This window comes from Phalacrocorax aristotelis, chromosome 1 (assembly GCF_949628215.1).
Source record: "Phalacrocorax aristotelis chromosome 1, bGulAri2.1, whole genome shotgun sequence".
NCBI classification, from domain to species: Eukaryota; Metazoa; Chordata; class Aves; order Suliformes; family Phalacrocoracidae; genus Phalacrocorax; species Phalacrocorax aristotelis.
In genome coordinates this window covers 63,111,354-63,234,251 of record NC_134276.1, presented here as the reverse complement: position 1 = coordinate 63,234,251, position 122,898 = coordinate 63,111,354, and the positions used below count along the sequence as shown (strand labels likewise).

The 122,898-nt window shown below is 40.5% G+C and overlaps 1 protein-coding gene across 1 annotated transcript; it reads left to right on the top strand.

The window, feature by feature from the left end:
- Window positions 1–5,662: 5,662 nt before the first annotated feature.
- Window positions 5,663–51,706, top strand: EFNB2 (ephrin B2). Its single transcript, XM_075090387.1, has 5 exons — window positions 5,663–6,858; window positions 28,387–28,670; window positions 45,274–45,366; window positions 46,128–46,241; window positions 47,868–51,706. The coding sequence occupies exons 1-5, from the start codon at window positions 6,731–6,733 to the stop codon at window positions 48,248–48,250; spliced, it is 1,002 nt and encodes a 333-aa protein (XP_074946488.1). The 5' UTR covers window positions 5,663–6,730; the 3' UTR covers window positions 48,251–51,706.
- The last annotated feature ends 71,192 nt before the right edge of the window (window positions 51,707–122,898 follow it).

Genomic DNA, 122,898 nt, shown 5'->3' with positions numbered 1-122,898 from the left:
GAATTTCTCGGACAGCTTTTTGTAGAGCTGGTGTGGGTGACTGTCACATTTGCATTATTCTGGGCTTTTCTTTCTTTGTAAAAATCACTGTAGGGCTTAGGGGATGCTGTTCATTTCAGGGAGAAGGAAGAGGTGCACACAGTTCAGGAGGGGGGCATTTGATGATAAGAGCTTGAGATGTTCTTATATTCCCTTAAAACTTGATACCCATCTAGTGCAAAGTAGGTTAGAACGTAGACGTTTGGGTAGCAATTAAGCTGAGTATGAGCTGGGGGGGTGGTGTCTACATAAGGGTATTAACCTCCCTGGAGAAATTGCTGTGAGAAATGTTGGGCGTTTAATTTTTATTTTATTCCAGTTTGAAGTTCAAATTTTATTTAGACAATTTTGCGTTCTGGTTTGGGGTTTTTTTTTGGGGAGGGGCTGGGGTCCTTCCCCCCGCCAAGAGAGGCAGGGAGGGGTGTTTTGTTGCCACCTACCTCAAGCAGTGTTCATTTCCCTTGTGACAGAAGAGGCCTCAAGTTTTCCCAACTCCTCTTCATTAAGTGTCCTGGAGAATTATTTTAATACGGAACAACGCAAATAGCCGGCAGGGGCAGGAGGGCAGGAGGCCTTGCAGCAGTATCCTAGCAGTGCACTGTTACTTTGGAGATTTGTTAAACTGCCCTTCGAACTTCCCGTGTTCATTACCATCATTCTTCCAAGTGGAAGGGGAAAGCTGACTGCTGCGAAACGCGTTGGTGTCCTTGAAGCTTAGCAAAGCAGAGACAATTAGGTTGGCGAGATGTCTAAGCTGCCAAGGGACTTCATACCTATGTGTAGATAGATATGTCAGTATTATCTTGCTAAAGTATCAATACTTCATCTGCTCCTATCTCGTCTTGAAAAAGAAGGATCCGTCTTCATTGTCTCTTCTCTTAAGCTCTGCCACCTCGTGCACCTCACCCTGCCTGTCGCCCTTGCTGACGTGACCACAGACCCCTCTTTCTGACTCTATTAACCTGCCCCCTTACGATTGTCCTGTCCTGGGGTTTGGTGTCATTTTTTGTATGGACACCAAATACGAAGGTGTTCGTTGTGATTCACTTTTAACTGCATGAAGCGTCGTGTTAAACATTTTCAGAGTACTTGGAGATGTGTCGTCCCTTCGGCAGGCAGGGGGCAAATGATTAGTTGTTATCACAGGGTCTCAACTCGGTGCAAGTTCAGGTGAAATTCAGGTTGATAAAACGCTTTTGGGTTTGCATTGCAGAGGTGATTTATTTCAGAACAGAACTGTGGAGTTGCCTGTGTGCCTAAGGCTCATTCCGAGGCGGGAGGATACGGTCAAAGTGCCCAGGCTGGTACAGTTTCGGACCAACAGGCCAGTCCAGCTGGAGCTGAACCATGACTTTCACGCACCTCCGTTCCGTTGTCATGCTCCTACCGCCAAATGCAAGCGCTGTCAGGGTTATGCCCCTCTGTTTTGTTAGCCAGCTGAGCAGCGCCGAGCCTCTGGTGACATTTCCGTGCTGAACAACCTAACGCTCCCTCTCGTCTTTCCTGGACTGATGCGCAGAACCAAGGGTTACGCTGGCTTAGCGGCCAGCTCCGCACGAGGGCACATAAACCCGCACAAAAGGCTGGTCATGTAGCAGAGGTTTGATTCCCACCCCACATAATCTCATTGCAGACCGCAAATTAACGTCAGAATGTTTGTTTTCCCAGAGCGATACTGAGAACTGGTGGAAAAAAGTCAGAGGATTAAAGTGCATGTTTAGGATGTACCAACTTCTCTGCTTTTTATCATGAGGCTGCTTGAATTCTAGGGCTGTGTTTAGGAGGAGCCAAGCTCGTTTTCTAGGAAGCATGGTTAACCAAAAATTGTGGTTATAAAACAGACATGGAGAAGACAGATAAACGTCTAGATATATACTCTACCATAAGTGCAGAAAATGCATTGTTATGGTGTGAATGGTATTTCAGGGGCTGTTAGAAGTATCCGGCATGCTTGGCCTTTTGTACAAATAAACAATCCTTTTAAATCAGTACGTGTCAATCACGCGATCATTTGTCTTTATTCAATTTAGCAGTAATTGTATCTATTGAGTTATCTCCTTTCGACTTTCATAACTGGTAAATTTTCACATAATGATGAATGACGGTGGGCTTTTCCACTCAATAAAAAAATTTCACGTCCTGCTCATTGCCGATGTTTAGAGCAACTTTTAACAGAGGATCGGGGGTTGTGGGCCCAATCCTGATCCCATTCAGATTAGCTGCCTTTTTGTTACAGATTTCTAAGACCAGAGCCAGTATCTATGTAATTATTGCCCACACCGCTGTCGGGAAGGAGCCGGAACGGGTTATTCGGCGACAAACCCGGTTTTTGCTGTGAGGCCGCCTGAAGTGCAGGAAATAAAAAGCTTTAAGCGGCGCAAAGGGCAGAGCCCCGGTTTTTCCCTGAAGGTAGAGGGCAAGGCAGGTCTCACCTGCTCGCTGGCCCTGCTCATCCGTCCGTCCGTCCGTCCGAGCCGGGCCGCCTGGGCGCAGGGGGGCCGCGGCGCCGCTCCCACGGCGGCGGCAGGATCTCCGCCCCCCCCCCCCCCAAAATGCCTGTCCCCTGCCGGATCGTCTGCCGGGAAACCGCGTTCCCCGCGAAGCCCGCAGTACCCGCCGGGCCCTCCTCCTGAGAGGGCCCCCAGAGCAGCCGCGGCTGCGGCCGAAGCCCATTGCGAACTTCCGAATATCTGTGAGCTTTTCTGCGTTTATCCGCCCCCCCCCGCCCGCCCCCAACCCGTACCCCCACTTTTCCTCCCTGTCCGAGGCGATTCCTGCTGCTCCTCGCAAGAGAGACGGGAAAGCGGGAGGCCGACGCGGCGGGGGGCCGGGGCCGGGGCCGATCGCACGGTGGCTGCCCGGGTGCTCCGCGCCCCCCCCCCGCTCCCGTCCCCCCCGCTCCCGTCCCCATCCCCGCAAGTAACTCGGAGGCGCAAAAAAAAGCGCCCCCCGCCCCGAGCCCAGCCGCGGGGATCGGGCCCCCCCCGGGCAAAAAGGGTGAGCTGAGCGGGGTAACCACCGAGCCCGCGTTTCTCTGGGTGCCTTAACCTTTGTTGCTTGGGTTATCTCGGAGATAAGTTCCCGTTTTCCCTCTAGATTCTTGCTTAAACGTGATTTTATTACCGCGGATTTTAATACACCTACGGGGTGCCATCAGTAGGATGCTGGAGAGTAGAGTAAAACAGCTGTATTTACGTAAAATGATTAGCCGCTGGACAATAGAAGTCGAGTGATATATTTAGCTGCAGGAGGATATTTTCAGACAATACCAGGGCTCTTCATTTCCTCTGGTTTACTTAAAGCAAGGATACGGAGAGTTAGAGGTCACAGTTTACTCACAGCTTTTACAAAACACCGCTCGTAACCTTTTGCTTCAAAACAAACAGAAGAAGCAGCACCACAAAATTGAGGTAAACCCATTTTACACGTCTCCGTCGCTAGAAGCATTTATCAGGCTCAGTGTTTACGTTGCTTCACGACTGGATACACACCACACATTTGTTTAAAAGTTTAATAATTAAGTCCTTTCCTCCCCTCACTGGGCGAAGCTCGCCTTTGATGCCCCTCGGTGCGCATAGATACCCAATCTCTGCCTCCCACTTGAGCGCTAAGTTTCCGTCCTGGGAATCAGAGCCTTTTCCACCAAATTGCGTCGCCGGATCTGCAATTCCTTCCTCACTGCAAATTAAATTTAATTAAGCAGTTTACTTAAAACGTATTCGATGTTTTGTGTGAAAAGCAAACTGTTTTCCTTGTTTCCTTGAGCAGTAGGTTTCATTAGACAACTACCAAACACAATTAACACAAAATCTATGGGGCATCGAGCGCGCCTCAAATCTCCGTTCCCTTCTCTTGCGAGCGGGCTCCGCCAGGCAGGGCGGCGAAGGCTGGAACACCAGCCTGGCTTAAAAAGCGGTGGGAAGTGATCATTTTCTTCCCTATTGATCAGGAAAACAAATCACAGCGCCAGCCGTTTTCCTTATAAGGGCTTCTTCGCGTTCGTCCAAAAGCCGAACGAGCACCACCACTAACCTGATTTTTAAAATAAATGCCCGTCTTTCTTCGGGAATAAAATTAAACCAAATTGGCTCTTTGCTACTGTCTTTCGCAGCACGTTCTTTGCACGCCTTAACTAAAAGGTGGGGAAATGACAGAGCGCGCGCCGTAATTTCCTGGGATTTAACTTTTACTCCTTTCTGCAGATACAATTTCGGCAAGAAATCCCTACCGGAAGAAATTCGGTAACCCCCTTCGCTTTACAGGAGCGGCGACGGCGGGGTAGAACCGGTGTTTGGCCACGGCAGGGCCCCCGGCGTGTGCCACCACCCCCCCGCCCCGGCCAGGTGCCACCCCCCGGGGCGGCGGCACCCACCGGCCTCTCTGCGGGGGGACCCAGCGCCGGGGCGCCGGGCGGGACGGGACGCCGGGAGCCGCGGGCGGGGGACAACCGGGGGACACCGCTTTCCCCCCGCGGAGGGCGAGCGCTGGCCGCTAGTGGGAGCTGTGGGCCCGTGGAAGCGCCGCGGCGCGCCGGGTCCCCCAGCGCGGCGGTGGGCGCACCCACGGGGACCCCCGCCCCCGGAGCCCCCCGTACCCCCGCGGGGACCCTCCGGAGCCGCCGGGGAGGGGTCTGCAGCGCTGGCCGCGGGTAGCGGCTCCCTCTGGCCAGGACTTAATAAAATGAAATAAAAGGGCCAGGTGTCCGCGAGACACGCGGGGTTTGAAAAAGAGCTGGATCCGAAAATCCACGCCCCCCCCCATAAAAAAAAAAGGAAAAAAAGCGTGGAAGGGGAGGAAGAAGCGCTTTCAGGGGATGCCCAGGGACAGGCGAGGGAACCCACGCCCGGCCGCAGCGCCCCTAATTAACCCGCCGCCCCCCGTTCCTTTGAAGGGGCTCCGCGTGTCCGGCTCCGCTTTGGATCGGGGCGGCCCGTGGCGTATTGTCGCGTCACCAAATCTACTTCGCAAACTCAGACACCCCGTGGGAAGGGGCCAGCCCGCGATCCGGCGTGGGAGGGAGAGTCCCTTCCCCCACCCGGCGTACCCGCGGAAAGTTGCGCGGGGTAGTCCCGCGCCCGCGGAGAGCCGCCCCCGGCCCTTCCCCGCCCGGCGGGGCGGAGGTGGGCGCTGCCGCGGAGCGCCGGCGGCCCCGATCGCCCGTGGGGCGGGGATGGGGGGAAGGAGAGGGGACCCCCGTGCCCCCCGGCCCTGCCGCTGCCCCCCGCTCTTTAAACATCAGCGCGCTTGAAAAACGCTCAATTTTAGCAACGGATGGGGGCTATTTTATTCCATGTTATTTTTTCCCCGATCTTTCCCCGCGTGGGCCGGCCGCGCCGCCCCGGCGTGACTCAGAGCGAGCGGGCTCTTCCCTCACCCCGGCGGCGGCGGCGGGGGGGGCGGGTGGGCTGGGGCGGGCGGGGGGTGTTACCTGCCGGCCCTGCTAGGCCGGGCTCGGCGCGGCTCGGCTCGGCCGGGCTCGGCTCGGCGCGGCCCCGCCCGCCGCGGCGGCGGTAAGTGACAGGGGCGGCGCCCAACCAGCGCGGCGGGCCGGCGGCGGCCCTATGAGCGGCGGCGGCGGGGCGGCGGGGCCGCGCTTATATGGCTACGGCGGCGCGCTGCCGCCGGCCGCGCTCCTCTGGCGGGGACTCGCCGCGGCGGCGGTGGCAGCAGCAACAGCGGCGGCGGAGCAGCGGGTTGAAGGCGCCGCGGCGGGAACGGCGGTGGCTGGCGCCGCTCCTCCTTCCTTTTCCTCCGCGCTGGGCTCCGCGGCGGCGCAAGTCCCACGCCCGGCTTTCCTCCTCATCCTCCTCCTGCTGCCGCCGCGGCGCGCACTGCGGATCTCGCAAAGGGAGAGAGAGAGACACGTTCTGACGCTGCGACCCCCCCCCCCCTCCTGTTTTGGTTTTTCTTTTTTTTATTTTTTTTTTTCGCCCTCTTCTTCTTTCCCTGCTCCGCTCCGGGGTCTCTGCCGGCGACAAGGACAGCGGTGCCCCCCGGGGAAGCCCGGAGCCCTGCGGATGCGCCTCCCCGGGACCGGGGGAGCTGACTCTCGGAGTGGATTTATTGACTCGCGGTTGCTTCCGAGCTCCCCGAAACAGCCCGGGCTGGTGCCTGTGCGGATTGCAAACTGCAGGGAGCAGTGAGAGACACGCAGGAAGAGCCTCCTGCCGGGGCTGTGTCCCTTTTCCCCAACCTCTTGATTTCTCCCACCACCGTTCCTTTTATTTTATATATATATTTTTTTTACTATTTCTCACGCGAGCCTTAGACACTGTGAACGCGTATGGCGTACTGGATCCAAATGGGAGTTGGCAGTTTGAGTGGCATCTTCCAAGGCAGCCGGGAGACCCCCAGTCAGAGGAAGGACTGAGGCGTTTGCGTTTTTTTGTTACTGCTGTCGTTACTTCGGAGGTAGCTTGGATCTTACCTCGCAGGAGAATTCCCTACGTGCGAGTGGCGTACATGACTCAGTAGATCTGCTTGCAGCTCTCGCCAAGTGCATCGTCGACCCTTCGCGTGTGATTCTTTTTGTTTTTTAATTTTTTTTTTCCTTCTTCATTCTTTCTTCCCTGTCGATCGTCCCGGCTGTTGGGACGCCGGGCACCCGCCCTGCCGCCGCCGCCCAGGTGCGGGGAAGCCGGCCGGCGGAGTTGGCGAGGCTCCGGGGAGGGACTGGGTGCCGCCTGCGACCATGGCAGCGCGGAGGCGCGACGCCTCCGCCTGGAAGTACTGTTGGGGAGTCGTGATGGTTTTATGCAGAACTGCACTGGCGAGGTCCATCGTTTTAGACCCCATATATTGGAATTCCTCCAACCCCAAGTAAGTTTCCAGCCCGCTCCCGCCCGCCGCCGCCGCCTCCTCCGCCGGGGGCCGGCGCTGCCCTCCGCGGCGGGGCGCGGGGGGACGGGGATGGGGCCGGGGGGGCCGGACACACACGCACACCCCGCGAGCGGCGGCTGCCGGGGGGGTTTCGGCTTGGGCCGGCGGCGGGACTCAGTGTCCCGGCAGAGCCGCCCCGCCGCCGCTTGGCCCCGGCGGGAGGGTCCCGGGAGCGGTGGGGGGGGTGGGGGGACCGGGCGGCGGAGGGGGGCCCGGAGCGGGACGGGGGCGGCCGCACCAGGCTGGGACCTGCGGGCGGGGTCCGGGGTCCGCCGCCGCCCCTCCCGGGGTCGGAGCAGCGGAGGGGACAGCCCTGCCTCCCGCTGCCCGGCCAGGAAGGGGTGATACTCTTCAACTTCTCCGTCTGCAGATGCAAACTCATCCCATTGACTCCAGCGAAGTTACATCTGCTTATAACAGGGCTAAATTTGGTTGTGGAGTCGATGGTATCGAGGCACATGTCAGTGAGTAATGAACTAAGCATTACCCATCACACAACCATTTAGTGTCATTCTTCATTAACGAACCTGGGCAAAAAAGTACGTGCGTTCCCAGGGCTTCACTATCAAAGCACACTCTGAAAACAGAAGCGTATCCTTTAAAAACCTTAACTTACAAAATTCTTGCTACTGGGAAGAGGAGCTTCTTGGGAAGTGGGCCGTCTTTCTAAAGAAAAATCCGAGTCAGTGGCAAAAAACCTACTCCTACTTTTTTGGTCCCCTTTCATTTTTGACATGCAAAATAAGTTGGCTTTGTTCAGTTGTGAAATCCTTTGAACTTTTGCGATTAAAACCACTACTTCGGAAAACACAAGTCACCATGGGAAGACATAGTCTGTCATGAGTTTAGGAAGTTTTAAAAGAGAAATGGGTTTAAATAATTTCTAAATTCATGCTACATATTCAGTGATGTCCATTTAAAAGCAGACCACGTGCATTGTGGTGACTGAATTTAGAATTTCCCATCAAGTCCAGTAAATACACGTCTTGTTTTCCCCGGGGAACTTTGTAGAGGAAGTGTTGGGTGGTGATGAGACGAGAAGAATGGGGTATTTCCTCGATCGGGGATTAATTCTGTGTAGGTGGCAGGATCTCCGGGAGTTCGGCTAAGTTGATTTCAAAGTTTGAATTAGGAGGAGCATCTCAAGTTTACCAAGTAGTCTTGCGTTACAGTCGTCATTACCTACCGTTGTTTCCACTGAAGGAAAAAAACTCATGGCAGATTTCTGCTAGTGTTTTTCAACAACAGACAGATTTGATGTGTCTCTGTAAAATTTCTTTACAGCAAAGTTTTCCAATCTTTAAAAAAAAAAAATGCTGTGGACTGTTCAGTTCAGTGTGTTTATTCTTAGCATTGTGTGACAAGTGATCATTTTATATATGTGCCAGGTGGGAAGCCAGTTAAAATAAAACTAAGTTTAGCTCCAGTCTCTAGCACTGCACTTTTACGATGTTACATAGCTAAAGCTTTTCTTCGGTTTAAGAAAAGCACGACATAGCATCTGAGAATAAAGCGACCTGGCCGGTTATAAAGCGGGCTTTATAATGGTGTTTGAGTTCTCGAAAGTCAAAGGCTACGAGCCGGGGTTGCATCGCATTAGTGGGCCTGCTGTGCTGGTGGAAAACAGCCTCGGCTCAGCCTTGGAGGAAGGGGAAGGCTTTTGCATCCCCAGCCCTGGATGGGTTTATGCCTACAGAGGTCACTCTTCCAATGCAGAAGAGCCTGCTGCTCTGGCCTCTCCTCTGCCAGCTCCAACCTGCTTTCGCTTTTTTTTTTTTAACTTACCTTGATAGCTTTCATTAGCCATCAGTGAAATGAAAAGTATCCCAGCAGCTGAATTCAACCCATCTTGCAGTGCCTGGGGATACGCTTCCTTTATCAAATACAAGTTGTGTTTCCATTTGGCTAATTCTAAACTATTCGACTACAAAAAAGGTTTGAATGTTGTTAATGGTAGATGTAATGATAATATCTAATTACTTTTTCAACTTAAATGCACGCTTAAAAATAGGTTGTGCTGTTGATGTAATTGAGTTTTCTTGAGTGATTCATTGAGGCTTAATCACCACAGTGAAGAAGTACACTATTAAAATTAGTCTTTTCAATTGCTGGGGCTAGTGATTTATAGGCCACTCGGAGGCCCGTAGTTTGAGGAAGCTGACAAATGCATTACCGATATTGCTGCCGGTGAGACAGCTCCGCTTCTCTGAGCAGGATTTCTTACTAATTCTTGTCACAATTGCTTGCCTGAAGGATACGGAATAATTTCTCCTTAGACGAGGTTGTCCTCACTCTGGATTCAAGCTGAATGCTAGCTTGAGAAGTAAGCTGCTGAATGGATCTTGGCGTAGTATAATAATAAAGCTCCCTTTTAGGTTTGAAATAATAACCGTCTTTGGTGCTGGTTAATTTATTCAGGGAAGCTGTGCATTTAACTCTACTGAAAGCCTCAACGCATAAATCTGCTGAACAGGTAGGCAATTAAATGCTGGGAGAAGTTGTGAGGTTAATATGAAGAATGAAACAATAAATTTTAGGGTGAGGCGAATGTATGAACTAAATTGGTTTTGCGCTGAAGTTTAGAGGTTACGATTTCGAGCAGGTGGCTGCGACAGAGAGCACGCAGTAGCTGTCTGAAGGCAGAGCTCCCTCCCATTCGCCCCCCTCCTCCTTTTTAGAGATGTGCTTTCATTGCCTGCACCAAATCGCAACAGGCGTGTTTTAAGTGACATACAGAAGGCAATTGTACCTGCGACTTTATCGCTTGGGAGGTTGAGCCTCCTTGTTGCAGGTGGTTTTGGTAGACTTTACAGACTTCTCATCTGGAGAACCTTAGATGTCATGATCTTGATAACACAGAGAAATGTTACTCTGTAGACTTAACTCCTGTTGACGCTTTTTAATGGGGGACTTTCTGCCTGTGTTGTTTCTGCCAAGACAAACAATGTATATAGATAGCACGGGTTACCTCAGTTTCACCTCACAAGGGCTCAGCACCGCCTTTGACACACAGGAGAGCACGTAGCCTTACGTGGCACCTTTTATCAATCGGTAGAGAAATCTCATTCCAAAAAAGGTTGCTTATGCCTCAGTGTCACAGTTCCCTGCGTGCTATAGGCCGGTGAGCGAAGCGGTTCCCCTGAGCGACGTGTGGAAGGTTATCCTCACGAGTGATGCGTTTGACACTGATTAAGTTAGATTATATAGCTGGTTTTCTCTGCCTCCGATAACCAACTATATATGGGATATTTCACAGCCCGCCTCTGAATGAATGCTAACATGTCAGAAACTGATAAAATAAACTACAATTGATGACCCTGTTAAATGGTCTATTCAGTAGCGTATAGACTAGCCTGCTTCTCATTGTATCTGAAATTCTTATTTTTGTAGGTAAACAAATGCACATTCACTACCCGTTGAATAGCCCCTTGAACTATGCTCTGCAGTTTGCGTTTGGGTTAATCTTGTCGGTTTTAATATAGAGAGGAAAAAAGGAGAAAGCACCAGGGGTGGAATTGTTAGTGCTTTCACATCCACATTCCTCACATTTTGTCAGGATGATAAACTGTAGGTAATGGACAGCCCTTGTTTCACAGGACAAGCGAGCCAGCCGGAACACAAAGAGCTTGCTAAAACGATATCTCACAACATGTTTGGGAGGCTCTCAGCTAGACAAGAATTTATTTGGGAACCCTGTGTCATGGGACCACACTTTTCTAACCTCAGCAATTACAGCTTCAAGCTGAAGAAACAGGAGTGGAAGGTTAAAATGATTTAAACACATGCTCCTAAATTGTACCCAAAACATAGCTGTTGACACTTGGCATGCTAATACGCGGAGTGAGTGGTGGCTTCCAGTCCATTTGATATCTCTGGCATTCGTAGCCAGGTCTGCGAAGCACAAGTGAACTAGCAAAATGAATTCAGAACAAACTGAAGGGTGAATTCTTGAGCTGGTTATTTTCCCCAGCCTTTTATATGCGGTGTATAATTGCTATATTATTTATAGTAATTATCTTAAAGCATGTTATCTGTAAGCTGTGCTACGTTATTTCACTTCGTTTAATGAAGTAATTGCCTTTAGAAAGGCAGTGACTAAAAGTCAAGCTAAAATCACTGAAGTTCTCCCTCTTCCCACACACAGGAATGCCTCCCTCCTGTTTTTTTTTTTTCCTTCTTGCGTTTTTTTTTCTTTTTTTCCCCCTTCCCTGTTTTATTGCATGGGAGATCACATTGCTTTAGGTGTGACACTCAGGATGGTCTCAAATTCAGCTGAGGTGCCTGCAGCGGGAAGTCGGCGGAGGACCTGGGGTGGCTGCAGTGACACTGCTGGCAAAGACTGGCCGCCCAGCCCTGCGCAGCAGCCAGAGCCGGGGCTGCTTCCGGGGCTTGCTTTTTTTTTTCCTTGGAAGATCTGGTCTTCATGTGTCGTGCAACCTGCAGTACTTGAAATTGCTTGTTGCGAATGAGAAGAAAGTGTTCTTCTGAGAAAAAAAAAAAAAGTGATTAAAATGTTATTCATGTGTGCCTAATGTCTGCCTGCCTTGGCTGCTGACATAAGGAAACCTGTTTTTCTGGTCATTTATCATACATCTACATGGATTTGCTTATGAGCTCATTCTTTGTGAGGCGTTGTGGAAACTTAAATAGGAATGTTAAACTGCTTGAAATATTTTGATTAAAATATGCAGTGCCATGGAATATAGACTTTTAACCAGAACACTGTTGTCCTGAGTGGGGGGAGTTGGGTTTTTTTTGGGGGTGGGGGGTGGGGGTGGGGAGGGAGCAGCAAGGGAGAAGAGTTTGGGGAGGGGGGAGTTGCGCGAAAAGCAGAGGAAGGGAGGATGGCAAACGGACAGTGTTAGAAGAGCTTGGAAAAACTCCTGTGGCTTCATTGTCTCTTTAAAGCCGGAGAACACAAAGACAAACGCAGTTCAGCCTTTCTCCCATGATGGAAAATGTAAACCGTTGACACAGCTCCCATGTTTAACTTGTTTAATTCTCATTTTAAATTCAGTACTATACCAGCCGTGTGAACTCTGAAGATTTCTTTAGTAATCCATTTTGTAGTTCCGAATCAAAAACAAAGTGAAAAGGTCTGACACAATTTGCTTTTATTTTTAGGCAAATCAACCCTGGTCATAGTTAATAAGGGGATTACAACCCAGACTAGGTCTTTACAGATGTAATGTAAATCAAGGGCAGAGTATAAAGAAACTGATCCCTTTTGATTGAAGTATGGTAAAAAGGCATAGAGAAACTAGCAGCAGTAATCTGATTGTATGGCAATAAAACCACCATTTTCTGTCTTTCAGATAAAAATAATGTGGTAAATCCATGCAGTTCATAAGATGTAAAGGCAGATAAAGGGTGATGCCATGGCAACATATAGATTAGCTTGATGTTAGAAATGACACGTCTCTGAAAGGGGTGTTAGAAACTAAGGGCCTTGCTCCGGGCTGTAAGGTATTATGTGAGAACTGCACAGAACTTGGGGGCCGGGATTAGAGAGTATGAAAGGCCTACTTGTGGCTTGGGATGGTTAAAGCAGTAAAGAAAAGCTGCTCAGTTCTTGCTCATTGGTGGCGTATAATATGGTAAAGATAGATTTCATTTACTGCTTTCTGCCGAGACGGGGACCGATTAAAACTTGAGATGGCTGCAATTGTTAGGTGTGGAAGATTTTCCTTTCTAACTCCTGCCCTCCCAGCGGCCTTTCTGAAGAATTAGCTGCACTTGGGGTTTGTTGCCTTAATCTATTTGGGCTTCGGGCAGGAGCATGCTGGCAAGGAACAGAGAGCAGAGGGGGTAGGTAGGACTGGGGTTATCTGGAAAGAAAACAGAGACCTTTTGATTTCAGTTGTGTTTCAGGCTGTGGTCTCCATCTCGCGCTCCATGGGAGCAGCAAAGAACAACACGCTGCATTGCACACCTGTGCCGTGGCCAGGTGATACTTCAGCATCTCATGTCCTTCCCATCCTGCAAAAATATAAAAGAAAAAAAGATCCCACAAACAAACCAGCATCCATTCCTATTTACCAATAAAGCTGCAGAGAACCCAATTGATCTGGCTTAGTATCTAGGTAGTATTTATTTCCAAAAAGCAGGCTAAAATCTGGAGATGAATGAGATAACCCTCTGCCGATTCTGCCCACCCCCCATCCACCCCAACCTAAAATCATTGGGATGAGTTTGCTGTCAGCCGCTGGAGTTCAGCCGGCAGACAATTTAGCCATTGTTTTGTCATTTATGTTAAGCGATCTGCAGCTGTAAAGGTAGTGAAGCATCTCTCCTAGTGCAAGCTTACATTTATTTCTTCTTGCCTTTTCTCTTAAAAGAGCCTTCTAAATAGTTAAGCCTTGCTTTTCTACCCAGCTGACAACAGTAAACACCCACAACTTAAAGTCAGCATTACATTGCAAATCAGGGGTATAAATCGGGATTCAAACGGGAAATATTTACTTTATTGCCTGCTCATTTGTCTGCTGGGGGGGGGGGGGGAAGAAAGCGCTCTGCATTTGTCAGGCAGAGTCTAGACATAAGGGGAAAAAACACTGAAGCCTACAATAACAGTTGTCTTTCTTTAGTGGGAATGAGCCTGGGATGAGCTCGGCAAAATGGAATTCATGCTGTTTGTTTGGCAGTGGCTTGGACACTTTTTAAGGTTGTTTTTTTTTTTCCCTCTCCATTTTCTGGGTTTTTTTATAAAGATGTTAATTACATGCTTGAATTTATCATTCTTAGCCTACCCCATAGTAAGCTGGAAAGCTTCACAGTTCAGACTGAAAAGGGAACTCCAGAACCAAAACTGTCAAGCCGCTGATGCTGATGCGATTTAACAAATGAAAAATAAACAAGTGCATATAGGGAGCCGAACAGATTGGCAGAATATATGGGGCCTGAAGTGCTCAGATAGGTTTCCTCTCTTGCAGCTTAACCTTCACGAATCTATATCAAAAGATCCAACTCATTTGCTGAAATTCTCCAAAGCGCAGGGGCACCCTCATCTAATTTACAGGCCGGTCACATCCAAGCACCTTGCATTCTGCATTTGACAATGATTGCTAATGGGCCATTCAACTAAAGTATTTGCTTGTTAACAGGGAACAGAGCATGATAAATGTCCAGCAAGCTTGCGGCCTCCTTCAGCTTTTCAAATGCAGACTGGTGCATATTTATGGCAGGCAAATGACAAAGAGAGAAGCTGAATTACTCTGGCCTTATGCTTTCTGCTCGAACAAGGGTTAAAGTAATTAAAGAAATAATGCAAAAACCGATGTCCTTTGTTTGCCCACCATTATCCAGCGTTTAGCTTTCGAACCTGCCTGTCATGTCACATTTCAGAAATGCACCAGATAAGGCTGGGTAGGTTTGGCAGGGCACGGAGAGGAGCGGGCAGTTCTTTATGGAGCGCATCCTGGGCGGTGCTCGCCAGGTCCCCTCGCCCCCTGCAGGGTCCTCCGCAGGTTCCGCTCGCCTGGGACAGTTTCACTGACCTTCGTTAGCTCGGAGGTGCATTTAAAACACAGAGGTTTTGCAATTTGTACTTCTGTTCCCTAATGGGGGGGGGGGACGACCCCAAAACCCGAACCAAACACAAGACGGTGGAGAGGCTTTGAGAAAACAAGCACATTGCACTCGGGATGTTTCTGGAAGCTGGGTATGAAAACAAAATGGCAGAACAAAAAACAGTTTTGCCACTGCTCCTCCGCCCTCAAGGACACACAGATCTTCAGAACTTTAAAGCGTACACACGCGAGTTCCTTAAACTTGAGGTGGCTTCGGTTTATTTTTGAACGATTTGCTATTTTTAGTGTTTTTTCGTGCATTTAAATTCATGTTTAGCCCTAGCCTGATCTTCAAAAGTCTTCAAGCAGACTTAAGTGCGGAATTACAATAGTTAATTTTAAATTCCATATTTGAAAATGTCATTTAGTATTTTATATCTCTAGTTGCAAGTAGATAAACGTGTTCAAGACTTTTGTCTAGCTCCTGTTCCACTCCATGAAAGTACCTCCAGTGATTTCAGCGAGTATTACATTAGCCTGCAAGGGCTTTACATTATAATTGTTTTTTCCTTATAGGCAACATTTTAATTTTCTTACAATGAACAAAATTTATCATTTTACTCGAGGAAAGAGAATGTCTAGGTTTTTTTTTCCCCCCCTAGTAACTGTGATGCAGAGAACTTTCCTTTGATGTGATTATATACATTGTCAAAGACAGCGAATAAGGGCAGGACCCCTATCTTTTTTGGCAATCCTGGCCAGCCAACACCCAGTGTTTATTGCGGTATCAGCATGGTAATTATAATGCAGCTGATTTAAACTTTGATGTAATAGTCTGTGCTTTCTTCTGGTTTTAAACGTAGGTTCCAAGCCAGAAAAGATAAAGGCTGGTAGAGGATTATGTTGCTAGGTGAATCATTCCTGATGTATGGCATATACATAACTGTAAGATGGGCTTTTCTCTACCTATAGTGTTTTTTTTAAATGTCTTGTGGTTGATGGCTAAAATAGGATTTACAAAACTTTATTTAGTAGGATTCAGAGCTGCATGCACTTGAAAGAATAATCAAGTTTTACACATGTCAGCAGAAAATGAGAAATTGTATGGCTTGTCTTACACAGGAGGATAGGTTAGATGGTGGAATGATACGTTAGGCTGAAAAATCCGTGATGCTGCAAATTGCATCTCACTGTTTTGTTAGCTTTTGTTCAAATAGTGCATTTACTTCGGTACCCAAACCAAAGAACAGCGGTGGGAAAGGTGAACAATGCACTGTAAAGACAAGTGCATGTTAAAGCTAATAAGAGGGATTTAAAATTTATTATTATTATTATTATTAGTTAAAGCTCAGTCACAACTGAATGCTATTTTATTTTGGATTGGGAGTTCTGCCAGACTCCAGCCTGTCAGAGCTGAGAAGACTCAAATCAAGTCCAGGCCTATTTCTGCAGCAAATGGGAATCCTGGCTCCTTGCCTGTGGATTCATTCAGGAAGGCCCATCTGGCTTTTGATGTTCTGCGAGTTTGAAGCAGTTTGTTTAAGGAACCTATGCAGCGAGCGCTGGTGAAAGCACACATAACTGCGCTTCTGACTCTTCGAGTGGTGCATCGTTTCGCATTTTCATTTTTGCTGGTGCTTGCCATCTGCTTACCTACTGCCTGAGCAGCAGTAGGCTTCTATACCTGACTGGATAAAAGTGTAAATTTGGGGTTGGGAACATCTTGACTCCTTTTGAGGATTTGCAATTCCATAGCATTCACTGTCCACACTTCAGGTGCTTTCTTCATGTTTAATTAATTTCAGTTTAGTTCAGAAGCAGTCTAGCTTAATCACTGCACAACACTTGACCTTTAGTTTTTTTCGGGGGTTTCTTTTTCCAAGGTATTTCCAAGCTGTATAGATTAGCTGAACAGAGAAGGTCACATTGGCAGGCAAGATTACTAGTCTGCGTGATAAATATTTTAAAAGAGGTGGTTTTTAGTGGCAATTGTTGTTCCTTCTGCTTTTTTCAGACAGTTTTCAGGCATGTTTTGAAGAAAAACAAAAGCCGAATCTTCATAAATTTATTGCTTAATGTAGTGTTTTCCATTCTGTGGATTGGTGTGTGACAGCAAGGCGAGCAGGACTGCACTGTGCTCCTAGGACCTGACTCAGGAAACCGTCCTTGTTCAGAAAAGCTCATGTTAAACATGTGCTGAATGCTGAATATTTTTGCTGAAGCGGGACGAATTTAAGCATGAGCTATCTTGAACCAAGGCCAGAGTGAAAAGGTTTTTTGGGGTTGGACAAATACAGATCTCTCAGGAGCTTCATTACTTTTTTTTTTCTTTTTAATATTAGAAAATTATGTCAGAAGCTGCAGCCCTGTCTACACTTGGAATGAATCTTAATTTTCGTGTAGCTTACCGGTAGTCAGCTTAGCTGTGCCAGCGGTGATCCCTCGTGCCGGCTGGGACAGCTTGAGCAGGTCCATCAGCTTTTGCTCCTGGAGGTCTGGCTGCACCGGGAGCTCTGCTGGACCAAGTTCCCTGTGCTTTTGCGTGTGGTTCGGTGTAATGCCAGCAGCACATTTCCACTGACAACTGATAGCTGTGAGCGGCCCATCTGTTCCCAAGAGCCCAGGTTACCCCCACAAGGGATAACCCAGTTTGCAACAAGAGCATGGGCTGAGCCTCCCCGTGGTAGAGGCTGAAGGAAATGCCCGTGCTCTCGCAGGCGCAGGGCAGTGGGTTAAAACGGAGCGGCTGGAGCTCCCGCTGTCCCCAGCTGTCTGCCAAACCCTTCTGATGGACTCTTCCATGCGGGGCAGGGATGTCCGATCTAGTGACGAATGCTCTTCTGGACCATTACAGGAATGTTTAAACTACTCCAGTGTCAGTTTAGCTTAATTTGAGAGGCTCAGACCTGCAGCAGGCCAAAAGCTGATTCTTGGTAGGTCGGCTGTTACTGCTGCCTTGGAGGTGGCAGTGACTGGCCGGTTTTATTCTGCTTCCGAAAGTCAGTCAAACTCTGAAAAAGTTTGTATTTGATGTAAGAATGTAGGTTCTCCATGCTTGGAGTGGCTGAATCTTGGGTTTGATGTGAGATGCAGACTGACTGTCGATCTCCCATTTGGATTTTTGGTCAAGGTAATCTTCTCCATCTGAAAACTCTCTTTTTAATATAAAGTGAAAAAGGATGCGGTATAGGAGTGATAGAGAGTTGTAACTGGATCCTGAAAATCTTTGCATAGTAGCGATTTGCCAGAATAGGTTTGGTTTGTCATACGATGCTGCTATTGATTTGACATAACTTTTCCTAAGAGTTGTGAGTTAACAACTTGTTCTACTTCCAGTGTTTACTTATGCAGGGAAATGGTATGCAATAATCTATTTTCCAACAACTGTAAAGCAGCTGAATTTTTTTCTTTGAGATATAATCACCGATTATTAATGCTTCATCAAGTAACAAGACAGTCCCCGCCCTCTTTTATAGACTTTGCTTGGAGCATGTCTTGGAACAAGACTGTACAGGTGCAAACAAATTGTAGTTAAGAGAAGGAATACGGCAAACTTTGGTTGGTATCCTTGTATTGTGGCTGACATAAGATTTGTTTCTGTAATAGGAACGGTGCAGGAGAGCACAGAATAGCACAGCAATAGAAGAATCTGGTTTTATTGTTTCTTTCTCGTGATTTACAGTGCCCTTTTTGAAAAGTAGTTCTTTGGCAAATGCCAGCTGCTCTCTGTTAGCTTTCTAAAAGCAAAGACTTTAGTGACTTGTGTAAGAAGCACACATGGTTTGGTTTGACTTTCCGCTCCATGCTAACTACTGCTCTGCATCTTTTCAACAAAGCGCCATCTTTCTTGGGTTTGGCACACCCTGCCTCTCCGAGCACGTCAAGTAGAGCAATGGTTTTGTGTTACGCTGAATTCATGGCACTGATTTGTTTTTCTTTTTCTTCTTTTTTTTTTTTTTTCCAAAAATCCAAACCATATAAATACCTGATTATCACTGCTGCAAGAGCAAAGAACTACTTTAATATTCCCAGTAGCATATTTTGAACAACAATTCTTTAATTAAAACAACATTGGTCTCTTCCTGTATTTCATGGCTAGCAAATGAGAGAAAACACCAGTGTTAATATCAAAGGGAGTCAGTTTTCATTACAGTAATGGTTCAATTGTGCAATGCTGTAGGCAGTGAAATTTAATATTATTGTGACTTGTGTTGTAATTGTAGGATGACAGAGGAAAATGGATTAAGTTTAAATATAAGTGTACACAGCAGCGCATGGACTTTGTCAAATGGGAGCTGAGGGTTGGGGCAGGATGGGTCCCCCTCTGGCTCTGTCATAATGAATTAGTATTTTGTAAATAACTGGCCACTAGACTACAGATTTATTACCTTTTGTAGATATATGTGGGCACACAGAGACATACACAGATTCTGTACTGACTGTAATTGCAGTGTGGAGTTGCAAAACTGGTTTATGCCTGTAGGCTTGCAGGGTATTTGAATGTCTAGGCTTCTTGTCTTCACCTTTCATGAAAATATTCTTGCCTGCCAGTTTGTAAAGTTTTCTTCTGAAGGATCCACCCATCCTTTCAGTTAAGGGATTGCTAACACATGAATGGCCTCAGACTGGAAAGCCCTTTGTCATTCTTTTCTTCCTGATGAATAAAACCAAATTCAAGCTGCAGATGATCTTTGCTTTAGAAAATTGTGCTTGAGAGACAACTAGTGTTAATGAGCAATATCCCCTTCTTTCCTAGTTGCCCATATACATGCAGATTAAAATGGAAAATGGTGATTTAAACCATCCATTACTGATCTCTTCCATGGAAGATTAGGGACAATGAAAGCTAGATGTTTCATTTGTTTACTGTGCTGGCAAGTGGAAGATGTCCCCAAAGCAGTGCCTGAGAGTAAACATGATGCCCTGTCCTCTTGTCTTAACCCCATATCTTCACACAGTGTTTCTCAGATGTACGTTCATGTTGAAACCTGTTCTAATGTTAAAGTGCAAAAGGGGGCAGTAAAGTGCTATCCGAAAAATGTTTATTTTTTAAGGGTACTTTTTGTGGCAAAAGTTGCATTTCTCAATACGTTTATAATCTCCTGTATTTAAAATAATGATCACATGAGTATCTTCTGTTTGAAAGGCTTACAAATGTCGCCAGAGCGTATAGTTAAGCATTGTGGGAACAATGTTTGCTGTGTATATTTCCATTTTCTGTCCTTTAACCCAGTCCTGCAACATGCTACATATTTGGAAGGAATTGAAGGCAGGAAGCTTTCCTCAGATATATTTAGGACATAGCTATACAAAGCACTTCTGAAAGAATTCCAACTTTGCTAATCATGTCTGGTTCTCATGTTGTGCATTACCAGCACCACGTTGCTGGAAAAACAAAATGAAAAGAATGCTGAGGCTAAGGTTTTCTGCCTGAAGTACTGAAGTGTGTAGTGGTGGCATGGGTCAAGAGTTGGGCTCTCATCCAGACCCACATGCATCATTTGTCAAGAGGTAACTAGAAAGAGCAACTAATTACAATGCACCTACTGAGTGTTTTCTCTTTCAGAAATTCCTCAGAATAAGCCATTTATACAGATTGGCTGCTACTCTCCACTGCAGCCACTTGCAGTTTTAAAACTCTGTGTAGAAAGCATGCTTCTGCTGAAATGCAATAAAAAGCAGTATGTGCCTCTGTGTGTTTCCATGCTTGTTCATGACAGAGAGAGCGAGTAGGCAATGATTTGAAGAGTGATTCCTTGTTTGCTAAAGCTGAGCAAGTCCAGCACTGTTGTGAGGGTTCATATTTCTGTAAATGCTGATGAAATGTTAATATAATACACTTTAAAATAGAACACTGGTCATATCCATCCTTTTTTTTTTTTTCCCCCTAAGTTGTGAGACTGTCCTGAAGCACATTAGCAGTTCTTTTGTGGTAACCAGAATTGATTTTGTAAATGGATCAGAATTCTCTAGTGCTTTAAGTACTTTTAGCAGAGCAGTAATTGCTTTCTGCACAATCATACAAAAAGTTAATTGCTATTAATAGTGCTTTATGTAGAGGTCACGTATGAAAACTGAATATAAACCCTATATTTTTTCAAAAATTCCTGTGTCAACCTTGGTAAAAAATCGAACCAAACATCTCAGCATTTCAAGCCTTACCCCGGTGGTAAATGTTCTGAGCCAGGCTGCACGTTCTTGTGCAAAAAGCCCAGATCTTGTTTCCCATTGCAGAGGAAAACACAAACAGACAGGTGTTTGCTCTGAGAGGGGTTTTTTAAAGGCAGAGGAAAACGTCCTTCCCTTTTACAGGAGGAAAACTGCGCATCCATTTTCACACCCTGGATTTATGGTGGGGACAGAGAGGTAAAGCACAGGTTGGTCTGAAGGTTTTAGTTATGTAAGTGGGTTTTTTGCTTTGCTCTGCAAGTGAGAGCCAAGCAGCAAGGGAAAGGGCAGCTTTCCAGCAAAACTAAACCATTTCTTGCAGGCAGAGATGGCGTCCAGTTGAAACAGATGCACTGTATTACAGCAAAACCCTTCTGGCAGCTGCACGCCAGGGGGCTGAAGGCAGGGCTCTGCCTCTGCTCGGCGGTGTGGGCTGGGGCGAGGGGGCTCCCGGCACCCCTGAGTCCGCGGTCGCCCTGAGATGCCACGATCCCCTGCACAGGAATTGCAGAGTCAGCTACCTTTGCCGGAGCCCGGGATTGGGGTAGCCCCAAAGGAGTCTCTGCGGTACCTCCTTTGGCTTATTTACTTTTTCCACAGAATGAGATCACATCTGTAACCTCGTACATCAGAGCTTTTAAGGGACCAGATTTTCTCTTAGAGAGAGTTTCTCCAACGTAACGTGTTTGGTGCTGGGTTCCAGGTGACCTTCCATAGATGTGAAGGGTGAAAGGGGTACGGTTGTTGCCAAATATCATGTCTTAGCTGCAGCTTTTGTGCTCTCTCAAGTGCAAGGCACCTTTTGACTTGTGACCATCCAAAGCTGAATGCAGCGAAGAAGTACGTGTATCTCTGCAAAAGCAACAGTCACACAAGTTATTTGGTGAAGGAAACTCATGACACATCTTTCTAGGAGACCGGTCAGGGCATTTCTGACGTGCTTGAGGAGGGGTGGTGTCTGTGGGTGTCTATACAGTGGAAGCTCTGTGCCTTTAGGACTGTGATCTGATGGTACAATTTGACTGTCAAGTCCTGCAGGTCCATGCAAAAAAAAGTTTTCTTTAGGGAGACGTGTACGCACTCTCAGCCAATCCTTGTTTTAAGCCTATTAGAAGTCCTTTGTTTTATTTCAAATGCTCTCCCCTAGTATTTCGCAAAAGGTAGTGTGCCAAATTGATAAATGAAACAGCTAAAATTTTGTACATGCTCCTTTGTTCCCTGTCCACTTCAGATTTTGTGAAAACATAATAATGCTGCAGAATCGTTCTTGTGTAGGTCACTAAGATTCCAGATGTAAACGTATTGCATCGTCTTGCCCTACTGCAGTCAATGGAAGTTTTGCAACCCATTTCAATACAAATACGTCCAGGAAAAGGCACCAGTAACGGCATCCATTTGCATGGCTACTTGAGACACACGGAATGGTGGCACCGCTACCATTTTGTATCCAGGGTGGTGATTAAAACAAAATAAACCTCTGACCAATCCCTTTTTCAGTGCACTGCAAGCATTTCCTCCCGGTAGTGGGAAAGCAGATGGGCTCCTCTGGAGGTGAGGAAGGGGGAGGACAAAGAGGTATCACAAACCCTGGGATGGAGATAAGCTACACTTTCAGGAGGCTGTTTCAAAGCCTTTATGGGCTTGCTGCAGGTTTTATTGCAGGAGAGCCTGAGCCCCAAAACGGTTCTTCCCTTCCAATGGAAGTGAGAAATACAAGAGCTGCAGCTTTAGAAACTTGCATTATGATATTTTATAATCTGGCTTTGTATAATGAGGTACTTGCCATTACAGACCTTAAAGGATGAGCATGAATATATTTGTTTATTTATTTCTTTGAATTCCATTTACATTCTAGCCTGCAAGTCCTATTAATGCAAGTAACCATTGCTTACATGAATAGTTTCATTAACTGCATGGAAAAATGTTACATATAAATAAAAGTCAGCAGACTGGACTTCTTAAATTTTATTTAAATTAAAAAACAAGCCTATTTAGCATGTCCTGTAAAACTTTGTTATAGTATTAAAATAATTTAATAATACTGCACTGGCGAAGAAAAGTAGCTTCCAAAACTGACTTAAAAGAATTTTAATAATATGAAATGCTGTACTTCTGTTTTCAAAGTTTCATTTGCTAGTCTGTGTATAAAGCCAGTCTGTCGTCTTGCTGTGTCAAACTATGGTAATTTTTCTTGCAGAGGCTTCACGTAAGAGTAGTGCCTTTCTTTTTAACCAAATTCTGTACCCATTTTGAGACAGAGACTCCACATTAATCTTTTTTGATGAAACTTGTTTTTCTGTCTGTTCCACAGCAGTTACTGATCCTCTTCTCATGAATTCACGTTCACTAAATCCATTTAAACTGGAGTGGGATCAGTCCTATAAAATAACTGCTTCTGCAAAAAAGCATTTCAGGTTTACAGCCGGGTGTATACCTTGTATCCACATGGCATATCTTTGTATATGATGTTAAATATGACAGAGACTAGCGGGAAAACTCTGTGTGGAGCAAGGGACTCTCTTACTGAGCGCACTGGTCTATGTTCAGTTCAAAGTCTGGGAATCAGCAAAGTCGTTCTCGCGTCATTCAGCAGGCTGTGATTAGGCCAGTGCTACTTCACTGAAATCACTAGGGCCTTTTCCTGGAACTTTTATTTGCTTTGCATCAAGCTGGTAGGACTTTTGCCTTGCTTAAATATTTCGCCTGTGGACAAAATGGTATTCAAAATGTGAATGTTGTTATTTTCTCAGAAGCCAGATGATGAATATGTATACTATTTAATAACCATTCTTTTTAAACAGCAGGGACTTGTACATGGAATGCTATTCTGTATTCTGTTTCAGTTTGCACTTGTACGAGTAACGGGCTAACATACTGTGTTATTAGTATTCATGACATTTCCTTAATAAAACTTTTCAGTGAATAACTTTATAGTCAGGCTGGTAGTTAAACTTCATAAAGTTAAGTGGGTAGGATTCCCCAGCAGAAGGTTTCAGGCTGCATTTTAAGAAGCATCTTGATTGTTCACATTTTTAGGGTTATTTTTGTTACATTAATTTAAAGCTAACTGCCTGCACCAATTAGTTCAGGTAAGGTATTAAAGCACAGAAATTTGGCAACGTTTCCCCACTTAAATATACAGGACTCTCAACCAGTACTAACATGCTTTCTAAAATTGCATTTATTTTATAATTACTAGGATATTGTTAAAGATAAGTGTTCATGTATACATTTATAGTACGTGTGTACAGATACAGTTTTTCAAGTTGGGAAATGCATGACGGCACATTTTTTTGCGTCAGTCAATACCGATCAACAAAATCTCTTAAAGAATTTATTTCTCTAAAAATTTTATCTGTTGATAATTTTGCAGTTTCAGAAATGCCTGTGTAAGGAATAGTAGAATATTTTCAGTGAAAAAGAGTGCTGACAGATAAAGTTCTGATTTTTTTGGAGAATTTATTCTAATGAAATTAGGTAGGTTTGTGTGGTTATCATTAAGGAAAACTCCTTTATCCTTTAATATGCTTGAATGTGCCAAGTGTCTCTAAGCAAGAAGTAGATCCTGAAGAAATTACTTGGAAGCTGTGTATAATATAAATTTTTTTTTTAAAAAAAATTCAAAATCAAATTTAACTTCTCTAGGACTTTGACCAGCAAGGGTACATTAGTGCCAGGAACTGCTGGGCCTTAAATTAAGCGTGGTACAGAAATTGTAATATCAATGGGAGTGGGAAACGGACGGCTCTGTTCCTATTTTCTGTTCATGTGTCATGTGAATTTTTGGTCTGATATAATACTTATTTTTATAAAGGTTTGGGAACTCTGCATGTTGCTGTTATTTGATAAGCTGCGTGACTAGTTGGACGCGTGGGCAGGATTCACATCCATGGGCTTTGCACAGATGTCAAATATCACCCACAATACACCAATTTTGGGCTGACAGTAAAAATGCCCCCTGTATCCAAAAGTGCCAGACAGAAAGTGCATGAATTTCATCGTGCAGCTTTTACAGTACTTAATATACTTTTCTGTGCTTTCTCATACTAAGCACTAGGATTATTAACTGTGGGCAAGATGCTTCAAATGCTCTAGTCTCACTGTACCGGGGCTGCTGGCAGGAGTGAGTCGGGAAACTTGCTAAGCTTTTCTCCTAAGTTTCTGTTGGGGTACAGGGGCCTATACCGGTATGTAGGTTTCCCAGTAAAAAACACTTAGAGCTGAAAAGCAGAAAGTTAGAAAATTAGCTTTTTATAGAAGGTTCTGTCACTATCCCGGTGGCTCAAAGAGCGTGTCACTGTCCCAAGCAATCATTGGAGCCTCCTCGGGATCAGCCACAGGAGTCTGAAAACCTCTTGCTCCGTCTTTATTATATTTCTGGTTGGGGGGGGGGGGAAGAGTTTTTTAATTAGCTGAAGGCACTGATCAGACTCTTAAAGCCAGTTCATTAACTTTATTTTCACAGATGCCATCCTGCAAACATTTTGTTAAGTGTTGATGATACCCCAGAATGTTTAAGTACACATCAGCTCTTACAGAAATAAAGATTCAGGATTAAAAGTTTTTGTTAACTTCTACCAAGGCTGAATGTACATTGTCCTTTTTTTTGTTTGTTTTTAGATATAAGGTTTTCAAAAATAGGATCATAAAACAGTAGTCTTAATCCTTCTGACATTTAATAAATAGCTTCAGAAAATGCTTAGTACCCAGCAAATGATTTATTTAAGGTCTTTATGAGAATACAGTAGCAAAAGCGTTACACAAATGCAGGGATAGTAATAATGCCTACTACTAATCAGCCACTATAGGTTTTGTGGTCGAACTGATATATCTGAGGCGAAACTTTTGTATACTCTTCAGCCGCATTTGTGCTTTATTGTTGTAAGAAAATAAAGCAAATTGGAAAAATATCTTTCTCGCAAAGGTCATGATAAAAACTGTAAACTGTTGAAAAAATTTCAATACAATCAAGTTCTCAGATTAATCCTTTCATTTCAGCCTTTTTTCTTTCCTAATCCCATCAGCGTTAGATCCTACAAGTTCAGAAGCTCAAGTGGAAGGAGATTTACTGAGTTCAGTTCTCAAACTGTGCAGACTTCAGAGCCATAGAGAGAATATTCCCCTGTGATAAAGTCTGATGAGTGTGTCTGTTTAAAGCTCATGTAAAATGTGTTTTAGCTATCAGTTGGGGGTGGTTCTGTCCTCTACCTTTTACGTGGCAGTTCCTGGCTACTTAACCAAGGCACACAAGCGTGCTTTCTCTCCGGTCGCTGTTCCCAAGGATTGCCTGGCACGCCATCTCTGAGCCCATCCTGTCTGCGCTCAGAGTTTGCATGGAGGACATAAACCGCTGCTGCTTCATTACACACACATGTATATACACAAAATCTAAAATTAGAATCAGTGCTTTTTGTTTTTCAGGGCAGTTTTTAGGTCATATTATTGATAATGACAGACAGGTGCGCGTTTCTAACCTTATGAATTTCATATTTATTATGCATGGGAATCTAAATTGATTAATTTAAAAACAAAGATCTGGTCCTCTGAAATCTCGTATGTTTCATATTACACATTCCCGTTAAGATAAAGAAGAATTACCGGCAAGAAGAAACATTTGCAGCAGTGGGATCATACAGTGACCAGTCTTTGTCCCGGCATGCAGATGGGATAATATGAGTAATTTTCATCTTTCTGGTACAACACTGCCCCACAGGAGCAAAGTAAAGTGGGACTGTGGTCAGGCAAGGTGGTAAAGTCAGTCGCAAGTGACGGAGGTTGGCTCAGAAACTCTGTCCCTTTGCCTTTGCCTGGCTGGAGTTGATCCCCGAGAAGAGCCCGAGTCAGGATCCGTGCTGCTCCCTTGGGAATGTTTGCTGACTGGGGTCTTCTTCCCTCCATTTCCTCAGCACCCTTGCAGAGCTGGCCTCTCCCTCTGTCATCCCTCACCAGGCCAGTGACTCCAAGGAGGATGCATTTCCACCTTTCCATTTGTTTCACCATTTCACTGCATTCCTTTGGTGTATCCAAAAACTGGAGGAGGCGGTGCAGCTTTGCCCCGTCTCCAGTGCATCTTAGTTTGAACAGCCATAGCCAAGCCTAGTTTCTGTAGTCTGGAAATTATACTGAACGACACAAAAGAGCGCACTGATTTATACATCAACAGTCGCTTTTCTTGCCATAACATTTCATTGTTCTTTTTCCCTAAATCTGTAATTACACGTCTTTGTCCTGCTACGTACTGCTTCACAACAAATATAATTCTTACACAGGCTTTGTGAGTGAAAATAATCCAGCTCAGTTAGCACAGTTCATAAACTCGCGTTGTGTGGGAGCAAGCGGTTGTCAACAATGGATTCAAAATTTGGGGTGTCGCATCATCCTTTTCTCTAATTTAATAAGTTCTCCCCCAGCACTACTACATGCTGGTGGGCTCCTTTAGCCAAGCCGGAGGCTGGAGGTCACTGACGCCAGCAGCTTTGTTCTGCTTGGGCCTTAATACTCTAATTTAAATGTTTCCAAGAAAGCTGCCTGTGAATAAGCTAGATTTACTACATGTGCTGTTTAAATGCTAACACTTGGAGAAGGGTGTTCATTAGGCGGCAATTGTTTCAGTTGTTTTTTCAGGCCGATTCTCCATTAAGGAAGATCTTTGGAAAAGGCTGGCAGGCAGGAGAAAGAGGAAAGAAAGTCAGTGTTTTAGGTCTGTGCATTGAAGGACGTTGTGTCATTGGCTGTAGTTCTAAAACATGCACTTCTTGGCCTTAATTAGAACAAATATATCTTACAGAGAAAGAATCAAACAAACCTGCTCTGGCTTTTTTCCTTGTGAGAACAAGGCTTCTCATTCTGTGGATGAATCAATGCTACAAGTAATTATTTATATTTTTCTTTCGTGAAGAGGTGGTGAAGTTTGCCTATTAATTAATACGAGTAGGAAAGATACAATGTGGAGCCTAACCTCAAACATTAAAGCTCACTGCCAGTTTGTGTAAGGAGTCTTCCTCCATACTAAGGCAGAAGCACACCCATGTTTCACTTGTAGCACAAGAAATAAAAAAAAGAGTTAAAATTGTGATGGTAACGGCGGAGTTTATGAAGAGAAGAAACCATTGCAGTGTGGCAGTCACACTGTCTTGGAAAAGTGTTTTATCAGAAGCATGTGTGGTCCTTGGGTCAGGTATATCTCTGTCCACCCCAGGTCTGTAAGCATGATCCTGGTGAGTGACTGATGTTCCTTTGTGTTGTACTAGTAATATCTATCAGCATCTTAATATGTCGTTAACTCTTAAAGTTTAAGCTGTTTCCTTTTCTGCCTGGCTGCTCACGGGGTTTGAAAGAGTATTTCTGTCATTGCCCCGTGTCCAAAATTAGCAAAATATGTGCAAGAATAGTAGAAATATTACCAAAGCTGAAAAACAGGATCGTAGCCCGCCAGACGTTGTACTAGCTGCTGTAAATGGCTAAGTGTGGAAGAAAGAGCAGTGAGTGCCAGAGACACAAAACCTACTAGAGTTCCCAGAACTGGGATGAGGACTATAAGACTCAATCCGTCTGTAATTTCCAAGAGCTAAATAAACATCTTGTTGATATTAAATTGAGTCAGGCCCAAACTATTAAGATCTGGTTTGCTTGGTCTGTCATTTTGGTTTTGGAAACTGTGTGTTTGTTCCTGTCTGTCCACTGCAACTGCTACTTTTCTGGATGAGATTTTATCACTTGTCTCACATTTTCCCTGTTTTTTTTTTTCTCTCTCTCCCTTTTTATTTTTTTCCTCCTTTTTTTTCTGTTTTAGATTCCTTCCTGGACAAGGATTGGTACTATATCCACAGATAGGAGACAAACTGGATATTATATGCCCAAAGGTGGACTCTAAAACTGTTGGCCAGTATGAATATTATAAGGTCTACATGGTTGATAAAGACCAAGCAGATAGCTGTGCTATTAAAAAGGACAATACACCTCTACTCAACTGTGCCAAGCCAGATCAAGATGTTAAGTTTACCATCAAGTTTCAAGAGTTCAGTCCTAATCTCTGGGGCCTGGAATTTCAGAAGAACAAAGATTATTACGTCATATGTAAGTTCAAAATATCAATTGCTCATTCTTTTAAATATAATTGCTCGTTCTTTTGTATGTTGTCTTGTACATTATAAGCAAACTAGAAGAATGTGAACGTGTTTGTATTTTTTTTCTCTGAAAATATTTTCTTGCCAGCGTATCTTCAACATTATTCCTGACTTCTATGGGGCCTCTGTCTTTTTTTTCCTTGGTTTGTGTAAAGCAAATTAGATTGTACTTCTATGCCTGTAAAGGGCTTCTCCTTTTGTTCACAAGATTGTGTCCTGTATTCACACTGAAAGTGGTGTGCAGCTTGAACCGTGATGTGTTTCCTGCTCGCAGCACTGGTGGTGTACCATGCTATTGGCCTTGCCCTTGGGCGCCCTTATGCCGGGAGTAGGAGTAGGGCAGCCTGGCCATTCTGAGCTGAACCATCCTACATGAAATGGCTGGCCAGTGCTCCAAGTGGTCCACGGATTCTTGCGGTGACCTTTTGGCCACTTTGGTGCCAACTTTGACAGTGTAATTTCCCCACAAGGGTTCCTGGTGGGCTCTAGTTGAGCATGCATAGCTGCAATACATACCTATTCTGTCCATACAGTAGTTAGGAGGGTTCTTTGGCAAAACCTAGGCTAACACGATCTTAAGTTTCCTCCTTTTTCATGGTCCTGGACTTGTAAAAAGAATGTGCATGACACAGTCCTGTGTCCTACAGTATAAACTTTGTGTGAGTTTTAGTCTGATAAGGGATGTATGGCTGAAAGCAAGTCTGGAGGTAACCACTGTTACTACAACTACTTAGGATGTGTAAAGTTAATGGTGTAAATCAGGAGTTAGCATAAACTGAGACCTTAGCAGCATGACAACAATTTACATTAGCTTAGGTTTTGTCACTGTTATACTATGGCCCGTAGATCTCATTTAGCCCCATGGGGACTTGCGAAGGCTTGAGCAAAGATCATCAGTTACTAGGAGATGGACAAATGCCGTGTATTGCCTTATCTGCAGTCACAATGAAGTTAGGTACCGGTGTGTCTTATTTCTGCCACCTCCTTGAAAATTGGCGGGCTGATAACCATTTCATATAATGTCTGCCACTCTAAATATTTCTTATCTTCTTAGTTAAAAATATCAGTAATTTTACAAGTGCTCTGAGCAAGTACTTTTAAAATGGAAATGGAAGTGAATTTGATAGGAATTAGTGCTCACTTCCCAGTTATATCTGTAATGGTACACAGTGTGTATAAAACAGGTTGTGTGTCACAGAAACTAAGTAGGAATTCACTGTATTAAATATTAAATGTAGAAATTACTAAATAACAGTTGTGGGAGATTTAAACCACCATGTTTTTGTTTTTAAGTTTTGATAAAAAGATCACTTAATGTAGGTGCTTCCTACCCTCTGTGGGGGTATATAAAAACCTGATCCCACTTACACAGCATATACTTTGACAAACTTCCCACTGAAATCCAGTAAGAATTTCCCAGGGTAAAAGCTGCAAGATTAGATGTTGAGATATAGTTGTCTGTAACTCCAGTGAAAGTGTGTAGCATAAAAATGACCACACTCAAATAGCTGGCTTTATATGTTCAGTATTTAGTGCTGCTTTTAAAAACATCCACAGCAGACCAGCTGTAGTGGAACAAATGGCACTGTTACAATTATTACCTGAAAATTATGGGCACAAATGGAGCTTTCTGGTACCCTGTCAGTTCTGTCATATCTCTGTCATGGATTTACCCAGAGACTTATTAAATATGTCTCATTTTCATTAGTTTTGTATAATTATTTCATTATAGCAATAAGACATAATAGACGTTGCATTTCCTGGAAGATTACAGCATAGTTTGGTTGAAAGAACTTGCTCAGCCTTCAGCTTAATGCCCCAAAAAATCACACTGGCCTTGCAGTAATACTGCAGTGCCTTAGGATATTACTTTCCCTGCTCATTCTGGCATAAACAAATGGCTAATTTATCACTATATTGCTAGCGTAGTTGACCGCGCTGCAGCAGGGGGACCCGTACATTTTAATAGGTCAGACAAAAAGAAAAAATCCCTGAAAACCCAGCCATCCCGAAGCTAAAACTCTCGCTTTTCTATCATTCAGGGAGAAAACAATGAACTCAGTGATGTCGGTCTCAGAAACACTTACAGGGGTAGAAAACTAGGCCAGGGCTCAGTTAGGACACCATTTTACAGAGATGCTGGGGCTAGATAGGATGTTAACAGTTTGTGTTCAAAAGCTCATGACCTGACACAGCCTGACAAGTTCTGGTAGTCAGGATGTTTATTGTCATTTTTATTAGTAATATAATGCATCTTAATCATGTACCCAAATCAGGCCGTAAATTGTTTGTGTACATCCCTATTCCCACACCTGTAATTTAACAGGTGTGGTTGGGCCCAAAAGGGGAATGCACCGGGTCTCCCACCGACTCTGATACTGCTTGCTTTTTCTCAGTCCCTCTCTCTCCCTTTTCCCCTCCCTCCCTCCCTTTCCTGCTTGTTTGGGAGTTCAGAGTTTTGTCCTGATTTGTTGGGGTTTTTGGCAGGAGAGTGGGAGTTCCATGAAGTGAAGGCAATGATGCATTTCATGCGCCAGCTTTTGATTTTGAAGTATTTAGGGATCTTGTATTCCCTCAACTAAGGGGTATCAAACAAACCTGAGACAGGAGTTCACTGAGCTCAGCTTCTTTGCAGTGCTCGCTATGGCGTGTCTACAGCCTAATGTCATGCTGTTTATGCTGTCAGGCTGTCGTCAGCCCTTTAAATGTTTTGTGCTTTATCATTTGCTTTTATCATCTTGCCATTATTTGAAAACACGGTTTGTTTTTCTAAGGTAGTAGTATGTGGTTTGTGGAGCTGCATTAAACAGTAAAATCTCTGTTCAGATTAGGGGGTTAGTAATTTTGGGATGAGGAGTTATAATACAGGATGAAGCGGCTTCCTGAACCCTGTGTACCTTTAGGGAAATGTGATTGTACAGGAATTTTTAAGCCATAATTTTACATCATCCAGATGTATTCATGATAGGTTTAGCAGAAGGATATTTTTTCTACTCGATAATTCCCCGGTCTAAGCATATGAAAGATGCAACTTCTCTCATTCCATAAATCACAATTTTTTGAAAAAGTAAAAATGTAGATAAGCTTCTGATACCTGTTTTTACATTTAATGGTACTTTAACCAAAAAATAATCTAATCCATTCCTTGGCAAGATATTCCTCAATATGAGTATCAGGATCCAAAGAGTTAATTCTGTGAACAGCAGTACTAGGAAAGATGATACGGAATGGTATTGTGAAAGTGAATAAATGATGTAACAGAGTGTCCTTGCTTTTCTCTGCTATCATCAATTTTTGGTTCCTCGGAAATTAATAGATTCTTTTCCTACAGTTACCTGTTTTCAGCAGAACTGGAGAAGGTCAAATGTACTTGAGATCTCAGAAGTATTAACGTTAGATTATCCTAAAATATGCGACCATTTAGCTAACATATCATAAGCCTCTAACAAAACCCTTAGTCAGATGCATGAAGGAAGATACATCATGCCCAACAACGTAAATATCTGCGCGAAGGGCAAAGTTAAGCAGAAGAAGGGTGTGCAGATTTGCAGCTCTGATGTTTGCATTAAAAAGTCTTTTTCTGTCTTTGCATGGTTAGGGAATGAAGTATAATTTGCTGCTGTTGTGGGTTGCTCAGAACGTACAATGAATATCTCCTCAGTACTAGGGGATCGATCTGCAAGTACTTGGGTCATGGTGTAACTGCTTCAGCACCTCTCTCATGCAGCATTTCTTGTACAGGAGGGAGATGCGTTAGCATAGTACGAGCATACATAACATGCCAAAGATGTTTACTTTTGGTGAACGGGAGTTGTCCTGAACCCTTCCCAACAAACCTGGCCTTCAGTCAGAGGGCATAGAGAGCACTGCGGTACCCTGGGTTTGCACTGAGGGGGTGCCCTGGGGAAGCCTGCGGGAAGCTACGCCAGAGGGAATGGAGCAGTGCCACTTGCCTTCCAGCCACCATCACGTTCCTGAGATAGTTTGGCCAAGAAAGCATGTACCCTGCTTGCTTCACCTCTTCTTTTGCATAAGTAAAATCAGGATTATGGGCTGGCATCATCAGCATTAAAAAATAAGTCACCTGCAATGAGGTCTTCACCTGTTCGAAATTTGTAAAAGAATGCCTTGAGACTTGGGAAGGGGCTACAGAATGGTCCTAGAAAAGGTTCCTCTAAAATGCCTGCTCTGCCTGTGACCTCACTAGCCAAGCCTGCTGAGCTAATGACGCTCATTGGCTCTGACATTGGCAAAATGGAATAGGCAGCTTTCTTTAAATGGTTTTTGTCAACTTTTTTCAAGTGACCCGCTTACGTAATTGGTCTCTGGCTGAAATTAAAAAACATATATTTATATATGTTTTTTAATATATGTTTATATATGCATATGTTTATATACATATATGTTTATATACATATATATATACATATATACACTCACACACACACACACACACACACACACATATATATATTTGATCCCTGGCTGATGTAAAGGTTTATACTGGCTAGTAGCACTACATTTTGGATAACTGCTTTAATAGTACTGTGGCTTTTAAAATTGAAACAGTCATTCTGAAACTTTAGCATTAGCCGGGCTTGAAAAAATCACAAGGCTTTTTATGTTTTCACTTTGTCATTCTGTTACAATTAAAGGGCAATAACTGTCTGAGGAAGAACACATTAAAGGACAATATAGATTGTGCCCTGAAATATGGTCCAGCTGGGAAGAATAAATCTCTCTGCATGGCCAAATAGATTTACATTAAAATGTTATTTTAGTATTCTGACCAAACAGTTTAAGCGCTGGCTAGTCTGGCTGGCTGGGCATTCTGACACCTCTCTGAGGCAGGTTTCAGTCTGCAGCCCCCTGCCACCTCCCAAACACGTAGCGAGAGCTACCAGGAAGGGAACAGTAGGTTTTCCTTTGTTTGGAAGTTGATTCCCAACTGTATCAGAATTTCGATTCCATTTCTTTTGCAAAAAAGACATTTTCCATGCTTTTTGTTAAAGACTCAGTGGTTCAGGAATCTATTGTTATTTATTTTTGGGTGGTGGTGGTGTTAATGAAAACCTATGTGATAATAGCCACCCTGATTCCAGTTGTACAAAGATCACATTTTTTTCTTTCCTTTTTCCTCCTCCTTCCTCAGAATATTGGATATATGATTTCTTCTTAGTGTAAAATGATATCTAGAGGTCAGTCTTTGACTTTGCTGAGAGTCTTTTAAGAGATATATCAGCAATACCACTTAGCTCTTGTTGCATTAAATATAAATACAGCTCATACAAATAATATTATTGGAGGAAAAAATCACTGCCTGTGCAGCTTCAGATTTCTAGCAAAGTCTAAGACCTACAGGATTAATGGAGTCATGGTCCTTTGGGGTTTTGTCCCAGACCACACAGGTCTTGTAAGAGAATAAGGCTATTTTAGATTGATGGACTTTGTTCATATTCGGTGCCATTACCTAGGCAATACCGACCGTTAATCTCCTTTAAAGTAGACAGAGATAGTTCAGCAGGAAATCTGTTATTATTTCTCTATTCCCAAGGGAAGGAAATGAAAGATAGGAATGCTCGGTTTGTTAATTGATGGCATCTTGTGAAAAAAATACATTTATCCTCCCCCACACACCCCCCCCAAGTATTCTGGATAGATATGGAATCAGATGAAAGTGAAGAATAATTATTCGGACTGGAAGAAAGAGTTATTCAAGGCAATACGCAGGAATTAAACAGGTTTTAAAATTTCATAGGAAGCTGTTCAATATTTTTAGTCACTATTTATTTTTCCCTTCTTTTTTAGTTCCTCATAAACAATTTATAAAAACTGGAAATACAGTACATTTACAAAGACATACAATATTCTCACTTGGAAGTCTTTATATGTGTCGTATGCATATCAACAATAAGGGAGACTTGAAGTGCTTTGCAAAAAACAACTTAAACCCTGATTTTCTACAAGTTGTATATGTTCTTAGATTTACATATACATCCTTAATAGGACTACATGCAGAAGCGGGTTGGGTTGAGTGTCTATTTTATGCTTTATATGCAGGGTATGAGTAACTGTTTAAATCAAGGGGGCGTGTATTGGGGAGACATGCCATGCTATGAGGAAAGTATCTGTCTAAACTGAAACTTAGAAGTGCACTAGTATACTGAAACACATTTACCTTTCATTTTGTTCCCAAGTTTGGTGACGAGCATTTATCTCATCAAGTGGGATGATCTGTCTTTACTTTATACAGTTGCTTGTATTATATCTGTTACATATTACAGTATTTTAAGTCCTCAAATAAAAGACCAGGAACTTCATAAGCAATTATAAAGGCTTTAATGAAATTGATTTTTAATACTTGAAATTTTTTGCCTTATTAAAGTCTTTACGTAGCTGGCTTGGAGGGAAATGTACTTTTGTCTGAGAACTGCATTAGCTAAAACACAGGGTTGAAATGGTTGAAAAACAGGGTTAAGTGTCAGTTTGAACTTTCTTTCCAGACTTCAGTCAATCCAGGAAACTTTGGAGGAAGAATATTTTAGGATTTATTTTTGATAAATCAGACTGTAAAACTAAGCCCTAATGGGCAGTCTTCCAGTTGCTTTTTTTCAGTCCCAAGGAAATCATGCAAATATTTCTGGGAGTAAAAGCAGGATTAGGCTTAAGGTAGTCTTAGCAGTTCTTGGTGAAGAGTCCGTATTAGGCTGATAAGGCTGGTTTTAAAAAGTATGTTTGGATCTTTGTTAGCATGATTTATCTGTTTTCTGTTCAGCAGATGAAGGCAGCAAAAATAACTAAACTGCAGCAGCAGACTAGTGCTTATGTGCTCACTGAGCTGCTGTGAGAGAAACAAGTCTGAATCCAAATCCTGCCAGAGAAGGATTTATTTTTCAAGTATTTCATGTTAGCACATAAATGCATTAGACCACAACAGTGCAGTTGATCGCAGAATCACAGAATAGTTGGGTTTGGACCGCACCTCTGGAGATCATCTAGTCCCGTGCTCAAGCCCTTTCTCAAGCAGGCTCAGCTGCAGCCAGTTGCCAAGGACAGTGTCCAGCTGAGTTTTTAATATCTCCAAGGATAGAGACTCCACAGCCTGCCTGGGCAACCCTCTCATTTAAAAGGTTTTTCCCAGGTTTAAACAGCATTCCCTGTATTTCAGTTTGTGCCTGTTGCTTTTGGTCCTGTCGCTGGGCAGTGAGAAGAGCCTGGCCCTTCCTTCTTTACTCCCCTCACCAGGTGTTTATACACATGGATAAGATCCCCCTGAGCCTTCTTTTCTGCAGACTGAACAGTCCCAAGTCCTCAGCTTCTCCTATACAGATGCTGCAGTTCCTTCATCATCTCCATGAGCATTTACTGCACTTGCTCCTGTAAGTCCCTGCCTGTCCTGCGTCGGGGAGCCTGTGGCTGCACCCAGCGCTCCAGCTGTGGCCTCACCAGTGCTGAGCAGAGGGGAAGGATCATCCCCCTCTGCCTGCTGGCAACGCTCTGCCAAATGCAGCTGAGGAGGCTGTTGGCTGCCTTTGCTGCAAGGGCACGCTGCTGGCTCACGGTCCACTTTGTGTCCCCCAGGACCCGCAATGCCATTCCTGCAAAGCGCCTTTATAGGTGTTTGGCCCCAGCCTGTGCTGAAACTCTATTCCGCCTGCCATCCAGAGGCTGCCACAGCAGATTTAGTAGCAGAATCAAGACATTAATTAATTAATTCGTGTTGAAAAAAAAACAACCACAACCCCCCAAAACTTAATAAAGTTATACTATTTAAACACTAGTGAAATACTAAAAACTGTATAAACACCATTATCAAAAGTATTGGTTCTCTTGTCTAGTCATGACCTTTCAAAATTCCAGACACTGAAGGATTAACATACCTCTTCTATTGGAGTTTCTTAAAATGGATGGAGATGTGTCTGTGATAATTTCTAAAGAAGTTAAACCCCTTAATTTCTTATGGCAAGTATTTGAACTAGAGGTCCAGTAGCACCTTGGAAATTCAGATTACTTTATTTCGGCAATGTTCCCTCGTTAAGTTTTGCTCCATGGGTATTTTGAAGTTGAAATGCAAACAAAAGCATACCACAATCAAAACAGCGCTTAACTTCTGATCATTTTGCCAAGTGCACAGTCATCCAATAGTACCATAATTGATCTCGGTACTAAGGTGCCAAACTCTGTGTTGCTGAAGGATAGTTAGATGATGTAAATAGCTTTTTGTGTTTTGCAATAAAGCACACTTTTGTTGTGCTTGATGTAAAAGCAGGAGATGAAGGTATTCTTTTATTGAAGCAAACATGTGGAAAATTGCTCTAGATTGTTATAGTACAGAGCATCTCCCCTGAAAGGAATGAGGTTCATCTATAGGGCAAACTGACTGTGGCACTTTATTGGGGTTACTCCTGGACTCTGTGTGGTCAAAGCAAATAACGTCATGTCCATCTAAACTGTTATAACCATGAGACTGGCACATTTTCTCGTCTATAGTGTTATATTCTAAACTGTCACTAGGCATTAACTCACTCACTGGTGAAGTCCTACCACCTAGAGATGAACTCTGCCTCAAAATGATGTTTTCCACTTCAGTGCTACTCGTATAGCAATTACTGGGTCATTAATATCATTGCATGCAATTAGTGACAGTAGAATGAGCAAGAGGTTTGTTATTTATTTAATACGAACGTTCGCTATAACCCTTTCTTATCCGAGTGCTACAGACAGTAACCAGATTGATTTTCAAGGCAGATGAACATCCTTTGAAGAGTGGTGTTCAGTTTGTGTGGTACAGAAAATAGGTCCTCATTTAATGGTAAAGCTTCTGCTTTTGTTTCCAGCAAGCCCGCTTGTCATTAGCAACAATCAGTGTAACCTGAATGCTCGCTAATTCTATTAGTTCTGTTCAGCTGAGCTGTTAAGCAAAGCTTGCTGTGGTAGCGGGGAGATGTTTCTCCCCATCCATGAGGCTTTTGCCAGTAGTGTGCCAGGAGAAAGGATAAACCTACGTAAAATACCTGTTTGTGGTTGGTGAAGTTAACTAGCTAGTAATCTGTTTTGGATGCATACTTTCTGATATACGCTGAATACATCATAATTAGTGGGCTTACATCTGCCACAGTTGCTTCAGTGCTCACAAATATATAATTTGTTTATGTAAACTAGAAGCAACCATGTGTGCACTAGATCATTATCTGACAACATTTCTCAGAGTATGTGAAATACAGAACTGAAATACTTTTAGAAATGCTTAACTGTAATGAAAGACTTAAATTGCATTCATAGTGATACAGTGTTGAGATGGGTTTATTTTTTTTTTTTTTTATAAACCCTCAATCGTTCCAAGAGAATTTTGAAAAGGGACACTTAACAGCAGTGAAGCAAGTAGGATTTTGTTGTGGGTGGGTGGATGCTGTGACCTTCTGCAATGGTTAATAATTCAGCAAATAATTTACTCTGTAGTACACTTCAGCTGTGGTATTCCTTAACCCAGAGATAAAGTGGTGCTGTTTTTAAAATGATGGGCAGCAGAAACCAGTTGGAGCTCGCAGCTTTTTTGATACTTTCCAACTCTGTCTTGGTCGCTGTCTCTTTTTCCCTTTATGGAAAGACCTTGTTGGCATAAAGGGCTTTTTTTTTTTTTTACCACCTGTATTCTTCTTGTATGGTGCCATGTCTCCCTGGAATTAATAGAATCATTCTGAATGTAGGAAGCTTTACAAGAACTCTCTCCCTGTTTTGTCCTTAATATTTGGATGGTCCTCCTCAGTCAGATGACATGAGATGCAGGAAGGAGATTTTGCGTATTTCCAGAGGCGTGCCTGGAATTAAACAGTTGGTATATACCAAGGTATATTACAGCACAGAACTGATTAGTTCTGTCTTGTTTGTGTCCTCCACATTGTGCCCTCCCCCAAAAATTGAAACAGTAATAAAATCTGGCCCTTTTTTGACATATGAATACAAGTGGTGACTTTTATGGGGAATTATATGAAGACCCCTATATCATGAGTCCCATCTAAGTACCACAAGTCACGCCATTCGCATTTGGACAAGATACGCTTTAGAGCAATGGTTAGAAAAGTGAATCACAAAGTTTCACCACAGAGCTTTTGCCTTCTTCCAGGCAAGAAAAGGCCTCGTTTTTATTTTACTTCATTTTGTTCTGGTTTCAGCTTGACTGGGGAGGGCACTGCTGCTTACTTACTGAGCAGAATATAATTTATGGATCCTGTTTAGGTATAAATCCTGAGACATGCGACATAAGGATTTAAAAAACAACAAGGATGAGAAATGGAAAAGAAGAAGGGAGAATTCTGTTCCTTTCCTTCAACAGAAGTTTTGCTTCATGTGTGGATAGAGAGAAAAAAGGCTGGCTTGGAGAGTATTTATAAACACTCCATAAGCCTGCGTTTAAGGAAAAAATCTACCTTAATTGAAGAAATGTGTGGAATAAGATTGAGAGAATGAGAGTTTCTGAATGGTCTTTAGGTTGAGAAACTCCTCAAAATTCTGCTGCCACCTTGACTTAGCCAGAAGGACAGATGAAAAACCAGACATGTTAGAAAAACACATAATTATTGGTAAACCATTTTAAAACATTTTTCGTTACTCTCTCAGTGTCTTATATTGTATTAAACGAGCAAATTCAGCAGGTTTTAATCTTTTTTATTACAGAGCCTTTCTTTGTCTCTACAGGATCAGTAGAAAAGTTAGGATGTGATTTTATTGTTCAGGCACAAAAAGTTCGACAGAGGATAGCTGTAGATAGAAACACAGACAACCCATTGACAGTACTCTGTGCAGCTATGCATAATGCATTTAAGTTTTAGCACTTGCAGTCCGGGTTTGGGGCCGCTGATAGTTAAATTCTGGAAGACAATTTCATTTTTTTAAAAAGTGAAGGTTTCAGTGTCAGTTTCATTTTTTTTGTCACTACAAGCAAGGCTAAACCATTAGTTGCAAGTAGTTGAAATTAGTATATTCATCTTCTCTCTAAACTTTCTGCAGCTCACCCAACATAGCGTTTGCCAAGCTACCTGTTCTTTGGTGAGTGGCCTGAACAATTTTCTTTGGTTGTATCAGATCTCCATGCAGATCTGGCATTGATACTAAGTGGGAAAAAAAAAGAATTTAATTTCCTTTAATTAAAACGCTCTTTCTATTACCTCACATGCCTTGTTCTTCATCCCTGGCTGGTCTAGAAACAACCTCTGTGTTGTGATCTGTGATTTGTGGTTTCGCAGTATGTGATTTCTGGTGTTCTTAAACCCATCCCATAAATTTAGGTAATTTATGGGAAAGAAGAATTATTTATTCAGTGCTTTACTAAGAGAGTCATTAAAAGGACCAAAAGCAGATGAAAGCAGTCAGAGCACAGACACACGATGCCTGGCCAAAATAATGTTCTATTACTTAATAAAAAAAAAAATGCTCAAAAGCTTCACATGCGCTTAGTAATCCTGTGAGTGCATATGAGATCAAGTACAGCTTTGCTTGAAGAATAACTTCTTGCTACAGTCGGATCTAAAGCTTTCGTGGATTTTGCTGCTGTTTAGGCTTTTCCATGCCATTTCTAAGCACAGCTGGGGAAAAGTGGAGATGGGTGGGGTTATTTGATTTTATTTAGCTCAGATTTTGAGAAACCCAATTTCTGATGCTGAATTCAAGCAGTATTTAAGAAAAAAATGGTGAAAATCACTACTATTGGACAGTACCCCAATGAAACCTGTAATTCTTATTTTTCTATTAACAGATCCACACCAGCAGTGATTAATTCTTGATGACCTCGTCAATGATTTGTCTTTCATACATTGCCAAATTGCTTCTATCATCCTGCATGCTAAGGGGGCCAAAACCAATTTTGCCCTCACCCATCAGTTGACATCAGTAATTCATTCCGATAGTCTGTGGTTTAAGGTCCATTTAGTTTTCACAGGAAAATTAAGTACAATGATCATATTTTCTCTCTTCAGCTATGTAGTCCATTTCAAATTCAAGCTCTAGAAATAAATGTGTTACAAAGTTGTGTTAGTTCAAAGGCTATGACATTTAATTTGCAAGTAGGTACAGTTTTTCATAATCGTTAAACATAGAAGTATGGGTAATAATTGAAGCAGAATTAAGAGGCTAAGATTTTTGTCTGCTGGTGTTTTCTTGTAAGTAATTGTGGTAGCATTTTTTCATCTTGTAATGTGTGTTTTTAGGAGTGAAGGAAGTTGAATTTTTGTGACTGTGCCTTCATTTCTAATCTCTTTGTGAATGAAAAGCTATATACAGGCACAAATCCAGCAGCTTAATTCTCCATCTGATTAGAGCAATGTTACCAACCTGATAGGTTGAAAACAGCCAAGATCCATGCAGTGGCTTAGCCTCCTGGGAGGCAGAGTAATAACAATCAAATGAAGACATATTAAAATGTAATATTACTTCCTCTCCATGGGGACCGTATAAGAATCGTAGCCAGGAACTATGCTTGTCAGCTGACTTTTTTTCACTCACTGGTTCCCTGCCTCTGCATTTGTGACTAATGCATTTCGTACAATAAACAACACTTGTGAAGTTTTAAAAGCAAATAAATGTAAAACATTTTACATTGATTTACATGAGTTCCAGGTTTGGTTTTCTGTTTGGGTTTTATTTTTGGTTTGTTTTTTTTTTTTCTTAATAATTTATATATTTCAAAGAAGGGAAGGCAGACCTGGAATGAAATCCTTTGGTCTGAATAATTTAATTTCCTCTTGTGTAAGGGAGAGGGTATGTTAAGGCAGTATTTTATGAAGCTGAAAATGTTCTCGCTTCTCCAGAGTAAGTATGTATCAGCAGAGTCTTAACCGTAATTTCATAACAAGTCAGTTTTTTCTGAAAGTTGAAAACCCAATCTTATATTCCTTCTAAAATGGCAGCTGCTGTTGTATTCAAGGAATGCAGACACAGAGTGTCTGTGTGTACAGAGCTCAAACATTACTTTTGACTGGCTGCTGTAAACATTGCCTATAAATTATTACAATTTTGTCAGAAAGTCTTAATAGAGTTTTTAGGGGGATTATATGTGTTTATTTCTGGGTGTGCATAAACTGTCAATGGAATAATTTAGTGTGCTTTTGACTGTAATTATTAGTTTTGCAATTGACACTAGTGGAACAGGACAGGTCTCAGAAAATCAGAGGTACCTATCCATCAAAAGGTTTAAAAATATTTTGCTACCTGTTTAGCAACATTGCACTTACTTCTAGTTTCCTCTGTGTTGCTGTATTAATACAAAGTGAAGTGTGGGGTCCTGAGAACATTTAATACTCATGAGAAACTTTATATTAATCATTGATTATGTTTATAAAGGTTAATATTTAAGTAGTATCTAGTCTTCTTAGCACAGGGCCATATATGGTAGTTCTTGTGTGAGCAATTGCCTCTAAAATATATCCATATTTAGACCTAACTATAAAAAAAACCAAATCTCTTCTTTTTTATATATATGTATATAAAAATTAGCTGGATGGAAGGTCTGAAATTTGATCATATAAACACACCAGAGAGTAGCATTTCCATTTTAGACACAAGAAACTTGTGTTATGTTTCTATGTTTATACCCAAAACTCCTATCACAGACACTTTCTTTTTTTCTAACTAAGCTTTCAGTGTGAGCAGAGTTCCAGGTACAGGGTCACTTTCCTGCAGAAGCATAAGTGCGGTGGAGGAGCTTACATCATAGTGGGTATAATTTTCATTTGGAGATCAATATAGAACGGCAGCGGCAAGTGTTTGAGGAATATTTTGTACCTGCTCTCTTGTTTGACTTGTGCACGCTAAACTGTCAAGGGGCATTAGCAGCATGAAACTCTGTTTCCTCCCTCTGATGTCCCAGATTGCTTCTTTTCTCCATGCAGCTTTTCAGAGCTTGAAACGATGTGTTTAAAACTACCCACTTTCTCCCTGGTACACGAGGGGTATGTGAGGTTATATTTCAATAGTCTTAATGAATTTTGAAAAATAATTTCCTCCAGTGGCCTTGGGTAATTGTCGGTTTAATTACAGGGAGAAGCTGAGATGGAAACTTTGCTTTGTCACTGAAATGCTCCTCTTTGAAAATTCCCCCTTCCTCGGGATGTAGCAGTCTGTACTGTGAGCTATAACGTAGGCTTTCTGAAAACCCCTTGAAGAACTGTGGAAAAAGTGAATACTTCTGCAAATTCATTCATTTGACATCAAAGCTATGAAAGCATTCTTTTAGCGAGCAAGCGAGGCAGATTGCGCTCGCGTAGGCACACAACCAGACTCATTGTACATCTGGGCCTTCCCGTTTGGAGACTGTATTTGAAGTAATTTTGCATTCTTTTTGCTGTCTTACTTTCTCATTCTGTACTGAGGTCAGACTGCATCCTCTGCATCTCATTGAGGTCTCCTGCTCTGTGGGTTAAATGGATAGGCCTTTAAAGAATAAAAAGGCATTGATGTTAAGAAGAAGCAGCACCCTATTCAATTAAAATCAAGTAGAAGGTGTTTAAAGAGATGTGAGCCCCCATCGCCTCGATTAAAAAACAAACTAAGAATAACAAAAACTGCAAGACAAAGTCAGTGTTTATTAGTTGTACTTTCAGCTGATGCTCAGCTTTGGTATTTCTATTTACTGCCTTTTTTTTTTTTTTCTCCATGTCCTTGTGCTGGTACATTGGCAAATAGGTCATAAAAAACACTTTCAGCAAAGACACATTTGATTTATGTCCAGAACTGGTTCTTAGTATTGATTTTTTTTCCCTCTGGAAAAAAACAAAAGAAAACAAAACTATATGTCTCCATTATTTTCTGAGCCTGGCAATTCAGTGGCACATTTCAGATTGGCTTTTATCTTAAATTACTCATTGTGGTCTTTTATATTTTAAAAAGTCTTTGCAAGTTGGAAAAAAAAAGTAGTAGTTGCGTGTACAGCCATTGTCATGTTTTTACAGGGGGGAGGGAACAAGAGGAGGAACTGGGAGGGACCACATGTGAGGCGAAGGGAATTTTAGGAAAAGAAAGAACAATTTGGGAAGTTTGTATGGTGGCTGTAATTTGAGTTTGTCACAAAAGAGGCAGGAGTGGAACAAAAACAAGGAATAGATCAAAGGCGAGGAAGCAGGGTTCAGCAGTATGGGGTTTATATCTTTACGGCTAGAGAGAAGATTAGAGGAAGGAAAATACTGCCATGAGGCTAGGAAGACATTGTGAAGGAAAAAGGAAATATACATAGGCCGCATTTGAAAGAAAATCCCCGAGGAGGGCGAAAGAGAAGGAGCGAGAATTAAAAACAAAGATCTGAACAGTGTGAAGCCCTGGTTGAATTGGATTGTGAGCTGAAAGGAGAGGGGCAGAGTCAGGAAAGTGCTGCTTAAGCAGTTCACCACAGCCATGGCAAGCAGCGAGCTCCGTTATCTCCCGTTTTCTATTTGTGTTCTCCAGCTGGTGGCCCGGTGCCGGTGCGCCTGCATGCACCCGCTGGTACGGGTGTTTTGGGGCTTGGATAAACAGCTCTAAGAAATGATGGTGCAAGTTGCTCCCCCAGGACAGCCAGGCTGAGAATACCCGCAGTGTGTTCCCTAAATAGCAAAGCCAGAGTCCACCGTTGGCAGATGTGCCTGCTTTGCCACCATGGCTGGGACACCAGCACGGACGCCGGCCAGCATGGCCGGTGCACGGCGCAGTGCGAAGTGGCAGCAATGCCCAGGGCTGAGGAGCTGCTGAATAGTTTTCCAGCAGCTGTTGGGGGTTTGCAACCGACAGCTGGCTCAGCTGGCAGCAGCGGCGCACCCCTAGACCGTGACTCAAAATTTTGGATTCTCCAAGGGAGTTGTGCTTCATGCACAAATCGCATTGCAGCGTCAACTTGCAGCAGGGTTGTGTGGTTCCAGCGAGTGCCTAGATAAGCGAGAACGATATAAACGCAGGGGAAAGCACCCGTTTGCTTGCATGAGCTAAAAGGTTTCCGTAAGAATAGAACACATTCTCCCCCGCCCCCGCGGAGCCTCCTCAGCGCTGAGAAAAATGAGATTGTACTTTAAAATATTAAATGGTTTTCCAATCAGTGCAGAATCTCAGCTTTCACCTGGGTCTTTTGTATGCGTTCACTTCTTCCAGCAGGAGATTTGTAATAGAGGAAGCAGGTGTAACGTGGTGATTATAAAGATATTGTTGGGAGAAAAAAAAGGTGAATTTTCAGTGCTTTGCTCCTCTGAGACTGCCAGGTTCCTTTTCAGCAGACGTGATCACCTTTTAGCAAGGTCCTGTGTTTTTGTCCAAGTCAGTCAGTCAGTTGTGCATAGAAAAAAAAAGTTGCTGGGTAAATCTGAAACCTTGATAACACATTCCTCCATTTGTATATATTGTGCAACTTACCAATGTATTCATTCCTTTGGCTTTCAACATTTCACAACTTTCCATAGGTCAGCCCGAGCAACAAGAATAGGTCCTAGTAGATTGAAAGAATTTCTGCTTTCAGACACTCATGTTCACATCACTTTGCCTGTTGATTTCCTGATTTTTATTTATTTTTATTTTTTTATTTTTCTTTTATTTTTAATCAGCAACATCAAATGGGTCTTTGGAGGGCCTGGATAACCAGGAGGGAGGGGTGTGCCAGACAAAAACCATGAAGATCCTCATGAAAGTTGGACAAGGTAAAGATCATCTGCTGTTTCATGAAATCACTTTGATCAGTCTCAGTGTCCTTTTAGTCTTCAGGCTTGTTTTAGCGGTGTAGAGCAGAGATCCAGCCGAGTCTAGTGTAGTCATTTCTCCCTTATAATCTGAAAGCAAAGCCTATTTTCTCTTCCTCGGCTACTGACAGATTTCTACAGGAGGAGGGTTACTGTAATAAGATCTCTTCACTGGAGAGATCCCTAGAAGGAAAGGTCACCTGGGAGTAGTGTATTTCAGTCATTTTTATTTTTATTTTAACAACAAAAGCCACAACTCTGCTGTTCAAAATTATTTAAGATACATGAAAGGAGGGAAGCTAATATTTCTATAGTTTGCTTGTTATGAATTCTGATTACAGAGAGGTTTTTGTTCATTGTCTCTTTTCACATATAGATAACCAATTGTGCAAGAAGAAAGAATTATTCTTCTAAGTAGAAGTTGGTTTAGTACTCAATCAACTTCCTCAGTAAAAGTGAAATGTCATCTGCAAAGTTTTTCTTGCCAGTTACAGGAATCCCTATATTTTCTGCAGATGGCCTCACAATTTAAACCTCTGAAATAACTAATATAACCATTTTGCTTTTTAAAGGAAATTTACGTACTTTTATATCTCCCAGACCTTTGCATAAAGATTCTTCTGTTCAAAGCCATTCGCGTCTCACGAGGTACCTAGAGCTGACTTCTAAGGCTCTGTACCATCAAGCACCAAAACTGCATGAGTTGGCTTTCTCTCCCCCAGATCCCAACTCGGCGGGGCTGCCCCGGCACACGGATCCCACCAAGCGCCCTGAGCAGGAAGCTGGCACCAACGGGAAGAGTTCCACCACCAGCCCCTTTGTGAAGGACCACTCAGGTAGGTGCGGCGGGGTTCATGTCTGGGATGGGGCTCTGGCAGAGTCTTCTCCTTTGTCCCCAACTGCATTTTCTTTTACCACTGAAGCGCCAGAAGGACAAGTATTTTTGTACTGAGATGAAGCAAAAGCCAGTTCTGATGCTCTGGTGGGTAGTGCCTGGGAGCTGCAAGTTTTGGCAACAGCTGCTCTCTCCCCTCTTCCACTCTGCAGAAGTAGTTAATTACATCTTGTGAGAACATCACTCATTTACAGGAAAGTTTTTGGATAGGACATTCACTGAGCAGCTTTATGATGGTAAATGCTGCCTTACTTTTAGTACTCTGGCAGATGAACAAGTCTTTCTTTCTCTTCCTGTATAATACATTATCAAGTGGTTCTCGACAGCCATTTATAAAGTTTATTTCAAGGCATCTATAATTAATGTCCTGATCTTTTAACTGACCATATATAAAGTATACACATGAATGGCTGATCTTTCACTGAATTTAAAGGCATAATTTTTTAAATAGTTATCTAAACAAGGTAAACGGGTGGTTCCAAACAAATACCTTCAGGATATATTTCAGGCATTAGGTAAACAAGAAAAAAAATGTCTCGTAAGACCCAAGGTGTCTGGAAGAAAATTTGGTGAATTGGGAATGCTGCGAAGAAAAACTTCCTGGCAGTTGATTCTGGGGTTCCCAGAAATGGCCAAGGTTTTCCTTGCTAGCTCTGTCATTAGTTACTGGGCTAATGAATCTTTGACATGGCAGTCACTGGGCAGGTTTCAGCCATTTCCTACAGAGGTTGCAGTAGAAGTTTACAGTTATGAGGATGTAGCATCTGCAGCATTCTTCCACTTGTGAGTGAGCACCAAGAGAGGGTAGCTGGTTCAAATTTTCCAGAGAGAAAGTGCCAAGTGAGCTTTTATTTAATTTTTGTGACAAATAATATGACAGTGTGATGGCACCAAATATTCAGCAGGCTGTTCAGCACATGAGCTTTTCCTGATTACCAAATGCATGGTGTTGTTTTAAGTAAATGTAAGCTCATACATATATATAGATATATATATATAGATATATGCCATAGCCATTTTGCCTATCTATCTCGCATACTGCCTCAAGCTCCTTTGCTTCATGTGCCAGCAAGAGGAGTCCACCTAAAGAGGCATTAAGGACGGTTTAACTTAAATTACTATGCGAAAGATAAAATAGCAAAAGAACGATGTGACACTGAACAGTACCGGTTGTCCTGAGAATTGTCATTTCCCTGTGTTATTTTCCCCTTGCAGTCCTGTCCCACCCCGCTCTGCTGCCTGGGGCTGGCCAGCATCTGTTAAAAGATGCAGTGTGCATCAAAGGCTGCCTTGTCAGTGCCAGTCCTCACCGCTGATGGATGATGATGTATGAAACAGGGTGGTTTGGAAGCACCACAAAAGTGAGACCAACAGACACAAAGTCTTGTTTAATATTGATTGCTGACTTTGGCTGTTTGCATTTAGCTATCTAACAGGGTAATTGGTTTGTCAAAGTTTAGCTGTCAGTTAATTCTTCCAGTCTTGCTTACTCTACACATTTTCAAGCAGCGTAGATGGGTCACAGGATGGCAATAACTTTTGTCTGTTCTATTTCCGTTCTTTCCAGGATCTAGCACAGATGGCAGTAAGGCTGGGCATTCCAGTATACTGGGTTCAGAGGTGGCCTTATTTGCAGGGATTGCATCAGGATGCATCATTTTCATCGTCATCATCATCACTTTGGTGGTTCTTTTGTTGAAGTACCGGAGAAGACACAGGAAGCATTCCCCGCAGCACACGACAACTCTCTCACTTAGTACGTTAGCCACCCCAAAACGCAGTGGCAACAACAATGGTTCTGAGCCCAGTGACATTATCATTCCTCTAAGGACTGCAGACAGTGTCTTTTGCCCCCACTATGAAAAGGTCAGCGGCGACTATGGACATCCAGTGTACATAGTTCAAGAGATGCCTCCTCAGAGTCCAGCAAACATTTATTACAAGGTCTGAGAAACACACAGCCAACTCGGTGGTACAGTGGAGTCGTAGAGGAAACTCACTGGTCAAATGCTTTCTGTTGGGGTTTGTGATGATGCCTTGTGCGCTAGCATTGACTCAAGCACAGGGGGGGAGAAGGCAACAGCTCTTTCTCCGGGAGCCGACGCAAGCTGGACAGCTTACCTAGTCTGTAGAATTCCTATCTCGGTGAATAAGTATTCACTAAAAGCTGGAAGACTTTTATGTAGAAGATGCCCATTCTGATTGCTGTACTCTTGTTACATTCATCATCCTCAAAGCCATGTGCTGCGGGCGTTCAGGCATGTACAAAAGCCAAGGGAAGATGGAGTGATCCGTGGATGTTAATAGCTCTAGGCATCCTGGGAAGGTGCTCTAGGATATATCAAGCTTGAAATGCAATCTTCTGACTTTCGTGTGTCTCTCTCAGTGCGTACTGGATTTGTCACACAGACCTTGGTGTCCAATTAAGACTTGTTAAAGTTCTCTTGCTTTTAGTCCGTCACTGTTCCATTTGTTTCTGTTATCCGGGGCTCTGCCATCCTTCACATAAGATTTCCTTTCACTCCACCTCCTGAATCACTAATGGAACATTAATGTTTGGAGATCCGTGCTCCATCCATCTGCTACAGCAGCCTCACTTGAATGGGTAATGCATTTATAGAAATTGTGTTTGATAGTAAGGAGCCTTCCAGCCAAAAAGTTAGGCTGTCAACAAAGTCAAGAGCAGGACTGGGTGGTGGAGGGAAGGGCTGACTGCAGTTTCAGGTGAATACTGCTGCCTCAAAAATAGAAGCTGGGAAGAAAAAAGAAAAAAAAAACATTTAGGTAGCACAGCACTTTGGTATGCTAAGTTTTAAGAGGCAAGTAGGAGGCACAATAACACGCGCAGTGGATTAGGGCTGCATTTGAAGGAATTCATGGTTATCAAATACCAGTGTGCAGAAAAAAACAGTACCTTCAATACAGTAGAACAAAGGGGTATTGTTAGTAAGTGAACAAGCTTGGAGAGGACAAGACAATAGCAGGCCGCTGAGGATGTATTAGGGCAGGGCTGTTGTGGTACTGGCAATAAAATATACAGCTTTGAAGCTGTAGCGAAAACATAGTCTGCTTTGGATGACTTTTAAGCGGACTCAGCTGCTATACTATCACATTGTACTAAACACAGGGAAAGCATTTAAGAAAATAGCAGAGAGCCAAATCTGACCAAGATGATTATAAGCCAATGGGTCAAATGAGCTGTAATTCTATCACCGGTAAAGTTGTGAAAAAGACCTTTCTCATCTCTAAAAGTGAAACAGAATTTCTTTCTGACTGAGCCTTTTGACACTTTGGTTTATTGTAGTGCTGTCCCTGCACAGTGAGTGTCGGTACTGTGACTGACACAGCCGTTCATTGGTGCTCTGTTGCAAAGTTAAAGCACATATGGCAAACCTCTTGCAGTCCGTAAGAATAAAATAAATTATGACACTGAGATGGAGAAGGAAGATATGTCTTATTTATAATAGGTGTATAGAACACAAGGGATATAAAGTGAGAGTTTTTCTTTCGTTCGTTCTTTCTTACTTTTTTGTTTTGGTTTGCTTTTTTTACTAATATATATTTTGAGATTGCACAGAATCTACACCAGAAGATGTGAAATTCATTTGCGGCAATTAAATAGTCTTAACTTGTCATCATTTTACACATATATATATATGTGTGTGTGTGTGTGTGTGTATGTATATACACACATATATATGTTTATATATGCATATATATGCATATATATACACACACACACATATTTTTGAAAAAAGAAACTGCTTCTGGGAAAAACATCAGCCATCCAAAAATAAGAATGGGAGCATATTAAAAAAAAAAAAAACCAACAAAAATCCAAAGCATCTCATAAGAGAAAACTAGGAAATATAAGGCCCAAAATGTCAGGAAATCAATGTTACTGCATCACGTATTTAACAATGACAAGGTGTGCCAGCATTTATTTTCTGTGTTGTGTTTTCCCTTGCCTTATGGGCTGATGTGTTCCGTAGATTTCATTGAGGTTCATAGAGGGGGGGGTTTCAGGTTAAAGTTTACTCTTTAGCATGGCTATTCCCCTAAAGCTCCCACCCTGGGGAGGAAACAAAAAAACTCTACTTTTATATGTGCTATGCAAATAGACGTTTCTAACATAGTCATGTTACTATGGTAACACTTTGCTTTCTGATTTGGAAAGAAAATGTAGCAACAGCATTTTGAGGTTCTCAGACCTCTGGTGAGCACCTGCAAGGAAAAAAAAAAAAAAGAAAAAAAAGGAAAAAAAAAAAAATCTGTCATAGAAATGACCACTCTCTCTGTTTCCCAAACCTGAAAATGATGTTGGGATGTTGGTCCAAAAGAGAGAAACAAAGCAAAAAAAATCCCAACCCATGGTTCTGTGGAAGGTTACCATGGTGACTAACTACAGTACATATGTAATTCTTTTCAACAACCCTTCCTTTCTGTGAATCCATCCATACAAGGTTCTCTTGTAAGTCATTAAGATTTTATTTTGGGGGAGGGGGAGGAAGGGAAAAGATAGGCTTACTGATCCTGATTTTTATTGAATCAAATCTACGCTTCATCAGTTGGCTACATTCTACTTACGTACTAAACTGTGAAAAAAGAAAAATCAAATGAATAGCTCAAGAGCAACCTACAACCGATTGAAAAAAAAAATGTACTGTGCGTCTGTTTTTGTGTCTGGTGCAGAATTATGACAATCTACCAACTGTTCCTTTATTTGACGTTGGTCCAGCTTTGAAAAGTTACTGTAAATGCCTTGCTTGTATGATCATCCCTAGTCACCCGACTTGGAATTTGCACCATCATGTCGAAGTGAAGATGCTGTAAATAGGTTCAGATTTACTGTGTATGGATTTGGGGTGTTACAGTAGCCTTATTCACCTTTTTAAATAATAAAAAAACCCACATGAAACCAAGACAAAAATGGCTTTTCTTAACCAGATTGTGTATATAGAGCAATGTTGGTTTTTTATAAAGTCCGAGCAAGATGTTTTGTATAAAATTTGAATTTTGCAATGTATTTAGCTACAGCTTGTTTAAAGGCAGTGTCATTCCCCTTTGCACTGTATTGAGGAAAAAAATGGTATAAAAGGTTGCCAAATTGCCGCATATTTGTGCTGAAATTGTGTACCATGAATATTTATTTAAGAATTTCTTTGTCCAGTTTGTAAGTAACACAGTATTATGCTTGAGTTATAAATAATTTCTTTTTTTTTTTATTTGTTTGTTCGTTTGTTTGTTTCATTCCGTTTTAAAACTAGCCGGTCATAAGTTTGAAATTTGCTTTAGTTCCACATTGCAGTTAGTTCCCAGAAAATGAAAATTATGAAAATCACATTCCACGTCTGTTTCAAACTGAATTTGTTCTTAAAAAAATAAAATATTTTTTTCCTATGGAAACCTTGCCTTCTAAGTATTTTCTTCTTTTGTTTTGCAATTTTTTCCTTTTTTAAAAGGTGAAAATAAATAAGAAAGCCACCAAGCCTGCCTCTCTTTGCCCCTCCCACCATCCTTCTCTCTCTCCCTCTCCCTCCTCTCCCTCATCTCTCCACCCTGGTTGATAGTAGTTTATAGGAAAGAAAGGTCCCTATAATACAGACTTCTGTTAACCTACTTCTTTCTCAGACTTTCTCTTACATATATCAGCAGATTTTAAATAACATGTGGGGTTCTTATGCCCTTGGAAGTCCACGAGCTTCAGTCAGGTGCAGTAGCCAGGTTGCCTGGATGATTTGGGAGGTAAGATTATAACCACACAAATAATTCCCAGGCATTATCGAGTGGATTTATCCTGTGGGCAGTCAGTATAAAAAATAGACCTGAAGCCTTCTGGGCACCGTTGCTGTCACTGCTGTTCCTGAGGAGGGGGAATGGCAAGCCTGGGGTGGTGGGGCTGAGCGAGAAGGAACAGGAGCTGGAAGATTTGGGAGAATGGTGAAGGATTAGAAATGCTGCAAAGTCAAAACATCTCTGCATGGTCCCTTCAGTGGGGCCATGCATTGTCCTGTCCCTGCTTTACTGTGCCTTAAGTTAAGGGAGATGGGTGCCAACATGTGCAGGTAACACAAGCCTTAAGCTCTGGGGTTGTGTTGCTGTAATTTTTGCTAGGATAGCTGATTCTCTCATTTAAAAATAATACCTTAATTTTTTGACAAAGCCCAGTCACTTTGGAAGTTATGCACCTTTCAGTTTGTTAGCAGCACATAAATGGTGTGCTCATCCATGGAGTAACAGGTGGGAAGGTCTACAGAGGGGAAAGAGTTATTTGTCACTTTAACAACAGATGCCAATTTGTCACAGAGTTGTCTTTGAAGAAAGGCAGCTAGTTATTCATAGTACTGGTCACGCAATCCCCATTTGTCAAATTTTTTTTTTTTTTTCTGAATAATCAGGGAAAATATGCCTCTATGGCAAAGGCACTGTGTATGTTGCAATGGCACAAGTATTCTGCAGCTGGACTTACAGAAAGCCCTAGAGGCTGTTGAACGGTTGGGCTAGCGTGGCTTCTTGCTGACTGAGCTCATTTTGGACAGGTCCGGTTTACAGAATCTGTGCTGGCTGGAGGTTGTTCTTTGAGGGGCGAGTTACGCAGTGGCACATAGGTTCTCCTGACTCTGCTACACGTGGCCTTGGGAGAGTTACTTGGTCCAGCAGAAGGCATAAATGTCCACGGTGGAGCATGTGAACATCCTCTGACTTCTCAGTAGATCACTTGGGTCTAATCCTTCATTTACGGCTCTATGTCCCTTCAAAGGAGGTAGCCTTTTGTCCTCAGAGGCACATGCATACTTGGCTGGAATAAGACTTCACTCCCTGCTTTGTGCTTGCACACAGGGAATTTCACTTGCTTATCTCAGTGTGTTGTGGTGAAGGTCCCCACATCGTTAATGGCTGTGAGGTGCTCAGGTCTGGTCTATGCCAAAAGCTTGTCTGATAAAGCCATCTGTTAGAGCTGTGACTCCAGCTTAGTTCAGGCTAAGGCTATTGTTTTTATTTGAGGCCTTGGTAAATACTGGAAGATGGTGATAAGAAAAAGAATTCCATAGTGTCAAGTTTAAATGGCATTTTCGTTTCTGTGCTGCTTTTTTCCATCTATGATAAACATATATTATTATATAATTACATACAGTATATTTATAACTAGTGTGTATACAGACACCCACACAACCCCATTTTAGTCACTGTTTTAGCAGTACGGAAAAGCAGTGTTGCTATAAACGGTGTCTCCGCTGGAGGGGAAAAATGGTTGCTGGTGTAACTATATCTGTATAGTTACACTTGAGGACAAGGACACTGGGTTAATGGGAGGGACTTGCTCACATACCTTCACAAACATAACGGAACCTCCACTGAGTCTGCCAAACTCATTTTAGTAAATGATATGTGCCGTAGACACTCAGCATAAAGTCATTGACTTATAACCCATCTTTTATAACTTGCAGAAGAAAAAAAAAATCATAATTGCATTTTGCACTGCTGCTGACACTGCACTATTAATTATCAAACAAGCACAAAATCAGAATTTACTGCCTTTATTATGAAACTGGTTCCCTGGCAAGAACTAGTCCAAGTCAATAGGCTCTGCTAAGTGGAAAATAAAATTATAATTCACAGTTGTTATCCATCTAGAGTGGAATAAGGATCTGTTACATAAAATAGTGCCTCACAAAGTAAGCATAACAATGTTACTGCCTAGGTTTAAAACGTTATACCTCTTTCTTTAGCCTTTCTCTTTAGCTTTGCTCTGATGCATTGATCAAATGTTCACTCAGTCAGCAGCACGCTCGTTTTGATTCTATGGGCACTGTAAATTTTCTTTTTGCAGAAAAGCTTAAAATTGTGTAGTGGTTAGCAAACTAAAGGAAAATGAAAACTGAGCCTTTCCAAGAGACACTCTCCATCTTCATAGCCACAATAGAAGTTTTGGTGGGGAAAAAGTCCAGGGTTTAAAAACACCAAACATACTCATTATACAGTTGGCATGTCATTACATGAAGCATCAGATCAGAAATCAAGTGGTATTTGTTCTGGAAAAAGATGAGTGTTGGAGGATATACCACAGTGTATTCATGATTGTGCCATTCTTAATCCGAATGGTGCTGGATTCAGCTGACTGAGCTGTCATCTGTGAAATAAAAGAATATCTGTCTTTCACAAGACTCACAGAAATACTTTGATGCTTAATTAAGGCATAATACAACCCATAGGAGTCACCCTACAGATAAAATCACGGTGGAACTGGAGTTCCTATTGGAAGTAGCATGCAGATGATATCCTTGCCTGTGCCTGGATCTGCCAGTGATGGGTGAGGTGCTGGCAAACGGGGGCTGGCGGCTCTTGCGAAACAGGGGCAAGAGCCTGCCCATGCACAGTGAGGATGAGGAGGAGGAGCTGCAGGTCGCTGCTCCTGGAGAAAGGCCTGTGGAGCAGAGGGAGGAGGACTGCAGAGGGAAGGTGTGTGAGAGGACAGTGACTTCCCGATGAGGAGGCCTGGGGACATCTCTGATGACAAAATTCCAGGGAGAAGTCGGACCAAAATGACAGGCCCAGCTGCGGAGGCAGTTAGAGAGACGGGCTCTTTGCAGGCCTGGTAAAGGCTTCAGTGGAAAACAGGTAACAGCAAGCAGAGAAAAATGTTGACAGAGTAATAAGAGTAGCATTTGGTAAGTGTTGGCTGTTGTTTTGCGAAGGTGAGGAGATCAGGCCAGGTTGTTCTGCTAGACACTGAGAGGGAAAAAAGCCTATGTGGGACGGAGAACCATGGCCAGTGTTTTCTGCAAGCTGGGATCCTGTGAAAAATAGAACAAAGATCTGCAAGAACTGAATTGAAAGGACTATTGAAAGTCTAGACAGCAGAGACACTTGTGCATAGCTGTCATAAGCTCTGGAATAGGGCTTGTGTTTTCATAAGTGCATTGTCAGAGCCTTATATGCTTATGCTGCTGAAGAAGTGCAATTAATATAATAGTACGGGGAATCCACTGAGGGTGGGAGAATGGTTGCTTCTAGATCAGACCTTCAGTGGATATAAATTAGCATGATTCAGCTTGGTATCTGATCCTACTTATCACAGTTTAGAACTGTACATGCATAAGCAGTACTCATACAGATTTTATTACACCTCTTAGCTATGAGAAAGTGCTTTATAAGTGTTGTCCTGAATATTATAAAGACTATACTCAAAAACATACCAACAATGACATGCTTTTATAAGAGACTGCTATTAAGTGTCATAAAAAATGTAATTTGTATTTTATTGAACATTTTCAGCAACTTTCTGTATCTCTTCATTAAAATAGGTTGGATTACTAGCAAATGTAAAATAAAGGTTTTTCACATTTTCTTGTGTCTTTTTGTCCTCTCTTCTCGTATTTAAACTCATTCCTTCCTACTCCTGCATTCAATTCTATTCCATATGCATAACCAGCAGGTCAGTTTTCCACTGTTATTACATTATCTGTTCACCTCCACACGCCACATTCTCATTTCCAAATCTCATAATTAGATCAAAATACCAAAAATTCACTTTCTTTAAACTCAGCTGTTGGAATTACAGGATCACACGAACAATTTAGTAATTATTCAAAAGCAATAGCATTTTAGCATTCATCACCGCAAGGAATACTGGAGGATGTGAGGCCAGAAGGCAGGAAATGATGCAAAAAAACTCTGTGTGTCACTCTGAAAAATCTCAGGATTTGGGGAAACTCAAATGATGATGCAAGAATTAAAAAAAAGTTACATGCTTCACACTCTTTCCTTCATTATGTGCCATGTTTTCTTTTTGTACATAACTGAGAAAGCACACCTAAATTCCCCAGGCCTCAAAACAGCATTCAAGCTGTAAAGATTCATACTGCTGGTTCTGGAGGTCTTCTCTCAAATTTCCACTATTGATAAAATGGTGGCTACTTCCCTTTGGCCTGTTTATCACATACCCTGATGCCAAGCCCTGATCACCTGCTCAGTACGCCAGACCTGACAGCCCCAAAGCCCTTTCTGGGCTTTGTATCTTTCCAGGTAAGTTTTCACTTCTGGACAAAGCTTTTGCTGCTCACCATGAAAGTTGCTTTGTTGCCCTAGGCTTTTATCCTTTTATATGACTGGGTCTGGATTTCAGCTGGTGATGACTTTTCATGAAAAAATTAATGTTATGGTGGAACACAGGAACAGTCCTTGCACCAAGGCTGTGTTTTCTTCCAAGCCTCTTATTTTCCAATCAGCTTTAGTCTGAATTTTTATGTGGCTTCATCTCTTCCTTTTGTATTTATTCAATTGCATCTGAAAGAAAATAACATGCAGTAAAATTCCTAAATAAAATTTCAATATAGCTCATTTCAATCTGGTCGGTTTTACATCTCCATTCATCAATACATTAAGCTAGAATTGTTGCGGGTTATTTTGTCTTGTTTCTCGTAATTAAAAAAAAAAAACCAAATGTATTAAAATCTCTTTTCAGAAAAGTGTAAGCAGTTCACTTTGGAAAACATCATTACAGCAGAATTAAGAAACAGTGATTGGTGTGCCACTCAAAATTGAGTAAGCATATTTGAAAGACAGAATGACTTTTGGCAATAATCAATATATGGTTTTGTTTTGTTTCATTGAGTCAGCTCAATACTTAGAAGCAGAAAGTGTTGTTGGTTTTACTGTCAGTGCACCAGCCCGGTGGCAGCCAGCTTGGGGCTTATTTACGTAACTTTGTCCTTTCAGTCTCTTATGACGAGCAGTGATAAAGCTGAAGTCTGGATGCTTTGGCCACCAGTAGGTGTAACCTATGTGATTACACACAATACAAGGGATTTATACTAAGACATTGTTCCTACAGGAGAAGCATAAATCCCTTCTGCCATCTCCCCTCCACCCCCTTCTAGGGCTGCGTTTTAAAACAGCTGATGTTTTTCCTTTGGATTTTTCACCCAGCCTAAATATTTCAAAGATAGCATTAGAACTATATTTATCAAGTTATACAACACTTTTGTTTTTCTGTGTAGCTGGCTGCTTGCGACGTTTCCACAGCGTCCCCTCACTCAAGGCACCATTAATAGATCAGTGCCTACAAACATGCAGAGGAGACTCAGGAGACTTATTTTTGTATCAGTTTTTTGAGAGGTATCTTACCATTGCGTTACTGACAGATCACGTTACTGACAGATCGAAACGCCAACACACCTCAGTCCAGAAAGGCTTCATCCCTGCTCACAAAAGTTATAAGGACCGATTGTATTTTCTCTCTTTCAGTCACCAGCAGTGAGGGATTACCCTGGGCTGTTCAGGCTTTTGCAGGGAGGCGGAGAGGAGGTGGCGAGGCCTCAGTCACTTTGATCATTTCTTCTCAAAGGGAAAGATGGGAGTTTCGCACGGCCCTCGTCGCAGCACCAAGCGTGTGATAAATGCAGGGCCAAAGCTCCGAGCGATGGTGCTCAGTCATTCAGCTTTCTGCACACAGCTGTGACAGCAACCATTTGGAAATAAAACGATTTCGTGGAAGTGGGCTGATCACGTAAGGAAAGCACGTGGGGGCTGATCCAGGGTTGTTGGCGTGCCTTAGCTCATCTGCTGTACCGCTGCCGAGTGCTCTGCGAGCCGTGCTTTGCAAGAAACGAACAACGAGGAGGATCCGGCTTAATTAAACCCTTGGAAGCTGCATGGGTGGTGAGAATCACGGAGGCAGGAAGAAACAGCTGCACTATCACAGCAGCATCTTCTGCAGACCTGGAGGTGGGCAGTGGCTTCTCAGGAGAGGCTATTTCTGGGTTGCAGGAGGAGGTCTGGGAAGGCTTACACTCCCTATTTATTCTTTTGCAGTTCCACTTAACATTACTGCCAGCTCCTAGAACAGCGTTTGACCAAAACATGATTCCTTAAAACTGAAGTGGAGTTCTTCGCTGATGCAGTTGACTGATTTCGGTACCCTGAAGAATTTGGCTCCTGATTACTAACCAAGTGACAGACACGAATGAGGTGGCAATTAAATCACGGTAAAATGTAAGACCCATTTAGTAACATTTCCAAGTCTTTTAGAAAGAGTGGCTCTTGCAAAAATCCTACCCCTTGCCAGCTATTTTAAGATAAACATAATGGTTGAGTGTACCAAGTTCTTTTTCTTTAAAAACAGTGAAAATCAGAACTCTGAGCACTCTTAATCAGTGTTCAAATTCTGATTTTTTTAATCTTCCTAAATTATGGGCCTGAGTGGCTTTCTGTGGAGGTGAGTTTTATAGTTCAGTCACACATTGTATGAAAGAGTGTTTTCTTTGATCAATTTTTAGCTTTCCACCCTTGAAACTCTATTCGTTTCTTCTGAGACAGAGAAATCAGCTCCTAAGTTCTACCGCTTCTTAGCATATTTCTACCTTTAAAAAAAGATTTCATTCATCTCATTCTCACCCTTATGATGCCCGTGCTCCTCAGTCTATATCCATTTAGTGAATTTTCCATGCCCCAAACAATTTTTTTCGCTGTACTTTGAACTCTCCCTTAGTTCTGATTTATCCTTTAAAAACAAAGAGATGGGAAATACATATAGTTTGCTAGTTGAGCCTGCGTGGCTTCTTCCTATAGTATAATCTTAGAAGACCTGAGGAGGAACTGCATATGAAACAGCTTGGATGCCATCACAGCCAATCATTGTGTCCAGAGCATTGTGGCAAAATGCTTCTGTAAAACACCTTGGATATTGATAAGCACTTTAAGCTTGCATTAATAGTAGTAGGATTTGAAACTGCTCAGCCCTTCTTAGGCATCCTATCCAGAAAGAGAGGATTATATTTTTGGCTGCAGTCACAAAGCTTAACAGGTTTCTAACTATGTTTCTCTACAGCAAAATTAGGATGGGAAATAGTTCTCTGAATCCTCTGTTGTTGTATCTTCCAACCTGGTGAATAAAACTTTTCAAACAGGCCTTTTAATCTTTTTTTTTTTTTTCCCCTCACAAATCACATAAATCACCCCTCTACTAACAATTTGCCTTATTTCTCAATCCACTTTTTGTAGACAGACCACACTTTAAACAAAAGCTGGGTCCTTTCCCAAGTTCTAAGGGTCCCTGCTAGCAGCCAGACTGTCACCGTCTCCATCACCTCTAGAAACATGCATTTGTCCTCCAGTTTAGGTTGTTCGACACGGGTGTAGGAGTCCAGGGTTTAAATACGTGGCCAGTGTGACTGAGAGCAGGGATACAAATATGTGATTTCAGGTTAGTGCCCTGCCAGGCATTATGAGTCTGTTGTTATTTTCTGTTGGAGTTTTATCACTCTTGATAGCTGAACAGGCACTGCTTAGAAAAGCCTCTAACGTACAAAAATTCATGAAGCAGCCATCTAGGGAGTCAGGCTCTAACTCTGCTCATCCTGCCTTGCCAGTTATGTGCAGTGGCATTATCCTGCCCTGTTCAGTAAGAGGGATGGACCGAGGATATCCCAAAACCTGAACATTTGGGAACTCCTTTTTGATATGGGGGGCATGGCTCCTGCCGCAGAAGAGACTGCAAGACCACCTAAGCAGCCTAAATCTTGTCTGAGGGCTCTGATCCTTACATTGCCCCGATTCAGCACACGTCCTAAGTGGGAGATCAGGTCTTACTGGCAATGTGCCTGAGCTTTTGGCTTGGGCTGAGATCCCACACACTTCATTAATAGTGGACAGTAAACTCCATCAGGAGGGTTTTTCCAGAAATCAAGACACTTGCTGGGTCCAAAATCAGAGGGAGGTGTCAGCAGTGCCCATCTGAAGGATTTAGATGAATAAGGCACGGCGAAGAGCCTGATTGCTTCTGAAGATCTGAAAAAGATGAATCTGTCATTTTTTGCTCTAAATGGGAAGCTGAACTTTAAGTCATGGCTTAACCAAAGGGCAGCATATGGCAGCACTACAGCTGTTTGAAATCCACTTGCAATTCACGTTGGCACTTTGACAAACACTACTGTGTTACAAATACTGGATGACACAATAAATCTAGGGCCATATTCAGCTCTGGCGTACGCAGGCGTAATTCCGGCTGACTTTGTACACGTCTACACTAAAAAATGTATGGAAGTGTGTAGGACTGAAACAACTACATGGTGCTTTTAAGCAATCCTTCTGGCAGACTGAGAAACCTTTGATGAGCTTAGACCCCTGTAGCAGGAAGCGTGGATGTTATAATGTGGAAATGGAGGTAAAATTAGGGAATCCATGAGGCCTAGGAGATGCCTGGTGATGTTAAAAACAAAACTTGAATTTCTGCATTGGAGCAACAGGCACCCTGACTGGCCATTGTAAGGGGAAAGGGGCTCCCCCCACCGAGATCCATTTGGCATCTTTCATGCTTTGTTTCTCATCTCTGCCAGTTTCTACAAGGAAAGAAAGAACTCAGTGATTGTTTTCTGGAGCTAGAGCCTACAGGAGGCCTACAAAGAGCATTAGAGAAATATATCAGAGAAGAGATCATGTTCCAGGGGAGCTGTGGCTGCCAGTGATGAGATCTTCAGTTTCCTAGTCACTTTAGGTCAGAAACCAGGTGTTACTTTGTCGATCCCACAGCTGCTTGCCATCCCCCACCTCGTCCTGTAATGAACATGCTAAGCCATATAGCTTTTGCAGCTCTAGAGGTTTAAAAATATACTTTTAGAGTACTTGAACAATAAAGTGCTCTTTTCAAAGTACTGCTTTCTATGTTCAGTGGCTGAACTGGTGCTGACTCCTATACACTGATTTTTAGATGGCATTTTAAAAGCTTCAACAAGTCTGGACACATATTTTCTTTGCTTAAAAACCTGCTTAACCCCTTCAGCACTGTGGTTTTAGATCCCCTGTGGTTCATATAACTAAAGAGAGCTTAAAATGAGAACAGTGGAAAATAAATAATAGGAAATCAATAGCCTTCTTTTTCTCAACCAGAGTAAAGGCAGAAAGGAAGATTGCTGAAAACATCTTATGAATTCCACTTATTTGTGCATTTTCTACCACTAACAGCCAGAATGGGCTGGCTTATACCAAATGGTCAGGCAGCAGGGACAACTTTGCTGTGTACAATAACTGAAGAAATACCATCCTGCTGGAGGATTTGGGGGACTTTCTAACAGCTACAAACCCATATTTATAAAACCAAATGATATTACAAACGATTGGAAAAACAGAGCAAGACAAAAACTTTGTTTAGGGTTCAATAAATAAAATCTACCCTCATGTCAAAGACACATACTTTATCCTAAAAGAGGCAGAGCTGGTGCTGGCATCAAAGACAAGGGTGTCAGCAGGAAGTGCCAAGGAAACAGCTGAGGCCTTACACTTCAAAAAGCGTAGCTCTGGGTGAGAGATGTTCCCACCAACAGTCAAGATTCACAGATGACGTTTTCAGATGTCTTCAGTATTTTGCATCCAGGCAATCACATGATGTATCCTGTGCCATATGTCTTTTCCATGGGTTTCAGTTGCTTAGGTGTCTACAACTGCTTTCAGTTCTCCACTACAAGGTGGAAAAGAAGTGTATGAAAGCCTCCCTGGTTTTTCTTGTTACTTTAGAATTAGTTCCATAAGATTTGGACAGATTCCTATATCTCTTCCTTTAGCAGAGATGACAATCTTTAGCTGCTTAATGCAGTGTTAAACATTTTCTCCGACAAGGACATGGCCGACCCATCAGATCCTTGACAAATGATTGATTTAACCTAGAAATATCTATTTACAAGCTAATGCAAAAAAATATTAAGGATGAGTAAACTAATTAATGAGCAGTGTATTCCCCATGGCAACATGAATAAAATTACTGCTAGGTCAACAGAGAATTCAGTATTGCTCCATATGCTTCTTTTAGTGGTGTTCAAATAGTACAGGTGTAAACTTTAGGTCACCTTATTCTTTCATATTTAAGTGGGTTATTAAAGAACATTGCCACCTATTGAACTAATTGGTTTTTTAATTCCTTCCTGCTGCTGTGAAGAAGAATAATAAACTCCTTATCTTGCTAATACAGCTAGAGTTCTTACCAAACTCCTGTTCTTAGAAAAAGCCTGTATCCCTAGAAAAAGGCTGAATTTCCCCTAAAAGTCAGAGGCACCATCTTAAACATTTATAATCTGAAAAAGGGAAAGAGAGACTCTGTGCCTTTAATGCCCTTCATCCATTTATTTGCTAAGGTGGGGCAGGAAACCTCAGTCTGAAGGGGTGTGGGAGGGAAAAGCAGCCTTAGGCACAGCTGATGTAGGTCTCCGTGCCCCAGATGCAGAAAGAGTTGTAGGCCTGGCAATGCTCAAACTTAAATTTTAGGTGTCTGACTTCTGTAGTGGAATCTAGAGACCCAAATACAGTGCGTGAATTCCCCATCTAGTGCCTCGGGAGAAGAACTAGGTGAATCATAATCTACCCAACTAAATTCAGCTATTATGTACAGGCTCTGAAGTCAGTGGGGTTAAACTGAAAATTAAATGGAGAACACTTGGCCTGTGGTTTACTTGAAAGAAAAGAAAAAAAGAGTAGAAGTGTGTATTTCTTTAAATTTTCTGCTGACAGACCAGAGATAATTAGCCTACAGCTGCAGACTGGGGAGAACTGCTCTTTTTTTCTGCCTTGAAGCAGCAGGTGAAAGCCTAGAGAGAGAAGCTGGGTGCCATTGACTTAATTTAGTTGCTTGAATTGAAGGCAGCATATAACATCACAGAGAAACAGGGAAGTGGCAAATCTTCAGGACCAGGATTTCTACAGAGCAGCAGTTAATAAACAGAGATGAGAATATGACTAGGGAGAAGAAAGGATTAAAAATATGTACTTATGATATCCCTGCAGTATGTTAGATGCCTTAGAGACAGATCAGCTAGACACAAGCCCTGTCTCAAGAAGTATTGCAGTCTGATGAGAAACGTGATACAGCAACGGAGAATTGTAAACAATAGAAGATGGTGGAGGAGGGTTACCAAAAACATCATGCAGTTATATACTGACTGCCTCACACATATCTTATGTAAAAAACCTTTCTGTGGCTGTCTGGTGTGCTCTCACACATTGCTCTGCACCCTACTAAGGCCTGCTCCTTTGCAGGCGCTCCTTGTGACATCCAGATACTCACTTCTGTTGTGAGCCAAAACACTCAGTCACGCATTGTTTGCAATGCTTCTTGTATTGTGAGAACCTCTGCTTTAGAAATCTACAAACATGAAGATTATTTGACATTTGTTAAGGGGGAAAATTATTTGTCTGTCTTAGTAGGCAAGAGTTTAGGAATAGGAAAAGGCAATAATAATAATAATAAATGAACATAGCTATCTGCCCACATAATTTCTTCTGATATCTGTTCTATTGGGCATTTGTTTGAAGAGGCTCTTTACCTGTATGATATGATAAAATTAATAGAGATAAAATTGCTCCATCTTTTTTCAGGAGGGATCTTCAAAGTAGCCTGATCACTGTATCTTGACAGTTTAATAACATCAATGGGAGGACTCGTGGAGTAAGTTTAAATAAGTGTGGCAAAGTAAGGCACAGGATTAAAATGTATTAAAATCAATGGGTAGAAGTTGTCTTTCCAACACTTGCATCTGAAGATGAGAGAGAGCAGTGTCAAAAGACCGCTATGCTGCTTTGTGAATCAGGAGATAAGGCTTCTGTTAACAGCACTGACTGTTGGCAATCACCAGTCTCTCCTTCTTCCCAGGTGCCGAGGTCAGGTTTGGTGAGGTGAAAGGAAACCTTGGTTTGAGACCTCACTAGGTACAGTCCATCGTGAGTACAACTGTGATGTAAAGTCAGGTACAACTCCACAGAAGCAACATAGATACGGCCATACTTACTAGATCACGATCTTGTGGCATAAATACTTGGAGCCATTGTCCAGAAACAATAAAGCCATGTTTGAACAACCTTTACCCAAGGTTAATATTCTAAAATTTCTAGTTACAAGGGGGCTCACTAGGTAGGGCACAGATCCAGGTGAATAAAAGGCCACAGTACCTTGTGGCCTGAGCTGGGTCCCTGCGTTCACACACCACTGCACCTGAGCAAATAACCCCTCCCAGAGCAGCAGGTGCCCAGGAGTAGATGGAGTACCAGGCAGGAACCAGGCCAGATCAGGAAACAAGTACTTATTACTCCACTCCACTCTACTTCCCCCCCCCCCCCTTTTTATTCTCTTGTTGCGTCAAGATATAGAGAATTTGTTTCTGAGATGCAATAAAGAAGTATACAGATCCTCACTGCAGTATATGCTTAAGGTATTACAGAATGTTGTGGGGTTTTTTTAAAGCCTGCTCTAGCAGCGGCTGTGTTTGATATACTGTCACATCAGCAAATTTATATGCTTTTGATTAAACTTTTTGTTTTAGAATGGCACCTCATATTAACACGTAAGAGCAGAGCCAAGCAGAATAACAAACAGAAGGGAGGAAGAACGCTGGAGGAAAAAAATGCAGATCTTGGATAGCTGCTTAGAGATATTGTGTGAAACCCTGTGAAGATTTCTTCTGTCACTGAGCAAAAAAAGATTGTTCTAGAGGTCTATAAGAAGCCTTAACAACTGCAAACTAGGCATTATTTTCCTCTTGTTAAACAAGAGAAAACTTTATTGTACCAAGGTTTTTCAGACTGTACTAAGTGGTAAGTGCCAACTTTTTGTTTATTTATTTACTTTTATAAATTAGTGATATGTTGGATGCAAAATCATTTAAAAGATTGCATAGTTATCCAGTGAGCATAAATCTCAAGGCCTGTGTTAGATTTCTGGCAGCACAGTGAAACTCAGCTATGCCCACACACCTGCATGAAGTGGGTGTTTTTGTTCCTTGGATCATGTGGATTATCTCCACTGTAAACTATGCATTAATAAAAAGCAGAGCAGGCATTTACCATATTCCCTTTTGGAATTAAGAAATAAAAGGGAACTTACATACTTGGCTGCCTTTGAGGAAACTTTTGGCAAAGAAAGTTCAGAAGGAAAATGCCAGGGGTATAATGACTAATCAAATGAGGAAAAATACTGCCATTTTAAGTGTAAATATATCTTGGAAATACCAACACAAAATGCTACTGAGTAGCTAAGGAAGATGTCCATGTTCTAAGTCTCCTTTTTCTGGCCATTTGAAAACAAAAATCCCACCAACAAAATCACCAAACCTAAAATTCCTCTTTTGCAGTGAAATCATATATAAAGTATAACTTTCGATTAATATGAAACCTGAAAAGTTGTATTTATAGGTAATAAGAAACATCATGACAATCATTTTGATTTTTCCACCAACACTGGCCTCAGGAAAGGCAACAGAATCCAGAAAAATAGCCAGGTCTGACAAATATTTCATAGTCAGTTGTCATAGCGCAATGCTGCGGCAAGGAACGGTTTCATCGCGAGGAGTTTGAAGGGCTGGGATTGCGGAGGGGAGATGTTCCCAGAGAAGGAGGGGCAGGGAGACTGGGGTGCAGGAAGGGGTGGATTTGATAAGTGAGGGCAACACTGTACAGATCCAGCAAGACAAATGCAGAGGGAAACACTGGTAGGCAGGGAGCAATGCTCTGTAGAAATCCACCTCGTGTCCTCTTAGTTCCGTATTCCCTGTACAGGCAGCTTGAAATCAGTGTGGCTGTTCGCAGGGTATGGCACAAAGATACTAAAATCTGGTCTCAGCTAATCAGAAATATCCTGAAGCTTTTGACCACTAAGATCTGGAGCACTGGGAAGGTGGAAACTAGTCCTATTCTACTGGCTATATTTGATTCCTCACTCATTTTGTAGTAACAATGTACACCTAGTATAGAACAGATCGGTATTTTTCCTTTTTTTTATTTTGTTATTGTATTTTCCAAAAATATTTTCTTGGTATCAAAAAAGTCACGGTAGTATATATTAGTTCCACCTTGTTTCAAGGAAACACATATACATCACCACAGACCAATCATGTGATTCAAAAGCCCTTCAGTGCAGTATGGCTGTAGGCTTACATTACCTTGCTCGTACAGGAGGATTGTGGCTGCTGCTTTTTATTAATTTGTTTTGTGCAATATAATTTATTTTTCTTAAGGGAATATGCAACTATTGTGAATAGGCACAGAACCACGATGTTCCCTTTGTCTCTTCGTTTTTTAGGTGTACTAACACTGTAAAATAGTGTGTCATTTCAGAAGGATGTAAATGAAAGAATGGGTTGGAAAATAAGTAACTTCATGTATGCCTCATACTTTAAACTTGTATCGTTCATGCACAGCCAAAAATTGCATGATGGTATATCATTTTTATCTCTTTAGGTTTATATTTGAACATTTATTTCACAAAATTGAGTCCAAACTAATCAAGTCCGCACCTTTGTACACATACCCATTCCCTGAGGCAGAATTATTAAGCAGATGGTTGTACTACTGTTTTATTGTAAAAAAATAAGGCCATTCTTTTCAGTTTATTTTTGCAGATTGGTCAGGATAAATACCAACTCTTCTCACGTGTTTGGCTGTTCAGTCTCATCTGATTTAACTCAACGAGTGTTCGTGCCAATTTACACAGGGGCCAACTTTATAAGGCAAAGTGCTAATTGAAAGACGCCAGCATTGCCCAGGGCTTTCAGTTTTGTGGCTAGGACAGCTGATTTTAATGACAACATTATCAGCTGATGTTTCCAACCCAGATGATGAAAATGGGAAGATTTGAACAGGGTCATCATTTTGATACAATTAAAAAGAAAATGTTTGTTGAGTTGCCAGGGTTCAGTAAGCTGCCAGTGGCCACTACAGGTTTTAGCATGGAGCATATCTGTGTCTGATTCAATTCTGATAATCACAGGTCAGCTTAAACACTACAATTGTAATCTTTATCTCTTTTTGTAATAGAGCTCATTTAGGCACATGGGTTCATTGACACTAGGCTCTTGTGCAAGAACTTAGAAAGGCAGAAAAGGTTCCTGGATTACTTCATAATTGTGAAGGCCTTGTTCAGCTTTTAAAAGAACAGTTTACAAAAGCTCCTCAAAGTGAAAGCCTGGAGGTATCCTAACCCCACACGGCGAAGGTGCCAGTCAGCCACTGGGGTGGGTCACAGAGGTTACTGGAGATAAAAGAATTTTGCAAACCCTGCATAGACGCTGCATGACTCAACACACCGAGAGGGGAATGCATTCACTCTGCTGAGCAATTTAATGTCCTGGAGTAATGAAATGATAAGTCTGTTTCGCACAGTGGGCCTGTCAAAAAACAATAATAATGACAATGGGATTCCCTTATGAGAACTGAGGAAAGTTTTACTTGGAAGATTTAAAAACTTTAATTTTTCTGATGCGAAGTCATAATTAAATCCATTAAGCTCCTGTGGCATATGGTGAAATCAAGTTAAACACTAACATTTAGAAATATTGATTCAGCCATTTTCATCCACTGCACGTGGCTGAAATAGTTAACTACTGTTATCCTTGTGCAGCATTATGGTTTGCTGCAGACAAAAAGACAGCTTGGTCCAGGAAGGGTACACTTAATTTTACCTCAACTTATGTTTCATTTTTTTATTGGTTTAGCCTCAAATTGGATGGAAATTAGAACTCTCAAATTAGACCTTACCATTCACTTGCAGGGGTGCTGGGCCTCTTGCAAAAATAATGTGTACACATGTGTGTGCCACAGTGTGTGCTTTCATGTCCACGCTCCTGTAATCTTCGTATGCTTGTATATTTCTTATTAAACTTATTAAATTAATACTTGGGGAAAAAGGAGGATAATATGTCTCAACTGCTCCTTTTCAGAACAATAGCCATTTATAAAAAGCATGCAGAATATTTAAAATCAAGTAAAACCAGGTAGCCTATTATACTTTTTTCATTTTACGCATTCACACTCTGTAGAAGGTCTGTACGCTTAGTCTATGATAGGTTACAACTCTTTTTTTCTAGTTAAAGCTCATTTTTAAAAGCTTTGCTCAGATACGGCAGGATGAAGGATGACTGTGGTTCTTTCTAATGAACACTACTACAATTACATGCTCAAAATATTGCTTTAAATTTAAGCAGTAAGATGGAGCCTTTATAAGTGTGAATAAAGGCATTTTATTATCACTGCTGATAGCATATAAGCTTCAGATAATTAATTAGCTCAGGTTTTTCTTGCATCACATACCAAGTTTTGCTCTGGTTAACCACAGATTTAGGGTAAGCTTGTCACTAGCACAGCAAACACATGAGTAACAGCCATTTCATATTCAGCGGTAACTGGGCTTTATTATATTCCATAATATCCAACACACAATGACTTGGAATGAAGCCATTTCCAGAGTACAGCTTTGAAACTAGTTTCAGAAATCATGCATAATAGGGGAACGAAATACAGTTGCCATACAGGAGTAATGTTTGGACAGTTATGTTGTAATTGTATGCTGTATTTCCTGAAGTCAAATCCCTATATGAGTACCTGCAAAAGTGAACCTAAGTTCCAAAATCTGCTGATTTTCTACCAAGAGTTCCCTTCTGCTTTCTATTCTACTTGGCTCTAGTCTTATGTCGGAATATCTGATGTCACTGTAAAACAAAAGGAAGGTCATTCAAGAGCATATATATTACCTTGTTAAGTTAAATTGCATTTCCCACTGAAAGATTTAAAGAAAACTCTCAAGATTCCCAAGTTTCATAAAGGATTTTACAAACCATGTTACCTCTATCCTGACTTTTAAGGATAAAGTGTCTTTATCACCCGACTTAGCAAATGAATTGGTTGATTACTTGATTATTTCTCTCTGTATATACCCCTTAACCTTTTCCTTTGAAATATGCATTTCTAAGCACAGTGCTAGCCTGTGGAAGGCCTGGTAACAGCTCAGAGGCCCAGATAATTCATTTAACCTCTACCTCAAATCCACTTACTTGTTACAGGCACCAATCATGTGTAAAAGCTTGAAGATGAATGTACAACCTGCATTTGGATGTGTAGTTTGTGTGGTCAGGCGCATAAAGACATGAAGCACTCATGTCGTGTAAGAAGATAAATCCCTGCAGAAGTTGGCAGCACAGACAAGGTGTGAAATAGCAGTCTTGCAGCTTGCATACTAAATCAATGAAGCCTTTTAAAGTTGATTTTAGATATCTGCTACTAGATTTTTGCTGCTTGCATTAAATATTTGTTGTTTTGATAGTTATTAATCTATTTGGTTGGCTCATAGAGTTCAACATTTTTAGTTTTCTTCAGTATAGCCCTTGGGTTTTTGCGCTCTATATCACAGAGATACCATGTCAAACTATATTTTTCTAATCCTATTAGAGCTGTATCTGTTATGATATTAATTGGTGGAAAATACTATTTAATAGTTATCCTGTGAAACAGTCTTTTCCTTTATCGCTGGTTTGTTTTGTATCTCTAGAGCTCAGATTTTCCTCTGGCTTTAATTCAGTATGTTTGAAAAATTCAGAGCCTCAACAAAGGCATGAATGGACGAATGATATCCTCACTCCTTCTTCTTGGCTAACACAAAGAAAGTGTAGTATATCTCGCCTTTGTTTCTAGGTAAGGGTTTAGAATGGCTTTTAAAGTATCTCAGATTACTCTTCTCACATTGTTTATCCACTACGACCAATCATAGCAGGCTCTCTGCCAATCCTCTTGTTTAACTTATCAACTTGCTTAATTCTGTGGAATCTTTCTCATACATTTTTTTCCCTTCACACAACACTCACCACAGGTGAAATTCATTCCTGGGTCTAGAGCCAGATCAAGGCTCATGTGATAAGTTATTGCTTAAATTTATAGCAATATTATGAGGGCTTAAATTCATTTTAAGGACCTGGCATGGTCCTCTGAACAGGTGTGAGTTTTAACTATTAAGATAAAGTTCTCTTCAGCTGGAAAACTTGCAGCTTTGGCTGTACTTTCAAACAATTTAAACTTTTGGTCTCCTTTACTCTAAATGCAACTCGCAGTCAGTGGAGCCCATGGTAATGTGATGCTTAAGCTTCATCTGTATGGAAGATAAACAATGGCTGTTACAGAGTTTCAGAATGGTGTGGGGGACCAAATTATCCAGTAGTTTCAGTATGAGCGATACAATGAAAACATTTAGAAATTTCAGAAAAAATCAAATGACACTTGCATGCTTGGTATTATCTACAGCTGAATTAGCTGTGAGAAACAGCTACCAGGAAAGTGATTATAATAATGATGTGAAAAAGAAAGCTAATTTCACTGCTTGCCTTCTTATTTTTGTAGATTAATAACTCCATTCTAGATCTAGTTTAAATTAAATCAAGAAAATATATTTCTTTTTAAAATTTAGTTTTTTACTTTAGAGAGGAAGAGAAAAGAGCAAGACAAAAAATCTTAGATAAATCTAACTTTTTTTTTTTAACTTTCAACCAACAATCATCTTCTCGGTTGGAAAACCAAACATTCTGATAGCACATATCAACATTTTCTGTTTTATACCTTAGTAAAAAATTCAATAAGATTGATTCACGGATGATATGATATTTTTTTATTTAATTCTATATAGAAGGCTATGGTTTCTGATGCATTTAATTACAGCTCTTTGCATAATGAGAAAGTCAGGATCTGTGCTGGAGAAAAAGTCTTGTATTAGACCTTAAGCTGGAAGCAGAACTTTTCTTGTGGGCCACCCTCTTTCCCTTGCAATGCAAGGCCTATCAGATACAAAAAGATCATACTGGCTTTTTTTATTCTTGGAAGTTCACTAAGAGAAAAAAGGTCTTGGTGCACCTTTCACATCTCATGTTTTGAGCAAACTGTTCAATCACACTCTGCAATTTGTAGCTGGTGCTATGATACCACAGCAGTGTGCTGTCATCCTGGAGGCATTGAGGGTTAGTGATGTTGGGCGCAAACAGGGATGGAGTGTGCCTTCTCATCAGGCTCCATGTGAAAAGGAGTCCCGGTAGAAGACATTCCCTGGCTATGGCTTTGTGGAACAGGCCCTCCTCCATGATATGTCTTCTGCTTATTCCTCTTGAGTAACTCCCCTTTCACTTTTAGTGACACAAATCTGCCATAAAGGTGTGCTATATGTCCAGGTGTCTTGATGGGAGTTGTATGTCACACAGTGGAGTGTTTACCTGGTTGGACTTGTCCTTCGCTGAGGTTGTGCAGTCGTACCCACCTACGGGAGGCCGATACCTGAGGGATAAATTCAGGACTGAGGGTACCTGCTAACAAAGGCAGTCTTTATGAAATGCTTCCTAGCAGCAATGTGCCTGCAAAACAAAAGCAGCTATTAATTGAACACAGCTTTGTAATAATAATAATAAAAATCCTCATACAGTAAAGAAAATAAAATTCGGTAATATGCAGCAACTGTTGCTGACTGAGACAAAAGAATAAAGATGAACTTTAATTAAAGGTAAAAATTCATAATGTTTTTGCTTCTATATTTTTTCTTCTTTGAAATGCCCCTCTCTTTCTCAGCGTTCCCTTCCACGCTTTCATTTTGCCACTAGTGAAAAATATTCTAGCCTGGATTACATCGTTTTGTCACTTCTTTTCTTATTTATTTTAAAGTGTTGTATTAAAACTTCTGATTCACCATCTATGATATCCAATACTTGATATATTAGACACTGTTACTGCATTCACTGTTTTTGCCATGCTTCCTTCCTCTCTTAATATCTGTCTTCACAATTACTCAGTCATTATCTTTTATATTATCCTGTTTCTCTTGTGCCTTATCTCTGTTTCACTCATCTTTTCCATCCCTGCAGCTGGTCTCCCTCTCCTGTCACCTCTTTGGAGTCTAAAACTAGGCATGTGTCATCAAAGAAATATCTCATATGCATTGATTTTTTCCTAAGTGCATCTGCTTGTCTCTTTAGTTCTGCTACTTGATCTTTCAGTACCATGAATGATAACGTTTGTAAATGTCCAGTTTTGCTTCACCATTTCATCCCTTCAAGGGCAAAAAACCCCGTTTTATTGCATACCTGAAAATCTGTCACCACTTGAAATATCCCCAGTATATTACACAAATGCTAATGATAATTTACTGTGCCCACATTAAAAGCAAACATTAAGAAGAGGTTGTACACCATGTCTACGGAAACTGGGAATTTCTTAGACTATCTCTGCCGAAGTTAGAGCAATTTGCTCTGCTGAGGATGAGAAATTAGCTCAGACTGCTGCCACTGGAGTGGTAATGATGTCTGAGCTAACTAGGTTAAGTTAGTCCAGATAGCTCTGTGCTTCAGGGAGCTCACTTCTGAGCAGCCATATCCTAGGAATAGTGAGATAATTGGGAAACAGTCTCAGATAACTGATGGCAGAACTTCACTTTTTTAAGGTATTGCTGTATATGCTAGAAAATTGAGATTTTTGAATCAGTGGTTTCAAATGCTTCAGCTCCACCCTCTAAAAATCAAGCCTTTTAAACTCAGGATGGTTACACGAAGCCAGGGCAATCAAAATCATACATCACTGTTAAGCACGGTGGTAGTATAAGTATGCTAAAGGGTGTGTTTGGAATTACATTACTTCCTGATTAACAGTGGCTTTTCTGGCTTCCTTCATTGTGAGAATAGCAAAACCATTTCTATCTTCTTGGATGTGTTGCAAATCCCTTTGGGTAGCGAAACCTCAAGAGTAACTTCACGTTCGACTTCTGGTCATGAGATCCTCTTCTGGTTATTGCATTTGGGAGGGTGGAAAAAATTTATTTTTCCTCTCTTTGCATCTCAGAAAGCCTAATGGGGTGTCCAAGGAATCCCTAGAGATATAAATCCGGATCTTCTGTACTTCTTCATTTTGCCTCTTCCAGACCGCTATTGAATATCTGAAATAATGATCAGTCAATGCTTAAAGTAAATGGAGATCGTTGTATCAGTCTGTACCATATTAATCAATGATGTTTCTTTAAGCTCTGTTTCACAGCTATTAAACAACGAGTTTCTGGTGAGTGAGACAGGATTTTCATAAACAGCATATGGAGCTGACTGTGAACCAGATTTACTTTTTACTTTTTTAAAAAATAATTAACCTGACTGCCAATGTTAGGTGAAGTTGGTCATCTCCATGAGATCCTTCTGGAACAAACAATAGGATACTCTTCTGACTGGTTTTTTTCCTTCCTTTTCCCTCACAGCAGGATTTTTTTTTTTCCTTAAACATCACACTTATGGTCATATTTTTACTTTCATTAAACATAAACAAAAAGGAAAAAAAACCTGAGTGGAAGATCTGCTCAGACTATTTTGAAAGCACGTATTTGATGGTTTTCATCTGTACCCTGCCATTAAAGGAACAGCAGAGATGAAAAGATGGGGAGTGCAATCATTGACCCTGTGGAGCCTGAGGAAGCAAAGGTAAATTCTGGGCCCTCTGCAGTGTGGTGGAGAGGTTTCTTTTTGGTGAAGGTAAGACTTCAGTAGGAAATACCCGAAACCCTCTTCTCACAGTAGCTGTTGATCTTTGCTCTGAGGTATTGCAGAGGTGGAGAAGATGAGAAAGGTCAGCAGCATCGGCTCCTTTTGAAGTGCCCCCTGAGGCCACAGCTGGTGAGGGTCGCCTGCACAGTCAGGTGCTTCAGCTGCATGAGACACAAACCAGCTCTTGCCCCGAGAGCCACGTGTGATAGGGAGATGTGGAAAACTCTTGATTTTTTTGAAGTGAGGCATGCGGTAAAATGTTGCAGGAGTCATGCGGATCTGTGTTAAGTGAAACACATCTTTTTCAATGCAAACTCCGATGGGCGTACCTAAAACCTGTCAAGGTTCATCCCCCTGAAACGAGCGCAGAAGGGCTGCACTAAGCTAAGGAGTAGAGGGGCTCGTGTACACTGTACACATACATACTGCTGAAGAGAAATTCCTCCGTATTCCTGTTTCAGGGTGCTATACCTAAAGTGAAACTATATAAATGCAGAGCAAAGAAACCTGGAAGAACAAAACTTGAGTTGCCTCGAGTGGGAGCAGTGACCGCCTCTCCCACCACACACTGTCACAAAAAATAGCAGCCTCTTGAAGGGGGGCAGAGTTCTTATGAATATAAAGGGGCAATCAAGGGCAAACAAAGGCATAACAATTATTGCTCCCTCCACATATTTTCATTTTTTTTTCCCTTCCTTTTCCTTTTAGTGGGAGGTACTATACAGTCTATCAGACTTTAATGTAAAACATTTGTGCACATGTTAAATCTTGTGATTGCTACTTGCCCAGCACCGTTGGGCAATGATTTGGATGATGGCTATCTGCATATTCTGCACTCTAAAATTATAATAAAAACTCTGAATATTACATTTTGCTGTCGTTCTCTCTCCCCTCTCTGTGTAAATATATATTAAATGAGGTAGAGTTCAAAAACATTACATTGGACTGTGATGGAATCAAGATGTAAGGACATCTGTCAGAAACAACCTCATGACTAATATTTTCACAGTAAAGTTTCTCTTTATTTATATATAGAGTGAGAAAATTATTCTCATATATGATTTCCCCTTGTCTCAACTACAGGCTTTTCCTGAGGAAAGGCGGTTGGCTCAGATTTTAACCCTTTGTCCCCTTTCTTTGTTTTCTTTGGCTACTTGTGCAGCAAAAATTATTATTTTTTAAATTAGAGCCAATTATGTTACTGGCTGCACATGTCTGACAGACCATCAAAATTTAATTGCCACAAAAATTGCTTGCAAAAAATCAGTACCTACACAGCTTGCAAGATAAAGGCTCACTCTGATTGTGCAAGCCTATTTGATAACAACAGGTTACAAAATAGGGAAAATGCAAGGAAACTGGAGATTATAATTATTTATTACTGATGCACTAGCACCAGCGTTCTTGTACATCCTCCCTCTCAGATTTAAACAAAAAAGTCAGCTCTAAAGTTCTTACAGTTTAATAGGAATCTGATTTATTTATGATTTTTCTTCCCAGAACCAATGCTTACATAAAAAACTAAGCTATATATAAACCTATGAAAATATAAAACATGTAAAAAAAGATTAGGATCTGTCTGTGCAAGAGAACTATGCAATATGAACTATATTTATTATGCCAGTTTATTGGCAAGTGGTTTATATATTTGACAATGTCTTTGAATGAAAAGAATTATTAGATAAACTTAATGTAAATGTTTCCAGCTCCTTCTATCAACATTATCAGAATCAGAACGGTATCATGGGGACTGACTAAAAAAAAACAACAAAAAAAAGAATGATAAACATGAAGTTATTTAGTCATAAGAATATTTTCCAGCTTTTCAGCTGATAAAATAATTGAGCCTGGAAAGTAGATAAAACAATCAAATAATATAAATATTCCCGGGAGGAATATTTATATTATTTGATTGTTTTATCTACTCACTTATATATACCTCACTTATGTGAAGAATTAAAAGTTCATGATTAAAAATATATTCAAAAATACCTACAAAAGTCTCTTGTTTTAACACAAAACTGGCAAGAGTCGACACGTCATTTTACAGATAAATTGCTTTTGTTATTATTTCACTCTTGCAAAGCAAAGATTAGTGTTGATTGCAGTGGAATTCTGACACCTGTGAAGCCCATTTTGTTTATTAGCTAAAATGGGTCATAGCTTCAGCCTTAAACTTTGCTGGTGGGGATTATGTTCTTTTAAGCTATAACCTGCCTTGACTCAATCAGTCTTTGATGTATTGGATGGACATTAATAGAAAGAACAAGGTATGCCATTGAAAACAAGAGGAAACGATGTTACTGCAGTACGTGAGTCTGTTTAGGGCTGGATCCAACATCCTCTGAGCTTAATGGCAAAGTTCCTCCTGATGCCAGTGGAGCAGGAAACATAAGGGGAACAGACATAACAATTAGTTTTGCTCGCTTTTCACAGAGAATACTACTCATAACAGGGATGGGGACCTCTGTGAAAATGGAGAAACTTGTACAGACAAAAAGTCATCTATAAAATAAACTATATCCACTGAAAATAGTTTAACTCTCATGGGATGTTTTTTGACTAATTTTATTTCAGGTAAAGAAAATAAAGCTTATGAGTTACTGGTTGCAGCCTATGCGAATTAGTAGCATGAAGCAGTAGATCTTCGGGCTCTACCCTGCATTTGGAAGGTGCAGAGGTGGGATGTATTTCTTAATTTAGGTGTCCCTGCTGCCTGTGGCTCCTCAGTGTGAGAGTCTGTGCTTGACCTCTTGCATAAGTGCATGTGTGCATGTACGTGTGTGGGTACCCAGGGATATGAGAAAGCAAAATGGATGAATAGTTCCTATCACACTGGCAGGAAAATCTGGAGTACGGGGAGATAATTGAAATAAATGGCAGACAGCTGAGCTTGGAAGACTGAACACCTGATCTTATGCGCTACACAGGGAAAGGAAGGCTGTTCAAGAGCGCCTCAGATCATGTCAGTTGAGTAACAAGAAAGCTAAATGCTTTCTCGAACTGGAAGTCTGTACAAGAAAGGATCTACGCAAGTGTTTAAATCACCCTGGTTGTATATGTATTTTAGTTAGAGGTGTCCTTCCCTTTGAAGGAACCCAGGCACAGAAGGTGCTGACAGCACACCAATACGTCCCCCCAGTTTGGGTGGTCAGGGGCCCCTCTCGACAGGGTGCACCATGGAGAGAGACAGTCCTGTAGTCAGGTTGGTAGCCACCTGGGATTAGGGATCACGCTTTGGATCACACCTGCCCCAAAGGCCAGAACAGCTTCTATTGACTGCTAGGACATCAGCACTTTCTTCAGCGATGTCCTCCTCAGATGGGGACTCACTCACTGCCCTTCCTACTACAAAACAAAAGGGGACAGTAAAAAATTAAGCACTAATAACTGACACACCCCACCCCACCCCAGACCTAAAAGAAACTTGCTGCTTTTCCAACAATGTCATAATTTCATTTTAATACAATTTTTTACCTGAATAAAAGAGCTCCAGACCCTATGGAAATGTAGAGTCCAAGTGAAGGAAACAGGTGAGGTAGTTTTTATTTTAACTCTGAAACTGACCCCACTGAAAGAATTGTTGTTGTAATTACAGCTAATGGACATGGAAAATTCTCTTTTTTTTCTGTAAACAGATCTCCCAGAAGATTTTCCTGTATTACTGGCTAGTGAACATAATTGTATAATTCTGTAGGGAGACCAAACCTGTGACTATGTCTTACTTGTTTGTTTTCTTTTTAAAAAAAACCCAAAATAAAAATATATATGTAAGTTAAACTCTATACATCTGATTTTGCAGCTGGATTTTGCAAGCAGTTTAAAACTGGTGTCAGCATTAGAATTTTAGCCATAAAATCAAATTCTTTTACTGACTTGTTTCAGTTAGTTTGCAAAGATATTCTTATGTTTTCAGTGAAAATTCTGTGGCAGGTAGCTATAGGAATGTTAGAACTGGAGGAATAGTAATGATTTTGTAAAATAAAGTACTCGGACCTTTTTAGCTTTTAATGGGAAAAGAAAAAACTATTTTTTTTTTTGCTTGTTTTCAGAAGCCATAAATATGAACGTTAATTGATTAAAAGCAAAAATACTTCTAGAAGTGCATCATCAATTTTCATACATTTAGTGAAAAGGTGAGTAATTTTAGAGAAAAATATTTTATCACATAAGAGCTTTAAAATATCAAAAAAAAGAAATTGAAAACTAGCATTCTTGGTTTGCAGTGACCACTTATATAGGCATTCAGAGAGCATATATCGACTCACACCTTTTTATGCCCTTAGACCTTGTAAGAACAGGATCACTGTTGCCTGACTTTGTGATTTGTATGAGCATCTCTTTGAACTTTCTGTATCAAAAAGCAATCTTTAGAGATGCAGATGTCAGTAAGGTTAATATTTTGGACCAACATACTTTTAAAATCTCCTATGGAGGCAGAGTGTCTACCACATAATATGTGCAGTAGAGCATAGCATCACAAGCTATTAATATACAGGCAAAACTTTCAGAGAAAGACCGTCCTCATTGACTAGCTGTACTAACAAAAGAGAATCAAATTACAAGAGCCATCAAACCTTGTACTTGGGGAAATAGGTAGATCACCATCTGTGCTTTGGCAGAATTTCAGCTTTATGGTATAGAAATCTAGAGTTGCATACAATGTAAAGGTTTTACAGCTCCTTCTGAAATATCCAGCTCTGATATTGGTAAACATGGGGAAAAAAATGTGTATGAAATTGATTAGTATAAGTCCTTCTGACCCTTCCAAAAAATTTCCTGCATTGTGCTATGTAGCTACTGAGCCTATTATAATATGTATAGCACAATCCATCCATTCAGTGAGAAATACTTAAGCTTACTGCAAAGTTATATTAATTAACAAATGTTGTGAGGGTTGAGTGGCAAGAGTTTTTTTGTAATGAATGGGACTTTTGTTGTGCTCCTGATAAAACATAGCCTTTTAAAGGCTGCTGATAATTTAGCCTTTGTGGTGTTATATTTTATTGCTTAGTTTTTTATATTTATGTTTAAAAGCTGTAACATGTAATTTATGCCTTTGTTCTGAAGCATATTGTAGTAAAAAATAATTCAATGTTACCAGCTTCTCTGCTGTACTGTGAACATCCATGTAAAGTACATGCTGGTTGGATGGACGTTCAGTAACCCAAGGAAAAATCAGCTTGTAGACATGGCAAAATGAAACTCTGTATACAATACCCTGAATAATTCCCTCTCATTCACACAGCACTGAATACAGTTTTATCTTCTTCTCCATTTGATTTAGGAATAACTGGGTGGGATTAGATCAAGTATACTTGATTGCCTACTACATCCACATGAGAGAAGAAAGCTCAAGAAAAGAAAAACATTAAGGAAAGATGCACGTGATTTGAGGATAATTGTCTTAAGCGCCAAACATTTGACCAGAACACTAACGTGTCCAGTAAGATTGGCTTGCCTTCCAGTTATTTTGATGGTGTCACAGCACGATGATCCCTGCTTATTTCAGATTGATCCCATATAATTTGTATACAATATATCAATCATTTAATAAATCTGCTTTAGGAAGCTATTTGTAATTTTGCATCTCATGGAAGTATGACATCAGATTTCATGGTCTTATCCTTTTTTACGACGTGTTCCCCGGTTGCTGGAGCAACGCTGTTGCTATGGATTACACAGTGGGAGTCAGTAGGGTCAGCAAAGATCAGAGCCCCGCCATTCTTCATTCAAAGGCAATTGTCCCTGAAAAATGTGACTTACTTCAATATTTAAGGCCTGGGTACTGATATTAAACCAGAATGATACTTCTGTTAAAAACCCATAATTAACCTTGTCTTCAACTCTAGGTCACACATTAATAGCAATTTCATAAAGTGGACATTCCTCTGTCTTTCATTCTCAAAAGCCTAGACAGGTTTTAAATAATATGTCTCTTGGAAAAATACATGGGTAATCATTGCAATTTATTTTATGTCATTATCTAAGCCCTTGAGACCTCACATTCCCAGCTCCTCTCCCTGAGGTAATTGCATACATCTTGGGAATGTGTGAAATGGTGTTAATATTCAGTGCACCATGCCTTTTCAGAGGATCTGCAGCCTACAATAGTGCACTGTCTAGATGTTTCTCTGTGGAAACTATTTTTGGGCAAGTGCATTGTGATGAGGTTTTTACAGAACCAGGGTCCCAGGGTGTTTAATGATTCCCTAGGTCCCAACAAATTTTTTAATGGTTTCAGTTGTAAAGATATGCTCTGCAATCTGGTCATGCAACTAACATCAACTGACACATTCCATCAGTATTTTTTTGCTTTCCTCAAACAAGTATCAGCAGTACCATTTCTATCTGTAAGTCATTCTTCTGTCTAATGCCTGTTTAATAATATTTATGCCCTCTCTGAATTTGCTGGGAGAGAAATTTGCTTATAGAGACACTGTTTCAGATTCGAAGCTTTAGGATGCAATGACTGAACTCTTTACACTCTTGTATTTTGCATTGTCATTACATTGTACAAACTGCCTTCAAAGACATACCCTCACTCAAGGGCAAGGCAATGAACAATCAAGTTCCAGGTGCTTAAAAGCATTAGAATGAATTTATTTACTGTAGGATTTACCTTGAAAAATAGTATGAGTGATTTAATTTCCTGCTTATTTCACAGTATCTGTTGTAAATACATAAGATACAACTTCTTAAAAAAAGTAGAACAAACATTGTCTTCACAGTATTTTTCTTTCTTGCTCCTTGATTAGAGCTCCTGATAAAGAATACATTCCCATCTCTTAAAGATGTAACAGCTAAGAAAATATCTTTCTAAAGTAGTTAATTACTTTACAACTTTGTAAGTTAGCCTTGAACATCCATTCAGGTACCTCCATTTCAAAGAGAAGACAGCTGCTGCATGTCATGGATAAATCTTTTTTTTAAAAAGTAATCTACTTTTTCAGTAATCCAACACATATTCTGCACAAGAAAAGTTGTGGTTTCACACCTTCTTTTGATCAAGTTGAAGCTTTGATTGTGTTTCAAAAATGTTACCTAGTACAGTCTTTAAAAGCAAACCTATTCTGCTGTCCTTCATAGATCCTGAGCAGTTACCTAAACTTTGGTGGCTTGCTGTAAAACCTCCAAAAGGAGCACAGAGCACTCAGGACTTTTCTCACCCATCAGCCTTGTGGAAGTTAGGAGTCTAGTTTAAATTTACTATCTAAACTCTCACTACAGAAATCGAGAGAGATATGCCATTCATTCCATCCCGACAAGGTGTTTAGGGAGATAGTTTTTAGAGGGGAACTCCCAGTCCTATTGCCCACCTGTACTCCAAAGCACCATGTAATTTGCTGAAGAAATTTTTATTCGATGTATGTTGGTGGTTTAATCCACTCCCCATAGGCTGAAATCTTGCTGTAGGTTCCAGTGATCTCCTTTTGAGCAGTCCTATATATTTTCCTTTCTCCCTTGCATTTACCTTACCCGATTATTTTAGGTATCTTGAATGTTAAGCTATGGATGTTCTTATTACAGCAATGCTTTTTGTTATGTCTGAAAAGACCAGGCTTGTTCTCCTCTGAAAAGGTAATGATGGTACATAATGGTCAATTCTGTAAATCTTAATCAGAGGTGTGACTTCTGTGAGTTCTGTAGGGCTATTCCAGCAATATTTGCCCATGGCAAGTCAAAGAAAGAATACTATTTGTTACTCTGATGACATTAGCTATGCAGGTGAAACATGAAAAAGAATTGCTTTCTCTAGCTACCATTTCTACTCTAATTCAATTTAAAAGGGATAGGATATCAGTGATGTGAAATGCTCAATTCAGAAATCATATGAAGAATATGACTGGTGTGGAAAAATGTAATGATTCAACACTTGTTTGGTTATTGGAAACATTGATTTCTAAACAGCCAATTACTTTCTTGGGTAATTCCTACTCAGAAACTCAAATGTAATTTTGAAAAGTGTAAATTATTTCAACATCACACAGTGAAATGAAAGTTGATATAACTGAGGGACTTGTTAATGTCATAACATCACACAAACTAATGCACATGGGAAAACAAATTGTTACACATTTTCTTTGACTCTGAACTTGGATCCAAACTTCAGTCATACGTCAACTCATCTTTTCCAATTAACAACACTGTTTGGAATGACTTTTCTTTTTTTCATGTAATCATTTTTAATGAACCTCCTGATCAAATACACCTCATTATCTTTCATGAAGAACTGAGACAGTCAAGCTGATTACTTAAAACAGTTAAAACTGCTTCACATTCATTTAGCTTTGCTGGATTAAAAAAAAAAGAAGTGAAGGTAAATAGAAATATTTACTTTGTTAAATTCTTACAGACCTTTAGAAGTATGCACAAACCAGATTATCTTTTAGACTATAGGTAGCAGAATATAAATAATATCTTTTATCTTCAGTTTGTAACTTTTAAAAGGTCATTTTCAAAGATGATGTACTTAAATATAATAAATGTTTTTTTTCAGTCTATTTTCCTGTCATATCCAAACAGGTAGCTATTTAGAAATGTATGGAGAAAATCAGAAGCCAAAGGCAAAATGTATCACTATTTGATACAACAGTGTTATCATGTCTAAATTCTTTTTCAGCCAAGACTTCTTTTTGTTTGGTTTGGTTTTCTTGGCTTTGTAGCAGCCAGCTGGAGTAATTACTGATCTTTCTATTTGGTGAATGTCACCTGTAAGTCCATATTAAAATGTACCATTTTAATTAGATTTTAAATAAATTTCTGCTAAGAGGATGAAATGACCAGTTCTTACTAGATAAATCAGCATGCTGTTATAATCAGTTTAACGTCTCCAGGCACCTTTTAGGTTTTTTTAGAGGAATATTTTGCAAGTAGACCAATCCACTGAAACCAGTGGGGCTATCCTAGGTGGAAGAGTAATTCAGGATAAGTTGGCATAGCAGAAATTAGGCCTGTGAAACCTGTGTTATAAATAGCATCTAATTTCTTCTCTCTTTTTTTTTTTTTCCTTTCCCATTTTCCCCATCTCTTTTGTAATTATCTCTGTTTAATTAGAAATAATATAAAATTGAGTCACAGCTCTCCTTTCACCATACAGGTCACTTAATACCATCCTCCCTCTTTCTGTGTCAAAGGAAGCTGAATGGTATTTCCTGAATGACATTTCAATAGAAACCTACAAATACAGTTTAACAAAGAGATCAAGGGATACTGTAAGGATGAGGCAAGGCTCCTTTTTCTTTTTTTGAAGGTGTGAATAGCCCCACTAATTACACACCTACACACTCATGCACAGTTTTTTCCTCGCAGTCTCTTCCCTCCATCCAGCACCTCGGTACCATGGGGGTTGAAAGCCCGTTCAGGCACGAAGAAGGTATGCTGTTTATTCCCCATATAAACAAAGCGTGGGTCCCCGTCCTCTGCCAGCTCACTGTTGAGTGAGATAAGCAGACCTCCCATTGCTGAATTATGATCTTTCTTTCAGGCTTATGCCCCCAGGATCTATAGCAATCCCTCTAACAGCTTGAAAAATGGAAACGTTTTCAAAGACGAGCTTGCTGGTACTGTGACTGACAGACTATGAAACCTTGTTGTTATTCACACTCTGAGAAAAGACCATTCGCTCGATTTCAGCTCGTCTTTTCATTGAATTGTTTCCCAAGCAGTTCTTTAAGTGATGATAACAATTTTTTAATTGCAGGTTTAATTACAGGGAAAAGTCCATTATCTCATAGGTACAGCATTTTACATAACGAAGGAGCCAATTTAAAAATAACAACAGCAGCAACTAAATTATGTCACTCTCAAATATTTAAGTTATTGACATTTCATAGTGTGATTTTTTTCGAGTAATCTTTGTTTGGTATGGCTATTATAAATGGTTTATTATATTGAAGATGTTCAGAAGTTGATGATTAAAGTATCAGAAAAATATTTTGGAAGCATTTAAATGATTCCTTAATAAATTTACTGATCTCTACTACTGGATCAAATCTTTTACTGGTGTAAGGCAAGCCAGCTGCAGTGAGGGCTGTGAAGGCCCCTTTACATCTGAGGAATATTTGGCCATGTTTGTCAGGCATATGGCTCAGGTTGGGTAAAATCTGTGAACAATAGGTGGGGGTGCTGAAAAGTCTATTCAAACAAAAGTCACATTGACCCCTCACATTAAAAATACAGTACCGGAACTTTTGCCTAAATACAGGTTGAGCCCAAATTTTGTGCAATATTGGATCATAAGTATATTCAGTTACAGCTTTTAATATTGGTCTCGCAGGGAAAATCCCAGTCATTTTTCAAAATTTTTTCCAGATCACTACTACAATAGCTGTCTGTTTTTCAATACAGTAAATATTTATAAGGAAAACTGCCTGTCCGAAATAATATAACAGCTGTCTGCTCCAACATCCCCCTAGTGATTCCCTCTATTACTGTACTGCTGTTCCAGTCAATCACTCCAGTTTCTTGAATCAGCAAAGTCTTCAAAGTCTCTCATTCCTGCAGCCAGATACGGAGAAACCTGTGGAGTTCACAACAGATCCAATCATAAGAGAAATGGAGGAAAGAATGATCTCAAAAGATGTTTAATGCTAACAAGATAGAAAAATAGCTCTAAAAGCAATATCAGCACCAGAGCTGTGTTAGGCAATGAGGCACTGTTGGCGGGAGCACAAAGACAGATTGAACAAATGGGTATAACCTGTGTCTACCCAGACAGGAGTATGGAGGTGGCTTCTTCTCTCATGCAAACCACAAATGCAAGTACAGTCTTGCTATGGTTTGATGGCAGTAATTCCTGATATTATATCATGTGATGGGTCTGAGGTTCAGCTGTGGCTTTCCTGTTGCAGGGCCAGTCATACAACAGGGAGTCTGCTACCACTGCCCAAGGCTGATGTGGTGGGCATGCTTCTCTTTCCTTCCATGGTCTGTCATAAGCCATGTGAAATACTGGCAAAGTCTACACTGATGACACTGGCCATAAAAAAATGCCTGTACAATGACCTCACTATTAGACTCAGTTACTGCCCCTTTTGCAAGTTCAGCCTCCGGAGCAGCCAAAGGTATTGCAGAGCAGATGGGAAGCTGGGCATGCTCGGGCAATGCTGGACATGTTCATGCAGGCCTTTCCAGTGGGATCCGTGGGATGGATATAGATGGATATAGAGCATTCTGTGAGACCACTGGTGTGAGGTAGTGTTTTGCCTTTGCATCCCCTCAGAGGGGAAGCTCTCAGTGTCCTTTCTTCATGCAGGCTCATCAATGAGGGGTGTACTTGTACACCGTGCTTCCTAAGAGTGGGCAGAGTGGAACATTAAGTTTTTGTTAAATTAGAGTTGAGAGGTTCACATTTAATATCAGTCTTTGAGTGTAATAATGTTCTCCTTCTTTCAGAGAGAGATATATGTGCATCTGAGGTGCTAGAGAAAGGAACCCAGACATGGAGTATCTCCAGTGCTCCTGATTTCTGAACACAGTTGTTTAGAAGACTGGGTGCATTTCAAGGCTTACGACCTGGAATGCAGTACTTCACTGCCTATTTGTGCACCTGTTTAACACCAGGATTTCTTTATACCCCTTAAGCTCTTTGTTATATGGGCTTCCTAGGCAACTCCAAAAACAGGAGCAAGATGGAGTCTGAAAGATCTGAGCGTGCGCCATCACGAAGACTGAAAGCAAACATTCTTCAGTTTTTGCACGGCAAATGTGCACCTTCCAGACATGCATTAAGCAACATGCTTAATGCATAACATGCATAACAACTGTTACCTGTGGTTGTTCTCTTTCCCTCTTAAAAGGGAATCTGTGCAGGCAATGTTATGGGCCAAAAACAGTACATACCCTGTGGCATGCTTTTTTTCCAGTGAAAGCCACAAAGTTGGTCACTCTTGGCTTTTGATAAAAGAAATTAAACCACTCGTTTTTTACCACTGCTTTTTTTTCTATTGCCATTCACCATGAAGATAATGTTGGGTTCTTATCTTAAGCTATGTGATGCTCAGAGGAGTAAGTAAGGTGCAAGTATGGATGATACTGATTTATTTTATCTTGTATTGTATACTGTAATACTGATATATTGTATATATATCAGTATTGAATGATAGTGTTGTGTTGTATGAAACCAGGGTTGATTTTGAGACTTGAACAGAGGTTACAGCAGTCACAGACATTACAGCAGCCATAGAAATGAGATTTTGGAAGGTCACCTCTCCCATTGTTTTTTGGTTAGCATGTTTGATGGGGTTGTCATAGTTTGAATGTCTAGGCAAGAAGGATGACATTTTGCCCATTAGAGATTTCAGGGCATAATGGATATCTTCTTCTGAGTTTTGTTGCAATGAACTTAGAGCTTCTAATAGTCTCTCCAAGTTATTTCAGTGAAGAAATGAACCTCAAGGGCTAAAGGGCTAGTAGTCCTATTTATACCATACGTATTTGGACAAAATGCCAAAAATGTCTTAAAGTATAACATTCTTTCCTTCAGAGCTTATCTGAAACTCTATGCAACAACTTTTGACTGCCTTGATAGTTCTGCCAGACCTGATGGTAAAACATGAGAAATACAGACAAATAAAAAGAATTTAATTCCAACCGTAACAGCTAAATTTATCTAAATGTAGTCTCTGAGAACAATTAATATCTATATAATTGTATGTGTGTGTGGTGTTCCACTATGAGCGTTTTTGCCTGTGGAAATTCACATGAGAAATTGTCTCAAATTAGTATTCTGATAAATTCTTGACTAAGAAGTACATATTGTACACAGTATTTTCTTTCCTTGGACTTAAGAAGTCAAGTGTAAAGAATTTTACAAGTCTTTCAAAAGCATCCCCTGATCCATTGAACTTAAAATAGATTAGTCTCAAGGGAAAGTCAACTTTCCAGACACTGCAATTACAGTGAATGATAGCAAGCCAGAGACATCTATTTAATGGAAACCTACAGACCAATACAGCTAACTACATAATTCTCTTTTTCTTCCTCCCTACACCAGGGATTCTGTCACATGCTGCTGGTCTACTCAATACCAACATCTCTGCCCAGTCCAAAAGTCAAAAAAATGAGTAGTAAGAGATATTTGGCACGCAGTGGGAAATTGCAAAATTATGGGTGATTGAAATTAGCCCTTCACTCACCAGAGAGACAGACAACAGAACAATAGGAAGAGACATTTTACTCTGTTTCTGGAGCTACTCATCAAGATATTAATAAAACTGCTAAGCAGAGCATTGAGGACTCAACATCGTAACTTTCACAGGGCAACTTGCTGAAGAGAATAATTATATGCAAAGCATGTATTCCTCTATACAGCCTTTTAAGCTGTGGGATTAGCACTTCTAAGCACAAGAAAGCTCCAAATATAAGCAATTTCAGGGGATAAACATAATGTTAAGAACTCCATGCCCCACCTATGCAATGACTAAAGCTCTGCAGCCATGCTATTTTATGCTATACTCCTTTCAGTTGTCAGAAAACAAACATGGTTTGGGTCCTAAGTCTAAAAGAGCATGACAGCTACTTGGAAGAGATGTTAAAATAGGCCAGAATCCCCTTATAGTATAGGAAGCAACAGCGCTGGTTCAGTGAGCCATAGCCTCTCCTTTCAGTCATTTTTGGTATATGGGAACTCATTAACATTATGTTTTTGTTGAGCTGCAACATAGGGATAATGAAAAATTACAAAAGGGGGAGTGAAGGTGGTGTTTTCTGGGGGAATTCCCCATGCAGAGGGGAGATTCTGAAAGGAAAAATTTACAGTCTCACTGCAAACACCTGCTGCTGGAGAAGTTTGTTAGGCTATTGTGGGTGGATGTAATGTGAAGAGGTCCTCCTGAGAGTGCTAAAATTGTCTAGGTGTCAAAACTAGACTTTTGTTCTTTAGATTACCACAGAATGGACACAGAGGAATCTTTGTCACCTGATTCCCATTTCTGGTGTCTGGTACAGCTTGGCCAAAGTTAGAACATCAAATTCAGATTGCCAAAGTGTGTTGAGAAAGTAATCACAGCTGTATTTGGCTTAATCCAAGGTTTTAAGATGGGCATAGAAAATGGCTTCCCTGAACAGTTTCAAATGTGGTTCATTTTGGGGCCTTCTGTGTAGTATTATTCTCATTTTACATCATGGTATCTTTCACTTTCTTCATCTTTCCGTAGGGAGGGTACAGAATTCAGCACCATCTGAAGATTCTACAGTAGCAGCTGATGAATAGCTCTCAAAAAAACACTGTTTAGGTTCACTTCATTTGTTAGAGGAGCGTATCCTGAAAAGATCTGAAGCAACTTGAAATTTGTAAAATAAAAAATAGAAGAAAGATGATTCTGGGTAATTTTTGCAGCTATATATCACAAGGAATATTGTATAAGCAAGCAACTCTCCATTGGAAAACTCTCGAACAAGCTTATGACGTGAAGCTACTGTTTCTGGAACATAAATGCTCACCTGTAGCAGCTGCTAGTACATAAATTTTGTTATGTCAGTGGCTGCTCATAAACCCTCGTCATGATTTAGCCTACTCGTCTCTCTCTTATACAGTCATTCTTTCCCACTGAATCCTTAAAATACCTTTTCAAAAACACAAAGATAAGCAATGTGCTGAGAAGTATTAGAAAGTCTCCGTATTAATATACAGCCCAGTGAACTTATATCCACAAAACCCTAGGAAATTCAAAGCTTATTTGCCAGCATACCAGTCCCATGTTGCCTCCTCCAGAGGCCCATGCCATTTCATGACCATTTCATACATTCCAGAAACTATGATCATCAGCTATATCTTGGCTGCTCAAGGTACCCACCTTTCCTCAGTCTACTTCTGGGCTACCTCTTCTCAAAACAAGGCACTAATCTGAACACAAGCAACAAAAAAAGGGAATTGAAATAATGTTCCTGTGCTTGGCTGTTGATTTTCAGGACTTGTGATACTACTAAGTTACTGAGTTTTATATGATTGAATGGCTTAATGTATTGCCTTCCTTTTTGTGGTGTTGAGCGAGACATTCATAGTCAGGAAGAAATCTGATTACAATGAGTTCTCTGCAGCCCTGAAAATCAAGCTGGGGAGATTTGGCTGCCCGGCGTGAACAGTGGGTTTGTGGTGCTAATGGGGGCATGTGTTACAGACCTTGTGATACCTCCTTAAATTCACCAATGATTTTAGATATCTCAGAAGCTGAGCTATTTCACCAGTGTTTGAATTTAGATATTTAAGTTGGAGGTATAAGAGGCTGATGTTTGAACTGCAACTGAACCACCTATTTTCTCTTCCTTAAAATAATTTTTAAATAAAATCTTTAAATTATCCATTATCACTTCGTGTTCCTTGAAGTATGCATTTAGTGACAAATTTGTAACGCTACTTAACAATCTATTGTATAGCTTATATTTAACACATTTTCTTTTACCTTAGAGCCACTAAATATCTTTTCTAAATCTTCCTGATCTGTTTTCTTCCCCAACCTGTATCTTATCAATCTTTGATCCGTAACAATTTCTCACACTTCTGTTGCTTAATCAGAATCTGTCTGGATGAGGCAGTAGCATTGCTTCAAAGCTCTTTAATCGTTGTATTGAATTAATGCAATTACATGCCTGATGCATTAGAAATCTCACCTCTGGTCTCCATATTTGCAGCTCCTTCTGAGTCCTTTGTAGCCTTTTTTTCACCATCCTGGAGACAGGATTTCCAGCCTCCACAGGCTTATCTGTTAATGTTACTAAACAGAGCAGTACACAGAGAGATGTTTGCAGTAGAAAGGAGGAGGAGTAAGAATAAATAGCATACTAGCAGATAAAATAAGTGTTGCTTTATTTTCTTAACTGAATGGAGTCAATATAGGTATAATTGAAATGGGTTATGCATTCAAGAAGGAACTTTTACCGTTCCAATACCGTACTCTTGAGGTTTGAGCTCCAAGTGCTTAGTTATACATGTAAATTGCATAAAGTTATTGTTCCTTGCAATAATGAAACACTAAGCCCCTTGCATTTCAAAGGGAAAATGCTCCTAGGGAGTTGAAGGTAACTTAGAAATATTCACAAGAATAAAATTTAATATATAAAGCTACAAAGAAATAACTTACTTTTGTAAGCAAAGTGGATTCTGATAAGGGGAGGAATAGTTTTTTCAGTATTCGTTCTGCCTGCGGGATGTGTTACCACTTTTCAGCATATTCTCAGCGGGATTGGATCAATACGACCTTAATGACATCAGTGGAATAGCAATAACAAGTTATGTTATCTGAGGATCTGTCCCTTCATATTTAATGCTTAACCTATTCAATTTTGTCCTCAATTTGTAATGGTTACTATTCCCAAAGAGAATTTCACCATTCTGCAACGATCCATGCTTGTTTTACCCTGTTTTAAACCAAAATACACGAAACACGGACAGATATCTCTATAGAAAAAAATATTTCAACCCTGTCACTTGTAGACCAGCAATGACAAATGGATTGGGAAGGCCTAATTAGAAATGCAACACTGATGCAAACCAGATGCAGAATGATATGGGGACTCTATCAATGGGGGTTTAGCTGATGTCCTGTTGTAAAGCTGATTGCCTGCTGATTCCCAAACTTCATCAGAGCTTCAAATGTTTTTTCAGAAATTTTTTATTCTAAATTTAATTCTGAATAGCTAGGTAAAACTCAGATTAAAATTATTATTGCTATGATATTTGGTTATGGTTTAGTTTTAATGAAAAATGCCTTTTCAGTCCATGACATCAGTAATAAAAATAACAACTTTGCTTTGGCTTTGTTCTGTGGACTTTGGTAAGGAAGACCTTTCAGTATTTCCAAGGGGATTTAATTAGAGACATTTCTGAGAGATTCAATGAGTAGTTGTTAAATATATTGTATTTACAATTGGAGGTTTTTAATTAGAAACTGTTCCTTTTCTGGTTCCAGCTGTTTGGCCTGAAATGTGAGAGGGAGGATTTAGGAAACCACGGAAATGTGTGAGGAGGCTGAGAAGACGTATGGCTGGGGGACGATGAAGAGCAGTGGGATCGGGGTACTGAAAGGATGTAAGCTGAGCATGAGGGAACTGAGATCAGTGGGGGATATAGAACAGGTTGCAGGCAAAGGGGAGACATCAACAAGGTCAGAGAGGCAGAAGGTGGTGGGTGCATGCAGTGGTTAGGGAGATGGGGAACTGAGGTAACAGGAAGAAAAAAGAAATGGAAAAAGTTAATTTCCCCCATGTATTCTAACCATATCCTGTATAGACTTAACTCCCACACTCAGAAAAGTCCTTTTTCATGGCTACCATCCGCAGCACATAAGCTCTGGTTGGGTCAGGCTTGTATAAAATATGCTGGGGTTTAACCTTTCTCCAGAAGACATTATGATTAGCCCAGTTTAAACTGGTGTTCATTAAAACAAATCATAAGCAGAAACTGCTGCCAATAGGGAGTTAATGTTGAAAGTATGCTTCAGTGGATTCCAGCCAACAAAATACCCTTTTCCACACACACACACACAAAATTCATCACCTTTTGAAAACCCAAATGTTAGGGAATCTGGTAATGAATGGTTCAAGAGATGTAGCCAGTTCACAACCGAAATTTAATCCTTCCCTACTCTTTCCTACCCTACTCAGCACATGCCCACCCATCCCAGCTTAAACAGTCCCAGAGTAAAGCTTGCAAAAAATGTACGCAAATGTCAGAATAGCAAATTGCTATAAAAGGTCCGCTGTGGGAATCAAGTATGACAGGTGATCAGTGTTAAGGAAACAAAGAATGTACTGTAAAGGCATTGCTCTCTCTCCCTGCCCTAAATGGCCTTGAAATGCTCTAGCTCTATAAGAAAATCTAATAATGTTCTGACTTATTAATAAACACACCATTTTTATATTGCAATAGATTTCATTAGAACATTGGATTTGGCTTTCTCAATATTAGTACAGGCTGAATATCAAATTGCTCCCTGTTTTTTGCCCATCCTGCAATGAAAAATCAATGTTCAACCTATTATAATCAAGGCAGGAGGAAGGCAGAAGATGGCAAAATTATCTTCTTTCGTGTTACACATGTAGGTGAAGGGAACTTTTCCAACTCTTTTCTCCTCTTTGGGAGGATCTTCCAGATCTCCTAAGACTGAACATGTTTTATGTTCTTCTTCTCTGGACAGAAATCAGACAAATCAGAGCAGGCTATTTTTTTTCCTTTTTTTTTTTTAAGTGAAAAGCAAAAGCCTCTGGCCAGCAGTAATTGCATTTGCAGCTCTGAAGTTGCCTCTGGCTCTGTCATGCATCTAACCAAATAACCTTTTTCTCAGTGAATCACAGGGTTTCTTTGTTTTCAGCTAGTTACAAATGTCTTGTGCAATGCCTGTCCTGAAAAGTTATGAAAAATACTTCATACATTGTGAATAAGGATGGCAAATTTAAAGCTCATACAGCCAGGTGCAGACTGCCCACTTTATGCACCTCATTTAGGAAATGCAATCCATTTTCCTATTAATTGTTGCCAGGTGACTCTCTGTTTAGTCTGTACAGTCAATGGAGAGAAGGAGACACCTCATTTACACATCTTGACTTGCTTTTAATAGTGGACTCTACCCAATACAGCTGGTTTTGGAGGTCATACATAGATTTTGGATTCATTTCTTGGAGTCATGAATCTCAGAATTACAGAAAGCCCTTCCTGTTTGGGTCCCAGTTATAACTTTAAATACTCCAGGAGTGGATCCTGTGGTGATTCTGGCTGAAGCATCCTGAGAGTTTGTCCTATCCTGCCATGGAAGAGGTTGCTCTTTCCTGAACGCAGAGGGGACCACACAACAGCTGGTTGGCCTCAGGAAAATCAAGGGAGTCCCTTGTGCTTGAACAGTCCTGGAGGCACTACAAAAATCAGTGATAGCTGCCCCAGATTTTGATTTCATGGGCCTCTAAGTACCAAAAAGGAGACGCAGAAATGATTCCGTGCCTTTGGAGGAAGAGTGTTTCCTGGAACTCATTGCTCGTCTGCATGGCTGTGGCCGTCCCTTCTGAACAAAGCAAAGGAACGTAACCACCTCTTAGCACAGAACACCAGCAGAAAACTGTTTTGTTGGGGTTTTGTTGTTGTTGTTGTTGTTGTTTTAAATTTATTTAACAAATTAATTCTCTAACCATGAATATCTGGAAAACTCTGAGAGTCTGGAATGTCTCAAAACTTTCAGTCTTTTAGGTAGACAAAACCATTCACTGAACAGTAACCACGTAGTGTCACCCAGTAGCACGTCATTGTCTTTTATGTAAAGAGTGATTACAGTAATTACATACAGTTTTCAGGAGAAAGAGAATTCAAGACTGTTGATATAAATTTAACCCGTTTTCTCATTTGATAAAAAAGTCACCTCTGTTGAATAGGATTCAGTCTTCAACACAAACAAACAGTTTTCATTTTGTATAAAAAAAAATATTTAATGATCTAGCGTGCCAGTTCTTAGAATTCATGATAGAGCATTTGTCAACTGCTTGATATAAATGACAGATGTTTATATGTAATAGAGCAGTGGAACAAATTTTGTTAAGAAGGGTATGAACCAGATGTTCACAATATTGGCGTTTTGAGAGGAAAATGTCTTTTTACATTGTCTATGACTCATGAGCCAAAAGAAAATGTGTTTATCACAGGAACTCACACTTGAGACCTTATCCTTTCAGCAGCAACATAAAAATGATAAAGTATCGGGCATAAGAAAGTATCTAAACAGCACTTACGTTTTACGAATACTTGTGGGACCACGGTATGAAATCTTTCACACTTCCTTTATCTGCATTATTTCAGATTTAATTCTAAACACAAAAGGTTTAAAAACATTACTGCCTGTAACAACGGCTCAATTATTTTTAATCAGTCATAATGAATTATGAAGGATTTTGAGGAGTAAAAAATGACACAGTACTTTGTTTTTTCTTCAACTTTATTATTGTGTGCAGAGCAACCAAAGCATCTTAAATTGCCTGTGTCCCTCTGAGTGATACCTGCTTACTACACTGAGAAAGGGTTAAAAGACTTCATTTTCCTTAGTCCTTGTGGTACTTCTGGCAAAGTTTTCCTCCTCTGTTAATCGAAATGTGAATGGTAATCCAGAAGCTGCAGATTTTACCCCAATTAACACCAAGTAGCTTGAAAAACAACAACCAAACCCACTTTAATTTCGGCTTGCAGAATGTTGGATTTAATCCCCTGTTTTAGAGATTGAATTGAGGCCATAGAATAGGGAGAGGGTCCCTTGTTAAAATAGATTAATTCTTTGAAAGTATGCAAGAGGTGGATGGAATGGAAGAGAGTCCCCTTTGATAAACATTCAGCTTTCAGTTCCTCATTAGTCTGCTAGGGTTATGCATTTTGAGAGTCAAATGAATGTTGTTGGGCAAGGGAGACTTATTAACAGATGTCCATGACAACCTCAAGACTGAGCATATTAGTCCAAGGCCAGCAGCGTGTCTAAAAATGTTCAGAAAATTGGCTGTATTTTGTGATCTTTTAAAAATATTCTTTACGTCTTCTCTATCCCCATTATATACTGTGTTGCTTATGGTCACATTCCACACCAAAAATAGAATTTTAAGACCTCTGAGAACACGTTGGTTGTTTTTTTTTTTTGGCAACAATAGTGATATGAAAGCTGAATTTGTCTTCCAACACACTTGACATAAATGGAAAACATTTGTGTGTGCACGTAGGACATCTTTCACAGGTGCTTAAAGGAATCTTAATCCCAAAATAGTGGCAAGAAAAATTCATACTTTTTGATTCTCGTGTCCAAGGTTTAATTTGATAGATTTAAAAAAAAAAAACAAAAAGGAATGTCTTGTTAATTGCAGCATTATCTTTTTTTATATAACTAAATACCTCCTTCCCCTTCCTAGGATATATGATTATTTTAGTAATTTGATGCTACCCTGTAACAGCTAAGGAAAATCAGTGCTGTAGATGCCAAGACAGAATGCAGGCCCCTTTACAATGTCCTTTCCAATCTGCAGGAAACAAAAATGAACTATCAGTGATGGTGATAGTGCATGTGATGAAAAACAATAAAAGAACAAGTTATAGCTCAACACTGTTCATTCAAATATTTAAGGTCTTTATGAAAGTATAAGAAATGGGAAGAACATATGATTTTCTTAGATCACTTTCACTGCATGAGGCATTGGCATTGCACTTCACTGGAGTGCAAAAATGCCAGCAAAGCTATAAGTCAGGTATTTGTAGTTTATTTTATTAGTACTAGGCTGAACCGCAAAATAGATAAAACAGTTTTATGGCTTACATCTGGTTGAATAATAAAACATATGGCTCTAGAGTAAAGCATGTGCAGCTGTAATTTACTGTAAATATCCAACTCAAGATAGCTATGGAGATAAAAAACTTACGGCATGCACTCAGGGTTTATCCCACTATCCATCACTACTTGAATATTTATGATACTCCGACATTTGTGGTTTATATGTTAATTAACCACTTTTTAGGAGTTTTCTTTAGGGCATTCTCTTCTATGTACAACAGATATGAGTTCACAGGGAGCGGACACTACTGGACTGATTTTTTTGTCCTAATATATCTGTTTAGCAAGTCCTTCATTACAGAGAGATTAGAATAATGGATTGGCTACTGATATTGTAGGACATTTTCCAATATAAACTAAAATGTGACAACTTTCTCATGTTTTTTTTTTAAATGCTTTCCTTGATCAGTTTTTCTGTGAACATATGCAAAGAGTTTCTTCTCTTGATTTTATTCTTTTGGGTAGTTCTGATAATAACAGGACATTAAATAAATTGAGCTTTGTTTCTTTTGGGGCATACATCTAAAAAGTGGCATTCAAAAATTTTTTAATGTGTTTTGCATTCACAAATCAAGAATACTGCAGGAAAGCTTTTTGGTACCTTTTATAGAATACTCTGGAGTTGGACTTAAAGGTAGGCTTTTTGGCAAACCCAAGTGTAAAAGTTTGGATAGGTGTTTCTCTAATCATTTCGTTACTTAAGTGGGGGTGTGTGTGAATCATTCCATCAGCTTGAGTTCTAACCAGACTGTGAGATCAAAACTTAGTTCTGAGTTTGACATCTTCGATTTAGAATTTATTTCTTTGACTTTGGACAGGGACCTATGTCACAACTGAAATTAAAAGGGACTTTTTTCCTGGCTCCAATCTGCATGTGGCCAAAGGGGATGAAACACCAGGGATACTACAACCCCTGTGTAAGGACTGCAGTAAAATGTGACACCAGATTTTGAAATTTGTGTTGACATTGATCAGCTTCGGTGTTAAAAGCTAGTCTGAACCCCAGTTAGTGCTGAACCTAGAAGATATTACTTTATTACTCCACATATTGTCAGATATGGTTTGTGTTCCTTAGCACCTTATAGTCCAGACCCTGAGATAGTGGCCCACTATTTTTATTGGATTGACTTCTAAGTGGTAGTGCTTGTTCTACTCTGAGAAAGTAAAAACAACCTTGCAAGCTCTCCTCTGCCTCTTAAACATCTTCATTTTCTAACCATGTTTGTTTTGGAAAATATATCTGTCAGAAAAGGTACTGTGGCCTTGAACCCCGCCCCAGGCCTTCAAAGCAAAAGCTGGGCAGTTCATGGCAGATGGTATTCTCTGAAAGACAAGGCAAGAACCAAACCATTTACCTTCTTCCTAGAAAGACAGGAAAAGATAGGATCTGTGAACTCCCTGATACACTTTTCTCAATTCACTGTCCCCCACCAAGGGCCTCTGTCAGACCTTTGCTGTGAACTTAAGCCTCCTTTCAGGTTGTTGAAGGATCCCCTTGAAGAATTTCTAACGGGGAGTGTGTCCTGCAGGCAGGTGTCATACCTGAGAATAAAGGAATGCCATACACACATAGATGGACCTCTTCTCCTGCTCTCACCTCTAAAGGAAATTGTTTTCCTCATTTTCCATACCCTCGGGTGAGATGCCATGGCATTAGGTGGGGACTTCAACAGCTTCTACCTTTCCAGATGCAGTATCGAGTGGTGACATCTTCTGAAGGTTTCCTCAGTGTAAAAGGTTTTTGGTTGGGAATAATACAGTTCTGCCTATGGAAACTGAGCTTGCTGATCCATTAGTGAAATGCGATTGTCAGAATGAATGTCAGTGAGTGAAGTACCGAAACTAATTGCAAGAGAAGGCTGGAACAACTGAAAGATGAAACCCTGTATTTATCCAAAGAAGATTCCTGTAGTCACAATGAATCAGGGATGCAAATGTCACCTCTTAGTCTGTCTGAAAAAAAGGTTCAGGGCTATGTGATTGCTCCTGCAGAGGAAAAATAACAAGAGAAATCAGAAGCCTCTATAAGACCTGGAGACACTGGGTCTACCACTGCAAATTATTTTTCCTTTTCCTACTCTGCTAAATGTTTGGCTCATCCAATCAAAACCAATGTGGCTTTGACCCATACCTGAGGGATAATTCATTACATAGTGCTGTCTTTTGGAGTTGTCTTTGAAAAGCAGTTGCACTTTCAGGCAATGCAAAATGCAGTACTGATCCTTTAAGTCAGACAAAGGGTAATAAGAAACACATACTTCTAGAGGAATCCCATATGCATAACCAAGGACTAGCTGCCTGGCTGTTTTGAAGGACATTGAACAATATTATCTATGAAGTCTAACCAATTTGTGTCCTAGCTATTTCATGTATCAGTCCTCCTCTTATGTTACTCTAAGGGATTTGCAACATCCTACGTTTTAGATGGACTGCGATCTAGCCAAGGGTATACTTATGTTTGGCTCCAGTGAGTTGCAAGAAGCTGTGTAAGAAATGCGTTGTTTAGCTTTAGATTCTCCTGTGGCTTGATGTAGAGCTTGGGGTTAGCAATGGGGCTGATGTTGTTGCTATGTAGGAGCTTTTTGTTGCTGAGTGCCAAAGTCCGTATGCATATATTTTTCTCTTTCAAAAGTGACTGTTTTTAATTCGGTGAGGTCTCTGGCGAGAGAAGTGATGGGCGCATTTCAGCGTTTATGACATTGCTATTGCTATTTTTCTTAGGCAGCTGGGGGGAGCAAGAGAGCCGGATTCTCCACCTGGCCCCATATTAGAATTCTCACCCCAATCATTTGCTATAAAGGAAAATAAGGAAATCAAGAGGATGAAAATTAATCAAACACAGAGGAAAGACTTAAAAAAAAATCACCGAGAGAGGCTTATCTTAAAGCAATTTCACAAGAAAATAAGATCAAAACCAAAGCAAATTGCATGCAACCTACGAACCCAGAAAAGCAACAATTACACAACAAGAGACTACACAAAAGACTATGCCCTATCATTAACTCTTCTTACTCAGCTACATACTCAGTCACTAATTATGATGGAGTTGCGGACAGAAAACAGATTGATCAGTGCAGAACGTCTTGGAAGACAAAGGGAAAAAAAGCAAACCCAAAACAAAACAATAAAAAAAACCCTTATCAATAAATTTTTTGCTAAGATACTGAAACAAATGAAATGCAAATTTAACAAATTAACCATGTGATTAACACACAGTGGGATTACTTCAGGCGTTCTGCTTTGCTTCTTGCCAGGATGTAATCCTACTGAGAGTTATTGCTGCCTCAACATTTCCACAGTTGTATCATAAAAAGGATTCAATGCCATTATAGAATCTGCAGCACCCGACTTTCAAAGCTGTAGTTTGAAACAAATCTGTGTTTTAAACATTAAGGCACTTTTAATACTACTTGTTAAATACCTTAAAGGGGAGAAGAAAAAGATAGACAGTCTTCTGGAGCTGATTGTGGGCTTGAATTTGACATCACTTTCATTCTGTTCCTTTTGAAAGCTGTCTTTGAGTCAGTGTTTGGCTCAACCTCCTTAGAACGATAAAAGCCTCCCTTCAGTATTGTTGGAACTGTAGGTTGAGATTCTAAAGCTTAAATGATGTAAAATGAAGGGGTATATAACCAAAGTGTATACAGAATCCAGAATTAAAACAAAAATTCCCTCCTTGATGCATGCAGTTGTGCCTGGTATTAAATAATCCAACCCTTGATTCCTTTAATTTGTGGAAGGAAGGGAAGTCTTCAGTGTGCATCTTGGATTTTAGGAAACAGAAGTTCATCTCCCTCCACTGTGACCCTGGAAATTTAAAAAGGGTTGAACAGCACTGCTGAATCGATGTCAACAGTGCCATTTAATCACATAGAGGTTTAATTATTAAAAACAGTATTTGAAAATAATTTTCAAATAAAGAAATGAACAATTGGTTTTACTAATAATAGACTCTTGCACTACCTCTTTTTAAAAAATTATTTCAGTCAAATGTAGGTTTGTGTCCTAGAAGTTTTTTGCATGCAGATGTAAGGAAAATGAAGTGTTTACTCAAGCTAGTGGGGGATGATGGCTTCAACATTTTTGTGGCTGGTGTCAGGGTTGCGAAACATCTTTAGTGCCACTTCACAGGAGACCTCATTTCTTTTTCAGACTTTCCCTACATAACGTCCAATTATTAGGTTTTATGCGAGTGAAGCGATTTTCACTCTGAATGCATATTAAAGAGAACACATGTTTTCATTTTATAGACCTGTAACACTGAATCTTTACTAAAAGAGAATAAAATACTTATGAAATGTTGTTACAGAGAGTGCACAGAAAAAGCGGTCTGTGTCTTATTGCCAATTCCTTTGAGCAGTTACATTCCTGCTTCCATGAAAGTATCAATATGCATGAATTTTCACTCAGCAGAGTTGCACTAAAAATTGCTGCTACACTGATAATCAGTATATAACCTTAATAAAGATGAAAAGAGGAGAAAAGACCACACTGTCAGCCACAGTGAAGTATTGCAGAGTATGACGGATAGCGAGAGGGTTCTTATACCTGAAGCTGAGAAAGGCAGCTGCTAGTGTAGGCGTAATTCAGCACAAAGGCGTGGCTTCCATGCACTGTGCTAGCTGGTGCTGACCATTTTGGCTTCTTCTGTAGTAGTAAGTTAAACATGTCTGGGACTCTTCTCTGGCCAGCTGACAGCAAACAGCTAATGCCAATGCTATTAAACTCTCTTTCTCTCCTGCTAGGAATGGTCCCTGGCCAGTGCTAACTCCTGAGCCATGACCAAGAGTTGCCTGGGAGGGTACTAACTGGCAAAGGCCAAAAACATGTCGCAGGCTTTTGTGACTCTAGTACTCACTTAACAGCATTTGCAGCTGATTTTCTGTGCCTAGGTATGTCTCTTGGTACGTCTCTTGGGACAACTGAATTTATTAGTGGGAACACAGCCTAAACACTGCAGACAAGGAAAGAACTGGTTGGTGCTTTGATGTTCAACCTTGAGTTTATTAGGTGAAATTCTCCTGTTTATTTCTTATCTACAAAATGGAGAAAGCATTTCTGTACTTCATAGGGTATCAGGAGAATAAACATAATAAAGACTAGGCATGGTATGATAGTGAGGCCTGTGATCTCTGTAATTAGAGAGAATAACTGCATTTCTTTCTGCCCCGTGCAGTTTGTCCCATTCCAGGAGTTGCAGTGAATGAAGCAGCGTAAAGTAGGATAATGGGCTGCCAGCTCGGAGTATTCCTTTTCCATCCGGGGAAATGTGACGGTTTTTCAGCTCTACTTTCTCTACCACATTGTGGTTACTGTTCTGGATCAATATGTGTAATATAGAAGAACATGCCCTGCCTTTTCCCTGTACTGAAAAGCCAACAGTTTATTAGTCCTACACTTCTTTTAATATAATTTGTACAGGAAAATTCTCCTCTTTTTAATAATCATCCAGCCTAAATTCCAGCTTGGAATATGCTCTCATAGCCAAGGCACAAGTATAAAACCACTGAAAAGTAGGGAAGAGATTTACAATGGAAATTCTGACAATCACTTTGCAATAATAGGGCTTGGAGACACCTGCCTTAATCAAGATGGTGTGAATATTTAAAGTGGTCTATTCCTTGATTTTCAGTTCAGCTGATGAAATCATAATTTCCAGTGAAATAATTTTTTTCTTAGGGATGCATGAGAAAGAGAGAAAGTGAAAGATCCTAATTTTCTATTCACTTGGTAGAAATAAATTATAGCTTCTTTAACCCTCATGATTCCAGGGCTCGCAGATGGAGCTGAAGGAATTATTTTTGCTTAGGAGTAGTCCTTTTAAGTGATAGTGCCGTGCAGAAATATGTCTGGTTTGGGATGACAGTAACTCAGGTAGTACCTTTTCAGGCACTGAGTTATATCTTCATACAGGGTAGATTAGGAAGCTCCGCTCACACCCATGGTGCTGTGTCATTTTGTTCAGCCTAGGACTGGCTTCAGCACTGCAAAATAGTTGACTTATTTAATGAGCTATTATAGAGAGATATATGACTGACAAAAATGTGAAGACTGCATGCATTGTGAAGTACATCTCATGTCCTGTGAAGAAAATAGGGAAAAATGGATGACTGGGATAAAAGATGATGAAGTAAAAATAAGACTCCATAGAGAGCTAAAGCTATGTAATGTACCCTCAATAGGATAGGATATATACCACAATCATAATTATAATATCAAAATATTAAATTGCAAAGAGTATAGAGCAAGGGGAATGCTACTTTAGCTGTCTTGGTAGTTTAAAAATTAAATTTTTTTCAGTACTCTTCTGTTTCTGTGCTGTGCTGTGTTCTTTATTTCTCTAGTCTCTTGGTGAGTTAGCAAAAATACAGTAAGACCCTCCAGTGTCCAACTTTCAAGTTTATCTGAGCCTTAATATAAATTATAATGTTATAATATTTAGCCAAGTGGCTTTTTACTGATTTTTCCCAATTCATTCCCAGTTGCTTTGCTGGCTAGTATCTATTATTTAGATAATAATGTACAGTTTCAAGAAGTAACATGCAATCTCTACTGGATGGAAAAGTAATTACTTTTTGACTATGGCCTAATTGTACTGTTCAGTTCTGCCCTGCTTTATTTGATCTGATTTGACCTTCTTATTCTGTGACCATAGAAACAACTTGAAACACATGAGGCACAGCAGTTAAGGATGTCTTTCTCTAATTCCCTCTGCTGCTTTCTTGGTATTATTTCACTACATTTTCCTCCTGCTCAGGTCTTCAAGTTTCTTGCTGGAGCTTGAAGTTATCTTACTTGTAGTGGCTTTCATCTTTCCTCATGCTTTTCCTTACTTGGTGGCTGTTGACTCTTTAAATGGTACAAACATAATTCTTCCAAACAACCATGGTCAATGACCATTAACTCTTCTTCAACGACCCAAACTGTCACATTAAACATTCTTTTCTGCAAATAATGCTTGTTATCCAAGTAAATGATAATGACTGGTCTGTCCTGGACTTGACTCGGCTTCATGGTCTAGTTAAGAGCTTGGTTTTAAGAGGAAATCTGAGAATGACATAAGATGAGAAATGTGCAAACTTTTTGGATGACAGAAGTAGAGGTCAAGATGGTCATAAATTGTGAAAAGAAATTTGCAAAGTAAAACCAATATAGATAAGCATAAAGTGTTATGCCTAGGAAGAAAAAAAAAAAAGAAAAAAAAAGTATGAAAAGGGATTAAATATCTGGTGACTAATATAAAAAAAAGAAGGCAGGAGGCTACCTTGGATCATACCTATTGTGCTTTAAAGACTTAATAACATTTATGTCTATACTACTGCAGTCAGGAGAACTTTTGTGGGTTCTGGTATATATGCCAGGCACCTGCAAATCCACATTAGGATGGGACCCACATGCACAAAAGCATCCTCATCCTAAGAGTCCTGGCTCCATCCACAGAAAGTGTGTTTGTGCAACACTGTTCTTTGAAGAATGATGACGTCAGGGCCCTGTGATATTCTACAGCAAGCACTCATCAAATACAAAATCCTGAAGCATCCGTTGTGTGGCTACTGCAAAAGAAGAAAGGAAATCCTGCTCAGGAATATACTGATTGGAGCATTGTACGCATGAAAGGGGAGGTAATTATTTACTTCCCATCATTATTTAAGTTTAATCAGCCCAAGTTTCATCTTCACATACAGCTACCACACTTCCAGAAAAACTGGTGAGAGCCCATAAACCAGTATCAAGAAGCATAAGAGGTTAGATAGATGCCCTGTGATGATGGGGATTGGTTTTAGTTAGTCTAAAATAAGAAAGACTAAGGAGAAGCATGATTACATCTTCTAATGTGTAAAAGATGCTATAAAGAGGGTAGTGGTTAGTTACTCACAATCACCCACTGATGGAAAGATGTGAAACATATTCCTTCACAATTTCTGAGGGAAAAGAATGACTACAAGAACCAAAAGAGTCTGGAACAGGCTTCCTAGAGACTGTGGGGTCTAATGTGCACAGTTTAGGGCAACACACACCATCATGTAGATTTTTCCCCACTACAGTAACAGGTACTAACAAATTCTCTTCCAGCTCAATAAATGAAGAAAGTGACAGTATGCGACAAGACCAAGATATTGTATTAGTTGGCACTAGGATTGCATTATTTGTCTTCCAGGCAAGAAGACATTACAGTGTCACCTGGGGCAGCAGTTTTATAGATGTTTCTGACCGCAGCATTATGGAAAAGCGGTGATGGAAAGGACCTCAAAGTACCCTTTGCTCTAGCCCTTTAAACTGGAGAAGATTCAAATACCTTTGCTGCTTCAGGAGTGGTGCAGAACACTGTGTTACTTGTAATTTTAGATTGATTCATTCTTAGAGTTGAATTTGACCATTTTTGTAACTTCCTTTTGCTGGTATTTTGTTCTCCAATCAATAAAATATTGATTTTATTTGAGAATAATTAAAACCTCTGGGGAGGTTACATTACTATAGTAAAAACTAACCTTGAGCCTGTATTTCTGATTTTTTTCATAACTTCATTAAAAATATTCAAAGGATGTAATTTTGACACAATTTTTTTTACATTCCCCCTAATTAAATGCATACTATTTTAATGATTTTTTAAAACCTTATTAAATATTTTTGCCACATATTTTGCTAGAAGAAAATTTTTGAAATGTGAAATTTATACTAAAAAGACAGTAAAATCACAGAAGTTTTTTATTAAAATTGTGTTCTCTTTCTCACCTCTGTATTTTTTTCTGTTTCTGCAATAATTTATGTTGTTGTAAATACGTTGTAAACATGTCCATCAAACTTAGTTCCTAGATTGTACCACCACAATGATTGAAGATCATAAAACCAAAATCTTTTAAACTTGTCATAAAACAGAGATAATGTTTCCTCCAGGATCTTCTAGTAGTTGAACACTATGTTAAAGGATTTGATTTTATTACTATTTCTGTGAGATAAGTGAGGATGTGGATTTACACTAAGTTACTCTGAAGAAATTGCCTTTGCATGTACCCTTCCCCTAAGGAAAAGGAAAAGAGGTTTACTGTAATCATCATGAACAGCAACTTTCTTTATATTTAACATGGCCTGTGAACATTTAGAAGGGCTGTTTTCAGACAATTTCTGTCCCAAAACTGATGTTATAACTGCGCTCTAGCTTGTTTTGCAATGAACCCTTTATGATACTATGCCTCAAAAAGAGCAGTTTATCTATAGGAACCATCTCTGAATTAAACTGGTGGAGCAATAGTACTGTTTTTGACGCAGTTGCGAGGCCTTGGCACTTTTTGCCACTAAAGTATAGAGTGGTGCTCTCTGGAGAAATGGTATGTGTTTGTGTGGTTGTTCATGCATGTGTGTGTGTGAGAGAGAAACACAGAAAAAGAGAGAAAAAGCAAGAAAAAAAAAGAGGCAGAAAAAGAGAAAGGAAAAGAGAGAATAAGAGAAATATAGAAGGAAAGAAAGAAAGAGAAAGAAAATGAAGAAAGAAGGAAAAAAGAAAGGAAGAAGAAAGAAAAAGGTGAAGAAGGAAAGAGAAAGTAAGGAAAAAAGAAAAAAATAAAGAAAAATAAACCCTTGTGTTTATGAATGTTTTGCAGGTCTCCTTGTTCCAGCAGTGTTATTAGAGCCCACACTGAGAGCTGTTTTGGGTCCTGGGGCAAATAGACTCTTCTCCCCCTCACTCCTCACCTGGAAAAGTACCTGGGTGGTCCTGTCATGCCACTCCTCTCTCCCCAGTGCCCTCCTCCCTCCCTTCTTGCACTGTAGCACAGAAACCTTAAATATGGAGCAGCAGCGTCTGCCAAGGAGCCAGGGAGGTTGAGCCAACCAGAGGAGAGGGCTCCAGCTGGAGGCAGTGGTGTCCCCCTGGCCCCGGTTCCCTGCCAAGGAGAGCTGCCCCGCTCCTCCTGTATTGTTCAGCCCCCACCAGCCTCACCACGCCTTGCCTTGGCTGGCTGCGAACAGCTATTTGCTCTCTACATGGCGTCGACATATCTTCATCGGTGTATTCGGAGACAGCCTTACGCTTCCACCACACTTGCAGTGGGCCCGAAGATAAGGGCTTAGTCTTGGCCTCGTCGCAGGTTGTTGCGTCCATCTGGGCCAGAGTGCAGCGCATCTCTGTTTAGCCAGCATTGCTGCCTGGGAGCCCCAGGGGAGCCCAGCAGGCTGCCTGGCGAAATTACATAGCATTTATGTTTCTTCCCCACTTTCTTTCTTTGGTAGGAAATAAAATGGTGTGCCTCTTGGCTTATACAAGTTTTCCAGAATGGAATCCCCTCTCTCCTGGGGATTGTGTTCTTGAACTCAAAATTAATTTTTAAATCCGCAGAGATCCGTTTGATTGGAAAAAAGTTTAATACTGTCACATTTTAGTAGGTTGCAAATAATGATTTATGCAACTGAAAAAAAGCCATTTTGTTCAATGAGGTTTCATTAAACTGTAAAAACACTGATCATGATAGTGCCATTAGCCCAGTCACATTGGGAAAGCTTGAGAATTGTGCCTGTGAGGGAGAACACTGAAAACACTCTCCTATATTTCCTAAAGCATGAAGGACATATAGATTTTATTTTTTTTAAATGGAACTCTGCCATGTTCTACAAAACATAAGCTTCTCTAAGACAAGATGTTAATCTATATCTAATGCATGTATAAGGTTAAATACGGCATGAGCGGCAACAGAGATTACTGCAGTTCTCTGGTTCACTGATTTAAGGGAGAGAAACGTAGCACAAATCTAATTTTGCAAGGAAATTGCTGAAAGAATGGATGTAATAGAATGGATATAACAGAACAAGGTATTTAAAAATTCCATGCTCAGATGGATAATAAGCACTTCAAAATTATATCTGGCCACTGAGAAATGTGCACTTCCTCCAGAGCAACTGCTGCTTTTTAATAGTCACTAGCCAGAGCACTTAATATCTGACAATTTGATATTTAGTATTAAGGTGACTTTGGTCTGAATATACCTAATCCTGAATGATCTAACAGAATTTTTAGAAATAAAATTCTGTGTATTTCTGACTTGAAAGAAGGCAAATACTAGACTTTTCCTGAGCTGTATTAGAATAATCAGCTTTTGAGAACGGTGAAGGAAATACCTTAATACCCAAACGGTACGTCTGAAAAGCAAATATTGATACTTTCTGGGAAGCAGGATATAAGATGAAAGACAGAACAGATTTCTATTACACTGTGTCTCAAGGATTTTTACAAGCTTGACAGAGGGCTGAGTTGTTGTTTAAAGCAAAAGCTGACGATCATTATTAAACAGGGAAAAGACAGCTCATTTGCTTTGCTGAGAAGATGAGCTTTCAGCATGACATGAGAAGAAAAGTTGTTAAATGGTTAAAAGTAGTCCACAGTGCATTGGGTCCAGGTTAACAAGTAAGCTTGTGTCTGTTGACCTGAACTGGTGCTTGAGGGTGACTCAGCTGGTACTTGAGAGGTGACTAGATCAAACATGATAGTATAAACCAAGATTTCAAAGAGACACAAAGACCAGTGGTCCCTCAGTGTTCCTGTTGTTTGATTCAGCAAAACTCCCATGGATAGGAGGCCTGCTGTGCACAGGACGAGTCAGTGACAAAAGAACCCAACCTTTGCAATTTTAGGACAGACATTTGCTATATAGAAGTTTGACTTGCTAGTCGAATTGTCGCAGGGGGATTTAAATTCACTAGCTGAAAAAAAATGATAAATGTATTAAGTTGTTTTGCACGCTGTGACAGATTAAGGGTAATCTTTTGAAAAGCTCCTACGTCTTATTTTCAAGAGAGTCACCGAGGTGTTTAAAGGGGCTTTGGATCAGTGCCTCAGTTAACCGGTGTCTGATTTTCCCTGTCAGTTGCTCCAACAGAGAGTTGTATGGCAGTCTGCAAGCTGTCTTGCTGCTCCTGGAAGAATATCTTTCTGACTTGCATCTCAGCAGCTATGCATAAAAGGGGAGGATTGTACTCTGCGCTCTAGGGACTAAACTGTGGCATTTGTGCAAGTGATATTAAATCGGTACAGTCTACCACAGGTCCTCTCGGGCCACGTGAGATACCATGGAGCTGTAAGTGCTGAGGCTGGAGCAGGTGCTTCCGCAGTGTGTCAGCCCTGTTGCCCTGTTGCATGAAACACTGCAGACGCTGGGTCAACAGAGAAGTCACAGCACTGATCCTTCTCTGCTCCTTGTCTTCCCTATGGCCCCCCTTTTGTTGGCTTGTTCAGTAATCTTCAGAGAAATGCAAAGATATTCTGCAAGAATAATTTATGCAATGAAACCATGTAAAGCAGTTATTCACAGTCTAGCACACACAGAAGATAGCTAGGAAACAGTGTCAGGCTAAGCCCTTGCGTGCTCATCACCCTGATGAATGAAGCAACCAGAAAGCTGCTGCTGCCTGGACCAGTGTTGGCCAGAACTGGGTAGGGCTGGCCCCCACAGCTCTTCCAGAGGCCCCAAAGCACCAGGGAGGTGCCACTGTCTCCAGTGACGACACAGACAGCTCAGCCTGGGATTTCTGCTGGGACCTCAGCTACCTAACCTCTACGCACCTGGCTTTGCCCATTCCTCTCTATGCTTGTGTCTTTCCTCCTGAATCCTTGAGTTATAGATGACCCCACCTAAGCAATCTCAACTTTGTCTAATTTTGGCCTTTCTGATCTCTGTACAGTCATTCTTACAGGTCTTTCCCAGCAGAACAAGCCCAGCTTGGGGCAGGGGGGAAGCTTGCAGTAGGGACTACAGAGAGACTAGAGCATAAACCGTAGGGCATAGAAAACATAGAAACTGCTACAGTGGGATAATTGCACTAAAAGGGTGAAAATCCTAGCACTTTTCTTCTACACAGAATATGCATTGTACCACATTCTTGGGATCTCTGTTTTTAGCGCTAGCCTTTATTTTGGCCATTGTCCTCAGATGACAAAGACAAATTATTATTTCTGTCATTTGGAAAAGTATACCAAAGGTGTGTCTTCCAAAGAGCATCGAAGTTGAGCAGGTACCAGCTTTCTTGCTCCATATTCTAAGCATTCTTTCCAATTATGTTCCCGCCTAAATACTCACCCAAGGTCATACCTCAGCTGTTTGCCCATAGCTTTCTGAGTGTTTATATTTCTGGCTCTGTCTAAGCATAACTCAAACAGCACCAGCAATCCTATCTAAAAAACCTTTTCTTGGTCTAGAGTTCACCCCAATTTACTACAGGCCGGCTGATTTGTGGTAACTCACATGGCTAACGTGACGTAATTCGTGTTAGCTCAGCTGTTTGTGAAAGCAGAGAAATCAACCTATGTCAGTGAAAAATGGCTGACCTAACTCATATTTGCAGTAGGGGTTAAAAATACACACCTGGACTCTTACTGGAGATTCACCAATGCATGTATTATTTTTAGTCCAGACTATTTTTAATGTGTTTACTAGCTACTTACCAGCCTGTGTTGAATGGTACTTTCCAAAGCTTCATCTTTACTCCAGAGTCATAATTCCTTCCACAGTTTTCATGTGTGAAGAGTACCCATCTTTGTCCACATTTTGCTCTGTCTGAGAGTAACTTATCAGCATTAGTTCTCAGTACTAACAGTACTTATGCAAATAAAAAGATTGAATCACAGAGGTAATGCCTTAGCAACTTATATACAATTTACCGCGGACAGTATCAGTAAAATCAGATCCATGTAAAGCACATATTAATGCACTTGTTACATGTGCTGTCAAAGGTTTTTTTTTAAGACAGATTTCCTGAAGTGGTCTTTGCATTGGGAATGAAAATGTGATATGCAAGGCCTGCTGAAAGGAAGAGCACAAGAGTGCAAAAGAATTCATTATATCTATTGAAAGGAAGGGAATAAACTGAAATAAAAAGCATACCACTGACGCTTCTCATGACAGGCAATCAGATAGAGAGGCTGAGTCCATCTGAAACTTGTAGGTGCCTCAGGAATTGAGCCAATGCAATTCTCTACAGGTCAGCAGGGGATAATAAGAAAATCTGTCAAAGTTGAGGGAAGAGTCAACTTTCTAGACCACAAATCTGATCTGAGCAGAGTCGAGAGACAAAGAGTTCAAAAGGTTAATGCTGCTATGCTTATTTAAGTGAACATTAACACTGTTGTGAGAAAACAGATGGAGGTGAACCGGGGGAATTATTTGACTGGTTAGGTTTATAAAACAGTGAACGGAAAGACAGACATCCCATGCAAAGAACCTTGTCACAGGGAAAGTGTAAGCTGAGGTCTTTTTTTTCCTTACAGGCAGTTTGAATTAATGGTCTCCCAATCATCACAATTATGTGCTCCTATTTAAGAAATCAGTGGGGAAACATCTGGGTTGTACGTAACATTCACCATCAAGTCTTTCGTCAGATAAATTAACAGCATTGTTTTGCAGCGCTTGTAGAAAGAGACAAAAACATTGGAACACAATGGCGCTTACCATTTCTCTGTCAAGATGGAACCACTATTAGGGATGCTACTATCAGTGATGATCAATGTGAAGCAGACATATTTACTGGGAGTCTGTTCGAATACAATACAAGGGAACAAATGGCAAGGTGGGGCCATTTTGTGGATAGATTACAACCTATTGCTCATGACCTGCCTTTATTACATCCCTTTCTTTCCATCTGAAGAGAAGAGAAACCCAAATAACAGCGGGTTCTGTTGCTCTGATGACAGCTTGAGAAAAAGTAATAAGGAATTCCTACAGCTATAAAAACAGAGTGAGGAAAGGGAGCTAAGTTACCCTTGGAGCTGTCACTCTTTGCAAGGCTCTTTTCTTTTCACTTACTTTTGTATAATACTTTATGGCTAAACAGCTATTTTTTATAGCCAGATGAGGACATAACTCATTGTTTAAAGGGTCCTGGAGAATGGGCAAAGAATTTCTGGTAAACCTTCAGATGGCAAGTCTTATTTCTCATCTGCTTAGCTACTGTGTGTCTCGAATTTTTAGGCATCTGAAATTATGGATTACCTTATGCTTATTGGATCTGCTGTTTGGGCTTGAGCTATGTCCAATTTGAACAAACAATGAATCCAAAAAAGTGTTTTTACATAATCTATTTTTTGTAATCCTTTGTCTTTCGAAAACAAGGCAACAACCTGAAAAGTACTATACCGGAATACGTGAATTGGTTTGGAAAGCACAACCATTTCATATTCTTCATTTCTTTACATCCTACTTTAACTTTTTGTTTTCCATAATGCAGGAAAAGCCAGAGCTGGGTGAATATTGAACAACAGTATTCATGAACATTTGCAGGAATTGGAAATGGCTGTTTGATCTATCCATATCAAGGCCCCTTGTTATCTGCTGCTCCTGCAGTTTCAGACAGAAAGGTTTTTGTTCCTGAGGAGGTTTGAGGACTGGCTGATTTGTGTGAATACCCGTATTTGCATGCGAACAAGGCTACTCCTTTACAAACAAGACTGTTCATTATTCCCCTGTTTAAAAGGATACACTAACCCAATTAGTGAGCTGGAAGACTATCCCGTGACTTAGCTAACCAATAACATGCTCCAAATAGGAGGCAGGGAATACTTAAACTGCGGAGTATCTGAACCCCCAAGTTGTCATTTCCCAAACCTTTGAAAGTTGAACCCTCCCTTTAGGAAAATAAGAACAATTGCAATCTTCACCCCTCCCACGTGTTATTAAAAGCATACCAAAGTGAACAGACACTCACAGAAATCTGTGTGGATCTGCATGTTCAGATACATCCTCTCCTTCCAAAACATGCTTTGAACAGTGCAGAAAGAAATTACTGCTGATGTTTAAAACAACTTAGTTAACTTCTCTTGAAACGAAGAGTGCCATTGCACCTCAGAGCCACTGCATAAGGCTTTCTGCAGACTCAGGCAGGTATCAGTTACACTTGAGCAACATTTACTGTATAGCCTATGAAAGAAAAGCTGAGATTAGAGAACAGCTGAAGGACTGAGACTGTACCTCTACATATATCTTCATGTTCTGCTTATAGTCTAATGTAGTCCACATTTGATGATGCTGAGAAAAGTTAGAGCCTACTCATCTAACTTGTGCAAAATGCTAATTTCAGACATTAAAAAAACCCCTACATTAAAAAAAAAAGAAAGCTCAGAGGAATCAATAGGATCAACAGGCATTTCACATTTTGGAGATCAGTCTCAAAGCCTATTCACAAATTATTATCAAAGAGAAAAAAGGTTGTGTTTGCTATGAGTATTACTGAGGATGAATAATCCATCCAGCTGTGCTAAGTAGCATGAGAAAAAATGAGTTCTTAAGTTATTTCTGGCTAAGTTATACTACATATAAGGAGGTTTATATGGTTTAGGTAAGATCTGGAAAAGTATCCAAACTTCTGAATTTCTACTCAAGCTTCCACACCTCTGGGTTCAGGGTAACAGGGAAGATTTATAGAGCCTGGCACAGAATGAAAAAGCATGCATCGCCTGCCTAATCATCAGTACTCCCAACCCTTTCCACAGCTGCTATTTACCTCCTCCTCCTTCTTCTATTTTTCTTTTTTCTTTTTTCTTTTTTTTTTTTTTAACTCTAAGGGTTTCTTTCTCCCCCTCCTCCAGTCTAACCCCTAGGATATTTAATTAATTTTCAAAATTATCCTCTTTTTATCTCAGCTCCTTTAATAGCTATTATGTCTTTACCCCACACTGTTCATTTTATCTTATCATGTGGCTTCTTACATCTACTCCACAGATACGTTTTCAGGGCTCTTTGCAGCTCTGCCCCAGCACCTCATCTTTCATCACCCCACGTCTTTGTTCCTCTTTATAGTGCCTCTTCTTCATACCTTGCTGCTGTAGCTGAACCTATGACACTTCCACACTGTTCCCTGGGCCTAGAAGAGAAGCAAATATAAAACAGTTGAATTCCAGGAGATGATGTTGGCATGAGAATGTATACAGGCACTGTATTGAAGCACTGGTAAAACAAGACCTCCGTGTTAGCTATAGAAATACAACACATAGGCCTCATTCAAGATAGGATTATATTCTGTCTCTGGAATTTGAACTTTTGATTTTTTGGCATTGACATCTATCTTTGACCAGTATTTGTTCTGGGTTTAAATCAGAGAAAACCCGTGTATATAAGTACTCTGATGACAAAATGACCTATCCTAGCACCTTAAAAAATTCAATGACTGTGGTGTAAAATTTTCCTAAATTTACAAGCTACTGTCCTGGTTTTGGCTGGGATAGAGTTAATTTTCTTCCTAGTTGCTGGTATAATGCTGTGTTTTGGATTTAGTACGAGAACAATGTTGATAACACACTGATGTTTTAGTTGTTGCTAAGTAGTGTTTACACTAGTCAAGGACTTTTCAGCTTCCCATGTTCTGCCAGGTGCACAAGAAGCTGGGAGGGGGCACAACAAAGACAGCTGACCCCAACTGGCCAAAGGGATATTCCATACCATGTGACATCATGCTCAATATGTAAGCTGGGGGGAGTCGGTCAGGGGGTGGCGACAGCAGCTCAGGAACTGGCTGGGTGTTGGTTGGCAGGTGGTGAACAGTTGCAGCACTTGTTTTTCCTGGATTTAGGTTCTCTCTTAGTTTCTCTCCCTTGTTGTCCTTTTCCTTTTCCTTTTCCTTTTCCTTTTCCTTTTCCTTTCCTTTACCTTTTCCTTATTATAATAATTATTTATTTGCTTGTTTGTTTACTTGTTTATTTAAATTAGTAAACTATTCTTATCTCAACCCATGATTTTTCTTATTTTTCCTTCTCAGATTCTCTCCCCCATCCGCCCAAGTAGGCGGGGGCTGGGGGCAGGGAGGGTGAGCAAGCTGTTGTGTGGTTCTTGGTTGCTGACTGGGGTTAAACCACGACAGGTCCCTACCAAAATCTTCAAATAACTGAGAGAACTGGCTTCAAGACCAACACCACATAGTTCAGAGAAACAGAGGAAAAGTATCTCTGGGGTTGGTTAATGGTGAAGAAAAAAATAAATGGCGGTTCCATGTGTCCTTTGCAGGGCATTGGGTTGCTGGCACCTGTGACATTGTCCTCAGAAGTCCCTTCTGACTTGCTTTCTTCCACAGACCATGATCTGACAACCCAGTTGTTCTGAAGAATCACTGATTGCTTGCAGTCAAGTGCCATAGCTTGGAAGTTAAGCTTGAGCTTAAAGACCCTTCTTAGAACAAACAGAAAAGTATAGCTATTAGGAAGCAAGTAATCTGATCTTATTTCCTCTTCCTTGTGTTCTCTTCCTCCTTTATTCTTTTTAAAAATAGGTGGAGCTTTTAAGAACAATATATTGGCTTTAAATGACTTATGTTGTTTGCATGTATTCCAGAATTCTTTTGATGTTTGACTAGCTTCAGGTTCTCTGCCAAAATAACGTACCTGCATACTTTTCAGATCAGTCTTGTCTTTAGCTCCACAAAATGCCTTTCAAATTGCTTCACTAAATAAACATTAAGGATAAATATTCCAGTGTACAAAATACCTATAAATCCAGTTTATCATAGTGTCCCTGTATCTTTCAATCTTTTAAATGAAGCAAGGAGGTTTAAGATTTATAAACTAACCGCAAACAGTCATTCAGTTATTAAACAAAATAGTGCATAGAACTGCCGCGCTCTTCTAGCTTCATTTGTTCAATTTTCTTCCCCCAAAACACACAGAAGATTCCTGTTGCTGGAGGATCCCATCCCTCTGAGTCAAAGACGGATTAAGATGGGAGTGTTGGCCATTTTCTCTCTAGCACCTAAAGTCTCCAGACTTGTTCTCCATCACTTCTTGAGCTTTGAAGAAAGGCTTAAAATCTCCCCTTCCTCACCCTTGGTGTGAATGAGGTTGCTAGGACCTCATCCAGCCCAAACATGGTATTAAAGAGCAAATTGTTTATACTTTTAACTCCTTCCTCTCCTAGGTCTTTCTGGAAGTTTTGGAAAATTTGGCATGCCTTCTTAAGAAAGTCTGTCCCAGCATAATGAAAGGCATTTGTCGTACGTGTCATTTATATCTGCCTCATATGAACCCCCAGAACCGCAGAGCAAAAAAGCAGGATGGCATTGCCTTGCTGAAGACTGTTCCCATCTTTTCCGTAAATGTTTATGTCAATTGCTGTGTAAGCTATTTCAGCTACTGAATGGACAGGGCTGTGTGTAGTGACTGTAAATCTCCTTTACCAGCTAGGGAGAAGGATTTTGAGCTCCCTTTCCCCAACTCCCAGCCTTTCATTGTCTTCTCCGTGCTTCTGCCAGTGACAGCGCAGATCTGTATCCGTCCCTTTTGCCCACCCAAAGTTCCAGTATTTCAGGCTGAGAGAAAGATCTCCTCCCTTGGCATCAGTGCTTCCACAATAAAGCGGTCTTGTAAAGAAAATGGAGGCTCTTGGCTGAGGGTGAATTGCATTCCCCTTCTAAAGAAAATAAAGATGCACAAGAAACACTCATAGCTGTAATTAATGAGCTTTACTCTTTATTAAAATGAAAATGATAACATATGATAATTAATATATAATTAATTATATATTAATTATATAGCAGTATAATAACTATATTAACGTTATAATATAACATTTATATATTTAATACCATGTATTATATATATTTATATATTATATTAATACTATAATAAAATATAAAATTTTTATTATGCAGTTAATTATATTATAATTAATAATACAACATGTTATGTTATGTTGTGTTATGTTATGTTATGTATGTTATAAAAAAGAAGTATTTTGCTCTTTAAAAGAATAGTCAAGGTAGCAACAACAGAAATTCCTCAAGTACTAGCTTAATTCAGATCTCCAGGTCAGCTTTAGATCTAGTAACCATCAAGTTGTGGAGGGCTTTGCTAATGGAATTCAGAAATCCCCAACAATTAGTTCTGTTCCTACAAACCTGACCATTCCAGTTTCTTCACTGGAAATACATCAGAAATGAGCAACTCCTCCCAAAACGCAGTCTTGATCCTGCACTCCAATTTATCATCTTATGGAGATTGGTGGTGTAGGAGCAAGTCCTAGTGTTTCTTTCAAAACAGCCCTTTCCACTTCATTTCATTTATCTTAAAACAGAACTGGGCACTGCTCCTGACTGAAACCTTAGGGCATTTCTGAAGTACTAATAAGTAACATAATTAACAACAACGAACATTCTCTGAACATTTAGAACTGAAGCATAATGTTAATTTCAATAAAAGAAATGAAATATTTTCTTTTTACTGCACTCAATGAAATGCTAGCTTTGCTGGTACTATGTTAATAGCAAAACTGCTGTTGATGCCAGTGTAGTCAGGACTTTATCCGTTTTTCTTAGTACAGCATGTTTTCAAATGTTAGTTTAGCTTGGACAAAAATAATCTAGAAGTTAGAGCTGTCATTAATACTTGGAAGGTGGCCCTAATATGTGTGGAAGCCTTACCGAGGTCCATGGAAACTGGGTATTGATGATTTGGTCCAGACTGATTACATTTTGGTTCATGCTCTTAACCACAAATAAGTACCTTTCGCACAACTGTAACAAAAAGAGCTTAAAGCAATTTAGAGCAACAGCAAAAGACCCCATTGGGGAACAGCAAGACACCTATCCACTTTCTGCCTCCATTCCCACAGGGACAACTTGAAATGCCTTGAGGGAATGGCAGGCCATTCTGGCTATGCCAGCCGTTCTCGATAGCATCATTATTTGCTGGCACAGCTAATGGTGGTTCTGAAAATGCTCTAACTTGCACAAGGAATTGATTTGTATGTAGGAGCTTCCATGACCAGAGAAGTGGGGGGTAGTGGGGGACTGGTGGAAAAGTTGTCTTTCTAAGGTTCATTAAATGCTTCTCTGGCACTCTGGGGGTCTAGTCTTTAATGTATCACTGAAAATTAGATGAAGACTTTTATTTCCACTCCCAGTATCAATCATTCTGGTTTCCTGTGCAAACACAGACATTTTTGTCATTAGGCTAAAAATAAAACCTTTTGAGAACTCAAACAACTGGTCTGTCTAGTTCTTTTCATGCAATGTTTCTGCTGGTAATAGCAATAACAGGATGTGCTGGCCATTTCTCAGTGAAATAATCTGGTCTAGTCACTGATATAAACAACTTGCCCTTTGACCTTACAATTTATTCATAGCAGGCCTAACCCAAGACAGCTTAAGTAACAAAAATACTAATAAATAATTTGCAATTACAGACATTCTCTTGCCTGTGTTAAAATGAGTGTAATAATATCACAAATAGAGTCCTGTAGTGATAGGTGTCTTTCATAGAGCTGACTAAGGTAATATTATCACTGCTGCCTTTCCAATTATATTTCACTTAAATACCTGAGCATGGGTATGGCTCTCTCTTCAGTGCATGAGCCTAGGGAGTCTAAAGTGTTGTGCAAAAGGCATGTCCACGTTTGGGGCAACTAAATCCTTCTTTGCGGATTGGTCATGCCAATAACTACAATGTATGCATATGAAGGAGAATTAAAAGAGTTTGTATGGAGTTGAAGTTCCACTGTCATTTCCCTCGTCCCTCCCTTATTTCCACTTTATTCATCAAACTCTCATCAAGCCTTTCATTGCCCTCCCCCCCACTGACTTGAGGAAGTGTTTCTGAATAGTGGTCTCTGAGTTAGTTTCAGGATTTAGGTCGGAAGGGTCCGTGTTTCTGTTTTCATCCTGAGCAGGAAACACAAATCCACAGTTCGTACTGATGTTCAGGTTTGCAAAGAACCAGTGCTTATTTTAAATCTTGTTCTTCTGGGAGGAAAAAACCCTTCCAGTCTGAAATCAAGCCAAATTAGTTTCCTCTTCCTGAAGTATTTCTTGTGTTTCCAGAAAAAAAAAGAAAAAAAAGAAAGTTGAAAGTCAGGAAAGCATATCAGTCCTACATGCAGGCCTATATGGATGCTCATGTTATGTTGAGAAAAATAGTGGGATTACAAATAACGTTTCTGAACCTTATCTCATACACATTGGAGCCACAAAAGGAATTTTAGTTCTACTGGAAGACTTTCCCCTGAAATACAGGAATATAACTTTAAAGTCATTTGTGTGGTTTGTTACTATAATGAGTTATAACAAAGAGTGTGACAGTAAAGAACTGCCACTTTACTCAGCTACTTTAGCCATCCTGTGGGTTGAGTATTCACTGCATTTATAAGGTTTGTGCCTTTTATATTATACTCAGGGAGCCGTAGTTAGACTATTTAAAGCAGAAACTGCTGTCTATGGGGAGACTGGGTATGAGCCAATATTTTATGCTGCACAAGCCAAAGGCTTGTGAGAATTTCTAGTTCACATGCATTACTTCCATGCTAATGCATTAACAAACTGAGGTGAAATATTAATAATTTATAAATAAATGTTACAAATACTCCCACAGAATATATAAGGGAAGCCTGAAATTACAGCCAGGAGTAGGGTTTTGCATCCCACTAGCTCAGTGCAGATACAGTCTATGAGGGATCCTGTTGGAGCTGGCGGCCTGGGAGCCCATGTCAGAGAGCATCAGGCACCACCTACAAGCTGGCTGGCCATTGCCAGAGCATGCTCACCTGAGCGGTGTAATTTGGACATGTCAGAGGGAGAAAAATCTGGGCACAGTTTCAGTCTGGGGGTGAAAGATTCTAACTTTGATTCTCTGTGCTCACACCAACCCCATGACTGTTATTTTCTGGGAGATGTTAACTTCAGTGAGGTTGCCTGAGCACAAAGCCTGCGTAACCACATGGAAAATCAAGTCGGGTGCCCCCATGAGAGCTGGATGAGATGACTAACCTTCTTTAGCTTATATCTCTTGAGGGAACAATTTATGGAATATGGGATATGGGACATTTATTTGAAACCATATGGAAACATTTATGTGTTGTATTTGTGGGTCTGGGATTAATGTAAGAAAATATGATACTACATATTTGTTGGCAGAGTGGTGTTGGAGTGGAGGGTTCATCTTTCTATGGGTTCATTCAAAAGTATTTTTTTTTCCCCCGGTACTGGAGTGTATTGGGGACCAAACATTTACAAGATAAATGGACTTATATACAGCTCAGTTGAAAAGGCTGGTTTTCATAAAAAAAGCAAACAAGAGCAACGAAGTAAAGACTTTGGCCTGGAATACAGCATATGAAAAGGTTTAATCATTTCAGTCAGTGCTGTCATGCCCTACTGAAGTAATTTTTCCAGGAATCACTTGTAACTGGTAATTCTGGTAAACAGTTGCCTTATGTGCATGTAGCCTCTTTCCTTCGCTGTAGCAGAACCACTAGACTCATCTGACTTAATGTCGGATTAGATCTGACTTTCCGGTCTCACTCTGCCTGCTCAGCTTGAGGGGAGATTTAAGCAGGGGCTGCACTGATGGAAGAATCCAAGGAATAATCCAGTCCATGGTCTCACCCAGAGCCCCTGGAAGTCCACAATGAGAAGCCAGCCCCCCTTCCCATCCGAGTTTGCATCACACACCTCTCTCTACTGCTAGAGCTGTTTGGGTTTCAGTCTACCACAGCAAACAAACTCCTGTGTGAAGGCTCACAGTAGCTTTGCCTGTAGGTAAAAACAATGTCAGTTTTCCTTGTAGAGATTGCAGCTGAGTTCGCTGCAGAGATTTAATAAAGAATGATGATCTGTGAGGCTTCTGCTCTTCTTTGAGCACCTGTAAAAGGTGATTAATAGTTCCCTCCAGAAATATTTTAAAAAATGTTTTCTCACCTTCCTTTTTTCACCTGTCTCCTCTGAGACTACGTCCGAACTTAGTATTTATCACAAAATGTAGGTGGTGGAAATGCCTCACCTGCTGCCACACGATTGCATATTATTTGGAAGAGGAAAGTGGAAAACAACTTACATAGCATAATAAAATGTGTACAGACCCATACCATAAATCATATGACAGTGTTTGTCTGAATTCTTCCTTTATATTTAATATTACAGAAATGAATATGATCAGATAATATTCTCAGACACCGTTAATGACCACAGGAGATAGACAGAAGGGCCAATTTGGACAGTGTTGCCAAAATTTCAGCTATACGGAGCCCTGAGGCCATAGGACCCTAACTTTTCCCTGGAAAAGGGAAGAAAAGTTAGTGTGATATTTGCTGCGAGTAGAGTGCATGTTGATTCATGCTAACTAGAAGCCATGTGCTGATAGTGATATGACTCTTCTAGGGAAGACAGGTTAGAAAGGGGCAGATTGTTGTTTTAGGGCCAGGTGGCCCCAGGCCAAGGAGACTACATGATTAGTATCGCAGTGCACCTGTAGCCTGCACTTCAGCCGGAAAGTATTTGTCTTCTGATGAGAAGAATGGATTCAGAATAAAGAGGAGGATGCTAGAAATAGTGAAAAGCTCTTGTGGGAGGGAAGAGAGCATCAAATAAAAGGGAAAATTAGGTTTACGAAGGGATAACATTTCCTCATACAGTCTGGGTTACTTGGACGTATCTGTGGTAAGAAGTTGACATTCTTTCCTGCTAGAGAACTCTGTGGAGGAAGTCCAGGTCCTGCTGCTCTAGCAAAAAAATTGTAAGCAACTCCAAGAACCCAGAAAGCATGGAGCTAGTCATGAACTGGAACAGAAACTCACAAAAGAGGAAGGTGCCAATGCTCAAGCAACATGTCAGGCATGTCAGCTGGTAAAGGAATTTGTTGGCATTGCATCCCAGCTGATACAGATACTCGGCCTTTTAAGATTTCATAGAGGTGCTGTAACACCTAATGTATGCTGTGCCTCCAAAATTGCTGGGATCTACATTTTTTCCTGCAAATAGCACTTGCCCTAAAAGTGGGTAAAAGATTATGTTTTATGAAAGTGTTTCTGACACATAGCAACCTAGGGTCAAGTCAAAGGATGGCATGCTTAGGGAATGAGACTCCTGAGGAAGCTACTACAGCTAATATCATTGCCTGGGGAAGTATTCCAAATATATGTCCTCAAATAAACACCACCTGCTTATACAAAATTTTTTCTACTGCTCCAGATCTTGAAAGAAGGAACGCTGACTTCTAAGTTTAATCCCCTAACACTTACATATTTTTTTTCCTTTCCTGTTTTCCACAGCTTTTCGAGAGCATTGTCTTTGGTCTTATCTTGGCTTTTATAGCAGAAGCCACGTGGTTTCTATTGATTGTTAACTGGTCATGAATGAATGGGGCCTATTAATTACCTGGATGATGCTAGTCCTAGGTTTCCTGCTACTAGAAGAAGCAAGCTGGCTTGTTACAAGGTGGTTTCCATCCTTATCATGATTTTGGCTGATTTCCAGTATATGCTGTAAATAAAATGGTAGGCATATGTGCTTATTCCCTGTATGAATCATGGGAGAACACGTGTGCACTGAATATGCTGGTATTGGCAATTTTTATGCAATGTGCTCCATTTCCTTTATTAGACCAAGATCTATGTTATACTAGACTGCAACATGCAGTCATTTTTCTATGTACAGTCAGATGTCTCTAGGTATTAAAATCTTCTTACAAGCTTTTTGGTAGGTCACTTTTTTGTATGGGACACACTTGAATCCTAAGCCAAAGAATAAAATCCTTCAAATGTTACTTAACAGAATCAATAATAGCTGTTGCTCCAATGTTTCTGGCTTTACAATCCTTCCTTAAATAGATCAATGCATTTCCATCACATTATTATTCTTATTTTACTGATAAATTAATCATGTGTCTATTTCTTCTGAAAATTGCATAAACTCATAAAGAAAACTCAAAATCAACCTTTATGTTTCTTTCATATCTGAAGGAAAGTATCTTATAGGATTTCAGTTAAGATCTGCAATAAATATTAAAAATTCAAATGCTTCTACTCTAAGAGGAGCTCTAAGAAGTCTCTTTCAGAAAGACCAAGTTTCTCTGAGCCACAGAAGGCTCCAAGATTATTACTGAGTGACTACAAAATCCAGTTATTTCAACTGAATTGCAGTTCTCAGGGTTTGACCTCAACTGTGACTGAATGTTACAAATCATATGGTATGCACAATAGAAACAGAAAAAAATCAGTAACAGTGAGGTGGAAAAGACCTTAGAAAAGTAAATTTCTGTGAACAGGCTGGTGTTCATAGTGCTATCCAAATTAGCTTTCTGAGTGCTGCCCTTTACTGCTATGAAAAAAACCAACATTCTCACAAAAAGTTCAGTATAAACTCCCCTTATTAACCTGGCTGCCACTAACATTTCCTCCCTGGGTCTCTTTTGCTTTAACCCACTACAGAATGGCTCCCACTGTAATCATCAGCAGTGGGGAATTAAGCCACAATGAATCAGGTGAACTTCAACAGGGTTCTAGCACTTATGAACATAAAAGGTCACCAGAAGAATTGCTAATGCTTAATCCGGCCATATCAACAAGGAAGAAAGTATGTTTTGAAAGGAAGCACTAAAGAAATATTCCAAAAAACCTTACAAGTATAGTAATATTCAAAAAGGGAAAATATGTTAACTTATGATCTTATTCTATGGCTGAAAATCTTCGATAGAAGATGTCCTTTTTTACTAGATGTAGTCTGTGCTTGATTATTCTGTTATTCATCTGAATTAGTCTTAGCAAGCCAGTTCTTCTTCCTTGCTTGTAAAATTGATAAAAGAAGCTTTATTTGTGAAAAGCAGCTGTTGGGATTAATTGTTCCATCTGACTAGCCACATCTTTAAGGTTTGGTATAACCTAATCTGCAAAGAAACTTTATTATCTGTGAAGTTTCCTGATGTAGTGTATTGCTTGCACTTTTATTAACAGTCCTCAGATAGAGAACTGTAGTTACATACCCACGGCACTTATAAAATACTAATTCTGTCCTCCTCTTTCATATAAAGTTTAATTTATATTTACTTAGTACAGAGTTTTTACACATTTATAATAATCAGAAATAAGTAAAACAAGTGAGGAACTTGTTATTCTACCATTTATACTCTAAATTGTGTAGAAAATGGTCAAACAAGTGTAATAAAAATATTTACTTTTTAACATATTTGTCATTCTTTTGCTTAGCTTATAAACAACTTATATTCAAAGAGAATTAGAAGGAGGAAAGAGAATTGGGAAGATAATTGGAAAAGGAAGTGATTGCTCAGGTCAGGTGTTTTTTTTCTGTGTATATGGAATGTAAAGTGAGAAATGTAGGTGGTTATAATGGCTTGGATTACAGGACTCTCTCCCTCTTTCTGCTAAGCCCTGTGTGTTTAAGGCACTTGCTGGTCTTTTATGGTGTCTAGGAGTTGCTAAATGAGTTCAAAACCTGTAAAAGCCTTCCACCAAACTACCTTGGTTATTTGCAAAGATCAAGGAAGGATTTTGTTTGTTTATTTTTTGGGGAGATGGATTGAAAGATTTTAAAAGGTGACAAGCCATTCAGGGGGGTTTGGAGTACTGAGGAGATACTTGATAGCTGATAATTCAAGAAAATACTTCATCAAACAGGGCTGGCAGGCATCTCTTCGCTCCTTTGAACCTTCAGTGTTGATAAGGAGGTTTTATAAGATGTCGTTTGTAAGAAAATTTGTTTTTTCAGATATCTGATTTATAGGTAGGGGATTTTCAGTATGAGGGACATAACAAGAAGTGACTGTGTCTTCATTTTGAACAAAGGACTAATATCAATGTCACACAGATCTGCCTTTCAGCAATTTTATTCACAAATCCAGTAGCAAAAGAATCTCTGCAGTCATTTAAAAAACCCTGCCAGTAGTAGATTGCATGTATGTGTGTGAAACCAACAGATTATTAATAGGAATTTAGTAATTAATGACTGAATATTTTGAAAGATCTTGTTAGCAGCAGTCCAAGGAGAAATGGGGAAAAGGATGGTGTACCCATATTTCACCAGCAAGACAGACAGTGACATTACAGAGCGTAAAGATGTTTCGAGTTCTTTCTAAGATTTTTCTCCAATGAAGCAAACGACTGGATCCTGGGGTACTTCACTGAAGGCTGCTTTTGTAAAACAGAGAAGAAACAAGAGAACGCTGACCTCCCTCTTTGTTTACAGAAAGTTTTATATTTGCTAGGATTATGTATTTAAAACACTTTCTATAACAGGCCAGGCACTAACGTTATGAAGTCACTGAGTGTACCTTTAC

Bases quoted from the DNA above. Each gene is read 5' to 3' on its own strand.
- EFNB2 (XM_075090387.1), top strand. From the start codon at position 6,731: ATGGCAGCGCGGAGGCGCGACGCCTCCGCCTGGAAGTACTGTTGGGGA. The intron at 28,671-45,273 runs GTAAGTTCAAAA...ATTTTTAATCAG, and splicing joins CAAAGATTATTACGTCATAT to CAACATCAAATGGGTCTTTG. The intron at 46,242-47,867 runs GTAGGTGCGGCG...CGTTCTTTCCAG, and splicing joins CTTTGTGAAGGACCACTCAG to GATCTAGCACAGATGGCAGT.